The 144,179-nt window shown below is 35.7% G+C and overlaps 6 protein-coding genes across 9 annotated transcripts in view; 5 read left to right on the forward strand and 1 right to left on the reverse strand.

The window, feature by feature from the left end:
- The first annotated feature begins 11,129 nt into the window (after positions 1 to 11,129).
- LOC129272291 (protein tincar-like) lies at positions 11,130 to 19,006 on the forward strand. Its single transcript, XM_054909437.2, has 3 exons — positions 11,130 to 11,764; positions 12,710 to 13,068; positions 14,205 to 19,006. The coding sequence occupies exons 1-3, from the start codon at positions 11,598 to 11,600 to the stop codon at positions 15,362 to 15,364; spliced, it is 1,686 nt and encodes a 561-aa protein (XP_054765412.2). The 5' UTR covers positions 11,130 to 11,597; the 3' UTR covers positions 15,365 to 19,006.
- A 760-nt stretch (positions 19,007 to 19,766) lies between these two features.
- LOC129272292 (uncharacterized) lies at positions 19,767 to 39,910 on the reverse strand. The gene is made up of 11 exons (XM_054909440.2): positions 39,623 to 39,910; positions 34,692 to 34,848; positions 30,407 to 30,693; positions 28,975 to 29,089; positions 27,266 to 27,512; positions 26,205 to 26,850; positions 25,755 to 25,856; positions 24,866 to 24,995; positions 24,355 to 24,453; positions 23,530 to 23,673; positions 19,767 to 21,925 (listed from the first exon to the last, which is right to left on the reverse strand). Exons 2-11 carry the CDS (start codon positions 34,776 to 34,778, stop codon positions 21,800 to 21,802), a joined length of 1,983 nt encoding a protein of 660 aa, XP_054765415.2. The 5' UTR covers positions 34,779 to 34,848; positions 39,623 to 39,910; the 3' UTR covers positions 19,767 to 21,799.
- Positions 39,911 to 48,402: 8,492 nt separating this feature from the next.
- LOC129272293 (uncharacterized) lies at positions 48,403 to 72,477 on the forward strand. The gene is made up of 12 exons (XM_054909441.2): positions 48,403 to 48,744; positions 57,387 to 57,496; positions 60,064 to 60,341; positions 60,718 to 60,820; positions 62,113 to 62,389; positions 63,117 to 63,269; positions 64,266 to 64,497; positions 65,139 to 65,246; positions 66,458 to 66,599; positions 68,857 to 68,958; positions 69,421 to 69,564; positions 70,752 to 72,477. Exons 2-12 carry the CDS (start codon positions 57,404 to 57,406, stop codon positions 70,872 to 70,874), a joined length of 1,755 nt encoding a protein of 584 aa, XP_054765416.2. The 5' UTR covers positions 48,403 to 48,744; positions 57,387 to 57,403; the 3' UTR covers positions 70,875 to 72,477.
- A 9,174-nt stretch (positions 72,478 to 81,651) lies between these two features.
- LOC129272294 (uncharacterized) lies at positions 81,652 to 102,675 on the forward strand. 4 transcript variants are annotated; one of them, XM_054909442.2, is made up of 12 exons: positions 81,723 to 82,343; positions 84,768 to 85,012; positions 85,701 to 85,727; positions 91,020 to 91,158; positions 91,844 to 92,156; positions 94,736 to 95,113; positions 96,223 to 96,652; positions 97,311 to 97,412; positions 98,596 to 98,743; positions 99,223 to 99,321; positions 99,799 to 99,939; positions 100,611 to 102,675. In XM_054909442.2, the coding sequence occupies exons 1-12, from the start codon at positions 82,227 to 82,229 to the stop codon at positions 100,737 to 100,739; spliced, it is 2,268 nt and encodes a 755-aa protein (XP_054765417.2). In that variant the 5' UTR covers positions 81,723 to 82,226; the 3' UTR covers positions 100,740 to 102,675. The 4 variants fall into 4 exon arrangements, with proteins under 4 accessions (XP_063963521.1, XP_054765417.2, XP_054765418.2 ...); XM_054909443.2 differs by having other exon boundaries at positions 81,726 to 82,343; positions 91,847 to 92,156; XM_064107451.1 differs by lacking the exon at positions 85,701 to 85,727 and having other exon boundaries at positions 81,652 to 82,343; positions 91,847 to 92,156.
- A 2,971-nt stretch (positions 102,676 to 105,646) lies between these two features.
- Positions 105,647 to 116,505, forward strand: LOC129272598 (uncharacterized). Its single transcript, XM_064107809.1, has 12 exons — positions 105,647 to 105,863; positions 107,537 to 107,680; positions 107,998 to 108,230; positions 108,620 to 108,812; positions 109,497 to 110,001; positions 111,362 to 111,483; positions 111,842 to 112,491; positions 112,933 to 113,034; positions 113,584 to 113,731; positions 114,310 to 114,405; positions 114,945 to 115,085; positions 116,205 to 116,505. Exons 1-12 carry the CDS (start codon positions 105,720 to 105,722, stop codon positions 116,337 to 116,339), a joined length of 2,613 nt encoding a protein of 870 aa, XP_063963879.1. The 5' UTR covers positions 105,647 to 105,719; the 3' UTR covers positions 116,340 to 116,505.
- Positions 116,506 to 138,502: 21,997 nt separating this feature from the next.
- The window catches only part of LOC129272295 (uncharacterized), a 23,311-nt gene continuing 17,634 nt past the window's right edge, over positions 138,503 to 144,179 (forward strand). The window contains exon 1 of the mRNA XM_054909445.2: positions 138,503 to 138,682. Coding sequence (XP_054765420.2) covers positions 138,581 to 138,682 — 102 coding nt within the window. The 5' untranslated portion in view covers positions 138,503 to 138,580. The remainder of the gene's footprint in view (positions 138,683 to 144,179) is intronic.

The raw sequence follows: 144,179 nt of genomic DNA on the forward strand, positions 1-144,179 counted from the left end.
TCCATTTCATAACCTGTATAATAGCAACTACCCCCGGGGCTCCTTCTAGGAACACTTCAGTCAGTTTGGGGGAAACTAAAGCGTCTGAAGCATGTCAAAGCACTATATTAGTGTTGGATACCACGCTGCGTTCAACGCAAGACTTAGGGAGGGAGGGAGGGGGGGGTGCAAGGTTTTGCCATTTCTAATTCGTGTGGACTCTGCATGTGACTGAACCCCCTTGATGTGTCGAGGCACTTAACTATGAATGCATGAATGAACGTTAGCACTGCCAAGGCGATTGCTATAGACACTCAAGCAGTGGACAAAAAGAGAAAAATCGGTCAATTCTCAAGTTGCCGTGACATTTCAACATTCAACGCTGAATCAAACAGCCAAATGTCAAAATTACGAACATAATCATGGTGGAATCATTCATCCTCCATATGTTTGCCTTGTTGTATTTGGATTCTTTCCTCTGTTCGGTGTTCCAATAAACATCAAGCCCGTGACCCAAAAATATATTCATGAAATGAAAAAATCTATTTGAATTGACATACTATATATTTAAAATATGTTAAGAAATATCTATCAGCACCTTTTTTTTTTGGGGGGGGGTCTCTTTTATTTCCTTGGATGAAATTTCTACACGATAATATTCCTCGAATATGTTTTGTTTTATCTCCTCTCCTCTCCTTCATAAAACTTAACCCCCTCCCCTACGATCTCTCTCTCTCTCTTTCTCTCCCTCTGTTTATAAGGTTTATGCGTATATGTTTTGTTATTTACCATAATTCATGGCTAAAATGTATTTTTTATTGATTTGTAGTTCTTCAATTTCTCTCTTGATTATACAATGGAACTGATAAAATTATTGCATCTATCCAATTCAACATGTTAAAAGATTAATTGAGGTCCATAAAACATTCGTAAAATCAAGTTCGAACAGAAAGTAACTTGATTTTTTTTTTATTATGATGGCCCGGGGAAGATCACGCAGTGAAGAAGAGGGTTAGATATTAGATGGCTCGCCCAAATACCCACCCATACTTAAGCAAAATACTCAGCTGTTAAGCGGTGAAAATGCATAAAGCTTACATTGCTGTATTTAGTAGTCTATAAACTTTCGATTGGTATATGATGTCATTTTCATTTTTGGGTCCGCTCTGGGTCTCAAAAAAAATTCATCAACCAAAGGATCGATGGCTTTATACTATTCGATGAATGACTTACCAAATCCTACTAGTGAATAGAACCGGGAATAGTAGGACCATAATATAGACCAGTTCGTAGTTACTTCATGGACAATTTTGGTCAAATGACCTTTCATTTCTTTCATTAAGATTTCAAAGCAAGATATTACGTATGCATGCATGCCTTACATAGCGGGATGAAGAAATTGAATAGAGAATAGCACATCAATGAACACTCTATGAAGGTATCTGTTGCATTTCTACTTTGAATGCATATTAGAGGATGTTGTACAATGTACATGGACTTGGCAAACTGTGAAATATACCAGTCATTTGTGGACTTATTGTTTTATGTGGATGTGAATGAAAAACACAATTCAAAAGAATATATGAATAATCAAGACATCGAAGTTGGTGCTTATCTCATTAAATTTTAAACCGCCATGTCACTTTAGTACAAATTACCTTCCTCTGATCATGCGCATAATATTCTGACCATGCGCAGAGTGGAACTACGAACTGGCTTATTATAATATTAATATTGATAATATAGGATTTGTATAGCGCACATATCCACCTTGCCAAGCGCTCAATGCGCTCCTATAATACCCCGGCTAAGCTAGTCTACCGATTCCGGTGCACATAACTTTTTGAGGAAGTACTTCCTGTCGTCACCCATTTACCTCACGTGGGTTGGGTGCAGTACAATGTGGGTGAATTTCTTGCTGAAGGAAAACCACCATGGTTTGAAATCGAACACACGTCGCTATCAACGTTGATCCTAAGCAGCAACCCGATATACATACCTCTTACAAGCATATCTTTTTGGAACCGTTATGCAAAAATGACTCTGACGCCATCTCTTCGTTCTGATTTTGGCAAACCATCAGCCTAAACGGTTACACTTCGTAATTCCAAAGGTTCGTAATTCCGAAGGTTCTTTATTCCGAAGGTTCGTAATTTCGAAACACGTAAATTGCCTTTACCTCGATGTTCGTTAATCCGAAAACTAAAAAGGGTTCGTTAATCCGAACATTTGTGGCGTAATTCCGAAGGTTCGGTAATCCGATAACGAAATAAGGTTCGATGTTCCGAAGGTTCGTTAATCCGAAAACGAAATAATGTTCGTTGTTCCGAAGGTTCGTTAATCCGAAAACGAAATAAGGTTCGTTGTTCCGAAGGTTCGTTAATCCGAAAACGAAATAAGGTTCGTTGTTCCGAAGGTTCGTTAATCTGGAAACGAAATAAGATTCGTTATTCCGAAGGTTCGTTAATCCGAACACGAAATAAGGTTCTTTATTCCGAAGGTTCGTTAATCCGAATCCATGAGATTATCATCTGCGTGAAGTCATTGTGTGTTTTATAGTAATTAAGTAGAGAAAAGCCTTTTTGAAATGACTTCTGGAAAACAATTTCAAGACAATTTTGGAAAACAATTTCAAAGCTGAAGCTGTAAAACGCGTTTTGGGGGTCAATTATGCACCTTATTACTATTAAAGGGCATCCTTGTGAGATGTTGCGAGCGAATCACGAGCTCAAATTTTATGTAGGCCTAATAAGACATCATACTAATAATGATAATAATAATATTGGTATTATTTACCCAGGGAAACCACTTCAGTTCAGAAAACTGTTCTCCCAGCGGGCCCTGCTATTATTACCCCGGCTTTAGCTGGCTGCCTAGGCGCCCAAAGGAAGGTATTTTTTCCTACCGGGTACCCATTCACCTCACCTGGGTTGAGTGCAGCACAATGTGGATAAATTTCTTGCTGAAGGAAATTACGCCATGGCTGGTATTCGAACATATAACCCTCTGTTTCATAGTCAGAAGACTAATCCACTGGGCCACAACGCCGAGCATTTTTTTTAATTATGAAAAAATGAGTAACAGTGTTAACACCAGGCGTAACGATCAATACATTTTTATTATCATTTATATTCTTTATTACCATTTTTATTATGATCCTCGTTTGGATTATTATGATCATCATTAGTATTTTCATTTTTATAACCAGCAGAAGCTCTCATTAAAAATGACATCCCCTCCAATACAAATCCTATTATCTGGAGGTTACTCGCACGCGACCAACACACTTAACCCCCTCACACTTAATCCCCTGCATCCTTAAACCGTTTGCTTAGGCAGCAATTGCTCAGATAAAATCGAAATTAAGCCTATGCTTGATCCGGGCGCCTATTCTTAATGCAATACATGCTCCGGCCACAACACACATAAGTATCATCGTTCGTTATAACTATTATTGCATAATATCATGTTATCTTGTAATGACAACAGCGTTCTTGTTACCGAAAATGAATTGATTTCATTTTCGAAAATACGAACCTTATTTCGTTTTCGGACTAACGAAACTTCGGATTAACGAACCTTCGGAATTACGAACCTCATTTCGTTTTCGGACTAACGAACCTTCGGAATTACGAACCTTCGGAAATACGAACCTTCGGAATAACGAACCTTCGGAATATTCGAACCTTCGGAATAACGAAGCTTCGGAATTACGAATGTATGCGGCCTAAACGCCTCTTTAAGGTTGACTATTTATGGGAATAATCAATGTTTGTCTGCAGATAAAAATTGGGTATACCATAAAACTTGTCGTAAAGATATCTTAATCAAGATTAGACATAATAAATTGAGTTTATGCAGAAGAACATGCATTGCACACGTATTTTTACAGGGACACTAGAATAACTATCCTACAATTCTCGCAATTTTGATGTGAATGACGCTTTTTAAAAAGAATAGGCCTACTGAACATTTTCACTAGAAATTAGTTATTTACACCATAATCTTTAATTGTACACATACAAAGAATTCATAATGTTTGTGTGAGTTTAAACAAGCGTGCATCAAACAGGTATGACTATTTACGTCTTGGACCGACCTTTTAACGTCACCATCCGAAAGACGTGACCATGGCTCGAACGTCGAACCTCTGCATTACTTTGATACCCCCCCCCCCCATACGCAGCTTCGATTACAGCCGCAGGCCACAACACCCAAATAGCATATTCCTTCCTTTATATAAATCGCCGTAAGAAAAAAAAAGAAACTGTAGTTTTAAGTTTTGCAAGTTTTATGTAAGTATGCGTTTCAGGAAGCTGATGATGTGAAGCATACTATTTCATTGTGTAAACGAACATGAAATCATCAATTTATAAAGATTTGTTCAATTTTAATGAGTCAAACAAAATTTTAGATCATATAAGAATATAAATGAAATCGTTGATTTATCTTTATATACAATACAGAACTTGGAAATAGTGAGCACGTGACGTCATCAATTTCTCCGCTATATGCATACCCTTCAAGATGTGCCTATCAAGATTTGGCACAAATAAAACATGATGCACACATTCAATTGTCGTTTTTGTCTCACCTGCATAGCAGAGTGAGACTATAGGCGCCGCTTTTCCGACGGCGGCGGCGACGGCGGCGGCGACGGCTGCGGCGGCGGCGGCGGCGACGGCGGCGTCAACACCAAATCTTAACCTGAGGTTAAGTTTTTGAAATGACAGCATAACTTAGAAAGTATATGGACCTAGTTCATTAAAATTGGCCATAAGGTTAATCAAGTATTACTGAACATCCTGCCTGAGTTTCATGTCACATGACCAAGGTCAAAGGTCATTTAGGGTCAATGAACTTAGACCATGTTGGGGGAATCAACATCAAAATCTTAACCTAAGGTTAAGTTTTTGAAATGTCATCATAACTTAGAAAATATATGGACCTAGTTCATGAAACTTATACATAAGGTTAATCAAGTATCACTGAACATCCTGCATGAGTTTCACATCACATGACCAAGGTCAAAGGTCATTTAGGGTCAATGAACTTTGGCCGAATTGGGGGTATCTGTTGAATTACCATCATAACTTTGAAAGTTTATGGATCTGATTCATGAAACGTGGACATAATAGTAATCAAGTATTACTGAACATCCTGTGCAAGTTTCAGGTCATATGATCAAGGTCAAAGGTCATTTAGGGTCAATGAACTTTGGCCAAATTGGGGTATTTGTTGAATTACAGCCATAAATTTGAAAGTGTGTTGGTCTAGTTCATAAAACTTGGACATAATAGTAATCAAGTATCACTGAACATCCTGTGCGAGTTTCAGGTCACATGATCAAGGTCAAAGGTCATGTAAGGTCAAAGAACTTTGGCCTCGTTGGGGGTATTTGTTGAATTGCCATCATATCTCTATAAGTGTATTGGTCTAGTTCATAAAACGTGGAAATAAGAGTAACCAAGTATCACTGAACATCTTGTGCGAGTTATAGTAGTTTTCAAAAATCAGCACTGCTGCTATATTGAATCGCGTGATGCAGGTGAGACGGCCAGAGGCATTCCACTTGTTCTATGAAAACATGTATTGTATGAAAAAAAAGAGAAGGGAGGTTCTGATAATATCGGGGACACATGATAAACCATGACCACTATGACCAAGAGCAAATGTTTGTCCAACAATTCATTGAATTTGATTTGAACGACCCTCCCAATGATAGGGTTAAGATTAAGACTGACAAAAACATTTACCTTTGGCATGTTTGGTTCAAGAGTATCTTCCCTTCTTTTTTTTTTACATTTTGATTTTATGTCATGCTAGCTTGTACTTAATTGGTGTTAATTCGGTGTACATGGAGTGCCAGAGTGGACTACATCAGCCCTTTTAATCTGGTGTCCGATTTACCCAGGGGCGGATCAAGGATTTTCCAAAACCGGGCACATGTTCCCCAGAAAAATTTGACAAGCCAAAAAAGGGGTTGTCACCAAAAAATGAAGGTCCTTTTGTCCAACGTAAACTTTGACAAGCCAAAAAAAAAATGTCCTCACTTGTGTATGAACGACACATTCCCATTTGAAATATTTGCCGTGACTCTCAAAAGGGGGGCACACTGTCTTGTGGGCTATGAACGCCATATTTACATCAAAAATATTGACTGTGGATCTCAAAAGGGCCGGATTTGCCACTCGATGCGCCACTGGTTTTAACACCCCATATTTTTCGACAGTACATGTACAATTATTACAGCACGATTCGATTCCAATGGAACTTTTTAGTGAAATCAATGATTAACTTAGCATGCGCCGGTTCACTCTTTCAATAACTTTATTAGTTTGTTTGGGTTTGATGAATAAGATTATTCGTCATGCACTTTTTTCATAATGCTTTCCATCTTTTGGTCTTTAGTCTAGAGGTTGTTCTCACGCGTTACATCTCCAAAACTAACTGCCCGAACATTTCATTTTTTCAAGGTTTTATTATCGTAGAAATCTTGCAAATCCAATACAAAATTAGCCAATTTTGTTACGATTAAACGCCTGGAAGATTGCTGTTAAAGGAGTACTCCGGGCTGAAAATAATTATATGTAAATAACCAAATTATTGAATTTTAAAATTAAGCAATTAAAAAAAATAGTTGTATGCACGTTTTCATGAATTTTCATTAGGTGGGTTGATGATGTCATCCCCACTTGTCTTTTTCTTACTTTGAAAATGATAACATTATTTATTTCATATTTTCACGCCTGTGTGTACATGTATATGTTGTGTCTCCCTTATATATAATAAATAAGTTGCAGCAATGACTATCTCATGCGTTAAATCACTTGTCAATCCATTTTTGGGGGGGAAGGGGGGTTGGGGTAGTAATTGGAATACAAAATGTGAAAAAATCCAGGTGATAAAATGCAAAAGAACAAGTGGGGATATGCCATCACAAGTTTGCTTATCGAATATTCATGAAGAAATGAATCGAACTGTTTCACCGAAATAATGCAAATCTTTAGAATGACTTAACTTTGTTAATCATTGTCCGAGTTTGATCAAATTTTCAGTGTTTTGCTTGTCTGATTTTATCTTTATCTGTTCAAAAAATAGTATTATTAGCCTGGAGTACCCCATTATGTGTATCTTAGTATCTCCGGGAAGGGGGAGGGGGCGGGGTGGGAGTACCTCTCGAACCCAAACACCCTGATTGTACTAGACTGCCTTTTAATCTTTATATTTTGGTTTTATGTCGCTCTCTGCAAACATTTTGTTTGACCATGCATCATTATTTAAAGAGATAACATTGGCCACCAGCCTTCAAAGAACATGGATCAAAATAACAAAGCAAAGCATTTTATTGGAGAGCATGTTAACCTTTTTATGACTTAATTTGATAGGTGGCAACTTTGTCTCACTTCTCAAATAGTACGTAGTTAACCAGCAATATTATCTCGCTTATGTTCTTCTATGACAGTTTTGTTATTCATCGCCGGTGGTTTTCGCAACCACTGAGCAGACATTTTCCCGGGATGTTGAAAATATATTGAAAATGCACGTCAAATCACAGTAAACAGCTTAAAGGTCATTGTCGAAAATTGGTGAACCTGGGCAGAAGATCGTCCTAAGATTCGGAGCTGACGAAAATTGCAAAAATGTCGTCTGCTCAGGAGTCCAGGACGACACTGCTGTTTTGATTCACCTATTTTCGACAAAGGCTGCTTTCTGATGAAAGGCTTTTGAGTTTTGACAATAGATTTTCAACTTTTTAGAAAGCGTCTGGGTAGTGGTTGCGGAAACTCCCTATTGTCATGAAAGCAAACACCAAGAAAGACCGGTATCTGCACCTCCCTTACTCGCCCCTGTCATTGTGAGAGCATGATTGATTGGATTAAAATAGATTTTTAGAACGGCCAAATAACAACAAAAATTGCTTTACATCTTGCCATTTCGAGTAGTGTATTGCGACACGATTACATGAATAATTGTACAATTTGATAATATTTCTTTCATGAACCTTCGCGAATTCTTAAGACTGCATGTTTTCTTTAAATTGGCAGGCTGTTCTATTGTTTTGCATAATAAGTAACATATTATTTTTAAAGCAGCGTGTCACATTTATATTTATTTTCTTTGAACATACAACTTCAAGGTTACGACTCACAATTCTGTACTTCGGATTGAAGATCCAAATAGAAAATATTGATCGATTCACACATGAATGACAATATATTATAATCGTCCACACTTCGTCTTGACATTCCTATGCGTGAGATATCTTATGACAACTGTAGCATTCCTTCATCGTTGTGTTTACACAGTGACATCTTAACGATGGTAATTCATGGATCAAGGTTCAATAATCGTTAGCCTTCCAGCCGTTGTCCTCTAAGTTCACGCTCATATTAGGATGGTGTGTCACACGGCCGTACGCAGATTCTTTTCCTGGGGAGGGGGCAATACGCGTAAAATATTCGAAGAAACTCGAAAGCGAGGGAGCGAAGCGATGAAGTTTTTCATGGGGGTGCTTTTGCATTTTCTAAATGATGAAATCGGAGGATTTTTTGTAAACACGTTTAGGTAATTTTGTGAAAATTTACAGGTAAAAAAAATGTCAGTTCTTGATATTTCTATGGGAGGGCATGCAAAACTATTGAACTTCATTGTTATAATGAGTACATGTGTGTTTACAAACTTTCGTTTTTATGGAATGAAAGTCTTTGAATTGATCATCGTTATGGATATTTTCATTCATGCATGTACAGGTCAAGCAAATTTATTTTAAAAAAAATGATTAAGGTCAAGTCCACCCAGGCAAGAAGAACAACAGTTGATTTGAATAACTCGTTAAGAATTAAACAAGTATTATGCTGAATATTTTCATTAAAAAATCGGGTCAAACTAAATTTTGATATTTATTAACAAAACAGATGTATGTACCACTCAGTGATATGGAAATGGGAGAGTAGATGTCCCTCACTCATATCTTTTCTTTTTTTATTGTATGATTTTTTTATAAAATGTTTTATTTTTTCACTGATGCGACAATAAGGACCCTCTGGTGAAATGGCACTCGGTTCCACATTATATTGATAATACATATGAAATAATAGTAATAAAGTTAAGACTAATTGATATTATTTGATACATGATCCAAAGTATTTTATTTGGCGCAACCCATTCGGCACGTGTTTCGACAGATAAAATCCATATGAAAAATTCCTCCATTGAACTTGTACTCGGTTGTCTACAAGATTCAACATTTCATTTGTATTTCCTCTGAAACGAAAACAATTATATCGATTTGCTCAAATGACCAACCAGAATGATATGCATAACTGAACACACTTCATAATATTGACTATTAAATCTAAAGATATTTACCTACCTTGGATTTTGTATATTATTTATTGGTTGCTGTTGAGATTTGAATACAAGTGAATCGTACGTAGAATTTCTGTTCCGTTTTACGTTGCTCCTGCAGACAAAAAAAAGAACTGAAAACAAAAAAAAGAAATATTCAAATGCAGGTAAGAACGCAATCGGATATTTGCAAACGGTATAATTAGGCTTGCCTGAGGCCGTTTGCCAAGAACGAAGCAGTGATTTTCGCCTATATTTTACATTCGTAATTTGACATTAATTATACGATCTTTCGTAGCAGATGGAATGAAATGGATTTCATTTTATGCCCCATGCCTGCGGGTGACACTGTACAAAATGTGTGAGAACGAATTTTCTTGATGGTCGTGGAATTTTGTTGCTTGCTGGTCTTGACTATACAGTAGGTGAAACGTCCTGGACTTGATTCAATTATTCCAATATCGTTTTGTACTGTGTCACGTATTGACTTAAATAATTCGAGACGTCTCAAATCATCATTCAGGCTCGTATAAATTGTTTGTTGTTGTTGTTGCACTATGATGATTGATTCCAGTAAAGATTGAACTTGTATACCAGGGGCGTATAGTTGGAACAGGGAAGACGACCGTCCCGTCGAGTGATTACATGAACAGAACAGAAGAGAATGAATGAGAGACTGAGTTGTATTTTTTAATAATAATAATAATAAAATAGGGTATTTATATTGCGCACATATCCACCTTGTTATGTGTTCAAGGCGCTCCTATATTACCCGGCTAAGCTAGGCGTTCATAGCGCACACAGCTTTTTAAGGAATTACTTCCTACCGGTACCCATTTACCTCACCTGGGTTGAGTGCAGCACATTGTGGATCAGTTTCTTGCAGAAGGAAATTACGCCATGGCTGGGATTCGAACCCACGACCCTCTGTTTCAAAGTCCGAAGACTAATCCACTGGGCCACAACGCTCCACAAATATGGCAAAAATATTTCTATCTATGAGACAAAATCGCTTTTTATTGCCTTATTGGCCGAACAAACATACTCTGGCATTTTGGTCTACATGTCATCGATCCCCCCACGTCCTTAATTTTTACGTTTATTACTGTTTTTTAATTACTAATCGCTATTCTTGTTCATTGCCATAGACTTCGTCGGGTTCACTATCATATGGAGAAAGTATAAGGCCTATCATTTTTCTTGAGTTTGCCAATTGGACTACATTACTAACGTAGCCCATCGGGTAAAATTAATGGCAACTTATACAGCAATTGTCTTGTATATACGACCACATATACGTGCTAAACCAGGTAATTGAAACAAAGTGGAATACACCATTTGTGTCAACTTATATTTGTCTTTTCCCGAATGGTGACTAAATGAAATTTTGAAGATATCGATGAAAATTCATCGGGGCTAAGGCTGATGAAATTTGTAAACCAAACGAACCAAACAAATCCTTATGGATTAAACACAGTCACACTGTGAAATGTCCCAATAGAGGCATCAGTGGAAATTTTGATGTTTCATGCAGTCTTCACCCGCTCACAGTGTGAGCGTTGTTTGTTCCCCGTAAACGGAAGACACATAAATGACTATTCAATAGTAAAAAAAACCCTACCACTTTTAAGACAAATGAAAATAAAACTGACTTTGGATGGTTTCTGATTGGTGAATATTGATGGATTTTGTTCCTTCTTCTACTTAACTCCCAAGTGCCCATGCGAGTCCGGCTGATGTTTACAATGTCGTTTCATTTATACTGTAACTTATTCATGTTATTCTTATTCATTTCAACAGATGATACTGCTCATTGGAACATACCGAGATACGTTGACGTCACAAGTAATGTCTCTGTTCTTCACCATTGACGTCACATTCAACCCTGTTCAATTATAACCTCGTGTGGCATTGATGGACGCTATCGAAGGCCTACATCAGGAGGACATTGGTATTTCAAACGTTTTATGTCAAGTCTAAAGAAATTGCGTACCTTCAAGGAGACGGAGTGACTGCAAGGATTTGTCAACAACCTTTGCCATTGAACGCAATTCTGAATGGATATAAAATGATACATACTTGCATGGAACATTAACTTGACAGGCTTGATGCAGAAGAGGCAGCGTGAACAGTTATCGGTGTTCTAAAACATCGTCGAAACCTCAATGTTTCAGCATACCCAACAAGCTTGGACAACCTCCACGAGATAATAAACTTGAAGAAATTTCACAGTTTCAGTCAGCCTCAGGGTTTGGCCTGGACCAACCATGTCGTGTAACCTTTCCAGCATGCGAATGAACTCTTTAGAGTCTATCTGGTACTGTAACTTGGCTGTAGTCATCACGATGTTCTTGGTATTTGATGGTAACCGCAGATACAGACACTATGATTCGCTTAAATGGCCAGAAGGAGAGCGACCCACCCCTGAGTTAAGGTAATGAACAACACGGATCGTTGAGATTTCTGCCAAGTTTTTCTTTCTTCTCTCCTCCCTATTTCTTCTATCTTCTCCTCATCCTCCTCCTCCCCATCACCGTCTTCCTCTTCTTCTTCTCATCCTTCTCATTTTATTTGTCTTCTTCATTTTCTCCTTGTATTCCTGTTCTTTTATTCCTTCTTTCCCTTCTGCCATTGCTACTACTTCACCTCCTCTTACCAATGCTTACCACGACTGCGAATTCTACATCAACTAGTTTTTCCACTGCTTTGAATATTTCCGTATTTACAATTTAGATTTATTTAGTTATTAATTTATTCCTACGTACTTAAACAGGTTCACACAATCAGATATATAATCACCGTTTTGCATCTTGGTCCAGGGTCCCGTTACATAAATGTTACAATTATTGTAACTTTGCCATTCAATGGTAATTTGTATGGAATCCGTGATTTTGATTGGCTGATGAGTATCGTTACAATGGTAGTTACCATTGGACGGCAAGGTTACCATTATAACAACGTTTATGCAACGGGCTCCTGGTATACAAAAATCAAAGTAAAATTGTCATTACAACAAGGTATCGTTCACATCAAAACAGGGTAAGACAAAAATAACAATTAAAAAAATTAATAAAGGACTATAAAGTAAAATTTATGAATCTAATGGATTGACACTGGATCCCACAAACATTATAGGCATATCCATCGGAACGTGTTAAGACAAATATTAATTTCCACTACCAATTAGCCTGTTGAAATAATTATTAGATCACCTCATTAAATCAAAGGCTTGATGATTTTTTTTTACTATGCTTTGAAAAAAAATCCAACTACAAACTGACGAATCCTCTACCTGCCATACTCTAAACATTACAGCAATCCATATTGAAATACGACCGAATCTTAATTCGTTCACTCTCGGTTTTCCAACCCTATGAAGGTTGTACCTTTGTCTGATCATCATGGCCGCACTCCTGATCACCGCCTTCATACCTACCCAATACTTCAAGGTCGGGAACCACGCCAACGACCAGTCCAAACTCGGAGCTGCCAAACGGAAGCGGAAGAAAAAGAAACCCGACGAGACTAAGACTCCTAAGGATTGTCAACAAGGTGATGCCAGAGGGGACGAGGAGTCCATCGCCCACATCATCCGAGTGGCCGTCCAGACTGTGCGGTCATGTCGGAAACATCTAGGACCCATAGGGGCGACTATCCATATCACATCGGCGTTCTGTCTTCTCCTCCCTGTCATCTTTCTCCAAGCCAGGGCGATACAATCCGGTCTTCTACCACCAGGTTTGCAGCACGTTCCATTCAATAAAGCAGCAGTTAACACCTTATATTAATTAAAGTCTGGATCCGGGCCCCGTCTTACAAAGGTCTGCGATCGATCCGATCAACCACAGCCATTGAAATCCAGCAACGTCAACGTCTAGAATGCATGTTTGTTCAAAATATCTACTGGATATGATGTCTTCACACATTCATCGTTTTCCTGAAAATTGGGCGTGCTTCTATATGTTAACAAAAGACATTGTGCAATTTTTTTTTAGACCAAAAAAATGACATTGATGGATTTTCATATCGTTGAGGTTGATTGGATCACTCGTAACTCTTCATGAGATGGGGCCCTGGTAGGTGCTAAATAAAGGTGTTCTCAAGTTACGAACGATTCTACTCCTGACTGGTGACCCTTTCTTTTGCTAAATGATGTGTCTCTCTGTAGCTGACAGAGCACCTAAGAACATGTTCCGGTCGTGGGTAAAGTCGTGCATCACTCAACGAACTGCTTTAAGAAACACCAAACTGTTCTGATAGTGGCTGTTATTCTAATACGGAATATGGTGGTCCAGTGAAGACCATGATTTTAAAGAGAATGGACGATGTACACTATTCAAAGAAACGAAAACGTTTTCTTTGCCAGTGCAGAAAAGACTCTATTTTATTCTTCCTTAAAGTGATTTGTGAGTCTAGTCTTTTCTCATTCCTCAGTGAGAAATTTGCATTATTAATTTTAAAATTATCATCACCCTAGTTATAGGTACATATTTTTGTAAGATTTCATTAAAGATATGTCAGTCTAAAGACTTAAATTTTCCTTATATCTCTTTCTCGCTCTATGTCTTTGCATCAATCTGTGTTTCATGTAGGGTGACAAGACATTTGCCCCTGCGACATTTACACCGGTCCTAATATCTCAAAGGGCATATGATTAGAGTAAGAATTGTAATGACGTTTTTATTTTCAGAATAATGTAAAGATAAGGATTGTGGTTTGCTTAGTTTTGAAGGTTAGGTTTATGTCTGGCTTAACGTGCAGATTTTCAATCGGAGCAATTGGAACCTTTTGTAGATCTCTCGGTGTGTTTAGGAAGTGCACTTTTGAAATGTTATGACTTATGATTAGTTTTTAAATGCGTTCTTTCTTTTCAGAAATGATCTGGAAATCGGAGGTTGGGGAAATATTTCTCGTCGAGGACTCCACAAACATCACCTACCTAAGAATGCATGCATTCGTCGCCCCATCTATCGAATATCAATCCATCTTACCCACTGAATCGACTCCGTCAGCAGAGCACCAGTCTGACCCGGTCTCAACTCTTGATGACTCGTTCAGCACAGTCGTAGTGACAATCAACTACCTCAATTACGTGGTGCCACTCTTCATCTACGCCATCCGTTACGCGGACGTATTTTGGGAGTGTCATAAAGGTTTCGCGCTTTTGATTTCCATACAACTGATGATGAATGCGGTACAATATGCATTAGGTTTTATCGGCATGTCACTACTATATAAACTACACGGGTTCGGTTGGGAGAAGTACAACATTGGCGCGAAACCAGTGTTTTCGTCGGGACCCTCATTAATTCCAGCATACTTAATCAACAATATCACGGTATTCGTAGCAGCGGCCATTTTGTATTTGTACGGGTTCGGTCGCCTGAAGCATAATCAACTGAGGAGGACTAGAAACAGCGACGATGTCCCGATAGAGACCTTATTCGTTCTCAAATATAATGGGTTTCTGCCACAAATTGCCGCCATGGGTGCGCTTGTTGTCTTCATTTCTTGCAAGACTCCATTCATACTGGAATACATGAGCGTTTATCGGCTTTCCGGGGACCAGAGAATGCTTTGCTGCGTTGTGTTTGATAGTTTATACATCGTGGTGTGGTTCGTACTCTGGGTATTCCTGACGATCAAGAGACACTGGGCTTTCCGCCACGTCCACCACATTCACGACTACGGACTCTACGACAGGGGAATACCTTTGCAGTTGACAGAGGGCGTTGAACCATTTCCCCGTCAAGACAAGTCTCTCACGGAAACCCAGCTCACCGGTACTGCGAAACCGAGTGATCCAGAAGAATGCCAATGCAAGAAGAAGAAATCAACCTTCCCAAACGGATACCTCCAAATGAAATACACACAGAATGGAGAACTTGTCGACAAGTACACGAAAGTCAGTGACGTTGAAACACCCGTCGACGAGGTCCATCTGCCGCCTGTAGATCGTCCTACGGTAGTCGATCCGAACGTGCCCGATGAAACAGACGTTAATATATTTTCGAATCCATTGTCTACGGCATAGCAAACGGTGATGCATATTTTAAATGCTTGATTGTTGCAAATATATGCATCTGTTATTTGATTATAATTTTAAAGAAAAATCAAACAGGTGCTAATTAGTTATTAGCGATTGGCAGAGCTGTCAAGTATACCAATTTTCCGTGTTTAATACCGAAAATGAGAAGAATACTGATGGTTTCATGCAAAATATTGATTTTTAAAGTTCCAGTTTTATGTGTATTACTCACCAAAATATTGATTTTCCGCTTTTAAGATACTGAAATCTTCTTGTTCAGGTTGGCAGCTCTGGATTGAACCCTGCGTGATTTGTTAAGACGTAATGCTCTCAATATCCAATTTTCTGAATTACTGTGACGTAAAAAATTGATCCGCAAAGTTGTTAATCCAGGTTTTACGTGTTTAAATTCATGCTAGGGCCTTACGTGAATCTTGAATCATCATTGTAATGATGATTGCTATTGTAATCGTGACTGTGATTAGCGTTCGTGATTCTAATCATGTTCTAGTTTGGTTTCACTCGTGCTAAATATTCGTCATTAGCCTTATTTTGTACTGGAATCATCATTCAAATTACGATTTTTTTACCGTGTGAAAGGGCGGAATATAGCGCAGCCGAGAGTAAAGTACGGCCATCATTCCTCTAAAAAATAACGAGCGTCTCTTATATTATAATTGATTAAACGGGGGATTAAAGGTTTTAAATTATATCAAAGAAATTCTCCTATTCGAATGGACAATCAATGAATGAGCGACTAACTTCCCTTTCACGCGGTAAAAACAAATCGCAATTTTCATTTCCATTGAAAAATAAGGCGAATTATGAATTTTTAGCACGTGTGAAACCAAACTAGAATCACGAACGCAAATCACAATCACGAATTCAAATTCTACTCCGAATGTGAATTCCAGTTAAGTTTCACTCAGATTACGGTACGAATTGCCCCTGTGACAGGACCGATGATTCTAAAAACGAATTGCAATCATTAAAATGGTGATTCAAGATTCACGTGTGAAAAGGCCCTAAGTTTATCCACGTTTGAGTGCAGTTTACCCAACGATGGAAATATTTACCCATTTTATGAACGAATGAAAACTTATTAGTCAGCAACTAGAGGACTGATAGCTTGACTCTTGAGGTCATCCGTGGAGGATTTGGTGCCTTACCAAAGGACATTATTGTGCATTGACTTGGAAATAATATCTTTAGAATCTCCTGAAGTTCAATTATCTCAACTCGTTGATTGTCATGAACATGATGAAGAAACCCTTTTGTTTATCTCATTTCTAGGGGCGGCGGAACGTACTGTCGTTTGGAGGGTGGGCAAAGCCAAAAAAGGGTACTTATATCAAAATTGGCATTTATGTGCAAAAGGATATTTTCACCATGAGATAATCATTTGTGTGTTTTGTAGCAAAAAAAAATTTAAGTGATTTTTGATTGACAAGATGTATAATATTTTGGTTTATATTTCCGCGAGCGAGCGGTTTGGAAAAAAAAATCAAATCTGAAGTTGAAAAGTTCGCATTTTGGTAAATTATGGCGCTGGTTACTGTTAAAAAGGCATCCTTGTGAGATGTTGCGAGCGTGAATCACAAGCTCAAACTTTTGGACATTTCATGTAATAAGACATGAAAGGTAAACATTTCGAGCTGTTTTTTAATCATGAAAAATATGTGTATCTATCTTTAAAAAGAACAATGCAAACGCGAAGCGCGAGCTGAAAATTTTAGGATAATGACCTGAAATTAACCTCTGAAAGACTGCAATTAATGACTCATGAATAGGGGAAATATCTCACCAATCGAATAATGCGAATACTAAGCGCGAGCTGAAGATGTGTGGTATTCTAACCTGAAATCTGGACATTCTAAGAATATTTTGTAACCAGGAACTGAATGAGTACCTTACTAAACAATACATGATGCGAGCGCGAAGCGCAAGCCAAAAAATTGTGATTTTCTAACCTAGAATGTATTATGTTTTACTTCAAAAAGGGTACTTCATTTTGAAAAAGGACACATTTCATTTTGAAAAAAGGGCATTTTCCATTCTGAAAAAAGGGCATTTTCCATGTTGAAAAAAGGGTATTTTCCATTTGGAAAAAAATGTTTTTTTTTCTTACAGGGAATTCTGTTCGGTTGCGCCGCCCCTGCTCATTTCCTACTTCAATGGATTACTTTCGGACATAATTCATGTTTTTCGATGTTAGCTTCCCTCGATCCCCTCAGTTTCATCGCTCAGATGGAGATTTTTAGTTTAGTTCAGTGGGGAAATATTTTCCCCAAGCATGTGGAGTAGTGAAAGATGCAACCGCACAATTTCGCCATACGCCCCCATGCGATCACAAACAAAAAAACGATATATTTTGTCAAATTCGTCACACCGAGTTTGAACAAAAAAAATTATACTAGAGCGTCTGTTTTGAAATTATGAGTCACGTGTTCCTGATATGATATGCTCAAATGGGGTGAGTCAAAGGGATGGTGTGCTGTGTCGATTGTTACCCCTCCACTCCCGTAGACGCCATTTAAAACGTCATCTTTCGGGGCCTTATCCTGTTGCTATCAGCGATCTTTTCCTTTTTCTTGAAACATAATTACAAGTCAAATCCACCCCCCAAAAAATGTTGATTCGAATAAACAGAGAAAATTAAACCAGCATAACGCTGAAAACTTCATCAAAATCAGGTGTGAAATAAGAAAGTTATGACATTTCAACGTTTCGCTTATTTTTCACAAGCCAGTGATATGCACAATCCAGTGACATGCAAACGGGACAGTCGATGGTGTCCTTCACTCACTATTTCTTTTGCTTTTTATTGTTTGAATTATACAATATTTATTCTTTTTACTTACGTATTTGACAATAACCACCAACTTGACTGAACCATATACTATCAAACAGTGCTGATTCCACAGGTTCAGGGAGTAATCAATCGTTGTGTTACTTGCCAATGAGGAGAAAATTAGAATATTTTATATAATGAAATACAAAAGAAATAGTGAGTGGATGACGTAATCGGTCTCCTCATTTGCATACCAACCAGGATGTGCATATAACTGTTTTGTGAAATTTAGAAAAACTTTAAAATTTATTTTACAACCGATTTCGATGAAATTTTCAGTGTTATATGCTTGTTGGATTTTCTCTTTATATTTGAATCAACTTGTTGTTAGGATGGACTTTTCCTCTCCCACCATGCTTTCCCCACAGAATAAAATATCAGGGCATAGCACCCCCCCCCCCCTTCTCTCTCTCTCTCTATCTCTCTCTCTGTGAAAACAATCCTTTTGACATTCATTAACTATGATAAGGATCTACATTAATTGTATTGCTCATGATTTTAGAGCAGCCCTAATGTCAAAGCCGAATATCATATTTTTTATATTTACCTTCTTGCATTATGTTATATTGATACATATTGATGTGATTACATTTATGGTGCCGAATGCATACTATCATTGTTGGATATATTGTATATTTAGTATAACATCCGAATCTATATTTTGTGTGGATATATAGCAAAACTTTGTATATTTGCAAATATACTATTATTTATCACGATATGTTATGGTTAATGAAAAAAGAAGAATCATATCACGAAATATAGTTTGACTTGAAAATGTCATTAAAATTAACAAATTTTCTATGTGTGTCTATAGATGTAAAAGTATCTGGAAGCTTGATAGAGTGATATCGAATGTGATTTTTCCGAATAGCAATGTGTCCGAAATCACTTTCCATAACACAAAACAGGGGGGGGGGATACAGGAATGAAATTAAAGTTTTAAAGAGAGTGTGTGTGTGAGAGAGAGAGGAGAAAGTGTGTGTGTGTGTGCATGAGAGAGAGAGAGGAGAAAGTGCATGTGTGTGTGTATGAGAGAGAGAGGGGAGAAAGTGTGTGTGTATATGAGAGAGGGGGAGGAGAGAGTGTGGAGGGCCCGACTGGAGACACATTCACATACATCAACAATTTTAGGGCAAATAGCATCGATTTCGCAGACGCTCTTTGGAACGTTGGGAATCTATTGAAAATGCCCGCCAAATCACAATGGACAGATTAGAGGTCATTGTCGAAAGTTGGTGGACCGGGAGAGTACATCGTCTTTAAGTTTCAGACCGGACGAATAAGTGCAAATAGTCTTTTGTCCATGATCCAGGTTGACACCACTGTTTTGATTCACCGATTTACAACAAAGACTGCTTTGTTATGAGTGGCTTTTGACAAAATATTATCAGAGTTGTAGAAAGCGTCTGCGCGCGAAGTGATTGCTAAAATGTCCTATTTTCTAAGGGAAGAAACACACACAAACATCACACACACCTGTACGGGCACACACTCTACACTCACAATCGCACGCGAAGCCGACCGATATCAATGACCCAATGCGCAGATTCAACATCGGTTTTATCAGAAACTTTATATATTGGATGGCAAAACAATAAGGCACATAATATACATTGTTCTATATCGACTAGCGATTAGAATGAATGCTAACGCTGACAATATAATCTTTTTACAACATTGTTCTATATCGACTAGCGAATAGATTGCTAAACTGACAATGTTCTAGACGTCTTCCTAGCTTCGCTAGATGTAATAATGGTACCAAAGTGAAGGCAACATTTGATATAAACAGTAAATCTACAACTATTATGTACAGAATGACACATTTTTAAATTTCATTTATCCTTACATTCGTTTTAAAAGAGAGCATTATTGCATTTCGTGTTAAAAACCGAACGCCCATGAAAATGATTGTTTAATTAAAAAAAAGATTAACCGAGAAATTTAGTGAGTCAAACAGAGTATTTAATTGTACCAGCTTATCAAATTGGTATTACGTAGCTCTGCTGTCGTTGAGATTTCATATCAGTTAAGTGACCAAGTGCAGAATTCTGATCTGCCTTTTCTGAAAATTCGAAGAGCAAAAGATATAAACAATTCGCATTCTTTTTTCATAAATGTGGAAAAAGAAAATATGAACATATAATAGAAAAGAAACAAAAATAAAGGTAGAGCGTTAATAAAAATGGAAAACAAATAAAATAATACATGCAAAAAGAACGAATTCGAAAAACGTGTTTTAAATTTTTAACACATGTAAAAATATCAAAAGTGTATAGCACAGTGTGTCACCATGGTCGGGAACAGCATTTGATATTTTAATTGACCCATTGATTCACAAAAACGTTTGTAGATGGACTTAAATCGTATCATTCCTACTGTACTGATAACAACAACATTCTGTTTCAAGTTTTGTTATATAAATTGTAACGTACATTATATAATCTTTTCTTGGAATAAGAAAGCTATGTGAATTCGATTATATACTTGTCTCTATGGTGGCGGGTTTGAACTGGAGCTTTATAGGTAAGCACGTCACGCCATCCGTGCCCAACATGCTTCGCAAACCCTAGATGGCATTCATTAGAAGAAATTTTTGATATTATTATTAAGCTGATATTTTCGACTTTACTTCATCTCCCTTGAACCTCACTGGAATACATAAGAACTGGCCATAGTAAAGAGCACATTAATAGTGGACGATGAATATATATCGGAGCACAGAGAACATCATTCTAAAAAAATACATCTTACAACGAAGTGGGTGTCAACACAATCATGACAATATCACAAAAGCGCAAAATTTTGACTCCCTATATGTTGGTTGACAGAGCGTGAATATAGAAAACACGTGAATAAATATACTTGCTATTTCTACTGTAATGCCTCATCAAATTAACATGGTACTCGACTAGGAGTTAATTTCCTTTTAAACAATCAACAGGACGGCTTCACTACACACAATAATAAATAATGAGTAGGTAACTAATTCATGTAAGACAGAATTACTCTGATAAATATAAAATATATACATCTCGTATGAATATAAAAATAAATTGATACGAGACCCTTTGTTCAACAGTGGTACTGTATATTCAATTGAGAAGCTATTCCATCAAAGAATTTCGTCAGATATTTGAATGATCATAGTGGCAATGAGATAAATGTAAGCAAATTCAGATTTATTACATACTATCAAAACGAAATAACTTCTTAAGCGATCATGGCTCACTAGTTCTCATCGTATGCAATAACTCAAAAAAGTCATTTCTTTTCATTTCGTCTCAAAAGAGATTTTATAAGAAAAAGAATCAATTTTTTTCATTAAAAAATGTTTTCAACGAAAGAAGTTCGAGGTCCAGAATGACATTGAAAATTGCAAATCCAATTAGCACCGAATGAAACAAGGAGATAATGATTATGACCTTGCTTCAGTAAAGTCAACTTCGTGATAGAAGACAACTAGCCATCGCCACGACTGCGATCCTGTCATCATCCTCTAGATCGTCTTCGTCGTCGTCGTCGCCATACTCCTTTTATTCTTTAAACTTTACCGAGTAGGTAGCAAGTTCTTTTGGGGAATATCCTCAGCCGACATGATAAAATGATGATCTTTTCAGCTTGTTTAATGCCTTGGTTAGGTCATGGATGAAATCTTTGGGGTGAACAACGAGGGGAAGATCGAGGTCTTTCGTTGCCAAGTATTGCATCATCTGCATTCCCAGAAACAGATAAAAGAGGAATAAAAGGTAATGGGAATTAGTTCATATGTTAAAACCACTGTAGATTACTATATTATGGTAAAGCGAGGTAAACGCTGTAAAATATTTATATCATAAAATGTATTACTTTAGCATATCATCGGGACAATGTCAGCTCGGCATTTGGAAATCTTCCATTGTGTCACGTGCAAGGTTGAACTCAGCCCACAGACTGCCCAACTATCTGTTCACGTCTTCAAATATTAAAAAGCAGTGGACGAAAGCTGTTAAATCAACTGAAAGGCAATGTCGCCATCTTGCGATGGTGTTACAAAAGCTAGTCAGTCCGAAGCGAGGCGAGACAAAACGTGTAATGGAACAATAGTTCCCAATAGTCATGATAGGCACAAAGTTTAATCACCCGAATCGTCTATTATTTACCTCTTCGTGGTTTCATACGGTGACAACATGAAAAAGGGGAAGTTGTCAACAGAAATTGCGAAATCCCGAACCCCCTCGCATTAAACAAAGATTGTGTTATTCAAACACGGGCCTGGATCGGGGAATCAACTGAGTTTAAATGCAATTTTCCCTGGTTTGTCCCCAAATCTGTTTGATGACTCTTTTGTGCGAGTGTTTCGACAGCAAGGGCCTTGTATTTACAGCTTATCGTGCTTCAATTATTTCCAATCACCTGTACATATTGCACCGTCAGTGTGAAGGCAGGGGGGGGTCTGGTGTTTACGCGAACTACTCTACCCCACCCCCCCCCCCTCGATCTTCTTGAGAAAGGCAAATAAAATATGCCACCCATTTTTTTTTTTGTAAGGGGGGTAGATTTTATTATATCAGTCAAATGTCGAATGCTGATAATAACATCATTGTAAGAGTAATGATCATGGTAATAATATCAAATAATATTTTTTTAAAGAAGTTGAAGAAGAAGAGTGAGAAGGTGAGATAAGAATAAAAAGACCATTATCCATGGTTCATCACAATAATGATATATTTTGAAGGTTAGTGACAATTCATGAAAGGTTTGAGGAACACCAGAAACGGAAAAATAGAAACCATTCATATACCAGCCTTTTAACAAAGCAAGGGGGAAATCCGAACTGATTTGGTCGATAAATGAGATTGGATCTGCCGTGAACCCACTTTCTAGCGCAAATTCATAATTAATCATTCGCAATGAAACCGAGTCTATGTGCCTTTTAGCAAATATATTCATAATATAATAATCAATGGACTTCTTTACATTATTTGATAATACAATAGTGTAATAAACTGTTACTTTCTTTGAATGTAAAGAAACACATTACAACTGAAGGAAAAAAATGAATAAAAAGAAGAATGGAAGAAAATACAAATAAATTGGGAATGAATTGAATATCCACCCCCCAAAAAAAAAAAAAAATAAGGGCTTAATTCCAAATCTGTGCTTTTGAGTTTTCAAGCCAAATATCAATTGATTTTTGTTTTCATCTGGTTATTTCTTTATGTTCATAATAGAGTTTGATTTTTTATTATTTTTAATATTTTGTTCATTTATTTCATTTTATTATTTTTATTCATTTATTATCATCTTTTTGAGGGATCATTGGTTTTTGCTCTACCTCATCTCTAGGGCAGTTGAGTCGAATCGGTTTGCTCGCAGCCTCTGTAATAATCCAGTCACACGTTTTCTTCGAGAAGGCGCTCGACTCGGATTTCTCTGTCAGACCCGATTCTTTCACCGGACCAGACCTCACGTGGGTTATCTGCTCAAAGAGAAACAAAAAGTTGAAAAGAAAGTGTTTACTCAAATCGAAATCTCTATTTTCATTATACCCTTACATTTCTGTAGTTCCATAGTAGTCGTGTTTGGCAATTGACTTTCATTCTGTTATCATGGTTATATCCAGAGGTTGAGATTGAGGGGTGGGGTAACGACTCGGATCGGACAACCTTTAACACCATTCTCGGGGGGGAAATGTGATCCTCTACAGCATGTTACGTGCGATTTTGTATTTTGTATTTTGTGTTTTTTAATTAATTTCTCTTCTAATAGCAGCATACATTGTAAAAACTGGCGTGTTAAAGTACACCCTTTAAATTGAGCATAACACTGAATGTGGTGTAACAATATACACAAAATGTGGTGTAACACTCAAGATGTTGAACCTAATAATGAAGAATTAACACCGGATAAAACCTGGCGTGTTCTTGGTCCACCACAATAATACACCAATCAACAATGATTTCTTATTTTCTCTCTCCCTTTTTGCGATTATTACACACTGTGATTTTAATACAATATCCATTTGGTGATTTACTTCTTCCTTTGTATACACTTTCCTAAAATATTGTATCTTTCCTCTAAAGCCAGGTGCCTCTCTTTGACATCTATATCCATTTCAATACGAATTACATAGAGCTTATTTTTTTCAGTTATCTCTCACCTCGTTCCCTTTGCATTCGATACCCCATAGCGTCTCTTCGTGTATTCGTGTACAGTTTAAGATCTTCGCGAAGGGCAGACGATTCACATGCAATACGATCTGTAAAACAGACAATTCAAAAGCAGTGTGAACTAAATATTTTTTCAATTGATTTTTAATTAATCAATTTCTAAGTAATAACTACCGACTCATTTCATATTAATTGATTGATTGATGGGACTGTTTCATGACAAGTTGTACTTCTTCGACAGTTTCCGTAGTAACAGTCAGAGGCCAGAGCTTCTGAGCCAATCAAAATCAAGGATTTCACTAAAATTGCCAGCGCTTACAACTCTCACGAAACACTTCCCCTGTTCAACTGTGTAATCATTCATTTCATTTTTTTTTCGATCAAACCATTCATCTAGGATTACATTCAAATCCATCGAAAATTATCGAGACCATAAACTTATTCCTTTATAGGAATGCATCCATTTACGTATTCATCTCTTTATTCAGCTGAAGACCTTACCTTGGTTTTGGATGATGTCTTGATGAATGTATTTGCCCACTCGGACTGAGAAACGACTTGCTCGTTGACTTGGACGAGTTGATCACCAACGTGGAGCTTACCAAAAATGTCCCTTTTCCACCCTGCGACACTGCAAATAGATGGGAAGAAACAATTCTTGATCTTCATTTCGACAAAGTCCTACATTTCTAAGTTAGAGTTATAGAAGATGATAGGTTATCAACATTGAAGATGCGATTGCAACCACAGTCTGTAAACTATCTAGGACAATTACAAAAGCGGTTGTGTCTAGTGGCACAACTACGTGTAGTACTACGTGTGGGTAAAAACAGTAGAACACATTTGCCCAAAATGAAACAAGATATGGAACAATATTGTGATCATGGGCAGTATTCATACAAGTAGCAGAAGTAGATACTTCGTGTAATAGTAGCAGAAGTGGTACATGTAGAAGCGGTGTCAGATAACAGAAAAAAGACAAGAGGAAGAAGAAAAGGAGGAAGAGGAGACGAAGTATTAGTTGTAATATTTATAGTAATATTGATAGTAATAGAGGTAGTAGTTGTAGCAGCAGCGCTAAAATGAGGGGGGAGAGGATGGGAAGTAGTGTACAGTTACAGATGGCAACACGACATTTGCCCTGGGTTTTATTTTCGCTCAGATATAGGGCTAGGGTTATGGTTGCAATGGGGAATTATGTTAGGTTTAGGGTTGGGTTTAAGAATGGGAATAGTGTTAAATCCACGGTTGAAGTCGGTCATTCCAGTTGTGTGTGGAATTTATAGCGGAGCAATAATGTCGCCAGAGCAAATGTCATGGAGCCGTTATAGATTGCCATTATTGTAGTAATAATGGTAAAAATTAAACTAGTAATCATTGCTGCACTCACATGACTTTTCCTGTAATGTCAACCAGAGCAACCGAATCAACCAAATCCGCTTTATCGATCTCGACTTCGATTTCGCCTCTCGTCTGCTGAGCCAACAATGCTCTGGTAAATGAGAAAAAAAGGGATGAGTCAATTTTCGTTCTAAAATCTAGCGAATGAAGAATGGAATACGGTGAAGACTAACGAGGAAGATCGATTAAGGTCGATTAAGAATTTGCATTGTTATTGGATTTTTTTTTTAAATAATCGGTCATTGTACGATTTCCTAAGGAGACTTTTCCTACTCTTTAATATCCATCTCTATTATTTCTGTCATCTGCAAATCCTTGCTAGCTTGTACATCTTTATAATACTTATTCTTATTTTTTTTTATCGATGGTGAAAATTTTATTATCATTTTTGGTTTACTTAAGAATTAATCGGCACTGTACAATGTCAACTTAAACTTACTCGATATCCGTGTAGGGTTTTATGTCCTCGTGAATCGGTACTCGACTTGATCTTAAATAGTTGCTTCCGTCGGGAAAATCGTGGACATCTATACCGCCGATTGGCATGCTTTCAGCTCTCCTGCGCGCACCCTCAACGACATGGAGGTGGTATTCCATATCGCTGACGGAAGCTGACACCGACATCTTCCTTGGCGGAAACACCGGTGGCCTGGCGGGAACACGAGGACTGGCTAGAGGACTTGACGATGTCGGAAGACGTCCATGACGCCTTAGGTTAACGTACGTATGGACACTGCCATCGTCGTTCAAAATCTGTTGCAGTTCCTGTGAGTCCCCCATACCCAGTGACTCGACCAGCCTCTTCCTGATATCCCCGGAGTCTCTATCACTCTCTTCTGGTATTGAGCTGTCTAGCGATGATGAACTGTGTTTCGATTTCCTCAGATGTCTCGCAGGGAAGACGTGGTCGTCAGTATCATGATCATTGCCGTTGTGTGCGCTGGTATGACGCGGTGATGAAGATGGGGATAGGACATCGTACGAGGATTCAGGCCTGCTGTCGTCGTTGCCGTTACGATGTAAAGTTGTCTCGTAAAACCCACTCTCCGTTGACTCGCGTGACGCAACCATCTCTTCATAGGTACCTGTATAAAATCGTCATCAACATAAAAATGTATATTAATAAGACTGCTTCATTTGGTGGACATTAATATTTCCAAAATTGGAATGCTTCAATCTTCAATTCTAAAGTGCGATTGTTCTGTTACGTAAATGTACCTTTTCCTCCTTCATCAGTTAATGGTTACGTTTTCAATAATGTGTGCAACTTATTTATTTTCATTTATTTTTTTTTCAATATAAAGGAGCGATTTGTAAAGTTAATAAAAATTTGGATGATACCATAATGGGAATCTCTGTATACAGTAGTTAAACATTTAAGTCTTAAAAGAAAGAAGAGTAAACATATTGTAATACACAAAATCGCATCAGAGTTCTTTTGATAAATAAAATAGTAAACGACGACAATCCATCGCGTTTTATTAGTGGTTTTTGTATTACCATCTTTATTTTTGCAGAAAATCGATTGCCTCCTGGACACTTGTCTTCCGGTGCGTTCTCGTAACGTCGGCGATGGCAGGGGCGATGTGTTGTGGTCGTCGTCATCGACATCGAATGACATGGTAGTTGGGAGGTGACGATGACTGGGTTCGTCGCCCATTTCCTCGCTAGAAACGCTCGATGACGATGAACGCTCGGAGTCGCGGGTCGATGTTATGAAGGATGTCGAGACACCGCTATCACGTTCCTAACCAATCAAGATGTCGTGGAAAGGAATCAAAATTGAAAAAAAATACTCCAGATTTTATATACTACTATTTTGACCGTGCTTAAAAGACAATATCTGCTGTCATTGAGTTCGTCAAACACACATTCACCGAGTAGACATGTACAACAGAATGAGGAGAGCTATTAATGTTAAATGAATTAAGTTTGGATCCTGTTTGCGTTACAATTCTCGTTTGAACGAGCTCGCGTCAAGGAAGAATGATTTCAAGCGGAAGACGTTGGGTAAAATGTCATCTTCAATAGAATGGCGGAATAACTACACATATTTCATGGATTTTTTTTCTTCATTAATTATGTCCATTTTTGTTGTCATTCCACCCCAGATTCACTTGAGGCCATTATTTTTTATTGAACTTGTTCCTATTTTGATTCTTTGACAATGCAATCATCCCTGAGGGGAAAATGGTGTACGATTTGAAATAAATACATTATCACGGTCTGTGATTCACAATTAACATACGTGAAATTGCAGGAAACTGCAATGACAATTCATTGAAATGCTAAAAATTTGAAGAATTTTTTTTCTTTTTTGCAAACAAAACAATGAACTCCAATGACGAAATCTTTGTATGACCTTTATAAGGACCAAAAGGGAACAACATTAAACAAGAAAAAAGCCTAAACTTAAATATTTAATGGGATATAATCAATGGGTCCAATTTGTTCTGGTTTTCACATTTTTCTTGTATGTCAGCAATTTGAATGATTTCGAAACCAAGCCAAAAATTATTTCAAAATTAATGATCGATTTGTAAAATAAATAAAATAAAAATAATGGCATATACTAAATGGTGACTTTGGTGTTCAAAATTAAAGACTATATATTATGTTGTAAAATACACTAAAATGATTTAACAGAGAATATCAATATTGAGTAAAACCACATCAACGGGTTTTACTCACATTCCGCTTTTTTCTGATTTCCTGATTAGGAAAATCCAGCATCATTTCATGTTTGTACTCTGGTCCTTATTCTGAAGTCGGGTTTAAATTAAACTCGGGTTTAAAGCTGTAATTTAGGTATGGAAAGCCGATTGTGACATAATTCACTGACAGTAGATATTTCAGCTCATTTGACTCTAAAATCTCTCTCAATTTTCTAGGAAGTATGAATATAAGATAATTGTCGTCACCATTGAAGAATCAGAAAGGATGACAGCAAACATATTAAGAAACATACAATGCGATACAAATTTTGACACTTATGGCTTCCCATAATTTTAGCACAGAGTTAGACCATGGTCTAAATTAAACCTGACTTCTGAATACGGGCGTCTGTTTTTGTCTCTCCATCTCTCTCTCCCTCTCCCATGTTTGTTCTCCCTTTCCACCTCCTTGCATTCAATTTGACTCTTTATCCATCTATCATATTCATGCTCTTGACTATTGTCAAAGATTGTCATCAATTGGGGATAACTTACCAGATTTGACGAATCCGGTGACTTTTGCTCTGGAGTTTTTCTGGGTCGTCTTCTGATCGACCTGGTGTCACTAGCAAACTTCATGAAGGCACTTTGCCATGATTCAAGTGCTTCCCTAGGAAATGCAAACATAAATGCCATTAAAGGGGAATCCAACCCAAATAAAAACTTGTTTATATAAGGAAAAGAAAAATCAGACAAGTTGATAGGTGAAAGTTTGAACAATATTGGATAAACAACAAGAAAGTTATGAATTTTTAGAAGTTGTAAATATTGGTAATCACTATACTCATGGAGACTTCATATTGGCCGCATATGGGATGTCATAGTGATGTAAGGCAAGGATTACTCTTTCATGTACTTCAATACATATTATGGCTAAAATGTCATTTTTTCTAAAAGTTTTATTTCAAATTATATTTTTCTTTCATGAGGACATAAAACAATATACTATTTGGGTTATATTTAGATTACTGCCCCAGGGGAATGGGTACTTAGGAGAAAGCCACAAATCCCTGATAATAAAGTACATGGCCTATGGGAAAGTTGTCCTTGCCCCTTGTCATAATTTACTTACCCAGTTGCCAATTTGAAATCGACATAGTATTAGTGATCTCAATTTTAAAGCATCTATAACTTTCTTATTGCTTGTCCGATTTCTTTCAAACTTTCACCATTCTGTTCAGTTTATTTTTCTCCTTCCCAGCACAACATTTTATGGCTAAGGCTGGATTCCCCTTTAAAGTCAATACAGTGCTCATTGAGATATGTCAATTAGTTAGGACCTGGACCTACTAATAGTTTCATGGTTTGGATAATGGTCCTGATTAGAAATAGAAGGTAATAAACGATGATTGCAAATAGAACGACGTCCTAGGTAAGTTGAGGAAGCCAGATACCACTAAGTTTTATTTCGATGTTTAATTATTAACAATAGCCCCCCCCCCTCCCCTCCCACCTAGATTATTAGGATAATTTGTTTGTTTGTCCTTTTTTATATATTTTTTTAAATATATACCTATTTGGAATGTTTGAACCTTCGAAACTATAAGCAGATAATTAAAGTGAAATGTATCCACTAACTGAATATAGGTGTACTTTATTATATTGCAGGTTGGAATGTTCGTCAGGGGCCGTTGCAGAAAGAGTTGCGATCAAACGCAACTCAATAATTCTTGCGCAACTAGATTTTCAGCCAATGAAGCACCCGTATTCGGGACTTGCTCTTGATATTTTGACTTGCGATTAAACGCAACTCTTTCTGCAACAGGCCCCCAGAGCGTAATGTGGAGCATGGTAGAGAGGTAGAAACGAGAAAAAGTAAACTATAGCCACATGCAGAAAAGGAGAAAGAGAGAATTAGGGGAATTAAAGGATGAAGTCTCGTAAGGGAATATGAACATCCGAAACAATGTAAAGGACATCATCTCACTTGTTATCTGGACGGAAGAATTTGGGATGCGATCCGCTGACGATGACGAGAACATTCTCCACCTTCTTTCGCATCTTCATCTCAATCTTATCTACCCTGAGTGACGTCATCAAACGTATCGTATCAACCGGCGCAGAGGAAATTTTCCTTTGACGACCCAACGTCGACGTCTTCGTGTTTGTCGATGACGATGACGACCTCCTGAATGATTTCTCATCTTTGTAGCCGTTGAGGATGAGATTGCCCTCTCCAAAGTACTGAAGGGTCCAGAATCTGCGATGTTTCTTCTGTATGATCATGAGAGGAATAAGCATTTTTTGTATTGATATACATTGGCGTAAAAAAAAGCAGACAGATTGATTGTAGGATGGTTAGAAAGGGAACAGGAGCAAAACGTGAAGAAGAAATAAATTGAATTATAGAAAAAAATAATGATAACAAAAGATAAAAGTATTTAAAGAAAAGGAACGATTTACATGAAGGAGGAGGAAAAGAAGAAGCAGAAGAAGAGGAAGAAGATGAGGAGGAAGAAGAGGAAAAAGAAGAACATGAAAAAGGAGGAGACGGGAGGATGAGAAGAAGAATAAGAGGAGAAGGGGGAGGGGAAGAAGAAAAGGAAGGAAAGCATGAGGAAGAGGAGATACAAAGAGTGAAAAGAAGGAGATGATAATGATTTTAAAAAAAGATAAGATCGAAACGAAAAAAGGAATAACACCTAGAGAAAATAGTATTACACTTAATAATAATATATATCAGGACTAGTACGTGAGGTACATGTATGTTAACGCAATTCTTCAAATAGGTTCCGATAAATATGATAACATATTTCAACTTCTCTTTCACTTCATGAAAAAACGAAACATATAAAAACTTCAATATTTCCAATGTCCCATAATATCACTAAGATCTCCTATCATCACATTTGATAACTCCTTTGACGGAAGAGCATTATCAAAGATTAGACGTGAGGCAAAAGCAAGACAAAAAAAAATAAGTTAGTTTAGTTCCCGGAGCACGGTAAACCCAACCCCCATTTTCATAATTGGTTCCCCAAACATGTTGCTTGTGTCAATATATGTGTAGCTTCCTCTTAAGTATATATATTTGCATTTCCATTTCGGGAAGTTTGCTTTAGTTTTATATCTGATTGTGTTGATGCTTATCACTTTGCAAAATTATTATGCAAGGGACTGCATTATTTGACATGTTTGATAAAAGTGGTGATACAAGGATATCATGTCTTGTTGGGTTTTTTTTTATAAATGATATGATTTTGTAATAAAGATAATAATAATAATATGATAATATGGTTTTAGTAAAAAAAAATAACCTGTTTGAAAGTATTGAAAATTATAATTGATTTTTTAGCTTACATGTGGAATTCTTGACGTTTTGAATATATTTGTTTTTTTATTACAATGCCGAATAAAATAATACTTCAAATAATAGTAAAAATTATTTTGGGAATATCGCAATTCAGGCACCAAATCAAGCTCTTAACATTTTGTTTTATTTTTAGAATATGCAGTTAGTAAAAATGTCATATTTGAAAGTGCTACAAACTATTGATTTTTGTTTAGCTTCGATGTTTGAAATTTTAAAAATATATATTGTTTTTCTGTGTCTCTTTAGTAACGAAATAGTATAATATAGAAGTACGGTAGGCAAAGAGAGAGAGAGAGAGAGAGAGAGAGAAAGAAAGAAAGAAAGAAAGAAAGAAAGAAAGAAAGAAAGAAAGAAAGAAAGAAAGAAAGAAAGAAAGAAAGAAAGAAAGAAAGAAAGAAAGAAAGAAAGAAAGAAAGAGATAGTACGAGTGCGCAACAACACAAAATATCGCATTGTTGAATATTGAGAATAAATTTACGACTTAGGTTTGCTGATTATAGTACTAATTTGAAACTAAGATATATGTTATCAAAGTGAACAAAAATCACATTTCAATCACGACCTCAACATTTCAATGGATTTAATTCTTATTATACTACGAATATCCAAAAGGATTCATAGAGGGTTCTATACTTGTCCCTTGCCAGTTGTTAAGGTTCTTTTTAAAACCATTAAGGTTCTTGGCCATGTAAAAAAAAACCTTTTGGGAACCTTATTTCTCGAGGGCTCCAATTCGCCCCTTTTTTTCTCAGAGCGTTAAGTATATGGTATCATGTCAGATGTCAATTACCACTCATCATAAACCAGACACTAAAAAGAAGTCAATTATAAAAATGATATATTAATTGTTTTATGTTTATATCCGGTTGGATACCTCGATCCGGATGGATTGCAAGTTTTGATTTCAGTTTTGGAAACCAAGAGGTGATTAAATCTTCACCACCTGGATAGTAAATGGGATCCCTAAAGAAAATTATAACTTTCCCTTCTTTATCTTTGTGAAACCTATCTTACCTCAAGATTCATAAATCAAGGTATAAATCATGTACAAAAAATGAATCGAAAATCCAATAAAATAATCGTCACAGTCATTAGCTAAACGTGATCTACTCTCGCTGACACCGGCAGTTAACGCAATTTTTGTAAAATGTTCAATTATAGACATGGTTATTATCATTATCGTCGTTACAGCCTTGTTTTATTGGGCTTTAAAACTAAAACAAAGATAATATATGAAGTCGTTATCCAATCGATTTGTTAATCATGTTCTTCGAAACTTTTTCGATACGTGAAATTAAGGTCCATTAAAGACTATTAATTCCCCTCTCTGCAGGTGCCATGGAAAAAGGTGTGATCAGTCCACGCTGACCATGCTAGCGCCGCCTAAACAGTCATACCCATTTCAGAGTTGGACTTAAATTATTGACGATTACAGATTTGAATTTAAAGTTTGTTTATTTTAAACATTTGTTTTAAATGTTTAGACTACTACTGTGCGATTCACATACCAAACAGCATTGTTTGAATTATTTTTAACAGTGTACCTCTTCATTGAAGATTTTAAAAAGGTGAATAACGATTAAAAGTCAATAAAAATATATAATGTCCAAATTTATCTTTTTTTTCCATTACATTATATCCACATATTTTTGTTTTACTTGAATTATTAATTACACATATCTCTTTGTTTACGTGTTAGATCATTTTGTTTTCTTATAACGAATTCCGAAAATTTGATACTTAAACTGTCAAATACTTCCTAAATCAAATCTAGAGTTCAAATTTGACAAATTGGCATCTTTGAAACAGATACCTTTATATTGTCCTATAATGACAATAATTTCAATAAAAAATGACAGTTGAAGAGATTGTTTGCAAAGGGGTTAGATCCACTTTTAATTAGACCATTCTAAATAAAACCATCATGTTGGTTTTATCCTCCCATATTGCAATATTCTAATGCGAAACTAAGTTGTCATGATATACTACCCTCTCATGTGAACATAAAATTAGGTATAAAAAAGAAATTGCCGATCTTCATATCTTTTTAAATATTTTTCCCCCAAAATTACCTTTGTGGATCTAGCCCCTTTTGCAAACAAACTAAAATGGATCTAACCCCTAGTGAAAAAAAGTGATTTTTCATTGCCATGTTTGTTCACTCTTTCATGGGAATTTCAACTTTTCTTTGGTATCATCTTAAAGAGCTACTAAAAATATATATATTGATACAAGAAAATCAAATATGGTGAAAAATTGATGTAACCCCTTTTGCAATTGATCTCCAATTCTTAAAATGTGTGTATGTATTTTCATACGTTATTGATTAAAAAAAATGTAATTAATTATGACAAAACTTTATATTAAAAACAATATGTATATCAGCGTGATAATACATAAACGACAAAGTATAATTATAGCAAAAAAATATGCCTTTTCAATACAAGTTATGAATTATTTACAATAAATAATCGAAGACAGCAAGGTAAGAGTACCATGGACCATAGCACATGATATCAATCGCTTGACATGCTTTAAGCATGTTACGAGTTAAGTTAAATTGCATTTTGCAGTAAATCTTACGAGAATTACAGAATTTATCTATGTACAACCCTACTGAAAAGAACATAACGTCCTACAGTAAGTACCACAGTGTGTTCACAGTGTGGATCACAATGCGAAATCACCGTCACACTTGAAAATTTGAGCATTTCAATGTGTAGTCTACCATGATGGACACGCTGTGAACGGTAAAGGTGTCCACAGTGTGAAAATATATCTACACTGGGAATAATATTTTCACACATAGTCCACTATGTGAACACACTGTGATGACACTCTGTGACAGTGTTCTGTCCATTATCTGCCTAACGTAAAAAAACACACTCCGATTTTTTACCTGGAAATTAACGGTGAACCCTCCCTGCACGTTGATTTCGTCTCCAGGTGTAAGATACCCGCTGTGTTGAATACTACCGGGCTCCATGCCGAGTGTGGTCGGGGTAGTGTCGGCCGATTTTCAGTCAAGATAGCGCTGTGTTTCGAGCTGGTCAGATCTGCGTGCGAGTGAAGTAAAGGCTAGTCAGTTAAATGAAACATACACGGGCTGCACTGCGCGGGGGCAAGTAAAAAGAGGAAGTTAAGCGTTGAAATGCATGTACTCAATTATAATTGATGTGGTTTTGTTTGACCTGTCCCTGTAACGTAGGTCATATGTTTGTAAATACAAACACTTCAGACTGAAATGCAAACAAGCATCTATTGTTTGGCACGGTGGGAGGCCACAATAAATTACATTATACAAAAAATAATGTTTCATCTGTTCTACATTTTGAACATTTATAAGTTAAAATGCAAACAGCAGGCCCGCAGCTACATTGTTTGACAGTCGGAGGCCACGTTAAATTACATTAAATAAAACATGTTTTTACAAGTTCAACATATTGAACATTTATCATGTCATAAACTTTAAAAATATTTTTTAGCAAGCCTAATTTTGGCACAGTGCCTGTTCCTCAGACCCAGTATTGAAATTTAAAAAAATGTTTGTTGATAAAGAGGAAGACATGTAGGAAAATATAATATTTTGTACAAGGAATTGGTAATACCCCTCCCCCCCCCCCAAAAAAAAAAAAAGAATAAATGAAATAAAGTAATAAATGAAAAAATAAATAGATAAATATAGATAAGTCGTATGGATCATTTCTCTTCGCTAGCTTTTCTCCTCCTATACGTGCGACACCCCCACCCCTCTCACTCACAAACACACACAATCCCTCGCGTACCTCCCTCCTCCTCACACACTCCCTCAGATACACGCACACACACACCCTCACGCACATACACCATTATCCACTTCCATTTATCAGTGATATATTTTTACGTCTTCTCCCCCGACATCTCTAGTATGTTCCCATTAACACACTCACACACCCTCTCAACACATAACGCTCACCAACATAAATTACACAAAATTACATAATTAATATGTTATCAATACAATGATTCCGACCCCCCCCCCCCCCAACCCTTGTAAATTTACAAATTTTCTTCCATTTGTATATAGTGCGACCAGGCAACACAAAACCCAGCAATGAGTCGCCATGGGAAAGGTTCTCTGTATAAATAGCCAAAATAGTACTTTGGTTTCCAAAAGTTAAAAAAGGGATTATCTGAAAAAATATATAATTTCTTTCTTTGTGCTGCCAAAGTTTGAAGATGTGAAGGTGAATAAAATCTAATATAAAACAGTTACGTTGACATCATTTTTGTTCTGGAGTGCTTGAAGGTCTTGCACTGTAAAAACTCCGGTGTTGATTTAACACCAGCCCGGAATCTATATTTGTCCACACCAGAGAAGTGTTAAACAACACCAGTTTCGTTTTGGTCTAACACGAGAAAGGTGTCTATACAACACCAATTAGTATTAAAACAGCATCGGTTTGATTCCAAACTGTTGTTGTTTCAATACTTCTCTGGTGTGGACATATATATATTCCGTGCTGGTGTTAAATCAACACTGGGGTTTTTGCAGTGTGTAAATATCACCGAAATTACACAGTGTGTACCTCTCATGTTGGAGTGAAGCCCGAGCCTCACATGTTTTCTCTTTATTCTATTTACGTTTTCACTTAATTCATTCCGCATTCAATCAAGTACATATTATTATTTGGGGCTAGCTTATATAATTATAATCGTACACTGTAAAAAAAAAATTGGGTAAAATTTAAACCAGCACGAGGGTAGTTATGTGTCCAACCAAGTTGGGGCATTTTTTACCCAATGCGGGAAGCATATTGTCCAATAAGGTTATAAAAAAGCAAATAAGTTAGAATGGGCCAAACTTTCATCACACTGGTTAAATAAAAATGCCCCCCTAAAAATCCCTATGGTTGGTTGGACACATAATTACCCTCATGGAGCATTTTTGCCCACTAATTTTTAGAGTGTAAGGCTTATTTCAAGCTCACTAGAAATCTCGACATTCATTTTGGGTGATTTATTGTTGCCTAAGGGGTATAGCAGATCACATATATTTTTTTCTCTTTACCCTCCCTCTCCCCTGTTCAGGGGCCGCGGAAGCGGGGGGGGGGGGGGGGGGCTTGAGTTCCCTTGCACTATTTTTTTTTCCAAAACCGTGTACACAAATGTAAAAAAACCGTTTCGTGGCCCCTGCTCAACATGATCAATATTAATGGAAACGGAGAAGGTATGGACATGTAAGGCACATTCGATAACTCTAATAAAGTCTTCAATTTTATCAGGTGTCGGGAGTTGCGACACGTCACTGAAACCAAAAATGATTGATATTATACATTCTAATCATGTCTTATCTTAAATCATTTTCAATAGCGATGGATGCTGCATTATTTATAGACACAGATTTGATATTTTGTGTGTCTTTGGTTTCGATCCCGGTCGGTGTAGAAGCATTCTGAAAATATCTGTGTCTTTGTTAAGTATGATCGTTTCCTTCCGGTCTTTACATAATTTTATCTATTCAAACGTGGCTTTATATTTTCTCTCTCTTTTATCTATCTGGACTATATATAACGGTCGAAGATGTTTCTATACGTCAGGTGTTTCTATTTATTCTTTATCACATGACACAATTAGTATTGTCTTAGTGAATATCATCGATTTCATTGTACTTCATTCTATATCTATACATATAACCGTCGAAAGGAAAGTTCAAAGCATAAAACGATAAAGATACATGTCATCTTAATTAATCTAATGAAAAAAACTGTATCTGCAATAAACAGGAATAACGACAAGTCGACAACGGCAACGCATAGATTAGCCTCAAAGTAAGCCATTGACCCTATACTACACAATATCACTACTTCTATCTACTACTGTTACACACGCCGTTGATCGTGGACAGGTTCAAAAAGTGGCATAATGCGTTAAAAAAAATTGAGGGACAGATATGGCGTTTGGGGCAAATCTGCATATTGCGAGCGAGCAAAAATTGTGAACTTTGATGAACACAAAATCTAAGTTTTCGATAAAGTTTAACATAATATTAAAATAGATCACATTTCACAATTTTTTCTGTCCTTTTTTTTCTTCAATTTTCGGATGTTTTTGAAATACTTTGGTTTTCTCCCCATTATTCTAATAAAATTATATCATGAAATAGTCCTTAAGGAAAGTTGATCTACATGAGTAAATTTACATAGGGAAAAGGAGATAATATTCTCAACTTTTTCTCACGTTCTGCGACCAGCACAGCTCCATGCTGGTTTATACTTATAGCCATAGAAATTTGCCTTTACGTCTGTACTTCGATTTATGGGCGACCATGCGACACCCAAATATCATCCAACCATAATAACCGTATCATCACGTGTGTTATTTCATGGCTAAGTAACCGAAACAAGTCAAATAATTTACCGAAATCTTTTCAAGTGACTCGTTTCTTCTTCTTTTTTTCCTTCTTCTTTTCCTTTTTTTCTTTAGCGCATTCATTGTGACCCGCGGCATCGATTTGTATACCTGGCTCGGTTATACATTATTATCGTTTAAAAACAAAACGTGAAAATGAAACTTTGTGGAGTGATGACTGAGTAAGTAAATAAAGAAACCAAAAGTGATTAAGTACCCCCCCCCCCCAGCCGAAAATGGGGGTAACCCAAATTTGTTAGAAAAAAAACATATTGATCGAGTGGGGTTTGATTTACTGCAAGCCCCCATTCCCACCCCCATTTAAAAGCAATATCAACAAGCACTGTTGTTATGGCACATTTTGGTAAATTACAAAAATGTGCAGTAACAAACCCATGTGTTTAAGTCGTCAATATGTGAAAGGTGCCATTTGTATCATCTGGTGAAAATTGATATAAATATCCAGCTATTTTATTATCATTGTTTGTTATTATTATCATCATCATCACCATCACCGTTATCACATCTTTCATATGAACTATTTTTGAGTCAATTAATGTATTAACCAACGAATTTAAAAACATAGATCCTGTAAAGGCAAAATATAGAACATTTCTTTACAAACATGACAAATGTCAAGGATTATTTGGCCTTGATGTTGCCTTGGCCTTATTTATGTTGAACTGGACAATGCCAAGGTAGTCCAAACCAACGATATACAAGCTTGCCAAAATATTATACTGGCATTGACCCATGAGTTGAGACAAAAGATTACCTGAGATAGGGAGCGAGACACATGAGTTGACATGTTTATTTCGAAGTTGTCATAAAAAAGACCAATGTTTGTCTGCATACAAGATATGGAGAGGTTTCGGGTTTATAACAGACAAACTTTGATGACTGTTCGCTTTTCGTGTCTCCCCCTTCCATCCCCCCTCTCGATATCTTCGATATCTCCTTCTTCTCATTCTCCCCCTCCTCCTCCTTCTTTTTCTTCCTTTTTCTACTTTTTCTTCTTCTTCTTCCTTCTTCTTTTTCTTCTTCTTTTTCTTCTTTTTCTCCTTCTTTTTTTTTTCTTCTTCTTGTTCTTCTTCTCCTTCTTCTTCTTCTTCTTTTACTTTTTCTTCTTTTTTCTTCTTCTTCTTCTTTTTCTTCTTTTTCTTCCGGGTGTTCTACAGACCTCTGGGTAGATTATTTTCGTAATGTGTTCAGTCCTGAGAAGCTGGTGTGCCTCTGCTTACTGTTGATGCCATGATACTGTCCCTTTTGATTGCGATCATGGTCCTACTAAAGTAGGATCCATGATCGCTTAGAAACATTTGATTAGGACTATGGAACTGGTAGTAGGCCTTTACATCGCATAGCATGCTTCAAAGTAACACGTGAATTACGTCAATATATGCATAGGTGAATAAATTATGTGAAATAAGAATAACTTACCTTAAGTTTAACACTGGCCTGATGGCGACGACTACACGATTAAACAACCGCGCGATACGAATGATGTGACTTCTGCTGCTGTAGGGCCCACTTCGATGTATGAAGATGTATAAAGCAGGTTATAAACTAGAAATCACTGGAAGATTTTCACGCTGTATTTGGATTTTCCCCTTTATAAGCAATGGAAAACTGAAAACTGATTGAATGTAATTATTGTGAGGACTTTGATTGCACTGCTCATTGCGGGGCTCATTGTTGAAACCCACTCAGTTATACCAGGGACGCCCCATTCATAATACGTAGAGGGGGCGGGGCTTGTTGACCCAAAACTGAACCTATCGCATTGGTGTCGTATCGAGTCGTTCGCGAAGGTGAATAGTTATGGTTTCGGTTGAGATAAAACGTTATATTTTAATGAATACATGTGAAATGAAATAATATCACTGGCATTGCCTAACGTTACAATTTAAACATATATCAGGCTGCCCATGGAGTGAAGATGGAAATTATCGTATCACATTTTTATCTTTATTGAAGCAGCGACTTAAAGTAGACTAACCATAACACGTAATTTGCTGAAGGTGACGCAATGTGGGACTTTCCCGAAAATACCCAATTGCTTTATTGTGCCTCCCAAGTGACTGCTCCCAACCCGCAACTCTTGAGACTTCATCGTTGTTCTTCCCCAAATCCACAGGTTGTGAAATCGAGGGTACCAAAATGGAGTAAGGGAATTTCCGTTCCCTTCTTTGTTGGTTCTCTCTGTATCTTTATCTCCCTGATTTATTATTGATAAATAGTGATTGGTTGGACGTGACGACTGGCAGGCCTACGTCGGGTATGGTGTCAGAACTTTTGATACGCAAATCTTTATTAAGATGAAAATGAAAAGGAAATCATCCGTCGTGAATTCAAGTTTTAGTGATCTCATTGTCAATCAGTCATACCTTTATCCTTGTCCGTTTTCTTTTCCCCAAAACGTTCAATTCTACCTCTTTTTTATTCATTCCTGTTTTTTTATTAATTAAAGTTCTTCTATGAAACACATCCTTTTATTTCCAGCGTTGAGTTCCGATTTGAAAAAAGCCTGCGTATCATAAAGAGAGAGTGATATATTCTGACAAATACAAACTCCTTTTTGAGGAATTGATTATATAAACTGTCACTATTATGAGTCCAATATTGAAACGATGCAATGATAAGCCAAATACAGGTGTAATTCAGATCAGTCAATCTTTACGCGATTACGTAAGTCTTTATAGTGTTTGTTAAATTGATAACCTTTCATTTGTTCGCTTGCTTGCGCAGTGATATTTGTATTCCTTATCTGCTTAGTGCCTTATAATACTATCAAGAATTTTCATCATCCCTGGTTGTTATTTCACACGAAACTTTAAAAATGATATACACCCAACATGATGGCCATACGTGGTCTTTTCGCTCACTTTGATTTGATTTGATTTGATTTATTTATTTCCGTTTCACAATTGTACATAATATGATAAACATAACATAACAAGGTCGAAAATACTACAAGACAAAATATAATATATATAACATAATCATAGATTTAAGGAACACAATTCAGTAAATAAAGATATCTCAAACTACTTTCTTTTACTATCTTTTTTATTTTTATTTGTTTGTTTATTCCCGTCTTGTAATATAACATCCTTGCATATCCAAATGCGGATGCTTTCTATCAATATACTGTGTATATCGCCCCTTTTGTGGTATGGTTCTAAAATGTTTTATAAGGGAGCGATCGAATCTATTTCTGGGGGCCTGTTGATCTCCTTATTTTATTGATTTTCAACATGTTCAACTATAGCTCCTTGTTTTATTGATTTTCAACAATGTCCCCGACGGCTTTTCTCTGATACAATTTGCTGGTGAATAATCACAAAAATCCGTTAAACTAAACTGTTACCAAGCCTCAATGGAATATCTACATCGTATTAATACTGTTATGATAGTTCCGTCATTGGCTTCTAACTGTCTAAAGACAGACTATTTGCTTTCTGACCCCCCAGGTACCTATACCGTTCTAGACTGGTGAACTCAAGGATTGCCTTCTTATTTTTCTTTTGACATCTGTATTTATGTTGTAATCACCATGATTCACTGTTTCTTTCTTCCTTCTTATTCTCCGTTGCCTTTACATGCTCTGTATAAGGGGGGACCGGGGCTTGGGGCTCAACCCTTTTTTCATGTACAATAACGTAAAAGTGGTCATCTGTTTGTTCAGCCCCGCCCCCCTCCCCACCACTTTCAAAAATATTCCGCCACCCCTTTCAACTACAGAAGTTGCAACAAGAAAAAGGTAAATGTGAATAGTAAAATGGAACATCGTTCTTATCAGAAATTACCATACCCCCAAAAAATACGATTCAATAAATATAACTTTTACTGTCCTTCTTTCCTTTCACTGATAAATTATTAAAATTGGAACAAGGTGTAGGCCTATAACCCCTCACCCCCCCCCCCTTTCGCCATTGCCTGCAAACATCGATGTCCAAATCCTGTATAAACTGCAGATGTGAGAGCTAGGAATATTTATGTTACTATTTTTGAAAGGCAGTCGGTAATGACTTGGCTAATCCATATTCCATAATGCAATGATTATCAACACTCGAATAACATGGGTTTGAAATGAATGCATACTGACAAGAATCAAATTATCGATTTAATTTGGATGAAAGAAAAATCTTAAATTTCAACGGATTCGAATCATATCCCTTTTAAGATATCAAAATTAAGCATAAATACTCAAATTGAATCAAAATTTGGATTGGTTCCTAAAACTAAATCCATCGAGTGTATCAGGATGAAATGTTATAAAATGATGCCGGTATACCTATACGTTATTTTAACGAAATATAAAAGAAATAAAAGGGCAATGAATCCAATCCCTTTAATAAGACAACTGGAACCAAAATCTAAAATAAAAATATCTATTGAAAAACTGTTGAAAATGACAACAAATGACGTAAAGAAACGACAAGGGAAATCCCCTTTTTGACAGTGATATCATTGTAAACAAAGCTGATGATGTCGGTCTGCGGTGTGGGTTTTATCTGAAAGGTTTGTTGACTCATGCATGGTTAGGTCCATGCATGATCACTCTTGCCATGAATGTAGAGCAGACAGGAGAGAGAGAGAGGGAGAGAGCGGGAAGGCAGAGGGAGGGATGCACTGCAAAAACTCCGGTGTTGATTTAACACCAGCCGGGAGTCTATATATGTCCACACCAGAGAAGTATTAAAAAACACCAGTTTGGAATCAAACCGATGTTGTATTAAAACTAATTGGTGTTGTATAAACACCTATCTGGTCTTAGACTAATACCAAACCGGTGTTGTTTAACACTTATCTGGGGCCTGTTGCATAAAACTTTTTACCTGTGAAAACTCTGGTAAAAACTGAAAACTATAAGGTTAGTCTGATTTCTGCCATTGACTTTAACACAGGCCAAAACTCCGGTAAAAACAACCTGAGTTTTTTCAGGTAAAAAGTTTTATGCAACGGGCCCCTGGTGTGGACATATATAGATTCCGGGCTGGTGTTAAATCAACACCGGAGTTTTGCGGGAGAGTACATAAAGGGGGTGGGTAGGAGAGGGAGAGAGTGAGAGAGAGATAGAATGAGGGAGAGAGCTAAAGGATTGATAAAAGCTTACAAATCGATTTTTTGAAAATTGAAAGAATAAAAATTAACCAAACTCCTTACTTATCACAGCAATAAGATAATATATAAATATAGATAACGATATTGATGTCAATTTTAATCAATGAAAAACATAAAAGGTGAAATAATTCTATTGAAATATATTATCTGCAAATCGATTTGAAGAGCTGTTTCCCACTGGTTTTGGAAGCAATGCATTACACCAATGTCAACATAATTATCTGCTTGAATCGCATTTTTGAATTAAAAGAATCATTACTTTTGATAAATAGTTTCTGCTTCAGTTAAACCACCCCCGATCAAATGAGATTTTTCTTTAAAGGAAACGTGTTTTTTTTTCTTTTGTAAACATAGCCAGATAACCTTTTTGACGGTCCTTCACAACAAAACAGACAATGTCATTTTTTTTGGGGGGGTAGGGCATTCTGCAATGTTTTCACAGTGTTTCTATTTGCACAATAATGCTTTGACTTGAATAGTCACCCATAAAGACATTGTTATAATCACGTGACTGGGAAGAATGTGCATTTTTCTTACTTAAAGTGCCAATGAAGTCAATTATTATATTTGCATTCATTCAGGGCAAACATAATATGGGAAAAGATATGTCAGATATGGAGATAGGTCTTTAGGAGTACAGGATTGACCTTTCTCCCCAAATCGCGAATAACTGAAACCATAAAAGCTGGTTTAACGATCATAAATTATGCTTTACAGTTTCGATATTTTCGAAGTTTTATTAATTGTTCACGTTAACGTGCCACAAACTCTTATCCGTGCATCCACTGGAGCATGTTGTAGTGCCACGAACACATTTTCGTGCAATGGTCACACAGCTATTGTTATGCCTATTGCATTTTGAGGAGTGCATTGCATGCATGAGTGATTCCATTGTTTAGTGCAGCTTATGGTCAAGAGGTTTAATATTATTGTCTCCGGAGTGATTCCCCTTTTTTTATAAAGATAACAATTAAATATAGACTCCTTGAAAAACAAATGACACTCGCTGATTACAGTGAACGGCACATTAAGATACCTGAACATTGAGTAATAATATTTAGGGCTACGTCATCACTAAATATGATATTTTTAATTGCCAATAGTCATAAAACTAAACTAAATTTTCCGTATGCATTGTTACGCCTATTTGTAGGTCTACAACATTTTGCATAATTATTATCATTACCGATCAATACGATGGACCAACCATTTTTTTTTTAAGCAAGTGGTTTTGCTTTATTGATAAATCGAATTACATATTCCAACTCCGCAGAAGATTTTAAAGTAAAACTAAAGACTTATTTGTATAATCATGCATACGTATATAATGTGATGTTGTTATGTCTCTCTCTCTCTCTCTCTTTCCCTTTCACCTGTGCGCCTTTAGCATTTAGATTAAACGGATTTGGTGCCTTTAAAATCGCATTTAATATCATCATTATTAATAATATTGAAATCAAGAAAAAGAAAAAGAAAATGTAAAAGAGCGATATGAGAAGTCTCCAAATTCATACAGTCATAACAGTATTTTTCATTACTTTTTTTAAATATACAATTCAGTTGCAAACCTGACAATCAGATTTCCATTTAGGCCAATGAGAGTGGCCCGAATAAGATTTCCGGCAAAATATTCCATCCAGGTCAAAGGTCATATTGACCATACCTGAACAAAATACAGTGATGCGTTTTATAATGTTTCAATGATTTAATAAGTCAACTGCTTGACAGGAAAATACAATACCAAACAATAAACTAAAATTTGCAAATTTATATGGATATTATAGATGTTTCCCGATTTTTGAAGGCCAGTGTATAAGTGCAAACTATTTGAATGTAGGGGGCCAGCTATGGTAAGCAAAATGATGGTAAGATAGAATAGCAGCCGTGGGAAGCCATTTTCTCAGTTTACGCTCCCTTTTATTTTCATTTAAACCTTAAGGTTATATTCTTTTACATTCAAGTATACAAATCATTTTGCAGTGATACACTAACGATTAATGTACAAATGTGATTATTTCCGTGGACGAAATCGGAATGGTAAAATTACTGAGGGGGATCAATTAGTCAAAGCAATCATTTTATTGATTGACAAACAAAAGTCTAACCTACGCTTGAATTCCACGCCAAAAAACATGTGAGCTAATTTCCTGTATATTAAATCATTCTTGTTTATTAGGCAATAATGTATATTATGATGTCACTGAGACAACCATAATCATGTATAATATGTATTTGTGCTGTATAGATTTAAAAATTGATTTCCCAACCGAAACAGTTTTATTTCTCAAATTTTCATCTTATTAAACTATAGCACAATCTGCTTTGAACGAGGCATGCAATGTGAAATTTCAACCAAATTTATTAATGTTACACACCAGTAGCAATATTTTCGATAGATATAAAACAATAGTATTTTTAATCATATAGTAAGTAAGTACAATTGGTGCTGAATACAAAGCAGGCAGTTTGAGTATACCCAAGTTCTGGATAAGATATTATACCAATTGCGAATACAATAATGCGAGCTAGCAAAGCGAGTCTTAAAATCTACATCTAATGTTAACATGATAATATTTAATGTAATGTATTCCCTTTGAAAAAAAGAGGAGAGCGGAGAAATGATAACTCAATTCTCAATAAGTCAACTGCTTGACAGGAAAATACAATACCAAACAATAAACTAAAATTTGCAAATTTATATGGATATCATAGATGTTTCCCGATTTAGTGAAGGCCAGTGTATATAAAGTGCAAACTATTTGAATGTAGGGGCCAGCTATGGTAAGCAAAATGATGGTAAGATAGAATAGCTGCCGTGGTAAGCCATTTTCTCAGTTTACGCTCCCTTTTATCATGTTTATTTTCATTTGAACATTAAGGTTATATTCTTTTACATTCAAGTATACAAATCAGTTTGCAGTGATACACTAACGATTAATGTACAAATGTGATTATTACCGTGGACGAAATCGGAATGGTAGAATTACTGAGGGGGATCAATTAGTCAAAGCAATCATTTTATTGATTGACAAACAAAAGTCTAACCACCGCATGAATTCCACGCCAAAAAACATGTGAGCTCATATCTTGTTTATTAAATCATTTTTGTTTATTAAGCAATAATGTATATTATGATGTCACTGAGACAACCATAATCATGTATAATACATTTATGTCTGTGCTGTAAAGATTAAAATTGATTTCCCAACCGAAACAGTTTTATTTCTCAAATTTCCATCTAATTAAACTATAGCACAATCTGCTTTGAACGGGGCATGCAATGTGAAATTTCAACCAAATTAATTTATGTTACACACCAGTAGCAATATTTTCGATAGATATAAAACAGTAGTATATTAAATCATAGTATGTAAGTACAATTGGTGTTGAATACAAAGCAGGCAGTTTGAGTATACCCAAGTTCTGGATAAGATATTATACCAATTGCGAATACAAGAATGCGAGCTAGCAAAGCGAGTCTTAAAATCTACATCTAATGTTAACATGATAATATTTAATGTAATGTATTCCCTTTGAAAAAAGAGGACAGCGGATAAATGATAACTCAATTCGTCTTCAAATTTCCTTCTTATATTCACTATTTCACTAATTCAATATCAATTTAATAAATATTATTATAGGCGACTTAGTGTTTGGTACTTAGACTCCCAAAATATTTTGTTGTAGCGTTCCTTGAACGGCAGGGTGAGGGGGTCGACTTTCCAACGCCAAACCAAAGTTCATCACCGCAATGGATCGCTGATTTAACGCCCGACACCGCTCAAGCAATCCCGTGTCCGCTCGTGAAACGCTAACAACCGCTCCACCAAAGTTTGTGCAACGTTTAATCACCGCCCGGGCAAAGCTGGCGAAGCAGCGGTGGCCCAGCGTTCAATATTTCTGCGTTGGCCTAGCGGACCCAAGCGTCCTCGAACGTGCGTCTAGCGGCGTGCCAAACTTTGGCTGGGCGTTGTTGGAGCGGTGGTGAACTTTGCCGGAGCGGAAAATTGCCCGCTCCTCATCGCTCGCAATATTTTGTGCAGCTCAAAACTTTCGGAGCGGTAGGAGGGACCATCAGCGGTGGCCGAGCGTATACGACGTTGCCTTATTGGGGACTAACTTCTGTTAAACGGTGGTGAGTGGTAGAGAGCGGCGATTATTTTTTTTCACCGCTTCAGGAATGCTCCAGAAAAGTTCTGGCGATGTGACCAGAACAAAAAAAAGGGTAAAAATCAACCAGATTCCTGGTCGATCTAAATCAATAATGTGGTTCATTCTGACCATCTTTCTTGGTCGGACAAATATTAACCAAGAGAATGGTCATTTTGACCAATAAATTTTTAGAGATTAGAAATGAATATCAAAATATATGTATTTCATTTTAGATATTTAAACATTGAAATTAAAAATCCGATTTCGGATTTTATCCAAACTACTATGAATTATAAATTATTCTGAATACAGTAAAATGGGTAGAGTAAGCGAAGGGTGGAGGAATAAAAACGGTCTAGCTCAAAGATGGATTTAATACATCGGCAAAGATACAGGGGTGGATCTAGGATATCATGAATTGTAGCTGTCGCTTGTTATAAAAGTTTTGGCGCTATGTCGGGTTTTCGGAGTTAGCGAAGGAGACGGGCATGTGCTCACATTGCCCCGTTCTGTGTCCGCGCAATAAGATATCAATTTAGTCAGATGAATAAATGGCCGCGGACTATCGAAAAATAGAATACCCATACACAAGCGCGCGCGAACCCACACACACACCCACCCAAACTTATAAAACCACATCACCAGTCTTTTATACACAATAACGATAATTATTAGCTTGATCATGCTATGATAGTTCTGTGTATGCCAACACATACGCCGATTCAGAATGCAATGTGTACATGAACATACTGACATGACATTTGGATTATTATACGAGTACTTGATATGTTATACCCTGCTCCTGAACACGGTGTTTTATGACAAATTTGATGTAAGCTTTGGCATGCCCTTTAATACAACACCGCCGCCCACAGGTACCGTGAACAGCAAACATGGTATATTTGACAAAGGCATTGAACAAGAACGAGTACAATATATCATATTATATTCGCTCGATCATTCAATAGTGACTATGCTTCATAAAACTTCCTCATTGCAGGGAAAATTCGAGGGGGGAAATCATTTTCTTCTCATTTTCATCAGAATGACGTAGCGAGTAACAACCTCATTGCAAAGAGCGCTCGAAACTAGAATTATACTTCGTTACTCCAGCTTTTTTGTTTCAGCGGCAACTTCCTATAGAAAGGTGGCATTTGTTTATGACTTTCGTGTCCACGTGCATTCTTATTGTGAATTTGTGTGGAAATTCAGTTAGTATTATTACTGTCTTGGATAGAGAAGGAGTTGTTCTTCTAAGACCCATCTCGGTCGCTGAACTAAAAGTAAGTCAAAATTCAATTGCATTATACCTGAGGATCTGATAAAGTAAATGCAGTATCCTTTATCAATTATAGGAATGCGATTAGAAAAGCGGTGTGGTTTGTGAAATGTTAGGGTGTGAGTGAGAGAGAAGGGGGGGAGGGGCAGAAAGAGTGTGAGAGAGCAGGAGAGATGGAGAGAGGTGGAGAAAGGCAGAGAGGCAGATATATATAGAGAGAGAGAGAGAGTGAGAGAAATGTAGGATGCTGTATAAGATGAGTCAAGCATGTGATGAGATGAGAAGTGACCTTCAAGATATACACTCTAAAAAACGAAGTGCTAATTCAGCTCATAAAGAGCGTGTATAGTGACTGCACTTCGGAGTGCTGATTTTTTAGTTCAAATTTGAACGAGAAAATCAGCACTCCGAAGTGCAGTCACTATACACGCTCCTTAAGAGCTAAATTAGCACTCCAGTTTTTAGAGTGTTCAAAGGGCAGGGGGGTCAGAGAAAGAGACACGGGAGATAAAGTGTTGAGTAGAAAGAAACACAGAAACAGAAAGGAGAGAGGGGAAACTGGCGTGGTGTAGTGGTTCTCACTCTCGCGGGGTCGCATGTTCGAATCCAACCTCGGTCCTGTGGCAAGGGGTCATTCCGTTCGCCACTCTTGGTGGTGAAGTTAAGATCGATAATTGTGGAAGGATGTTGTCTAAGCAGCGCAGTCTAGCGGTGGGATTCGAACCAACGGCCTTCTGGTACAGGGAAATGGTATTAAAAACCACCGATGATGGCGATGACGATCATGCTTGTGACGACGATGGTCACTACACTAAACATTGAAGTTTAAAGCATAATGCTATAAAGGGATGCTCCAGGCTGAATATATTTATATCTAAATAAACAGAGTAAAATTCACAGAGCAACATACTGAAAATTGCACCAAAAGCAGATAAGAAATAGCGAAGTTATTGAATTTCAAAGTTTAGCAATATATTGTGAAAACATACGCACGTCGTCGTGAATATTCATTTGATGATGTCCCATCCCCACTTTCCTTTGTCTTATGTAATTAAATGAAATCATAATTGTTTCATTTTTCCACACACGTGTGAATGATATGTCTCCCTTGTAATGAAATAAATTGCAACAATAAATGTGTAATGCACTTAATCAGTTGTTATTCCAATATTTCTGTTTCTTAAAGGAACAAAATAAATAGACTTAATTTCATATAATGCAATACAAAAGAACAAGTGAGGATGTGGTATCATCAGTTTGCTCATTGAATGTTCATGATGACATGTCTAGAACTGTTTTACCGGAACAATGCAAATCTTTAAAATACCACATATTTTTTATTCTTTGACTGAATTTGATCACATTTTCAGTGTTGTGTTTGTCTGATATTTCTTAATCTGTTCAAATAATATTATTTTCAGCCTGGATTACCCCTTTAAAGTTATATTAACGATTTACTCCAATTTCGATCATCATGGCTAGTCACTTTGGAAAGGATGGACTTTGGGGATGAATAACCTTTTTATGGGGGAAGAGCAGGAAATATATCGAACAATGTTTACCTGAAAATATTTATATAAGCAAACCAGAAAACAATTCCTTGATTGCAATTAACCCCATGTTAGCTGATAATGAACAGTTTCCTTGATATATCTGCAAATTGGCCCAGATGGGCAGTGGGGTATGTAACCAAAATATATAACATCCGGGGCAAATAAAGCAAATGCTAAAATTGCCCCCCCCCCCTCCCTCCACCCTGTAACATCTAAATCAGTGGGCAAGCACCCGCCCCCATCCACTGACGCCGGATTCAACGCATTCCAACTTTTGAAACTTGTTTCAACCGTTGAGCCCGCCATATGCGAGCTGCATTTAGTCTATGGAAAACATGTGTTATAACGAAATCATTCAGCCTCCAACTGAAAGGAGGTCTCCTAAATTTTCTTCTTTTTATCGTTTTGCCCCCTTTTAAATGCCTGATTTAACAGGGTACCGCCTCTGATTATAGTTAGTTATGAATGACAATAACAATGATGTATGATGATGTTGACGATGATAATAATAATGATAATAATCATAAGTAATATAATTATTGTATTAATAATGACAACAATGATAAAAATAATGATAATAATGATAATAATGACAATAATAACAACAATAATAATGATAAAAAAATAATAATAAAGATAATGATCACAATAACAATTGTAATAGTAATTACAACAATAATAATGATAATAGTGATAATAATAACAATAATAATGATAAAAATAATAATAATGATAACAATAATAATTGTAATAATAATAACAATAATAATAATGATACTACTACTACTACTACTACTACTTCTACTATACTACTACTACTACTACTACTACTACTACTACTACTACTACTACTACTACTACTACTACTACTACTACTATTATACCAGTACTACTACTACTACTACTACTACAAAATAATAATAATAATAACCACAATAATATATAGAGGTAGGGAAGAGCAAGAAAGGTGGATGGAAAGGACCAGTACAGTTCTTCCGGATTTGATATTAATGTGCATGTAGGGAGAAGATAGATCAAAATAAGTAAATAAATATTGCACAAAAATATGAATAAATAGATATTAATACATTCTGTCAGTTAAGAAAATGTATACATACATACTGTATTTTGGCGCATTTGGATTTTTTTAAAGATAAATAGCGCTATACACATTATGTTCATCATCATCGTAAATTCCCCGCAAATTAAAATATTATATCAATCGCAGTTCTCGGTACTGACACTTATAATTCTGGTCGAAATAGAAAGTAAAATAATAAATCGCACGTTGACTCCGGATGGATATTGGGTCTATTAATCAGTGTGATAGCTTTTAATTTGTTTAACTCGTTTCAAGACCTAATTGTTGCTACATTGAATAATTACTAACTCATATAACGATTAATTTTATTCCATTTAGGATTTTATAGATTAATGTTGTATTAATTAGTAGTTGGAGCGTGTTTTGATTCGACATCCACTCTTAACAGGTGTTAATAATCACGATTTCAATATGCAGAAAATACTGCACCTTTCTTTTTTTAATATGTTATTTTATTTTTCATTAAAAAAATAAAATATATTTTTTGTAGTTTCAGAATTTCGTCATTTTTTTTTACTTTTTAGGTAGCAGAACATTTTTATCGTCAGTTTTCTGGTCAAAAAATGAATTGTTCTAGATTGTTTTGTGTGTGTGTCAACTTTTTAGCCCTCCAAAGACCTTTTATTGAGTCAAATAATCTCAAAATATACACAAGCAATCATTATTGCACAATCAATAAATATCTGGATATCTTGATAGTTTGAATATGAACCGGTGAAAATTAAAAGATAAATATGTGAAAGACTCACATATGCATGGATACTCAAGGGTACCACGCCGACTGGTCTGCCCCCGCAGCCCATGGGCTGAGGTTTATTTCGTTGGCGGTTGGCTTTCTAGGAGTAGAAAAAAAGGAAAATCTAGAGAAATCGAGAGCAAAATCTGAAAACAGACTAATAATTAAAAACAATATTGTATCTTGTCGTTATTTTGAAATTTATTGTGACAAATAACATGAAGATATTAGCGAGGATTTGTTGAAGGTCCAAATAAATAAGTATTATGCTAACTGTTGTTTTCGAGTTTTAATATTGAAGAGGTATTGTTCAGCTATAAGGAATGCACGCATTAGACATGTTAGAATGATTGATTTTACAATCTTGAACACTAGCATAGGGATCTATCTTATTAATTGCCGTTTTAGTGTTGTAAAAATCCAAATGATTGAAAAAAAATTGTTGATAAAAAAATCACTTCGGTACATTTGAAATGAATACAGTTAAGATTGTGTATAATCTAAAAAAAATAAGCATTTACAGATCAAATAATGAAACAATAAATAATATCTCAGAAAAAAGCAACATTCAGGAAATATTGTTCACCTGTACCAGTAATCAAATTCTACACTTTACAAAATAAAAACTCATTTCATTTTTACGTAGAAATATGTTGGTAGACAAATAAAAAAAAACAAATCTACAAATTGTTGCGCTAAAACTTAATGATATCTAGTGGTTTTTTTTTTACAATGACAAAATAAAGGCACTTGAGAAGAGTTCAGACGTCGAAGATATGTTTCGAAAAGTAAAACGATTGGCGTGACTGATATGCTTTGTTTGCCTTCCGATACTTCTACTTGTGCGAGGATTCTTCTAAGTTTTTGTCATTTTTTTATCCATAATGATTATCAATAATTTAGAAAGCAGTGGTTACTGATAAATACCAAAGTATCGATGAATATCACCCCTACTACTACCAACATTTGGTCTACTTCCCCGTCTTTCTATTACCACAATGGCTAAATTCGTGTGATCTACTCAAAATTTGGTCTAAGTGCCATTTGGTCTAATGGTCGTTTGGTCTATCCATCACTTTCATGTAGTCGTATTTCCACAACGTCTACTTACCGCTTACCTTTCCTACTTTTATCAAATTAATATTTGGTTCATAAATCGGTCAATCTAAGCATACAGAACGCGCGGGATAAGACCAAATGGGTTATACAGACCTGCCAACCAGTACGTATTAGCTGTATTTAGTACGTTTTTGCAACCAAAATACGGCAGTACGTTTTTTTTTTTTTTTTTTAACAACGTAATTTATTGAGAAAAATCCTCTCTATATGTCTCTATTTCATAAAACGTACACAAATATGGTTATTAGATCAATGTAATTTCAGGTAACTTGTTTTTTTTTCAATCATTTTGTAAAAACCAGGGTGAGATATACACAAGTTTCAATTGTTTTTTTTTTTCATCTGCAAGAGCAGTGCGCATTTTAGCTTGCATGCAGCTTGAGCGCCGTGATGGGCGAGTGCGCCAAGCAATTTATTATGAAATACACTTTTTTGGGGAGAAATACAAAATATTTATCTCACACGGTAAAAATACAGATTTTTTTTGTCAAAATACTGATTTTGGGGGATAAGAATACTGAAAATGCAAAATACAACTTGGCAGCTCTGGTTATAAACGAAATGGGTGTGTGGTAAATGGCTATTTATCAAGGCCATCGCAAACCTTATGACTGGTCCACGGTCCCATTTTTCGCACTCTGCTCACTTTCTGAACATGTGAATGTAAAGCTATTTAACTCATTACCAGTACCCATTAAGTGTTCTGTTTCACTTCCTATTTTTAAACGAAACGTCCGTAAATTCCAAGCAAGCTGATTAATTTTTCTACTGTTTTTGTCATAGTATGTATAGGCCTTACCCCCCCCCTCCCCTCATTGTTATTTGTTTATTATGTATATATATTATTTGTATTGTGTATTTTAATCATGTATGTTATAATTGTTATTGTAAAATGTTCGAATTGTGATTGATAGCAGGGCTCCCTTGTAAAGCAGGCCTCTGGCTTGAATGGGACCACCCTGCTTTTTATAAAGAAAACATGAATAAATAAATAAAAAAATAAATGTAAATTAAAGGTACAAAGTAAATGTAAGAATACTAATATACAAAATTTGGATGACTGAAAAACCTTATTTTTTAGTAAAGGTCAAATTAGTTTCAAATCGTAGGCACTCGTACAATTGCTATGATGTCATTAGGACTAGATATTAAACCCGATTTCATTCTAATAAGGTTGAAAGCATTTAGTCACAGATTTGAACATACATGTAGGTATTCGTACGATTAGTATTACTATTACATAGTAAGACATTCCACGTCTCAATTTTAGCATCAAATGCTACTACGTTTTATTCCAAACTCGGGTCGGAGACCAATCGAAAGGTGTGCGGTGGCCTTTAGACGAAATTGTAGTAGACAAACTGGTTTTGCACAAAATGGGTTTAGACTTAATGAGATGAGAACCGATGGAAAGTAGACAAATTTTGATGTAGCCCAAAAAACAATGTTACCAATAACTTGATCACGGCGAAGATTGTCCTTCGATCTTATGATAATTGTTCCTTGTATCAAATGAACAATACAGATAACAAAAACGATATTTTTTTTTTTAGCCAAGAAGGAAGTTTGGCCAATAAATGTATATTATTATTATGGAAGGGACAGATGCGAACATGTCCCTATTGTCCCGTTATTGTGAGCAGTTCGTCCGTGAAATTGTAGCAGAATGAATGACTTTTAATGGTCTGACGTGGTGTGGGTGTACACTTTTTCATGACACAAGAAAAGTGCGAGCTAATATCATTTTCATTCGAGCAAATGATACTTTTAGGAAGGTGCATTATACGATAAGCAGAGAACGATTTGCATTAAATGAAACTAATATACAAAGAATCTTCACATTTCATGAGCAGATGAAGATAAAACCATTTGTCTTTTATTTTCGTTGATGGGGAAATGATGATTAGATGGAGTTCATTTTAAAAGTCACTTTGTCTTTATAATGATTCTGTCAATACAGTCCATGATGTACATAAAGTTGTGTAAGTACATACTTTCACAGTGTAGTCCTGGGCCCCGTCTTACAAAGAGTTACGATTGAAATAATCAATCGTAACTCTATGGAATTCCATCAGTGTCATAATTTTTATCTACAGGAAATTTGCAAAATGTTCTTTGTAAACAAAGGAGATCACACCAAATTGTCAAGAAATCAATGAATTTATGGATATACATCCATATCTAGATTTTTTTGGTAAATAAACATGCATTTTGTATGTTGACTTTGCTGGCTTTCCATAGTTGCGATTGATTGGATCAATCGCAACTCTTTGTAAGACGGGGCCCTGATACCTAAAAAATTTACACAGAATCTTCAAAGTAAAATGAGAACATGCGATACCTGCATGAACATGATGAATGTGTTCAGCACATTGTTCTCTTTTTGTTAACATGCATTGTTTTCATAACAGACGTGGTTGATCGGTTTAGTATACAGTATTTTTCGAAAAACTACGTGAGCTTCAAACAAAAGTCAAACGCGAATAATATGATCAAGCAGTGGCGTGCGGGCTAAAATTATTGACCTGAAAAGGGACCTATAAAGGACTACTTGACTCATGAAGATGATACTCAATAAATAAATAATGCGAATGCGAAGCGAGAGCTGATTATTTTTTAATCTATTTACCGAGATGATAACTGGACGTACTAAGCACATTTTGTAGCCATAAAAAGGATAGCGTCTATTTCAATAATTAATGCGAGAGCGTAGCGCGAGATGAAAATAATATTCAGCACTTTTCGTAATTATAAACATGTAAAATATGTGAATCTTGCAAAAACAAAGAATGAAAACTCGAATCGCGAGAAGAATAATGTGTGCATATTGACATTGGATATTTGAGCCCCATGTTATCCTGTTGATCAGATTTTATTTATTCATCTCACTCAACAGTTATTGTGAGCGCGAAGTGCGAGCGAAAGATTCTTTATATCATTCACTTGTCTTACTCTTCTTATATTTCCCTTTTCTCCTTTTTTGCGTCGCCAATAGGGTAGGGGGCGAGGAGCCCTGGAACCCCCTATGAAAACACCAACATGAACTCACTCCAATATATATTGGATATCTGTCTTCTTTTCATATTTTATTTTTCATACGTAATAAACAAAATATTTTTTCTAGGGACAGGAATAATTGTATTATACAGGGTTAAGTTTATTTCTATCTCAAAATAGGTGTGTGTCTTGTTACGAGCATAGAGCCTAGAGTAGGTGCAGCATTTTTTCTTTGGTGAAAGATGATGTAGATGAAATGTTATAAAATCTGGTAATCACGAAATACGATTTTGTGGCACACCATACCTATAAGAAAAAAAATATATTTTAGTTGCTTGAATACGAGGAAGCAGCGCTCGAGATAAAGAAAATAAGTTATTTTTATGATGAAGAAAATAGGTTATTTTTATGGTGAAACTTAGCATTGAAGAAAGTTAATTTTTATGGTGAAACCAAGCATTGCAAAACATGTCATGATACACAGTTATAGTCACAAAAAGTCAACCCATTATCATATAGACGTAATGTGAGTGATTGATAGTGTTGGGAGCTTACAGTGACTGGATGAGGATAATTGATGATTGATGAGAAAAATGTTGTTTTAGAGTACGTTATAGCCTGAGTAGAATGCTTGTGACTGCATTTGCTATACGAGTTTTGTTCCAGTTTTCAAAATATCGGGGAGAGCAACTGGAAGGGGTCATCGATCCCGTCTAGAGGCGGGGGGGGGGGGCAAATGCCACCTGTGCCCCCCCCCCCCCTCTGGTGCCGGCAATACCACCACAGTCCGTAAAAATATCATCACACTTGTCCAAGCACCCCAGGTGATGTAAATGGGGACAAGGCATCAATGTATTACGTGAAAGGCTTAGCGCGTAACAGCAGCTTTGCTAAAGCCAGGGTAATCCTGCTTTACTTATTTTACTGTGGTTAGAGACTTCTGAGATGTGCTAAGATATATAATACCAAGTATAATTACCATTAATAATGATTATATATGAAATTTGTTATTTATTTATTTATTTATTCATTCATTATCATTGACCAAAGCATGATTTGCGTATCTTATCCATTAAGTGATGGTAACTATTAGTCCGTTTTTGGTAGAGAGTCAAATTCCTTTTCTTTTTTTATTGCAGGTGCACAACGTGTGACAATGGCCGAAGAAACCCAAGATAAAATCCATGAGGGATATCTTATCACAGGAGAGCAAAAGGATGTTTCAGGGGGGTGCACGGTTAATTTCCAGGTAAGGAAAATAACTCACCTCACACCCCCTCCCCCGCCTCCCCGGTTTGCTTGGCGCTTAAATTAGTGACCAAAACTTTTCCGCATGGCAATTAATAGGGCATTTTAGCAATCACTTCGTAGACGCTTTATATAACGCAGATAATCTTTCGTCAAAATCCCTTCATAACAAAACAGTCTTTGTCGAAAACCAATGAGTCAAAACAGCAGCTAGTGTCGTCCTGGACTCTGGATAAACAACGTAATTTGCAATTTTTCGTCACCGCCGAATCTTAGGACGATCTGCTGTCCCGGCCAACCAACTTTCGACAATGACCTCTAATCTCTAAACCTCTAATTCTGAACGTTGCAGAGAGCGTCTGCGAAGGGGATGCTACAATACAACCTTCATCGGACGTGAAGATACCCAATTCTTAAATATCTAAGGGGAGGGGGGCAACGTAATTGATAAAAAAAAATGTGGCATGTACTGCAAGTATTTCAATATCTTGATACACGCTGATTCCCATTATACATGTAGGTCAAGTGTTTTCATGTGGGGTTTTATCTACTCGGTTTTTCTTTTCATCTTGATTCGTGCCATATAAAGACACTGTTGAATGCGACATCCATGACATCATAAATACGAGACTGAAAGGGGAAAAATCGTGTAGATCACCCCATGAACATATTCATATACAATGCTAATAAAACATTATAGAGCATCAAAGGTCGACAATGTGGAAATGAAATAAACAATTTTCTAATAATCGGGTATATCTTGTACACCATGAAAACAAGCGTGTTTTCATGCTCTAGATTTCCATGGAGAATATCACATTGATGCTAATGACAGACCGTCTGCCTGGAACCTCATATACAACTTTTTTTTTAGTAAATAAACAATTCTGCATCATCGAACTTGCTACTTAAGAGTAGCGTACTGCCTTAGTTTATACCGGATTTATGCCAAATCGATGTGAGAAAATAATACTTATTTCTAGAAAAAAAAGTGGGATTCGAACTCCGTACGTAAGCGGAAGAAAACTGTCAATATGGATATTATTTCTCGACTTTCAAGGCTTAACGAATACAATTGCGAAGTTCAACTGAAAGCTCTTCACTTTAATAGTTTCAGGTGCAATATTGTGAACTAATGATCTTGTGATATTTCATGGATCTCTCTAAGACCATGAACCTTACTCAACAAAATTCAAGTGCACCTTCCACCTCACGTAGTATAAGGTATTTGATAAAGAATGAATAAACTTGTAATATCAATATTTGTATCTTCATCTTTACCATTTAATCAACAGCAAGAATGATACAAAATGTAGTTCCGAGAACAGCCATAATCATGGTGATAATAAAATATAACCTTGCAGATCTCTAGTTGTTTTTTTTTTTTCAATTATAATGTATACAGTATTTATACATGTACGACTTCGTTCGTTTGCCAGAAAGCTAAAAGACACCATACGACTGTTTATCTTATTATCTTACGTTTGTATAAGAGAAGACTCCGTATATACGCAGCATCAGCATGTATTTCAGTTCACCTTTACTTATCTTAACTACAAACCCTGTCAAATAAAGGTGTATTTTGTATTTAAAGACATTTTGTTCCGGGTTTTAGATCTACTTGATCAAGATTAAGTTGTCAAATATCATTGTTTCTTTAATGTTAATTAATCTTGTCTTTGGTAATACGAGAGTCAATGTAGTATTATTGCGAATCATTGTATAATGTTTTTGTTAGGCCACGTAAAGAAAACAAAAGCAAAGGCATCACTTCAAAACCTCAGTTTTGCTCTCATGAAAGTCGACAAGTAAAAAGGCACACCCCCCCCCCCCCACACACACACACACACATCCAGATTGGGGTAAAATGAGAATGTTACTACCTACAAAACGATACCATTTGTCTAAACATATGACCCAAAGGCGGTAAAAAGTGCTTCCTAGATATTGAATCTGCGCCTGACTACAACAACTACTATTACTACTACTACTACTACTACTACTACTACTACTACTACTACTACAACTACTACTACTACTACTACCGCTTTTACTACTACTACTACTACTACTTCTACTACTACTACTACTACTACTACGACTACTACTACTACCATTTTTACTACTACTACTACTACTACTTTTCCTACAACTACTAGTACTACTACTACTGCTACTACAACTACTTCTACTACTGCTCCTCTACTACTACTACTACTACTACTACTACTACTACTACTACTACTACTACTACTACTGCTGCTGCTGCTGCTACGCCTACTGCTTCAACTACTACAACTATACAATTGGTGTTGCTTGTTACTGATGCTAATGTACATGTATACTACTTATATTCCACTTCTAGTAAAAAAAGATAAAGATGCTGCTGCTGCTGCTGTTGCTGGTAATTGTAACAATACTTCAGCTACTTTTGATGAAAGATGTGACCTTTGAAATACAAAAGAGAATTAGAATAAACTGAAATAACACAAATTACTGAAATAACAGGCAAATATGACGTAATTTGTCAAATTATCTCCCCCTCTCTCTTTCTCCGATCAACATTAGAAAAAGAACAAAGTCTACTTCGTTCTTTGGAAGCGTGGGGAGCATCTGTACAATCTGGAGGGGTTTTCGAGCGAAACCTCGTTCAGAGGAAAGAGAAAAAGCTCTCTCAATATTTTGGGCGGCAGGAAGAAATCTATTAGTTCTGGTAGCATCCCATCGCACATTCTGACGTCAGCGGTCAAAGTTCATTGCATGGACATGACGATTGGTAAAAAGACGAGTCACGTGATTGTTCTCGTACACGCTAAGATGCCATATTACTTCAAACCACTGAAAGAGTAAGATTTTTTTTATTATTATCATAAACATACCCAGAACACATTAAAAAAAAACGATAAAACGAACTTTGAAAGTTGTAAATATGCAAAATATATATTGTTTTAATGTGACTAGAATATGAAATTTTCAACAAGTTTATAGCATGTGATTTGCTCTCTTGTGATACACACAGCGGTGAAAAGCAAATATTTTGTTAACGGCAATTATAATAGGCATATTTAGTCTAACCCTTGCAAAATCATTTTTGGGTTAGTCAATAACACAATGAAATATGAATATAAATAAAGTTGCATGTATTATTACTATTTTTTGCATTTTTACTAAGATTCATGTTACCCGAGTCATTCGATGTTTTCCTTTTTGAATCCTTGACAGCGGAGACCTCAAGCCTTGGTTTAAAGCCTTTTCTCGCGTTGCTAGTGATATGGAAAACAGGAGGCTATCCGGTGACACAGTTATCCTTCGTCCAAAGAAAGCTGTAAGTCACATGCTATTTCATTGTATTAGTAGTAGTAGTAGTAGTAGTAGTAGTAGTAGTAGTAGTAGTAGTAGTAGTAGTAGTACTAGTACTAGTAGTAGTGTAGTAGTAGTTCCAGTAGTAGCAGTAGTAGTAGTTCCAGTAGTAGCAGTAGTAGTATAGTAGGATTAGTAATAGTAGTAGTAGTAGTAGTAGTATAGTAATAGTGGTATTAATGTTCGTCGTATATAGTTGTAGTAGTTATAGTAGTAGTAGTTGTAGTAGTAGTAGTAGTAGTAGTAGTAGTAGTAGTAGTAGTAGTAGTAGTAGAAGTAGTAGTATTAGTAGTAGTAGTAGTATAGAAGTAATAATGGTAGTAGTAGTAGTAGTTGTAGTAGTAGTAGTAATTATAGTGGTAGTAATATTAGTCGTATATTGTTGTAGTAGTAGTATAGTAGTAGTAGTAGTGGTAGAAGTAGTAGTAGTAGTAGTAGTAGTAGTAGTAGTAGTAGTAGTAGTAGTAGTAGTAGTAGTAGAAGTAGAAGTTGTTGTAGTAGTAGTAGTAATTATAGTGGTAGTAATATTAGTCGTATATAGCTGTAGTAGTTGTAGTAGTAGTAGTAGTAGTAGTAGTAGTAGTGTCATTTTGTTACTGTCATATTTTCGGAAGCCATGTCGACTTTTGTACTTGGCCCTTCGATAACGCTGGATGAAATATCTTTAAAAAATGTGTAGGGCTCAAAATATTACACAAGGACAGACTTCTAATGAAAGCATTAGCCGACGGTTTGTATCTTGTTTGTATCTCTTTAAGTCAATTTACATGTCTTCAAAAATATTCATGTAGACATACATGTAGTTTGATAATTTCGAATTCGAAGCGATTTATTTTTCAAACGATATCTTGCTTAAAGATTGGAGTTATGAGGAAACCTGTAAAACAAAGGTTAATTAACACTACATCTATGTAGATTCAAATCTGGTACAGTAATATAAACTGAACTTAGTAAAATCAAGGACAATTCAGCTGAAAAAATATCATGCTTGAGATCTCTAAAACAGATGTGCACATGTGGGATATTGTAGTATTATCATTATTACTTGGGAAAAGACCCGACATTTTTGCCAGAATACATGCCTAATTTGCTTATTTCTCAGCAATTACACAATTTCTTACTAAATCATTTGACACATGTTTATTTCATTTATGTATTTGTACATGCACACACACACATGTTGGTGGCAATTTTATTACTTTATGTACAATTCCAGTTTGAAATCGTTGCTACAACTGGCATTTGTCTTTAATTCAGGACAAAGAAAGGACGGGGAACGACAGCGGCCGTTTTTCGTCATCATCATCCTCCACGCGCTCGTCTCAGGGTTCTTCTGACGGTCGCCTAAGCGACCTCATCAATAGCTGTCCCCCCTCGCCATCGTTCATTCCAACTATCATCACTGTAGAGACCACGGAACCGGAGGATTGTGGGCAAAAGGGTGATGACGACCACCTTGCACCGTTGCCATCGGGTCAACGAGCTCGACGAGAGCTTTCCCAGTCTGTAATCTATAAAAGAAGAGTCAGAAAAGGTACATTCTCAATATTCCAACCTTACAAAATTAGTCACAATAATAAAAATAATAGCTGAAGGAAAATGATAATATTACTTTAAAAATTAAAATAATTACATGAAAAAGATTATGTAAATACATGAAGAAATGATGATGAATATATAAATAAGGGAATAAATACGAAAGTGAATAAACAAAGCAGAAAACATGTGACGATATCTGAGGAGAAGGCAAATACACTGCCTGAACTTGATGGGGGTTTAGATAACAATGATTTTGGTACTTTGTTAATTAGTGCTACATATATATAATTTTTGCATTATGAATAATGATCTGAAAGATTCAATGCAAAATAAGGACGCCATAAGGGTGTTAACTTATTAACAGCTCGGTGTCTATATCGGAAAACACAAGAGATGTGTTGAAACAGCACCGCTTCGGCGTTATAGACTAACACCAGATCAGCTTTAAACAACACTAATCAGTGTTAAACCAATGTTGGTTTGATTCTTAACTGGTGTTGTGTCAACACTTCCCTGGTGTTTTCCAATATAGATATCAGGCTGGTGTTAAATCAGTGCCTGTGTTTTTGCAGTGCGTGTGTGACTAATATTTCTCCGTATGAATATCCCGTTGTCGTATTTGTATGGTGATTTTTGTACGGAGTACATGTAGTAAGAACGAAAGGTTCTCGATTGACAATTCATCATTATTTTTTTTTCTTCTTCTGATTTCCTTGTAATAGATTCGCATGATGAAAAAACGGGAGGTTTCGTTGAAGCTGATCCAAAGGTATATGATTCATTTATTCGAAAGAGTGTCGTGATCGTTGACGATAACGAAGGAGATATACGTCCACCAATACCCCAAAAGAAAGGTCGTCGAGGATCTGTACCAAGTGAGAATTTCAGAATTTCCATTTTTGTTTCTGTTTATGGCAACTCATGTAGGAGCACGGCAGGACAGCTTTTTTGCTGGTAAACGCCAGGCTGGTATATTACCAATTACCAAATGATTACCTAGGAACCAGTTTACATCTAGGTCAATCAGGCATAGTGGGTGACCTTTACATTAGACATATATTGCTCTCGTTTTTTTTTTCTTTATCAAGGTGGAGACAGTGGCCCCCTGCTTGAACTAGAGGTTTATTTCAAAATATGATGACGGGAGTGTATTGGTGAAAGAGGAGGGATACGAGTGTGGTTGGGAGTGTTATTTTAGGTGCTAGTGTGTGGGAGTGGGTGTGTGAGGGTGCATGAGCGCGCGTATGGGTGTGTCTGGATAATTGGTGTGTGACCTATACATCTGCGGACATTTGCTTACATTTTACCCTTGAACCCGGCTGAGGGACGGCCCCAGTCCAGAGACAAATACATGCATGCCAGTTAACTCCTCATCTCATTTCAAACCTTTTAGTATTATTAATGATATTATTATTGTAATATCATTATTATTATTATTATCATTATTATTATTCTCATTATTATTATTATTATCATTATTATTATCATTGTTATAATTATTAGTATTACCATTATTATTATTATCATCATTATTATTATTATTATTATTATTATTATTATTATTATTATTGTGAATGCATGATGTATTAAAGAACTCCACTCAAGTAGTATGTGTGGAGGTAGTGAGCGTCCTCGGTTAGTGAACTATGCTCACGTTATGTCCGAAGAAAAATTAGCCCAATTGGTGGATGATATTAACAATAACAAATTTGTGTGTGAGACCGCACATATACACGTCCCCACCTTGGCGATTAACAACTAGTGAAAATTTGGCAAATTACTACATTTGCTACAAAATAAATGAGAGAGGAACGGAATAAAGCATAGTATCGAGAGGATGTACAACTATGATTTATAATTTCACTCTCCAGGTCTACCAGTGACTGATCTCACGCAGCTCTACTTGGCGAAGCGTCACTCCCCCGAGTTGGCGCGGGGTAGTACCTTTGACGCGTCCGAGTCGCCCCCTCCTCTTCCGGCCAGGCCCAATAACCTCTCTCCACCCTATTACGTCAACACTCAAAGAAGGGCGTCTGTTCCATTCACAATGAGCCCTATAAACTCTCAATATGAACAGTGTGAGAAGGTCAAAGAAGACATCAGGTCAGTACAATTATTTCAAAGGGGAAGGAGCCGTGGCCGAGTGGTCTAAGGCGCCTGACAATACACGGAAAGACCGGGGTTCGATCCCCGGCCGCGGCACCTATGCCCGTAAGCAAGGCATTTCATTGATAATGCACTTTCATCCTGCATTCAAACAAATAATCGAGAAAAAGGAGAAAAATCAAAGAAGTGTAACGCTGAAAATTCCATTATAGTCGGATATAGAATGAAAAAAAAAGAAGTTAAGACATGTTAAATTTCGCTTATTTATCACAAAACAGTGACAGCTCAGTGATATGCAAGTAAAAAGGTAGATGATATCCCTTGCTTATTGATTTTATTGCTCCAATTTAATACGATATTTCAAGTTTACATGTTTGACAATAATGACCAACTTTGAATGAACCACACATTTTTAAATCAATGGTAATTCCGCATGTCCATTGTGGAAAAAAAATTCTATCACATGACAATGAGGAGAAAATCAAAATATTTCATATCTCGTGTAATCAAATACCAATACGTGTAATTTATATTCACCACAGACAACAGAGTATCTCAGAGTTTGTCGTAATTTTAGTTATATCGTGTTGGGAGACTTAATCAATGAACTGTCCCTATTTTTTGAAAAAAAAAACCAGTCGCTTGATGTGGGAACAGTCGAAGGATATGGATGGCATCGTGATCATATTCTCCAAGGCAGAGTTACTGGACTCTTTAGTCTTATGTACCATCGAGGATGCAGTTTGGTAAGTTATTCCTTGAATTCCATATAATATATAAGTTTTTGTTCATTTCAATTTGTTCATCTTACTTTTTTTAATTTGATAAAGAGAATTGTTGACGGCTCCGTATATTAAGCTGATAGAAAAGAAGCCAAGAAGGTACCCTAATTCAAAAATATTTCCTTGCACCAAGATTATTTTTTCTTCTCGTACCTATTGATGTAAAAAAAAGAGTACGTTATGCTATTAATGACATCTATCGAGGCATGAAATGTTTATAGATATTTTTTACATGAAAACGAATGTCGAATGGTGAAAAGGAAATGGTTTGATTTTTATTCGAGGAAAATTTTTAAAAATGACGGTTCAAAATGAAACAAGGTCCATTACCCCAATCATGGTTAATATACCGTGAAACCAATAATTGTGAGAAAGCTGTCAGTGTTAGAACTCGACTGGAAATACTAGTGTGAAAACCAATCGAAGATCGCAAAATAAAACATATTAAAACACGGATACGAAATTTCATGGCCCATTCAATTCGTCATGCATGTCATGTACTTGTTTTTTGATGTGTGATGTATGGACATTCGTGTTGGGGGTTCGTTATGAAAAGAGCACATTTAAATTCCAATCGCAAGCGTTATTACATTCAATTTTTTATCAGAACGTAAATATTTTAATGTCCTTTGGCATACTCTCGACATTTCATAGTTTCATCAATCAAACAAACTAAAGAGGCTGAAACTAGAGATGGAAAACGAAAATGATCTGTTAATAAACCACTAACCAAATAAACAACATATCCAGCATTTAACATCTGAGTATTCATATTATCTTCATTTTAGATTTAAGTATTTGTATTTATCATGTCTCTCATGCCAATTGACCAGACTTTTTTAAGGCACAAGTTATACCAGGAGCAATTCTATGTATTTATAAAATAACCGGCGGTGGTATCCATTTGATGGGATTAAAAAATGGCCACAGAACGGTTTTGAAAGTGGGATCGGGCTGACCATGCAAAAACACAATTGAATTGTCATTTTTCTACGTTTTTTTGTTCACGTTTATTGGGAAAAAAATGAGGCTTCGGCTTGTAAACATAACAATATATGATCATAATTGTTGTTATGATATATTTATATCTCTGAAGTACATTTTGTTATACGAGAACTAGGAAGATCATTATAAATATAAAAAAAAACACTTTGTGTACTGTTGAATCCCTACAGGATAGCCGGCTGGAAGAAGGATCTGAACAACCAGTTGTATGGTAAGCTACATGTCGGGGATAAAGTGCGCCAGATCAATGCTCAGGTGGTGTACACGGCGGAATCGGCCATGCAATTCATCAGTACATCGGCTGGGGATGAGGTAATGACTTTGATCCAATCAAACAAATTGATTTCGTCAAGAAAAATTGGTCATATAAGGGAGTTTTGGCGCCGCGACGCACAACACTTTCGAGAACATAGACAATGTATTGTCAAATACCCTGTATGATAATGAACAACCAAGAATTCTTTGTCAAAAATTGGCGAATGGCAAAACAGCAGTTTCGTCCTGAAATCTGTACAAACGACATATATGCAGTCTCCTTCGTCAGCTCCGAAACTTAGGACGAAACTACTGTTCCGGTTCACCAATGTTTGCCAAAGACCTCCCAACTGTTCTTTGTCCTTTGATGGGCATTTTCAATACATTTACTTTATTCTTGAGTTCGTTTTGCGCCACAGTGCGAACACGTCTTATTGATAATGGCAAAAACCATTCCTCCGAGAACAGTTAAATCGAACTGCAAAGAAATGAGTGTGCCGGTTTTCGTGTTCTTGCATTTCTTTTTTATCCCGCCTTGTGACCTGCCGAAATTTATTGAACAATCGCTTGATATCTGATTATCAATTAATGAAGGGAACGAAAATCAAGGATGGACCCCCGAATCCAATAGCAATTACCCTATTTGAAAATAGACACGACCTTTCCCGCATTTCAAAAGTTTATCGTCATTATAATCTGTATCTGTTACAATCACTTTATGACTTTATGACTCGAAATGAATTTTATAATATCATGAATATATATATATATATATATATATATATATATATATATATATATATATATATATATATATATATATATATACATATATATATCCACATGGTATGGGATTGGTAGAGGTTTCCAAAAGTGCTCAATGCCGGGGCAGAGCAATATATATTTTCATACCTTGGTCACTTCGGTCCACTACCGTCGGTTTCACGATTTCGGCGATCTTCAGGCAGACTGATGGTTTGACGTCTTGGTTGTGTCTGCGTGCTGCGATGGTTCGTCACACCTGATTGGTTTTCTGGGGGTCTTTGCCGATGTCTGTGGCGGCACTATTATTTCTGACCTTTTGTTGAGGCACTCTTTGTTGTTGGTGATAATTATGTACTTTTCTTCTAGGCAGAGATTGCAGAGCCCACTCTTTCTTAGGTTAGTGTTAGACTTCTTCTCTATCCCCCACGTTAATTCGAATTTGGTGTTAGCTTCCTTTAGTTTCCATATATACTTAGAGAGCTGAGTTTCATTTTTGTATTTTTCATGCTTCATTGATTTTATGTGATTCCTGTATCTGTCCTTGAAAGTACCCCCCGCAAGACCATAATAGCATTTTTCCTCGTTATCGTGTAGGATGCTGGCTTTGTAGACGAGGGCCGTTTCTAAACATCTTCCTCGCAGTGGGCACTGCGTTTTTATACGGCAGTTACATTTCTGCCTCGGCTCCTCTTCTTTAGTCTTGGCTTGTTTGATTCGTGCTTGTTTCAAACAAGCCAAGACTAAAGAAGAGGAGCCGAGGCAGAAATGTAACTGCCGTATAAAAACGCAGTGCCCACTGCGAGGAAGATGTTTAGAAACGGCCCTCGTCTACAAAGCCAGCATCCTACACGATAACGAGGAAAAATGCTATTATGGTCTTGCGGGGGGTACTTTCAAGGACAGATACAGGAATCACATAAAATCAATGAAGCATGAAAAATACAAAAATGAAACTCAGCTCTCTAAGTATATATGGAAACTAAAGGAAGCTAACACCAAATTCGAATTAACGTGGGGGATTGAGGGAAGAAGTCTAACACTAACCTAAGAAAGAGTGGGCTCTGCAATCTCTGCCTAGAAGAAAAGTACATAATTATCACCAACAACAAAGAGTGCCTCAACAAAAGGTCAGAAATAATCTCAAAGTGCCGCCACAGACATCGGCAAAGACCCCCAGAAAACCAATCAGGTGTGACGAACCATCGCAGCACGCAGACACAACCAAGACGTCAAATCATCAGTCTGCCTGAAGATCGCCGAAAGCGTGAAACCGACGGTAGTGGACCGAAGTGACCAAGGTATGAAAAAAAAAAAAATATATATATATATATATATATGTATGTATATATATATATATATATAGAACATCGATTGATTCAAATTCGATTCAACATCACAAAGGTTAATTGACAATGAATTTCCACTCATAAAAAATGCAATATTAAGATTTGCAACGAATGGGGATAACATAAATACTCGATCAATATACCCCTTGAAAAGGTGTATTTGTATGTGTATGTGTAAAAATTTGTTTATCATTATCCTACAGGTAAGTGTGACGCTATATCGGTTACCTCATGCAAACGTACTGAATCTGAACAGATCGGATCCTATGATTCAATGGGGAATACAGCTGAAGTCTCACAATGAGGTAGGTCTCTGTGATTATTATCATAACTTATTCGTTTATTACAGGGTATTTTTGTATTAATTTGTTTATTAATTTTCAATGATATAAATTATGTGCTTATTGTATCCTGTTTAATTCATCGCATAACTGCTTTCACCGAGCATATTATACACCGAAATAAAACGTGTATGATGGTTCCCTGCCACACTTACTACGTCATAAAAATTTGCGTCTTAAAAATTTGCCATGCGCAGCAAGCATATCTAATGCATATACCTTCTTCAAAATTAGTCATGATGGGTAGGCAATTATAATTTCACATGTCCAAATAATATAATGATCCACTTTTGGGCCTTGTAATGCGTATGTATAAGCTGGTTGCTTGATATTTTGCGGAATTGATTTGAAAAAAAAATCAAATCACAAATCAATACGACGCTCTTATCCATAATTTTAACGAGAAATTTAAATTTTATCTTGCAGATAAAATCACTGACTGATGGCCCTGCGGTTACAGAAGGCCTGACTCCGAAAGCTAAAGGTGCCTTATCGAACAAGCCTTGTGACTGGGTCATCACAGAGATTAGTCACCAACGCGTTCCGCTTGTCAAGAGCGCAAAGAATCAGGTACAAGCATTTAACATCAGAGGAAGGTTTCATTTTAAAAACGAAATCCCCAACAATGAAAATCCATAATTATTTTATTGTTCGAAATAGAAAGCTGAGAATAGAAATAATCCGACAATCATTTTGCCCAATTGATCGTGGGCCCGGCAGCCACTGTGCAGCGCCAGATCGATGAGGCTCTTGTCCCTTAAATGTTTAACGACAAAGTAGCACCACGTTCTAAAAATATTGGGTAAAAATGCCACTGAGGGTAATTATGTGTCCAACCAACATGGGGCATTTCTTTTGGGATTTTTTATTTATCCAGTGTGATGAAAATTTAGCCCATTTATAAGTAATTGCTGCTTTTTTTTTTTTTACTGGAAAATATGCTTCCCTCATTGGGTAAAATACTGCCTCAAATTGGTTGGTTAAAACTTTACCCAATATTTTTACAGTACAGGGTTAGCAGCAACTCTTATTACGTCTTTTGGTCTAATGCGGCCGACCGGGCTTTGAACTCCCGACCTCCCGGTTGCGAGACGGACGCTCTACCAACTGAGCCAACACAACAGTCCGACCTGTATTATAACATTTATTGATTTTGATTGGCTAAAAAGCACTCCTGTAACTGTCGGGCAAAGCGGACGTTGTAGATAAAACATCCGACTGTTCCGACAGGTCCTTCCATAAAAGTTTCTTGACATGAAGCTGATTGCTCTGATTGCTTTCGACCGAGAGTTTTGCCGTACAAATTTTGAGGAAAATTCAGCTTCCCTATATTATGTTCGCTTATTTCAAAGACATCATGTTTTGTGGGCATGTACTTTTACAAGATATGAGGTGTGTAGCTGCGGAAATTTTACAGAAGTAAACACTTTAAACATAGATCTCATTCTCACCACCAGAGCGAATACTTTGATATCGACTTATTATCAAATTATTTTCAAACTCGATTTTCTGGATAATATTGAGCCTGTGGGACATTAACCGAATATCTCCAGGAATGTTCCATTTGAAATGATTATCATGAACATTGTTAATATCAAATCATATTCATACAAAAAAATTCGGCTCTAAACGATGTGAGAATATTAAATGCTGATCAATCAATATGTTATTCATACTCTTAAGATCAACCTTTTTTTATCATTCAATGAAATTAACCATCCCTCTGTTTGATTTCGTTTTTTTTTTATTTATTGTAGGACTTTGTGAAAGCGGAGCTCGAGGCAAATCACAAAGAAATCCCGATGGTCGTCCAGCCTCACGATTTGGTCAAGAAACTTATCGAAGCCATCGAGAAGAAGAGAAGCTCCCAGTTCACCTGAAATTTTCATCCACGTCCGCTGGTCTTTGATGTAATCGTCTTGGTCGAGGGCTCGGGAATCCTCGGCGTTCATCATTCCGCTTTTATTGCTTTTGGCATCCATCTGCATTTCTGATGCCGAGCTACTTTTTGCAGTTTACGCGTGAAATCGCCATTTTGAAGGAGAACATCTCCGCATTTGCTTATTGTATTTGCGTACGTATGGCACCGATTCAAAGACAGGCTTACGTACGCATGCCTGGTGTTGCTACATCCGTAATCAACTGCATTTTAAGCATGTGGTCTGAGGGACTTTGTTTAAGACAGTCATGACTTTGGGTACATGTTGACGACCATTGTTTATTTCTTGTCATACACACAAAGGTGTGTTAATGGATTGCATTGCTAACGCACAGATATGAATTTAAATTTATATATCACAGTATATGTATGGAAACCTAAGTGTGATAATACTAACAAGCAAGCTGAAACTGAATGCAAATATTTCAGTCATTCTAAATATATAGTTTTTTCAAGCACTTGGCTTATCCAAACAAAAATATGGGAACCTAAGTGAAATATTACGAACGAGCAAACTGAAACCGAATGCAAATAATTTATTCATTCATAATATGCAATATTTTCAGGCATTTGGGCTTATCCAAACATAAATTTTCTCAATTGAATATTAATTATATATAAATAAAACTTTATTATATAGCAATGCTAACAAAAAGTTGTATATGAGTATGTTACTGTAGCTATAAATAAAGTCAAATTAGAGGAATAAATAATATCAGGTATCGCGACTGGTGATGGCATTGTAAAGATTTCGTCTACATGCGCAAAACAATATTATAAGATTAAACTATTGTAAACTATTTATAACAGGGTTATTGAACACCTTCAATGGGAATCATGTTTAAGAATTGAAAATGACAGAGACATAAATATTTGCTTTGTAATTTTTTTTTCAGCATCAACCACATGGGACAGTGCATTTCTGAAATATTCTTTTTCTCTCCTCATTTATTAAATATTTGTTTTAAATTAAATCAATAACGATTATTTGTATGGCATTGGTATATCTATTTTTAGCATACTATTTTATTTTCATGTTTTTAGGCTTCAGCCTTTAGAAATAGAGCAACCGTGCCATAGAATTGCCTTAAGTAATTTATGTAAATTAGTAAATTATGGTTATTGTTAGCATTATATATTCATGCCAAATTAATTATTTAAGCCAGTATCCCAGTAGTCTGATATTTATGTACAAGTGTGTATATTTCGCTGCCAATATGAAACATATTGATCCGTATTATATTGCTAATTCTCATTTATAATAAAAATATGCTATAATAATAATGTATAAAATGCTCTTAATATCATTGCATTTGTCAAATATTGAGATTTAGAAGGATGCGGCCTTTTCATGGGTCAACTTTATTTGCTCGAGTTTGTCTGAATGGAATAACTGGCAGAAAGATGCAAGGTATAGTGGAGGCAAAAAGAAAAGCCTTTGCTGTTCACGGCTCCTCATGCAAGAAATATTTTTTACGATACAATAATTCTATACATGTAAACCACAATAAACCGAATAAAATGAAATCTCCTATTGTCGAGGTAATACTGTTTATGGACCTTTTCGAATGGGAAGGATGAATGCGTAATGATTGCTAAGCCTTCCATATTACATAGATGAGACAATATGAGGCTTAATTTCATGCTCAAGGACTAACGTGCTTGTGTATGTATTCTGCCGGTTCAAAGCGTTATAGTCTAGGACTTTATTGACCTGGTGGGTGTTTCATAAAGCTGTTCGTAAGTTAAGAGCGACTTTAAGAACGACTGGTGATCCTTTCTTGTGGTAAATGGTATTGAATTGGCGATTGTTTAGCGCGTATAAGAAGGGTTCACCAGTCGTTCTTAAAGTCGCTCTTAACTTAAGAACAGCTTTATGAAATGGCCTCCCGGACTATATATGTTATCTTCATTTGGAAATTACGTTCAGTTATTTTTATATCTTATCATACCTTTGTAAATCCTTAAGATGAAAATTTATTCTCATGTGACCTTGTTTTCGAACTAAGTATAAAAATAAAAACAAAATAATACTGACGGAAAAATTGACTTGCTTGACGAGCAGTAATTATTTAATTCCAATAAATCCTCGCGTCCCAATGAAGCTAACGGGAAAATCTTATTGGTGCACGTAAGAACAAAAATGAGCCTATTATTCATAAGTTACTTACTATCTTGGTTGATTTTTATGCGTTTATATTTTAAATTTTGATTCCGGTCATTCAGCTCAATCAGGCAACATTACATACGTATTCTGTATCACAGATTATTCAAGTTAGTGAATGAATAGCCGGTGTATGAAGAGAATCGACCTTGTTTGTCTAGGTAACTGTTTTGAAATAAAGTATTTTTAACACGCTCGTATCATATAATTTCGTATATTCAAGTTAATGTATGATTGATTGATAACGAGTTTGCAGTAGTATCGTTTATCAACATGTCCTAATTCCTATATTGTACACGCGGGGGAGAAAAGCAGTGTGAATTGTTGCGCTACTTTATGCCGAAAAACAGCATAAAAGGGTAGTCGAATAGTCTGTACATCAAATAAATGCTATCAGTTGAAGATCTATTTTGATCGTGTATCATGTGTATTGCGACATCAAGCATCTATAGTTGTCATTTTGACGCAATCTTGAATCCTTATTCCCCCATATTCTGTAATAATAATAATTAAAAAAAACATATTTTGCAATGCTATTTAAGTGTGGAAATATCATGACAATACAACACCGACTACGTCATTTGATTGCGATGAATATTGGGAAGGTAATAAATTCACTATTCCTTCTTCAGATAAAATAATATGAAAAAAATCCATATTTCATCGTTCGAAATAGACATGAAATGAAATACTCCGAAAATTTGCTTTACCCAAATGATCGTTGGCCCGGCAGCCGCTGTGCAGCGCCAGATCGACGAGGCTCTATCCCTTTAATCGTTGAACGCCAAACAAGGTAGCAGCAACTCCCATCTTTTAACGTCTTTTGGTCTGACGCGGCCGGGGTTTGAACCCCCGACCTCCCGGTTGTGAGACGGACGCTCTACCAACTGGACCAACACACGGGTTATTATGTATATATTTCCTATAAAAACATTTGATTTGAACAATGGATCTAAAAATCATGTTATAAACAGGGTTGGTTTTTTATACACTTGCACAAAAAATAATGAATTTGCTCTATAAAAATGATAAGTAGCTTGTTAAAAAAGTGTGGTACTAATACAAATCTTAAATACAGTGGATATGATGATTTTAGGGCATAAAACTCTTATTTTTTGGAACTTATGTAAATGTGTATATTATATGTTTTAGTATAATTACGTTGCAATCAGGAATTAATTGATATGAGACATTTTGCATTATTGGTGTATATTTGACGACATATTAATCAACTACGATTGTTACAAAAGATGTAATCGAAGTGCTGGTTCACATTAAAAATGCTGATATTTTGATATCATCTTGTTCATTTAATTTTATTTAAGTCTTTCTAATGAATAACGACCACGAAACTGAATTTGACCCAGATCTTCAAGGTATTTACAGTATGTATGTATTGATATCTAAGAACATTTCTCTTGAAATATTTAAGCATAATTGAGATTAAAGAAATAACTCAATTTGATTGATTGATTGATGAATCTGTCAGATTAAAATCTTTTTAGATTTCTAATCAAAGAAGTCTAGTGTGTATATCCAATGATACCAGTTAGCATGTTATACAATATTCTTTAAATAACATGTAGGTCCTGCTTTAGTCATTTTACACCTTTACAATTTTGAAAATAAATTAGAAAATATTCTAGATTTCAGAAATAGAAATACTTAACTATCACCATGGGCGGAAATCCCAGGGGGGGACAGGAGTCCCCCTACTATTTTTGGTCTTTTATGATGGATAAAAATATATCATTCACAATTGAAATAATGCATGTATTTTTTACTAAATGACCTTACATATTGGGTGAAACCCCCCTTTTTTTTTGCTCGTCAATTTTTTGGGGGGTGTAAAATGACCTTACAGTTTGGTTGGTAATCTTTTTTTTTCGATTGTCATTTTTTTTAGGGGGGGTTCAAATGACCTTAAATTTTGGGTGATAATCTCCTTTTTTTTCATTGTCAAAGTTTCCATCCCCTGGTCCCCCCTACCCTAGCGGACACTGAGATTTCCGCCCATGACTATCACCCCACCCTCCCCTCCCCCCTCTCACTCTCTCTCCATCCCCTCTCTCCACTTCTCTCTCTCTCTCAATCGCTCAATTTCAATTTTGCGAGGATTCACACGAATATATTTTTATTTTCGCGTTGGGCTTTTTTATATTTAAACAAAAGCGCAGTGAACATTGTGAGAGATACAGAAAAAGTGCGCCATCTCTAGTCCTATAAAATATTATACAGATATTGCCTACCTAGAGTTTGAATATAACATTTCCTCTCCCCGACGGAGTTATATTTTTCCCAAGAGATTATATTTTGCCCGAAGCGCGCAGCGCTGAGGGAAAATATTCTCCCGAGGGAAAAATTTAGCTTCGGAGGGGAGTTGAAATTTTATTTATTACAACGATAGAGCAGGCAATATCTGTTATATTATATAGTCTATGTGGATTCGCCATCAGAGATTGCCTTCATCAACCGGCTCCAACCAGAAATTCTTGCTACAGCTCTGTTTCGTCTACGTCATAATAGAAAAAAATGGAATGTACATCAAGCGCGTTCTTCATGCAATTGACGCGTTAACACTAGCGCGTACATCAAATAAACTACCAGATTACGCAACTTGTAAGCAGCAAGTGACGTCACCTTAGTAAATATAACGCCGCAATTGACAATACAACGCAGTTATATTCACTGAGGTGACGTCAAAACCTAGAATATAACAAATGCGATCCTCGCAGCCATGGTCATGTGATGGCGTATTGACCTATCACTGATTCGAATCTACATAACCTATGTAATATAAACCTATTGACTAAAGTCAGAAGGATAAGAACTGTATCGGGGTGATATAAAGCTGCACCTCACTTAATAAGAATATAAATATATATATCCTTGAAAGAAAAATGATTTTAATTCATTTTATTTCATGAATAGGGGAATCTAATACCCTGTAGATGCACTTTTCACCAGAAACGCGTTTTTTTTTGTTGAAAATGCGAATCGCCATCGGCATTTCAAGTAACAATTCTTCTGATTTAATGAATATGAATATTAAAAAAAAGTTTGTGGACAGTTTTTATGTCATCTTCCTGCCTATTTTCAGCATGATTTTAAGAAATGTTGATATGTAAATTAATTGATGTGGTTTGAACTATAAAACGAGTTTATACCGTTACTGGTGTGAAACATGAACATGACAATTGCCGGTGCATTGTATAATCTGGGGCATAAATAAGTTGGATACCATCTATACCCATTTCTATTATGAAATTGGCCTTTCGTAACTGATCGCGACATTTTTTGAACCATTCAAAATATTTCTACGATCGATGCGATTGCCACGACTGATCTGATACGATCTGACATGATCACTTCGATTACTCCAAGATTAAGATCTCCGTTTCAGTCGTGTCGCAAATCGTGAGAGTGGAAACTACGTATTACAAGTATTTCACAAATCTGCGTAAAAGGGTAATTTGCTGTCATATACCAGTAGGGAATTTCCCTTAGATCTTGCGTAATTTTAGCAATACCTTGTCACATGCCAACTGACCTCGATTTGGAATTTTTAATGAGAAGAATTAGACTAGAATACCAATGTAAACTTTGCTAACAAATAGAGGCTAGTTTTTAATCTTAGGTCACACTAGCGCGATCTGATCGAATCCTATAATTATCTTTCGGTTGTAGGATCGTTGCGTTGGCTTCGTTCTGGTTTCGCGGTGGGACTGGGTTATACATTCGAAATGAAAAAAAAAAAAAAATTCCATAGTCACTGCGCAGTATGCATACATTGTGGCATGGTTAGAATATTAACCACGATGATAAAAATATTGATTTTCTTTTGTTATGTGTGGAACAAATTTTAGTAGATTTTATTTTTGTTCTGGAATGTAAATATTTACGACAGTAATTACGTCACATTACTGATAAAATGATAGTAATTATTGTCATTATCATTATTATCATTATTATCATTATCAGTAGTATTATTATCATTAGTAGTAGTAGTAGTAGTAGTAGTAGTAGTACTACTACTACTACTACTATTATTATTATTATTATAATTATTATTAGTATTATTATTTTTTTTTCTCGTTATTATTGTTGTTGTTATTGTTATCATTATTATTCCTACATGTATGTTCAGGTTTAAGTCCGCATATCTTCCTTGAATCACTTTGCTCTTGTTATTATTACTATTATTGTCATCATCATTTTTTATCATCGATGTTTAATCATTATTAGTATTATTATTATCTTCGTCGTCGTCTACATCATCATAACATCATTACCATTATCATTGTTATACTGTCAGTTATATTGTTATTATGTTTTAAACATGTACTTGAATGATGCCGTAATAATGATGCAAATGGTAATAACAAGGTATTGAGACTCCATCACCAGTATTATCATCATCGTCGTCGTCATCATCGCCATCGTCGTCATTATATTTATCATTACCATTACCACTCCCAACCCTTACCAACACCAAACTTCGCAATGTTTTAGATACACCGGTAATGGTAATGGTATTATGATGACGATGAAGACGACGACGATGATAATAATAATACTAATAATAATATGTCAATAATAATGATGATAATAATATTAATAATGATAAGAGCAAAGTGATCCAAGGAAAATATGCGGACTTAATAATGAACTGCACGGTAACTTCCCTTCTCAGAGAACTATATGACCTTAACCCTAATTCTCCTGGGGGGGGGCCATTATGGCCTCCCCTCGACAATTTTCGCGATATATCTGCTGCGCAAAATTTTTTGACCTCGCCGCTCACAGACTTTTTACTTTAAAGTCTCGCACAAATTTTGAGACCAAATTTGTGACGCCCGGGTACGCGGTTACGACATTACGCAACATTATGTAAGTGCATGTCTGACCCAAAATTGCTCATAAACGTGATTTCATGTACAAATCCAATGCAAATTGTGTATTTGGCCAAAATTCATAAATGTATCATTATTTATACTTTTAATGATTAAACTTAATTAATTTTGCCTTGTTTATGATCAGAATTAAGTCTGGAATGATTTCCATCGAAAAAACAATAAAAAACAAAAAGTAAAAAAACAAAGAAATACATAAGAAATTAAAAAAACAATAAAATACATAAGAAATCGGTCTTGGTACCAGAATTTTTTTCATTCACAATTGTTAGGAATGCTATAAAGAATATTTTCACCAAAAAATAGCATTCTAGGAGCTTTATTTAGTGAATCAGAGCAAAAAGTATGATTTCATGAATAAATTAGCATAATTAATTCATATAAAATAAAAATATATGAATTCAGTGAAATTTACCAATGCAACTGCGTAGATTACGTCATTCTCTACCATCATGCAAATTTACGTTGTGATCGCGCAATCCACGGCTGAGATCTTAAGGGGGGGCAATAATGCCCCCCCCCCCCCGGGAATGACAAGAATCAAAATACCCCGGGAGATTGAGGGTTAACCATGTTAACGTAAATTTAAAATACGGTTTCTTTACACCCCATTAGCCTTTATTGAAAAAATAACTGTTATCAATTTATTTTGAAGTCCCCGTCACCTTTAAAATGACTTCCTCTTTTTCAAATGGGTTTTATAAGAATAAGGAACAACTTAACTGAAATTGAACTAAATTGTAGCTATCTGGGCCTCGTCTTTCTAAGAGTTAAGAGTAATCCGATCAACCTCAACCATGTGGCAATCCATCATTGTCATAAAATTTTCCTAAAGGAAATTTGCACTTTGATATTTGTAAACAACGAGAACCACACTGTTTTTTTAGAGAAAATTATTGATTCATGATTAGACTACATATCTAGTAAATATTTGAGAAAAAACATGCAGTCTAGAGGCCGGCGTTGCTGGCTTTCCATAGCTGTGGTTGATCGGATCAATCACAATTCTTTGTAAGACGGAGCCCTGGTGTACAGTAATTATTAGGAGCTCTCCTTTTTTTTTTCAGAACTGCGTCTGTCGTCACATTTGGCATACAAGAAACGAAATAAGAAAACTATAATGTTGCTCAGTCAGGGGTGCTTAAATGGATTCCTGCCAGAATTCTCTGCTGGAAAAAACAGAGTGTTCCACAGTGTGTTCATAGCGTGGAACAGAGTGTTAAATCACCTTCACATCCGTGAAGTTTGAGCATATCAACAATGAGCACACAGTGTGAAACTACCCTCATCAATCAAGTTTGAGCATTTTAACCGTGGGCATCTCATTTCACACAGTTCACTATATGAACACACTGTGAATATTCACACAGTAGAGGTGTACACAGTGTGAAACTACCCTCACAAATCAAATTCGAGCATTTTTTTTACAGTGTAATTCACATTTTCTCGCAGTCCACTATCTTAATACACTTTGATCACACAAACACACTGTGGGCGTGTCCACAGTGTGAAATCACCCTCACAGTGTACGTGTTTAGCATTTTAACAGTGTGAATCATATTTTTGCACAGTGCACTGTATTACCACACTGGAGTTTCACACAACCTACGTGTCCGTCTACAGTGTGGAATCGCACTCACAATATTACATAAGAGTATTTTAACAGAATGACAGTTCACATTGCCCACTGTGTGAACATACTGTGGAGGTATTCCATTTTGTCTGAGCTGCGTTGGTCAGCACGTACCCCCTCAGTGTCTTTTCATTTATAATTCAGCATACAAATTATAGTGTTGCTCAGTGAGAGATGCTGAGATGGATTTCTGCCAGAATTTCTCTGCTGGAAAGAACACAGGATTACACAGTGTGTTCACAGCGTCACACACAATATGAAATCACACCCAAAGAAAGAAAGGTTTGATTTTAACAGTGTGAATCACAGTTTTGCAGTCTACTATATGAACACACTGTGAACAGTTACACTGTAGAGGTGTCCACAGTGTGAAACTACCCTCGCAATTCAAATTTGACCAAATAAACAGTGCACTTTATTACTACACTGTGGACTTTCACAGTATCGACTTTTCATTAGTGTGAAATCACACATACACACTGTAAGGCTTGACAGTGCGAATCACATTTTTAATACAGTCTTCTATATTAACACACTTGTGATCAATCACGTAGTAGAGGTTTGAGTTTGAAATTATATGCCCTGACATTGTCAAATTTGAGCATTTGAATTTACGGTGTGAATTACAGTTTTACACAGATCACTAAATTTACTACCTCATCACAAACTGTGGAAATGTTCTCAGTGTGAAATCACCCTCACACTGTAAGTTTGTTGTGGTTTTTGCATTTTAACAGTGTGGATCTCATTTTAACACAGTCCACTGTGTGAGCACACACTATGGATACTCGCACTCTACGTGTAAGTCCACAGTGTGAAATCACACTCCTGTTATTCAATTTGAACATTTTAAAGGTGTGAAATCACTCCCACGCTGTAAGGTCTGAGCATTTTCACAGTGTAAATTACATTTTCTTGCAGTGCACTATATTACCACCTGGTGGACTTCCATACCATCAACGTGTCCACAGTTCATAGTGTGAAAGCACGCTCACACTGTAAAGTTTGAGCATTTAACATTTTGAATCTCATTCCACACAGTCCACTTTGTGAACACACTGTGACCACTCACACCATCGACGAGTCCACCGTGTGAATTCACCCTCCGACTGTTTAAGTTTAGCCTTTTAACAGTGTGAATGAATTTCCACATTGCCCATTGTGGGTACACACTGTGGAGGTATACACATAGTGAAATCATCTTCACGCGTTAAAGCTTGGAACATTTTAATAGTGGAAATTATATCCTCATGATGCTGGTAATCCACTGTGTCAATACACTGTGAACACACTGTGAATACACTGTGTCACACTGTGTTCTTTCAAGTAGGGAAGACGCAAGGGGCCGTTTCATAAAGCTGTATGTAAGTTAAGAGCGACTTTAAGAACGACTGGTGATCCTTTCTTACGCGCTTAACCCTCACCAATGAATATATCATTTACCACAAGAAAGGATCACCGGTCGTTCTTAAAGTCACCCTTAACTTACGAACAGCTTTATGAAATGGCCGCCGGGTCCATGGGAACGATTTGGGTGTTGATGTAAATTTGAAAAGAAAAGAAAGTAGAGTTCACGACAAAAATTAAGGGCATTTTTGTTACATTTTCATTTTTTTCATAATCTTCAAGAATACCTTGGGGTGCTCCCTATGGAGAACAATGCACGCACCACCCCAAGGAATTTTTGGGGTGCTTCACCCCCAGCACCCCCGCTTCCCAGGGCCATGGAAGACGCGGTACAGATGTCTGTTACGGTGCTTTATATTAGTCAATATTAATGACAGAATCTCATCAAAGTTTGACGGGAATGCAGAAGTGTCTCCCACAAAACTGGGCACTGCGAAGGGATTGCAACATAAGCATTAGCCATCTATCAGCGGAACTTTGCAAACAGAGTAAAAGGGTTCATATAAAGGCCCACCTTGAAGAATGAATCATGCCCCTCGAGTGGTGAGGATGAAGAGTAGGTCCCAAGACTAAACTGATAAACGTATAATACTGTGTTCATGACATATGTCCAGTTGCTTTGTCATTGACCAAACGTTTTCAAAAACACTCGACAAAATGATGATTCATTTCATAGCAATTCGTTGTATGAAAAAAAAAAAAGCAGTGGTCGATAAGCCAGTGGTATAAGAATCGTATTTGGATGCATCATTCCCAAAGGGATTTTTTTTTTACTAATTTGCGTCAAAACACCCGAAAAGGAACAAAACAGGGGAAAATTGAGGGTAACCTTTGCTCACCCCTCAGTGCACACGCGAAAAGCCCCAGGTTTATTTAACATATCGCATGGGCTGATTCAACAATTCGACTACCTCTGTATTTCATGATACCATTCTTTATACTCTCAATCGCAACCACTGGAATCTGTCAAGCATTCATGCTAAAATGAGGAACAACGATCTACAAAATTCTGCAATCCCTTCACGACTATGACGTGACCAAGTATCGAGTTGAGCGTTTCTACTGCATGTATTCCTGTGATAAAATGAACGCAGGTCTGCCCGACTGTCAAAAGATTCGTACTGCGTTTTTAGTCCATTCCTCCCGTGTTAATTATTTCATATATTTGCCTTGATCATGGGCGAAACTGAGAATCCTGAAAACGAAGGGCAAGGTGGAATAATACTCCACAGGGGATACCTAATCCAAGGTGAAAACCAGACGGTTGAGGGAGGATTGACCCTAGTTTTTCCAGTAAGTATGCATGTTTCGCAGCCCATTTTTATTATTCATTAGATTTGATAAACAGATTTGTAAAAATAAAATAATAATAATTTGATTACTCAGTTATGGTGCTGATACCAGTGTGTTTTGACAAAGTTTTCAAAGTTTACCGATTTAAAAATGCTCAATTAAATTTGGTAGTAATAGTTACTAGTATTATACATAATCGTCGTTATTATATTGTCATAATTTGGGTATTATTAGTACTAATAATCGATCTTGTTGCCGCAGTTGTAGTATATAGTAGTAGTACCTCTTGTTGCTGTTGCTGTAGAAGAAATTGTGGTAGTAGCAGTAATAGTAGCATAATTAATAGTAATAGCTGTAGTAACATAAGTAAACGTAGTATTAGTAGAAATAGTAGTAGTAGAGGTAATGGTGGTTGTATAGTAGTAGAAGTAGACGCAGAAGTAGTAGTAGTAGTAGTAGTAGTAGTAGTAGTAGTAGTAGTAGTAGTAGTAGAAGTTGTAGAAGTAGTAGTAGTTGTTAGTAGTAGTGGTAGTAGTATGAGGAGGAGAAGGAGGAGGAGTAGCGGTGATTTCATTCAAGTCGTAAGAATAGGACTAGTAGTTGTAGTAATAGTACTTCAAGTAGCAGTAAAAGAAGCAGTACAAGTAGTGGTAATAGTAGTAGTAGTAGTTGTAGCAGTAGTAGCAGTAGTAGCAGTAGTAGCAGTAGTAGTAGTAGTAGTAGTAGTAGTAGTAGTAGTAGTAGTAGTAGTAGTAGTAGTGGTAGTGGTAGTGGTAGTAGCAGTAGTAGTAATAATAGTAGTAGTAATAGTAGTGGTAGTGGTAGTAGTAGTAGTAGTAGTAGTAGTAGTAGTAGTAGTAGTAGTAGTAGTAGTAGTGGTGGTAGTAGCAGCAGCAGCAGTAGTAGTAGTAGTAGTAGTAGTAGTAGTGGTAGTAGTAGTAGTAGTAGTAGTAGTAGTAGTAGTAGTAGTGGTATTAGTAGTAGTAGTAGTAGTAGTAGTAGTAGTAGTAGTAGTAGTAGTAGTAGTAGTAGTAGGAGGAGGAGGAGGAGGAGGAGGAGTAGCGGTGATTTCATTCTAGTCGTAAAAATAGTACTAGTAGTTGTAGTAATAGTACTACAAGTAGCTGTAAAAGTAGCAGTAAAAGTAGTGGTAAAAGTAGTGGTAATAGTAGTAGTAGTAGTAGTAGTAGTAGCAGTAGTAGTAGTAGCAGTAGTAGTAGCAGTAATAGCAGTAGTAGCAGCAGCAGTAGTAGTAGTAGTAGTAGTAGTAGTAGTAGTAGTAGTAGTAGTAGTAGTAGTAGTGGTGGTGGCAGTAGTAGTAGTAGTAGTAGTAGTAGTAGTGGTAGTGGTAGGAGGAGGAGGAGGAAGAGGAGGAGGGGTGATTTCATTCTAGTCGTAAAAAAGTACTAGTAGTTGTATAAGCAGTTGCAGTAATAGTACTGCAAATAGCTGTAAAAGTAGTGGTAATAATAGTAGTAGTAGTAATCAGGGGCGTCGATCAATTTTTCAGATTGGGGGGGGGGGGGCAAAATCATGAATGAACGTTCCAAATGCGCTCGATCAAACAAAGCGAACAAACTCACCCACACACACACCCCTAAACATGTGACTCATGAGAAAGAGACACATATCTCACCAACAATTTTTTTTGTAAACTGACATTGAAACAGGAAAATGGTACTTGTTTAGGAATGTTTGTACTAACTCATGAGGAGGATAGATACATGTATCTCACTACACAGATCATGCGAGTGCCGAGAGCGAGCTGAAATTATTTATATTCTGACCTGAAAGCTTGATATTCTATGCATTTTTGTTACCAATGATTAAGATGGGTATCTAAAAGAACAATGGATGCGAGTGCGAAGCGCGAGCTGAAATTTTTGATAATTCGATCTGAAAAAAAAATTGACAGTTTAATGGACGTTTTTGATAAAGAACAAGATATATATCCAACAAAAGATTATTGCAAAACAAAGCGGGAGTTCTTTTGAGGATTATTTAATCATGAAAAGTATGGGTTTTTCCTACAGAAATGATGCGAGCGCGAAGCGTGAGCTAAATTTTGTTATATTCCAATCTGAAAAGCGGGCGTTTTGATCACGATTTTAAATAAAGAACGAGTTGGTATCTCAATTTCGCTTGCTGATTTCCGTGTAACATTACAATCTTATTTTATCTTTGCACATGCGGAATTATGGGGGGGGGGGGCAAAACGATATGTTTGCCCCCCAATATTTTTATTGGTGGGGCTATAGCCCCCAACGCCCCCCCCCCTGCATCGACGCCTCTGGTAGTAGAAGTAGTAGTAGTAGTAGTAGTAGTAGTAGTAGTAGTAGTAGTAGGAGTAGTGATTCCATCCATACTTATTAATGTGTATATCAACGTGTATTAATGTTTTCTTTTTTATGTTTTTCTTTTCAGAAAAATGGAAAGCGTTACGCAGTTCTACAAAACACTGGTCCGCTCCAGTTCTGCCTCAGTCTGTACAAAGACGAGAAAAGCTTCATGAAGAAAGAGAAGAAGAGTTCAAAGTTCACTGAGCTGCATTTTACAGCTAATATCAAGATCCATTCCTTGGAGATGATGATGGGACGGTCGAGAAAACCCCAAAATATTTTCATCATTGTCCACGGAGGTATGCCTCGATACTTCAAACCGTCTAACGGGTAAGTAAAGTATGATACAATAATTTGTATCTTCATTGTCACTCTCCACCCAGGTGCAGTAAATGGGTAAATTTTGTCACTGCTTTTAATAGTTTAGATTGTGTTGTAATTGTTTTTTTATTATGTTTTCGCACAATTTCATGGATTTAAACAAGACGAGTTTCCATTTTATAGCCAAATAAATAATCATACGTACTTATACTTCTTAATAAGATATGTAATTGTGGTTTGCAATATGTATAGCTATTGTTCTCTTATAATGATATTTGGTTAATTGGTAATTTTCCTCTGCCAAGGATAACAACAAAGTTAGCAAAACCATGTATTTGCTAACTTCGAAGGGAGAAAATAAATAGTTTCGCTCGGTAATTTCTGGGGGGTTTTTTATATTGATATTTGGTCATTGTTGGAGGTAGTTCTTTATCAAGTTTTTTCATTTTATTTGATTGGAGACCTTTAGAGCCAGTTTAAAAATGTATCGTCATCAAAAACGTCTCCAAAAATTAAACGAAAATTCTGATTTCATCCCCACAGAAATTTTGGCTTTTCGTATAATTCTTTTTTAAAGCTAAATTCTTTGTGCATTGGGTTCTTCGCGAATCTTTTTTTTTGCTGAAATATCAATTTTGATATTTATTCAATAATCTGTCAGTAATACGTATTTTGTTTTATTTTTGTATTTGTGTAGGCCATATACGTTTTCCCGATCCAATCCGTAAGTTTATTTGTCAAATAGTCTGTGTGTAGAGAGAGAATATTAGTCTGTCCTCGCTTTTCAATTTGTAGTTCAGCCATTTTGATACTGCACATTCTATTTTCCTTCATGTTTTTTGTAAACACAAAGCTTTCATTTTGACATTCTGTAGTTATTCACACATTATACATTTTTAATCCATCGATGACATCACATAGGTCTTTGACTGACTGGAAGAAAACATTACATTTATTTCAAATTGGCGTATTTGAACACGTGCGCAATTAACAGTCTAATATCTTATGACTTTTAGAGTAAACCACTCTTGATGTGGAAGAGGTTCATCTCGGTGATGGATTGAGTAGAATAAATAATCAGTTGTCTCACAAAAAAACGTTTGATCCATCATGAGACAACTGATTGTTTCTTCTACTTAAACCACTCTTGTTCGGGGAGTTAAGATGTATGTCCAGGTTTCCCTAATCAATCTGCCATAATATTTTTTTATAAATGCACTCATTTCCATTGTTTCTAACTTCCAAATGGATGTCTATTGTATTAATAAATTTGATATTACTTATTTTTATAACAATTTTTATCCGAATCTCACTAAAGTTGTCCTAATCTCTTAGTATCGGTTTTGTTTGGGATACTTGTCATAATCCACTTTATTTGTTATGATTTTGTAAAGATTCATCTGTGTATAATTTAGTATTTTGTTTTATCTTGTCCGGGGCTTTGCCAAAAAATAGATCAGGCGATAACAGTCATTATTCGATATCAATAAAGAAGATAATATCTATAGAAGTTGTCCGTGTAAGTTGTCGCCACTGGAGATGCCCAGAATATCGAGAATCAACATTAGGGCATTTTCACGGTAACTGACATTACACGCCACAATGTTTTCACACCTTCCATTGTGTGTATCTCTAAAACAACAAATGATGGGAGCTTGCTTTTGATAGAGTGAATAAAGTGAACCTTGCTGTATACTCTGATACTAAGTTTTTCTATGTAACCACATTTTTTTACGCATCAGCAAGCAAAAATGTGTCAGTAACTGACATTACGCAAAAGGACATGCAATTTCAGGGTGTTCATTAAAATTAAAATATCTCATGTCCCTGAGTAGATAGAGAACTAATTTGAATATGTAAATATACCTCCGTTACTAGGTTAAGATGTGTCAAAATATTAAACAATTCGTTTTTGTCTTTTGGGGACTATGATAATTTTTCCACAACCATGCTGGTAACTGACATTACACTTAATTTGCCATAGAGATAACACATGGAAGTCAAATGTGTGGAATAATTGCATTGTATCTTCTGTGCAGGGCTTCACATAAAAGTGAGCTTGATGTGGAAGTATACCCGAGTTTTTAGGAACATTTCAATGAAAAAACTTTTTATTTTTCTTAATTCCTTTCTTTGATTTGAACATTTTTATCATTACTTGTCGGTAACTGACAATACACATTAACATTTACCAGTGCTACATGATTTTCAAAGGCATAATTTTTTTGGTACTTATATGTAAGGCTTTTTAAAATCATAAAAATTTCATAATACTTCACATTTTTTATTATCAAAAGATAAGAAATGTACGTTTTACTTACTCGGGGGGGGGGGGGGTGGGATCATAGCAGCTACCTGTTTTCCTATAGTAATTTAGTATTGCATTGACTGTACACATGGATTTTTCTGACTATACACCCATAATATATTCATCAGTTTTATATTGACTTTTTAAACCTTTTCCTTCTCCAACCTCCCCCTCCCCTCAAATAAGGCAAAATGAATAAGGGTCTCCTCCCCCAATCTACATGTACCCCTCCCCCGAATCTCATGCAGCCATGTAGTTTTATTGATTTGATTTTATTGATATCAACAAAAAATAAACTCCTGCTTCTAAACTGAAAATGAACTATTTGTAAATTAGAAAAAAAACACCACCGTTTTAGTAGATCCATGCAACATTGATCAGAACTGTCAAATTTCACTTTTCATCTATACTTGTAAACCAAAAACAAAATTGTATCACACATCCACACTACTAACAGTTATAAAATCCAGGAATTTACTTTTAGCGAGGCAATGCTCAAAAGAATCCTAGAAACTAAAAAAGGGACCCTGGAAATCCCCTTCATCACAATGTTAAGCTTAAAAAATGTTGCAGATTTAGGCAATAGGTTGGGAAAAGTACCCCCTATCCCCCCTCCCCGAAAACCAAACAAAAAAATTGTCTGATACAAACAATTAGGTAACTTGGTAAGTGCATGTACAAAACTGATTCAGCCCCCCTTTATGATCTCGGCCGTCGATCGCGCGATCGCAACGAAAATTGGCACGTGCATTACCCATGGCATTATCTACAAAACTATAAAATCAAATTCTGCAAAAAATCTCATTGCTGATTAATTATGCTAATTTATGCGTAAAATCATAAGTTTGATCTAATTAATAAAATAATGACCCTAAAATGCTAATTTTTGTTTCACATACTCTAGATAGGCATCTAATCAAATTTATTTTTCAAAAATTTCAAAATCACATTTATTTTCTTATGTATTCTATTGTTTTCTAAATTTCTTATGTATTTCTTTGTTTTTTTACTTTTAGTTTTTTATTGTTTTTTCAATGGAAATTGTCAGGGACTTTATTTTGGCCCTATACAAGATAAAATTAATTGATTTTAGCAGTAAAAGGAAAAATAATGATACATTTTATGAATTTTGGCTGAAAACACTATTTGCATTGGATTTGTAATTTTGGGTCTGCATGCACTTAAAAAATGTTGCGTAATTTCGGAACCGTGTACCCGGGGGTCACAATTTTGGTCTCAAAAGTTGCTCGAGACTTGAAGGTAAAAGTCAGCGAGCGACACCGTCAAAAACATTCGAGCAGTGGATTTATCGCGAAAAATGTCGAGGGGGGGGGGGCTGAATCAGCCCCTCCCCCCAGTCTTCTTAGGGTTAAATAACAAGTACCGGTATACAATATTTCTTCACCATAAAATTGACCACATATTTGCATTTCAATATTGGTAACCAACGTTTTATCATGGTAACTGACATTACATCTCGGTAACTGACATTACATTTTCCACTTGGTAACTGACATTACATATATTTAATGGTACCCTATGGCTTCATTGTTAATTGGTAATCTTTAATTTTGGTGTATAAGGGAGGGGTGTTTCCTAGAGAGGAAATCTACCAAGTTTCATATAATATATCCTCTTTTCCAGGAAATGAGAAAAAAAAGTTAATGTTTTCGGTAACTGACATTACATACCATATCACATACTTCATCAATGTTTTTTTATCAGATGAATGAATTACTGGTGTTTCTTTCTGTGGGATTTTAAAAAGTGTTATAATAGCAAGCTAAATCACAGGCGAAAACATCATGATCAAACCTGTTCTTTAAAAATCTGTCAAAACAAAATATGTATCAATATACTATTTTCAACACTAATTTGTATCCATACTTTGGCAGCCATTTTGAAAAAAAATATTGCTGCCAGAGTCGGAAAAAAAATTTGTCTCAGAAATTTCAGGTCTTGTTTTATTAAAAAACATAAAGCATTTGACATGAATATCAACTTGATTTTTTTGCCTCTGTGTCCATCTGTGGTGAAAATGCCCATTAGAGCTTATCATGTCCGAAATAACGTATATAATTTACCATTTCTAGTTAATTAAACAAATCCGGGCGCATCTTTTTTTTCTCCCTAGAGCGGTTTCCACACGATTTTTTCGTGTTACTATACTAGAAGCGACCCTTGCAATCGCCTAGAGCGATTATAAAACTTCTTGTGAAGCCCCCCCCCCCCCACCCCGACCACCGGACAGTCGGCCTCATTTTTACAGATCAGTCGTAGTATCTTCTTACACAAATAGGCATAATCAGTTGGCATACGTCATTCATCACATACTTAGTTGTAATCGTTATAGTATAGTGCCATTTTGTAACATTTTAGTGATAGTGTAATAACAAATTTAAATAAACTATAGAAGCTGATTTTTCCTCTAGGAAGTTCACAGCAACAACGCACGACCACTGTGGTACAAAAATAGAAATTATTTCATTTGCTTGAATTGAGAAGTTTGTCGTGTAAAAATATTGTTTCCGCATTATGTTTTGGTGGTGAGGTTTTGAGATGGATCCCCCCCTTTAGATACTCTTATAGCTTTATTTTCATTCATTTTTTCTGCTCTCTCTCTCCTTCAATACTTAGCACTAAACTGAGAACCCCCCCCCCCCCCTCGAGCACCAACCCTGCAAGATGTTAGACATGACCATGACTAGTATTATAAAGATATCGTATCAAGAAGTTTATTATTTCACCTATGTGTCATTATCATTACATTTATAGTGAAATCCGTACCTCATTTACATGTTGTCCTATGATTCATAAAAAATTATGTATATCGAACATCATTGGGTAAAACAGCATTGTGCATCAACCATAATACCATTCATAAATTATGTCTGAAAATTGCAATACAATCAGACCTCGTGATCTGAACTTCATATATGCAATCGAGTTAATCATAAAAAAATATAGTTGCGATTATGCCTCACACAATTCATTCAGTGTTAGTTGTGTGCGAAACCAAATAACCAAGGTCTATAAAGCTGGTGTTCCCAACCGAATGGATATTGTTTTACTCGTAACCATTATTTGATAGCGTGAAAGTAAAATTAGTTCTTATCATATGAAGTATTCAGCGTTAATGTGTTGCAACTTGTCAATGTAAAACGATTCCTTATTTCAATCTGAGCTATATCTACATTACTAAAATGAAACCAAACCATAATTTACATTCGTAGAGTAGAAAATGTAGACTTGCAAATTTCACATAATACTATAATAACATGCATTTATCAGAAACAGTATTTCATTTACACTTCATATTATGAAGAAAACCAACTAAAACACAAATGTATATTTATTCATCAAGAATCATTTAGAGTGATGATAAGTAGAATACATGATTAGTCAAGGGAAGCTACTCGCAAGTGACTTCATAATAATAATAATAATAATAATATCATGAAAAGCATTTTTGAGGCGCCGATTATCAACGTCATGAAATTAAATACTTCAATAAAAATTACTACTTTGTCATTTACATGTATATTGATTTTCGCCTAACCTGCTACGATGCGCTTTCATTTTCAGTTTTTCATTAAAACAATCTTGGCATCAGAGTGAATTCCCTATTAGTAGATTTTTTTTAAATTCTTAATATGATTTTTAATATGATTTTATTCTTCATTTAATAATTTATTATATTTTTCACAGTGTTGAAATGATGGAATGGGTGAAAGGCTTTCAGAAGGTAGCTAATGCTATAGCTCGACGTCCTACAATAACCCGAGAGGAAAGGGCAAGCACCGATGGTGATGATGATACACAGGTTACGAGCAGGTCAAATAAACCGGTAAATGTACTTAAACAGTGATGTAAAAACGATTTAGAATGGCGTGTTCGATCACTTTATATCATTTTTTGTGATTGAATATAAAATATATTGTATTGAATAAATGTAGAGATAATTTTATTTTACGACTGTATGATAATGTTGTTGCACTATATAGACTTCTGGTACTACTACTTCTATTATTACCATGATTACTACTACTACTACCATTACTAGTACACTGTAAAAAATGAAGTGCTAATTAACATTTACAGTGCTTGTATAGTGACTGCACTACGAGTGCTGATTTTCTAGTTCAAATTTAAACTAGAAAACCAGCACCTCATTTTTTATATTGTACTACTACTACTACTACTACTACTACTACTACTACAACGACTACTACTACTACTACTACTACTACTACTACTACAACGACTACTACTAATACTACTGCTGCCATTACTATACTACTACTACTACTACTACTACTGCCATTAATACTACTACTACTACTACTACTACTACTACTACTACTACTACTACTACTACTACTACTACTAGGTCTACTACTACTACTATCACTCAGTTCTACCAGCATTAGCCTAAGGCGCATTCCCATCGCTTACAGTACACTTTTTCAACTTTTATAATCTGCTGCCACCTCCATTTTTTACCATCTCAATTATCATATCATGTTCCCTAGAAGCGCCCTGATCAAGATAGCGGCATCGAGATCACATCGCCGAGCACTCCCCGAGGCTCGGCCTTGTCAACCGACCAGGGCGACAAGGAAGAAGAGGGCAGGAGCACCGAGGATGATGCGCCAGTCAACATCTTACCGGAAGCCATCGAGATGGACATCCCGGAAGAAGAATTCGAGGATGATAATGATGGAGGTGGTACTGACGGGGGAGATGATGTCGCCGATGGTGGCACCAACGGTGGAGCGGGGGGAAGCGGCGATATCGCCGCTGAAGATGGGCCATGTCGACGGTCACGAATGGTCTTGAATCATGGTAAGATTGATGCTAATATAGCACCTGTGATCTGTCTTACAAAGATTTGTGATTGATGCAATCAATCTCACCTATATGGAAATCCGTCATTGTCATAATTTTTCTGACTGGAATTTGTCCTCTGTATGCAAAAATTGGACGCACGCTGAATCGTCAAGACAACGATGAAAGTATGATATCCATCATAATCTAGTAAAAAAAAAACATGCATTTTAGATATTGGCGTTGCTGGCCTTTCATAGTTGTGGTTGATCAGATCAATCACACCTATTTGTAATACAGGGCCCCGTTGTGCATCTAAAGATTGATTCAAACAGAGTCTAATAAACTCTTTGTAGAAATAACAAAACAGGTAGAGATTATGTAATTGTTGAAAGATTTAGAAAGTCGTTTCTAAAGGAAAAGACATACATCATCACATATTTAACTTTTGATAATTTTCCTTCTAATTTTGCGTGCTACTTTTTTTCTGATATTTTGTATACAATCTTCTCTTTTTATCAATATGCAGTACTCTCGTTCATTCCTTAGACCCCCTTCCTCTCCCCCTCTCCCCCCCCCCCCTCTCTCTCTCTCTCTCTCTCTACTCTCTCTCATTCATCCTCTTTCTTTCCAGTCTTGATCACATTCCTGAGTTTGTTCCGTAATTATAATAATTGTGTTATATTATGATTTATTTTTTTATGATGTCTCCTGTTGACATTATTTTCTTTAATTCTTACCTGTTTATATCAAAATTTTGTTCCAATCTTTCTTACTTTGAGGAGCCCACAATATACAAGCTTCGCTTTCTCGTGGGATCCTCCCGTTTTTCGTAAATTATGAATCATATAATGTTGTGTATTTTCTTTTATTATAGCATGTCTATTTTCAATTGATTTAGTAACCTTGGTATATTGTGTATGACATTGTCATGTTGCGATTGTATGTACTTGTACTAGTGATAACAATAATATAGGTATATTTACTCAGGGAGGCCACTTCAGTTCTGAAAACTGTTCTCCCAGCAGCCCCTGCTATTGGTATTACTTGGTTTGTATTTTGTTGAAAATGAAATAAAAGTAAGCAATGGCTTTCCAGCCGGTTTTCGGGACCTTTTCCAAGCAATAGAAATACTCTACCCTTATCTGTGTTCGCGGTGTTGGTGGTTTCCGATTGGATCATTTTCAACATAGATTCCATAAAATTCATACGTCTATCGTTTTCTTGAAAATTTAGTGTGCTTCTTTTTGTTTACAAAGGACATTGTGCAAATTTCCAAAAGAAGAAAATATGACATCGATGGATTTCCATATACTTGAGGTTGATCGAGTCAATCGTAGACCTGATTTCGATCTATTGATGTTGAAAATTTAACTTTATTTTAAAGACTTTGAAAATCATGAAAATCATTGATTGCTGCAACAACATGAACTTAGCTTTATTTTTTTTTTCATTGAAAATTTGATTGTGCATTATTAAGGAGAATGAAACCTTTGGAACAAGATAGCCTGTGTGAAAACAGAAGAATCAAAGAAACAGATCAACGAAAGTTTGAGAAAAATCGGACAAATAATGAGAAAGTTATGAGCATTTGAATATTGCGATCACTAATGCTATGGAGATCCTCAAATTGGCAATGCGACAAAGATTTGTGATGTCACTTGTGAACAACTCTCCCCATTACTTTAGTATATATTTCACTTAAATTGCCTCTTTTTATCACATCTATCAGTAGATCATGTGTTCTTTCTATGAGAGGGCATGTAATACAGAATTTTAAAGAAAACATCATGGATAAAGAGTTTGTATCATAAGAAAAAGCAAAAAGAGACATTTTGAGGGTATTTTATAGTCCATCAAAGGGAAAATTGTTCACATGTGACATCATACATCCTTGTCGCATTGCCAATTGGAGGATTTCCATAGCATTAGTGATTGCCATATTCAAATGCTCATAACTTTCTAATTATTTGTCCGATTTTTCTCAAACTTTCTTTGTTCTTATTCTTTGATTTTTCTGTTTCGACACAAGCCTTCTTGTTTCAAAGGTTTCATTCCCCTTTAAATGTCTTGAAATAACAAAGTATACTGTGTGTTTTTTTAAAGATAATATTCACCAGTTTATTTTCATATTACTGAGTACCTTTGCCTTACCTCATCATCTGTAGCCTACATAAAAGCCGATTACCCTTACTCATACTTGTAGTATTCGCCTCATATGATTTCAATGAAATTCCATCACTGCCGTTTTAGGGGAAGTTTCGTTCTTTGAATAACAGTACAAAGGGATGTTAATGAGCAAGTATTTTATTATGTTCTCCATACGATTAAGTAAGGCTTTCACAATAATGTCATGAAAGACAAGCTGGAGCGTATTGTGATATAGACAATTATGGTTTCCTCTTTGTTATGAAGTAATAGTAATTATTTCCGTTAAAGAAAAGAAGTAAGAATCGTCCCATTGATGTTGATAGCATTCAATTGAATTTGAATTTAAAGCCAACAAATCATTGAAATAATGGATGAACAATACATGTTTTCAAACTGCATTCAATATTTTATTTTTTATTATCTATTATCTTATTGACAATTACTAGATCGCTATGAAGAGCAGTTTATCAAAAGCACACCAAGCGATATCCCAAAGTCATCCGTCCTAAAATCCAGGCAAATCTTCGAACCGATCAAGGAAGAACAAGATAGGCCAAAACCGGAACCCAAACCGCGAACTTTGAAAACCGTCGAAGAAATCCGAAAGAACATCGTCACAATGAGATTATCCACGTGGCCGAGCCGACCCGACACTGAGGGGAAAGATCCGGCTAAGGATCCGGACTATCAAAAGTTCGTCGTCAAAACGGAAAGGATACCGAGTGAACCGGAAGTGGTTGCCATTGAGTTGGGAAATTTCCCGCATCTCCCACCGAAATCAAGTGGTTCTATCGCTAAATGGAAGACGTTAGACCGAGCAAAAGGTAATTTCTTTATGTCCAGGCTTTATGTTAAACAGTTTTATTTCGAGCTTTCATTAATATTACCCGCTATAACACTTTTACATCTTAGCATGTTCTTATATGGAGTTTGTGCGCATATGGCATGTTAAGGGATACCCCAGAGTGAAAATTGTGTGTGTGTGTTTTTTTTTTCAGGGGTATACTCAAAATCAAGAAAAGTATTATGTTTTTTTCAAAATTGGATACTAAATAATAGAGTTATGATACTCAAAAGTTTAGCATTATTATTTTTTCGTATTCTATTTTCAAATCATGCCTATTCGTTTATTATTTCCCAAGGGTTTGAAATTAATATGTTTGAGCACCAATTTATCACGTTTACTTTTTGAGATAATCATTGCTAAAAGTGATACATATTCAAATATGTTCTATAGAACAGATGAAATAATTTGATTTTACATAAAGTGAGTACAATATATCATTGAAGATTCATGACGGCATATTGCCGAAAATCAAAATTGAACCATTTCATTACTAAGATCATATAATATTTTTCCAGTCTTTTGCTATTTCTGTTTATAATCTAAACTGTATATATATTCCACTAAAGGAGATTTAAAGGGTTTGGAGCCATATGTTGCAAACGTGTTGGGCACTGTAATGTCATGGAAACGACATGTTATGGTGATAAACCAGGTCAACATTTTGTTGTGTGAACTACTTTCTCAGTTTCTGTCCAATGCTCACCAGACTTTGCACACACAGTGTGAAAATGGTCAATATTTGTTTTTCGAAAGTTTTGTCAAAATTTGTGGGGCCATCAGCGTCAGCAAATAATATACTTTTTAAATGAAATCTGCCGACAATATCTTATTAAGACATGAGACGAGAAGAATCATGCGAATAATGGATAACAATTACAGATCGGCTTCTAAGTTTTGTCAAAGAATCCGAGTCCATCTTTGATGATGGACAGCGCTTGAAAATAAGTTAAGACCCTATTTGTCAGACTTTCCAGGAGAGCCGATGTAAAATGAATATAATTCAAAACTGAAAAAAATGATGACTTACTCCTAGGACAATGATTTAGACTCGTCACTGACGCAACTTTGTTCTCTTTATCTTGCCAGACATTGAGAAGCAACTGCGGGGCAAACCGCCTATAGGTGTGGGTAGGCCTTCTCCTTCTCGTGCTAGTTTGCAAGATAAGAAATTGAAGCGAGCTCGACCAATGCGGGATAGTTCCCTTCATAATGACGACGATGAGGAGGAAGATGACGTGGAGGAAGAAGCATTGACATCATCCAACCAAGATCCTGAGAGCGAACCTCCGTACGATCGACTTTCGAAATATCGACGGGATAAAAATCAGAATGAAGGGAGTGTCGAAGGTCAGGAGGGAAACGAAGGGGGTGTCGAGGAGGTCAATGATGAGGACAAACGATCATCGGGTGAATCTCTTCCTGATGAAGAGAGAAAGAGACTTTATACTGATGGTGTCTCGATGAGAAGACGACCTCTCCCACAGCCTAATAAAGAGACAGATTGGAAAAATGTTGGGTAAGTTTGTTGTTGTCTTTTCGGATGCTGGGTAGACCGAAAAAAAAATTGCGGAGAACTGTAGAGAAGGGGAGAAACACCAATGGATGGAAGAGTTTGAATGGGGCCAAGGGATGGGCTAAAAACTGACAAACATGGAAGCAAAGCGTGGAGGCACGAATGAGGAAAGTAGAGGTAACAGCCAAACCATATATAAAACCATAAATCTAGCTACTAAAGCGGGTCTATACTTCAACCCTGCTTCTCCAAATATTGTATTTGGAGATTATGGTATCGTATTCGGGTGGTCCTTTTGACTACCGATCGATGTTTGACATTTGACCCGGAAGGAGAAGGGCCTCAAGACGACGGCATGAACACATTCGTAGTTATAATTCGGTTGGTATGTCTTGTCAGTATAGCATAATATCTCCGTTTGTGTTTTAGTCGAAGCAGGTCGCCAAAGGGTCTGAAGTTGATGTCCTTAAATATATTTTATGTTTTAATCTATAAAAATAGTTACCTCCTTCTTCTCCCCCACCCTCTCTCTCTCGCACACACACACACACACACACACACACACATACCCCAAACCCACTCACTCTCTTCCTCTGTGTGTGTCCCTCTCCATGTGTCTCCATATGTTTCTCATTCTTGCTGTGTTTTTTTTGTTTCATAGGAACATGGTGTATGAACAATCTTGCCGATCTTGTAACATTAGTGTGGCTAAGAGCGACATCACAAACGCATTAGTTCTGGTCAAAGTTCAAGAGGAAGTGATGTAAGTACTATTGATTGAAGTAAAGATTTTAAAATTATTTTAAAGACGAACCATAAAATGGCGTTTTTTACACTTTGTAAATGCAACATGTCGATTCCGCTATCAAATTGTCAGACCACACTGACTAGTGTGTTTTTAATGTAACAAAAATAATTTGCATAAAATACAAGTTGCCCTGCATTCAGAAAGCCTGAATAACAGACTTGGAATTTTTTTAAGCATTTCACAAAAATAAGGCACATCCAGTAGTTTTCACATAATTTAACGAAACGTTCTGTCATTTAAATGAAAATCAACTCTATATGTTACTTTGGTCAGGAATCTGATAGTTTGATATTCATACTGATGGCTTGTTAGAATCATTAGACGATTGGATTATTATATTTTATTGTTCAATATTTTTTGTATAAATAGTATTCTATTTTGTAGGAGGTTATTATTCATCCGCACCCCCCCCCCCTCCGGTCTTTCATGTTTTGTCGATATATTATCACCAAGTCATGAAGTGAAGATTCACCGATTTTCCTATTAAGATTAAAAGGGAATCCAGCCTTGGCCATTAAATTGTGTGTTGGGAAGGAGAAAAATAAATTAAACAGAGTGGTGAAAGTTTGAAAGAAATCGGACAAGCAATAAGAAAGTTATAGCTGCTTTAAAATTTAGATCACTAATACTATGTAGATTTCAAATTGGCAACTGGGTAGGTAAATTATGACAAGGGGCAAGGACAACTTTCCCATAGGCCATGTACTTTATTATCAGTGATTTGTGGTTTTCTCTTAAGTACCCATTCCCATGGGGCAGTAATCTAAATATAACCCAGGTAGTATATTGGTTTATGTCCTCATGAAAGAAAATATAATTTGAAATAAAACTTTTGGAAAAAATTACATTTTAGCCATAATATGGATTGGAGTACATGGAGTAGTCCTTGCCTTACATCACTATGCCATCCCATATGTGGCCAATTTGAAGTCTCTATGGGTATAGTGATTACCAATATTTACAACTTTTAAAAATTCATAACTTTCTTGTTGTTTGTCCAATATTTTTCAAACTTTCACCTATCAACTTGTCTGATTTTTCTTTTTCTTATAAAAACAAGTTTTTATTTGGGTTGGATTCCCCTTTAACAAAGAAACAATTTTTTTTCAATAAAACTATGTTTCGTGAATACTTTCAGGATTGCTGGCTGGAAGAAAGACGTATCGGATAAACTACACGGCAAGCTGCACGTTGGTGACGTCATATTACAAGCCAATGACAGTATCATCAAAGACGCCGGTCCAGATTTCATCAACATGCTCATAAACTCATCTGCCAAAAATGAAGTAAGTAATAGATTTGGAGATTTTAGGAACATTGGCGTAGTCACTCAAAATTTTGAGACGGCATAGCATGATGCAGTGGGCAAAATTCATAAAAAGTCGCGAGCGAGCAAGCGAGCGAAAGGTTTGGCCTTTTTGAAATGTTCAAAAGGGTACAATATTTTCCTTTTTTACCTTTAGCCCCCTCCCGTCCCCATTACGTGCCCGTGGTTGGAAACATCAGTTTGATATTATCCGTAATGTGACGACAAACAATGGCAAGCAGTAACCATGGTAACCAGGAAGCTTAATACACATTACCTTATAGATGGAGTGTAAAAGTTAAGCACCGATTTGGGTTCGATATTTATTTGGTTATGTATTTGGTGCCGAAAAGCCGGTTAGTGTGCAACCGACGTCTGAAATTGATATTCCATTGAATTATCTCTTTCATTATGCAGCATATAGTAAGAGTAATATTATTTGTTTCTATATCGGAACAGATACTTTTAGTGATAAGACGTCTGCCCTATGCCTCCATAAAAGAACTGAATAAGACTGACGAACAGACTAGTTGGGGTCTTGAAACGCACAAAAATGAGGTAGGATTCGAGCTTCTTTCTACGTTTTATAGGTTTGTTTGATTCTTTAATAACGAATACACATGCTATCGTTCGCCTAATTTAAAATGCTATATGGATATGATAATCTGAACGAAACATTTTATCCTATGTTCGATGGTTTATAAACATGATAAATTATGTTTTCATTTTTGTCTCGTTAATGATTAGACGTAGGTCTAGCTACTATTTCATTTTCCAAGGACATCTTTCGAGGAAAATAACGGATTCTATGTCCCAGCTATCATAATTGTAATTGAATTGTATACTTAAAATTATCTACGAAAGTTGGTGATACATCATTTCTCTACTGGTCGGGTTTAATGTTATAATATTTTATGACTTGTGCAAAACGCCGTCTTGACCTTGTGTGTGTGTGTTGGGACTGGGCTGTTATTCATGTCCTATCCGTTTATTGCAATTATTTACAAATAATCTTTCTATTTTCCTCTATTTCAGATAAGAGGTGTGAGCGGCCCAGCCCTGGAGGGAGGTATAGCGCCGAAGACATCGGCTGTGCTAAGCAGCAAACAGTGCGAATGGGTCGTCACTGAACTTGCACACCAACGAATTCCTTTAGTCAAGTGCGCACAAGACGAGGTAAGTTAAAGATACTTACCCTACTCGGTTTTTTTTTTCTTCAAAGTATCAATAATACTTATAGAGTCATAGATGAAAAATTATGGATCAAGTAAATTAATGTGATCCATAATCGAGTCATTGTAATAGAAACTGGTAATATCATTCGGAATGTCAGTTTTAGATTCGGTATTAGCTTGTCAAATTTGACTAAATGTGACTGATGTATGTTTACCCTAATGCATCATCTATTTGTCATCATGGTCAATCTCTTATTTGTTTAGGCCATACTGCTTTTCCAATAATAAAATGACCCGGATAGTCAGTCACTACTAAACCATAATCCGGGATAAATAGATCCAAAGGAGTGCGGCCTCATCTAGCTATTAAACATCAGGGGCCCGTTTTGATAAAGACTTTTACGAAAGACAGTTATGATAACTTTCCCATTACGGAAACTGTCGTAGAAACATTAAAATATGATCGACTACTAAGCACTGTTTCTGTGGTAATTGCCATAATCGCAGAGATACCTAATTTCCTAAGTCCTTTTTTAAACTTACCCGAGTACATGTATGCCTAAATTATTCCTTGTACCAATCCGACACAGCGCACGCAGGTGTTGTATACCTCTTGAAGATATGGGAGAGTGTTCAGACTGTAATATTCTACTATGTGCTTCATTCCTCAAGGTCAAACAAAGGCTGGAGAACCTTTCCAATGAGAACAACCTCGTCTTGATCATACAACCACGTGACCTCGTCTCAGAGTTACGAGAAGGGCTGAAACGAACTAAGCACCCTTCACAGTACGACGTGTGAGCTCCGGTTACGTGGCGATCGATCCGGTTACCCGATCATCGGGCGAGTCATTGAACAGCGTGTCCGGTTAGGCGTCTACATATTCAGTTATTTGGCTAAACTGATGGTCTTGATAGCAGTTCTTGAAAGTTACAACTTTGAATTTTGCCATCGCAATAGAAGGGTCATTTTTATTGATAATGTAACCGATAACAATACTCTTTTTTTCTTGGAAAGGATGATGGGCCTAAATGAAGAGGAAATATAGGTCCTATATTAGAATATGATAATGTGTGGATGCATAATTGAAGAATATTTACTCGAATATATGTGATGTAGTTCGGAATGCCTTAGATAACCTTTGAGGAAAAGGACGACAAATTCTACAGAACCATGACAGAACGTAGTAAAAGAGCAGGTTCAAATTCGAAATAGGAAATGTACAATGACTTGATTACACTGTATATTCATTTTATATTTATTTTATAATGTTGGTTCTTGACGCGATTGTTTTCGTTTACCGCAGATGATTTCAAATTTCCTGGTGAAATTTGCAAGTTTCTTTTGTTATTATTATTATTCTACTTCGTGTATATTGTCATTTGATTGAATTGTCAGTTAAAAAAAACCATGTAGAAACGTCATGATAGTATTTAAAGTAAAACCTGACATATTCCGAAAATACCTATTCACGTCTGGCTGTTATTAAACAGGATGAAAAGCGATGCTGCGTTTCCATATTCATAGAAATGGATTTATACTGCATTTGCAATTGCCAATTGAATTTATTCAGATTTCTATTTATTAATGTTCAGGATAATGTTTTATAGAAGAAGTCAGTTAGGAATTGGTTAATTCAAAACATAATTTATGATTCATCTGCGTGACTCTTGTCCCCATCCAAACTTGAGATTGCATTTTTTTCCCGCTATCAAACCCATAATGACGTAATGGGGATATCAGGATGAATTTCCGATGAAATAGAAGACAGCTTTTTACGTGACAAATACAAACAGTTTAAGGAGTCTTGGGAACCATCGCATTTTAATAAGGAAGATGTTTTTTTCTCACAACAACTTATAGTATAAGCTGAATGATATCAGATAAATTCATGAAGTATAAGTGTACAAATTTGGTGAAATAAATCTTAATGAAATACGCTTGAAAATACATAAAGGGAGAATAATGTGTGATAAATGACAAAAGCAAAGAAATGAATGACCAAGTATTGAAAGAAGAACCCTTTTTCATAAATTGACATGATGCATTAGATTTAAGTCGATGCAAAGTATGTATCCATATTTATAATACATGGACCCCGAGTCCATGGAGTGGTCCTGGGGATAGGATGCCAGAATGTGGATCTGAATTTGGGAGTTCAAATCCCATCGCAAGCCACTATCCATCCAACGAGGTGAAACGGGTATCTATGTTAACTCGTAGCAGAGTCTAGCTTGAATTGGAGGCATTATAATTTAATTTAATTGATCATTAAATGATCATTTACATTTGCGTATAGTTATTATCCATTAGTTTTATATGACAGGCTTGCGTCAATAGTCTGACAAGCAAAATGAAGAATTTTCAAAGCAGTTATGCATCATTTTTTTTTTTACTGTAAAAGCATGACTAGATTATATTTTAGATACATATACATAATATTAATATAAGCAGTGTTTAATATGTAATTATTTTCTTGTCTCATTATCAGATTAACCGTACATTTTGTGAGATTCTTGAATGATAATGATTCCGTGTACTTTGAACAATGATTATATGAAATATAAAAAATATGGTGAATTTGAATGTTTTAGGTCAGATAACCAACAACTAATTAGTTTATTAATAATTCTACTCGTTGATGGTTGACAGGGCTTATGGTAAGGATGAAAATTATGTGATATGAAAAAATATTTTCTTATTAAAAAGGTTTACAATAATATTTTTTTCAACAGTATTCCTGATGTTATTGTCTTTTTTTCCTCTAATTATTGTAGTCTTCATGATACTTCCATACAATTTAATGAACAGAATACAACGGTCTGTTCGGAGTTTGTAAGAATGGTTTCTTATCTCAAAACATATTTTCTTTTTGTAATAGCCTTTCTAAACAGGGACGAAAAAATGACGCTATGGTAGTGATTAAAAACATGCAGAGGTATGGTATGGAAGCTTAAAATTGCCACCAAGATGTTTAAATAATCATCTCGTCATGTTTACAATCCTTGGAAAAAGATGGTGAGATGACAAGATCTCGGATATCGTCATGTCTACATCCAGTCTGAGAGATGATTAGATGACATCATCTTGGATTTCATTATGCCTACATGCACATCCTTTTGGGGAGATGATGAAATGACAGGATCTTGGATCTCGTCATGTCTACATCCTTTAGGAGCTATGATATGATCATGGACTGATGGATCCAAGATCTTGTGATCTGATCATATTTACCACAGGATGTAGACATGACAAGATCCAATACCTTGTCATCTGATCATCTCTCCCCAAAAAAAATTTACATGACAAGATACGAGATCGTGTCATCTGATCATCTCTCCAAAAGGATGTAGACAAGAAGCGATCAAAGATCTCGTCATCTGGTCATTTTTTTAAAGGGATATAGATATAGCAAGGTGATTATCTGAACATCAGGGTGGCACTTTTAATTGTCCATACATTTGCCAATATTGCTCAAGAATGACATGTACTCTAGGATTGCCGCGTTAACGTAGAGTGTACCATGGCAAGTAAAATGGTTTAAAATATGATAAATATCAATGTTTTTAATATTTTTTCGAGCTATAATTTGCACATTTATAATAATGGGAAAAAACATCAATAGAGTCAATTACATTTTTTGAAATACGCACAAATGATAGACAAAGTGCATTATTAGTGAAAAATGTGTGAAACGTTCACTTGTGTAATAATAATAATGATAATGATAATAATTTTTAAAAAGTTATATGAGAGGATATAAAAACAAACAGAAGCCCCCCCCCCAAAAAAAAAAAAATAATAATAATAATAATAATGATAAATAAATGAATAAATGAAAATTGATAAATAAAAGGTGAAGGGATCACACCCATATTCATACAAATGATAAATTTTTGAAAATAAAGGGCTTGTTGAAGACATGGGAGCTTGCATGCATGCGTTGGTGAGTGAATGTTGGCGAGTGTGTTTAGTCATTTAATATTAATTATTATCAAAATACATAGAGGGTAGGGTACTCAGTAAAGTTCTTTTTTTTTATAGATATAAAAGTATATTTTTAGGGAATTTAATTCCTTCCTTATTTGCTTCAGTTTTTGGTAAATATATATGTTTTTATTTTGCATATCCTTGTTGATATAAAATGAAGATTTGTAATTTTTTGTATTTATCTGGAGTTTATGTAATTCATTTGAATGAAATCCTTAATAAAAACATGTTGAAAAAAAAAGTGTTGAAAAGGGCGTTCTTGCGTGTATGAATTGATTTTGTGGAAAGGGGGAACACATACACGCGAACTTCGCATTCGGACTGAGGACACACAGCACATCGAGGACGTCCACAGTCATGACAGTACGCTGGAAAAATTGCAAGGGTTCCACATCATTATGCTATAATTGAATAAAGAGCAGTGGCGTACCAAGAATTTTCCAAAGGGGGGGGGCAAAGTCGTCCGCCCAAAAAAAAAGTCTTCAAGTTCAAAGGAGGGGCCCACTTAGCTCGTCAGGGATCAGTTTTGACTCGTCAGGGGGGCAGAGATACGTTCCTTGCATGTGTTGTGACTCGTCAGGGGGGCAGTCTGCCCCCCTGCCCCCCCCCCCCCCTTAGGTACGCTAATGATAAAGAGGGTACATGAAAAAGGTATTCGACCACTTGGTGCTAAATTAAAATTCCATAATGATCATCAGCGTACGAGATTCCTAATTACAAGATTGGTCCACGGTTTGATATGTAGTGACATACCTTTTTGAAAGACACTTCCTCGATTTCCACTATGAACATTATTAGGCATTAGTGGTTGTGTGTATAGGTGTTTGAGAGAGAGGAGGCTGTGAGTGTTTAATAGACGGAGACAAGGAGGGAGGCTTGAGTTCTAAAAGTCACATACATATGACCATAATTGTAAAGATAATCAGTTGTTAACAGAAGGGGAATCGAGGTAGAAATGGGATCACATAGAAAAAACATGAAACATTGGATGAAAAACCAGGCTTTCCTGAATTCAACTTCTTAAAGACATTTCTCCCCAAATACTGCCATTCTTCAATGTATAAACTGTTATATTTCACTTATCAACTGATTTTTTTTTTTTACTTTCAACCTTTTAGTATAGGGAGAAACCAGAATCGCATCAAAGTGCACACCACAAGAAGAGGTCAAGTGTAAATATTTGCTTAGAAATCAATACACACTTCATCCCTTCCATGCCTATTCATGTACATTGTATAAACAACAGCACACTAATTTTCACATAAAGTCAGTGCCGGTATGGGGATTTTCAAAGTAAAAGCCCAATTGGAGAGCAAATGTTCTCAAACTGCCAAGTGCCAAATGTTGAGAGGCAGGGGCGAACAAACATGTGCACAATGCGAAATCGCATTTAATGAGCTGGTCGTAGGTAACGTTTAAAGAGGTTGGATGGGTCTGTGTGTGTGTGCGCGCAGGGGGGGGGGGTGGCCTATCTACATGTCTCCACCCCCCCCCCCCTAGGTGTCGCCACTTGCATGTATCACCATGAAATTCAAATTGGACAAGAAAAGGGGGAGACAGTATCTCATCAACAATACGTAAAATCAACACATCCTTATTGACCTTAACGCGCTGAAAATGAACGAAAAATAAGACTAATAGAGGAGGTGTGATGTGAAGGTCCGATTGCTTTCGAAGTTGTGGACGTTCCTGACAAACTAGTCACATTTCGTATATACGTGCATATCTATTGTAGAGTATAAACTGCATACATGTACATTTACTCTTTATATTCATAGAATGAGGAATTGAATGTCTGAAAATGTAGTTACCGAGATAGGACTACTATTCGTTCCGGGTGTAACAAGTTTGTTTTTACTTCATTCCATCGAACAACTCGCAGATTCAAGAAGGGTAAGAGATATTTTGAGGATCCGCAAACAGTTTATAATTCTTGTAAGTATTTCTGTTTTGGCCATCAATCACCCAGTGATTGTAAGTCAAACATTAATTTATCCCCCCCCCCCTCTTCATCTCGTTATCTATCTATCTTACTCAAACGCACTCAGATACACACACGCACATACAAAAGTTATTCTTATAATACTCATATACTTATGCATTAAATATTTTATTGATATTGTATAATGTGATTTCATATGCATGTATCAATGTGTATCATGTCCTCTTATCTGAATAGTGAGGATATTTTCTTCATTTATTATCGTTGAAAAATAATTATTAATATATCGATTGGGATTTTAATTAACAGCAAGTTTAACGTCGTCCCTAGCTGTTACTGACCCATGTTCATTGATTTTCAAATTTCTGTAAATGTCTCGAATAATTTTTTATTGTGTTGGAAAGTGTATCCTAAAATGAGGTAATACTGATTTCAAAAGATTTATGTTTGACTAACGGACATAGTTATGATATGAACTATATTGATACAAAATATTGAGACAGAAAGTACTTTTGTACCTCCACCCATTCCTCCTTGTATATTATGGTCGACACATGTGGAGTCATTATGGACTTAGCTTCAAGTCATTAGTCTCTATCGAGTTATTAATGAAACAGCCTATACTCGTGGGGCTTAGGCATATAAGCTCAGGCTATTAGTTTGATCTGCCTTAATTGTTCTAAATACAGGGGATACTAATGATACATGTAATTGATTATTTGTCATAATTTCGCTTTTGTCCTATCAATCTACGGGTCGTGTGGTCCAGTGGTTAGAGCATTGGACTCATAATCGCAAGGTCATGAGTTCGAATCCCAACTCTGCCATTGTCTCCACTTTGATAAAAAGGCACAAGTGTGATATCTGTCGTCTATTACGTCAGCCACTATGACTGATTAACCTAGACGTAAAATGTTTCCAAAGTAATTGGTTATATACCAGCTTGGCATTTACCAGCAAAAAATGCTGTCCTGCCGAGTTCCTACGGGAGTTACCACAAACAGAAACAAACAGAAATCTCCTTCTCTTTTTACTTTAAACATACGATACTGCTTTACTTATTTTAAGGGTTAACTTTGTAAAGGGGTACTCTGTTCTAAAATTTATAAGATGAACTCAATATTTTTTTATGCAATTCAACAAGCGAAACGCTGAAATAGAAAAAGATGGGACTTCCGTGTTTCGCATATGTGTTATGACTCTCTATACGAATTAATCTATACGTTTCCTTCCATTCAGGAATAGTCTCAGTATATGACCGCAATAGAATTATTTTGTCAACAAATTGTCGCACACTGCTTAAATAGCCCCCCAAATAGAATATTGATGTCCAATCCATCATGTTTACTACTGGTATTTTACCCCATCCTTTTCTGACTCTCGCCTTTGAATCAGAGGGTCGTGGGTTCGAATCCCAGCCATGGCGTGTTTTCCTTCAGCAAGAAATTTATCCGCACTGTGCTGCACTCGACCCAGGTGAGGTGAATGGATACCAGGCAGGAGTAATTCCTTGTATGCACTGAGCGTCGGTGATGGTCGCTCGAGCTAAAGCCGGGGTAATAATAGCAGCGCTCTGTATCCTCAGGCAAAAAGCGCTTTATAAATCCAGCTAGTATTATTATTATTATAAGTAACTCATCTTTGAAATATTTTTATATTACCCCAGGAACAGAAGATGGCTAATACGAAAGTGAAGAAGTGGAAGAAGCCTGATAAAGACCATAGTGGGGCAACAAGAGAGCTTAGTAAAGGTTATATGATGCTTGGGGAGGAGTGCAAAATCGAAGGTGGACTTACTTTAGATTTTAGAGTAAGTATTCGCCCATTGCTTAGCAAAATTGCACCCGACCATTCTGATCCGGGTCGGACAAATCGAATGATTGAATACATTCTGTAATCATCTTGTTTTAGATTAATATTGAGAAGCAGAAAATTTATATGATACCATACTTTGGGGGTAAGTTTTACAAGACTTTGCACGATCAAAAAATTGGAGTCTGGTATGAATTCAGGTACTGCTTCAGACGTTTTCTACTTAAGCTGATGCCGCTTAAAAATGTTTGTACCACTTTGTTTTTAGATGATTAACATTTGCTTGATCAGAAATGCTTGTTCTTGTGGTTCCAGGCGAAGAACGTATTATTCTACGTTTTGAAGGCAGTGGATCTATTCTGCTACCAGTTGGTGTCCTACAGGGACAAGAAACACTCCAAGAAGAAGGGCGCGGAACCCGTCAGGACTATTCGATATACAGGCAGGGTGCTGACTCACCAGTTTGTCATAGGCCAGACAGGCAATCAGAAAGAAGTCATATTTGTAGTCATCCATGCCCATGAGCCCACCTACTTCAAACCAGATCAGTAAGCATTTATTCACATCGGGGTAGAGTGTTGCGTTAAGCTATTCGTAACCGACGCACAGGCTACGCGCGAATCATGATAGCGCGTTGTGCTTACCAGATCATTCCTCTCGTGCTGTAAACATAAGTTAGATTGAATGTCCTCGAACCCTTATCACTTTTGGAAGAATGGTAGACTTCGCATTTTGATGCTTATTGACAAAAAAAGTTAATGTAGAAATATTAGAACTCAGATTCAGTTGAACACCACACCCCACCGTATTTTACAATTTTTGTTTATGTAAAAGCAGCTTGTGGATATAAAGACCTCACTGCGTCTGCCTACATTTTGTTCCATCGTGTCGTGATGCATTGTAATTATGTATCGTATATCATTTTTTTTTTCAATAGAAAGCAGGCTGAAAAGTGGTTTCAAGAATTCAGCCAAGTTTCTCGATATTCAAAGGAGAAGGAATTATCAAGAGGAGCCGTTGTTAACACAAAGCAACCCCCTATCAACGCTCCTGAAAGGTATACCCCGAAAACAGATCGACGGTTTGTAGGTGACTACGTCACATTGAGATCGGAACCCGGTCCAAAACAGGTGAGAAACGTACTCGATTCAAACCTTCAATAGTATTCTGACTTTTCGTTGGATCGTTAAGCTAGGGTTACACCAGAACCAAATTCTTCCGAATAAATTTGGACCGACTCTGCCTGAATACGACCTGATTCGGATGATTTCGGTGGATTCGAATGTTCCCGAATCCCTCCCGAATTGTTCGCATTCGCGGAGGGAGAGAAGAATACTCCCGTAACCACCCGAATACGTGTATTCGCAGCTGCCGGTTGTAACCCTAGCTCTATCCACGAGCAAGATTCTGGTCATAACAAAATAAAACTTAAACTAATTAAATTTTCGTGTTTCATGTAGTTCAAATGATTTGGGGTAAAATGTATTGGTAGGGGCAGCAGCAATGGTTTACATGTCAACTAGTATACGTAGCTCATCGCAGGTACATCATGATATATTTTGTCTCAGGTGTATAAAAGTTCTGTAGAATCCAGACTGATCTACTGCCAAGTGATTCTTGTTCACTCAGACACAATGGTGGATAAGGTCATGTGCATACAACGTGGGCAGAGGAATTGACTAGGTTTTGACATTAGACCCATTCAACTGTAGGCCTATTCCTGTTAACAATTGTTATGAAAAAATAAGCAAATATTCTACAATATGTGAAGATCTGCCTCATCGTCATGAGTTTCTTATACTTTGTGTTATCAGTCCCCTGAAGCTACAGGGTCAAAGTTGATGACGGGACAGGTGGCTTCGCCTTCAAGCGGGACCAAACCAACTCGAAATAAATCAGATCCGGCACTTAGTACCACGGCCAGGAAACATGGAAACGCTGCTAAAAATACCCGCATCAAGCAGAATGGCTCCATGGGACAACTACCGGAAACACGTGGTATCCAGAAACAAGAACGTCGGTCACAACAAGAAGACGGTATCTTCAACCGGAAAGGCCATCTCAACAAGCAAACGGAGAAATCTCCTTCGTCTACATCAGACCTGAGCAAGGTTTTGCGTACACAACCAAGGTCGACGAACGACGATGACGAATCATTACTTTCCATGTACGCTCCATCTGAAGTGATCTTTGATATACACCCTTGGAAATTCGATGATAATGATGGTGACGATCATGGCGAAGAAGACAGCATGTCTCCAAGGAACCCCCAAGCACGTAAACCAGTCAAACGGGGCCGAAGTCTCAGGAGGCGTCGAGGTAAGTTCTGCTATGACATAATCATGCCTATAAGATATGTTATATTGTTAAAAAGCGTTATTCAGCGGCAACCAATTGACTTAACCACAACGTATATAGAGATGAGGGGTGCTCATTTGTCAGTGAAATTCAGGAACATACAATTAGAAAATGTAAAAAAGATTAAATACTTAGGTGTCATGCTCGATCCGAGCTTGACTTGGTGCGAACATATTACTAATATCGTTTGTAAAATATCTCGGGCAATAGGTTGTGTAAGGCGGATTAAGCACATACTGTCCTTTGATATCATGAAGAAGCTGTACTTTTCTATGATTTTACCTTACATTGATTACTGTATTACATCTTGGGGAAGCAGTGCAAAAATACATTTAGATAAGATACAAAAACTTCAAAATAAATATGCCAGAATGCTTTTGAAAAAAAGGTTATGCTACATCACAAATTTCTTTGTTGCAGTCACTGAAGTGGCAATCAGTAGATCAGCGTATAAAATATCAGTATTGTGTTCTTGTATATAAAATAATTAATGATTTAGTTCCAAATTATTTAAAACCTTTAGTATGTAAACGGCCCGTGAAATACAGGACACGGTATTCTTTACGATGCCCCCTTCAGCTTCCCAAAGCTAGAATTGAACATAAAAGAAAATCTTTCGCATATGTCGGACCCAAATTATTTAATGCACTTCCTTCAAATTTACAAGTTTGTACCTCCTTGTTAGTTTTTAAAAAATTATGCAAAGCCTTTCAGACGAATTGATAAAGAGCGAAATGATATTCCATTGATTTACAATGCTATGTATGTTTAATTTGTCACTTCCCACTCTATATTTTGGTGTTAATTGTTTCTGATGTTAGATATTTTGTATTTTGTATTTTTGATGTTGTTTGTTGTTGTTGTTGTTGTTCATAGTTATCTTGACATGTAATTTAAACTGCAGGGCGCCTTTGTAAAGCAGTTTTAAGAACTGAACAGGCCTACCCTGCAGTATAAAATAAATAAAACAAAATAAATGAATAAATAAATAAATAATTTCAAGGAATCGTATGGACATTATGGGGCGGTCATGAGAATAAATAAAAATAAGATTACGAGGTAGAGAAAGAAGACAATAAGAAACCTATAACAAAGTAGATAAAGAAAAAATGAGATAAAAAGAATGAAGACAAAAATCTATAAATGTTAACAAATAATAAAACTGAAAATATAAGTCGCGGAATTAACAGTAGACATGATACTGTAATGCGTTGATAATGACCAGTTGAGACATCCAGTTACTGTGAGGATATCATTTGCTCCCGTCCTCCATAATAACGTACATGTATATGACATTATGTCTCTCTGTATATCGGCACAGAAAATGGCAAATTCGCTTGGGACCTTACTGATACAATCGATGAAATGGACACTGCCACTCCAGCAGCTCCAGTGAAAGTGCATACCGGATCGCCAAATAGTCAGCTCCAAGACACCGACAGAGTAAGGCTTGATTTGTATCTTCATCATCATTTCTGTAAAGTCCTTCGCGATGCGAGAGTCTTGTTTAGGATACAAGAACGTCTGCAAGACGTTAGGGTACAAGAAAGTATCTCTCTTATTTCGTCTTGAGCTACTTTATTGAATGACCCTTTCTATTCTCAATCTGTAATTTTTTTTTTTTCAATTTCATTTTTTTTAATTTACATTATGAAACTCATCGGGTATTTACCTATTGGATCTTCTGGTATTTATCGCCTAAATAAAATTATTGATCAACTGGACATTTATACGGAAGCAAATAATATCCACCATTTTTTAATGGGTTTTCTACTAATTTTAACATAATTACTATTTTCAGACCAAACCATCATATCTATCTACAAAACTTGGCCAGTACTGTGGTACTCCTCAGCAGCTCGTTCGAACGATTGAAGAATTAAAGGATCGTCCTCTTCTGGTTCATCTGGGGGAAAGCCGTCAGATGTATGTCTCCATGAAGTCTTCTTCTACTCAACGTGTCGTCACTACTGGAATGGGTAGTAGCTCCTTCGATATTTCAACTGGCCGAAGAAGATCAATTTCAGACCCGCTTGACCCGGAAGCGTTGGTGCAATCTCTTAGCACTCTGGGAATAGGTGCGAGATTGTCAAGCGGATGGCAAGTAGAACCGGGAAAGTTCTACAGGCAGAACGAAGGTCATGAGTCTATCTGGTCATCGGAACATGGTTCAAGCCCAGACTACGTGAGACCAACGGCTTTTGGAGACATTCTCAGTGGACATGATAGAAAGGCTCATACTATCGGAGCTTATGGTAGACCGGGGTTGGACCAAACTATGGTCCCTTCAAGGAATCATAAGGATCCTTTACCAGTTCCCATCAAAGTGGTCAGGCCTGCTCAAAGCTGGAGCCCAAAGACCCGTCCGGATTTACCTTATTCTGTCTATGACCATATGTACCATGCCTATGATGAAATCTCCAGTGTCCTGAGCAGCAGGCAGCTCATAGAGTAAGGAATGTAGGCCTATATATCTTCTTTTCAGGATATTCCAAGTAAAGAAGTAAAAAAAAAAGTCATGATGTTGCATGTGGCGAGAATCGTGTACTGTAATATGTTATGAGACCTATGCACTGATGCTTCTATGAAATTTCAATTCGATGGAATTAGGATTTGTGTATTCAAGAGATGATATCTCAAGGTTTGGACATCTAAATTTGCCACTCATGAAAAGTTGGTTTAACAGATTAATGCGTACCTGTAGAATATTTGTGATGATTGTTATATATGTGTGTTTTAATGAGTGGTGATGTCATAATAAATAACTTGTGAGACATAAAGGCTATTAACAAAATTTTCCAAATTAATAGGGCTTACACAAGATCCAAATCATGCAAATTTGTATGAAACTGCAGGCCAAATAATTTACTATCGTTATTTATGTTCTTGCAGGATGGTTACTCACGAACAAAGTACAGGACCGGTAAACGTCGAGCTGAAGAAACACGATGTAAACAACGGTGTCGTTTTCGTTGAACTAAAATCAAGAATTTGGTAAGTTTGGTAACCTACCCATTCAATCTCATGGCTACGTATGGGTCTGTGTCCCGGTACTTCACCATCAGAGACGCGGAAATAATAACTGACAAAGCTGATGATATCGATTTATTTTGTTGGAAATTTGGTGCGAAATTAAACTTGCAAAAGCATATAAACGTGATAGAAATATCAATTTTTTTTCCTAATAGTAATAGCATTTTGAATTCGCTTACAAATTCAGGAAGGAAGGAAGGAAGGAATTACAAGAAATGCATCCGACTAACGGATACAGTCTTGAACTTTTAAATAAAAGGGTTTTGGTCTTCTCTTCTTGGCCCCGTTGCATAAAAGTTACCATTTTGGTAACTTTGCCATCCAGTGGTAACTTTCATGGTGTCCTTGGTTCTGATTGGCTGTTGATCGCTGTTACCATGGTAGTTACCATTGGATGGCAAAATTACCTTATGCAACTTGCCCCTGGTGTTAAAACTTCTTCTAGATGTCCACAACAGTATTTTTTATTGCATTTGCCCCGCTTATTCTCTCGTCTTTCTCCTGCATCAGGATTGCTTCTTGGAAAAGAGAGGTGAACGGCAAAGCAAAGTTTCACAAGACGCTTCACATTGGTGACGAACTTGCATCAGTCAACGGAAAGGACGTACGTAACGTGAAACACACAGCAGAACTTATCAGCAGTTCATCTGGTGACATGGTAAGGTGTCGCAAAGGTCAAACTCAAAAGAAAAAGAAATTTAGGAGGTATTTTAATATGAGAATCGCCGATTAGAGTCCCTTATCATACACATCTTGTGATATTATGTATATTATCTTATTTGTATGACTTATTCAATCTATGTCAAAGATCATTTGAGCCTTGTGAAAAAAGGGGGAAAATTCAACTGTTTTCTGTAAATTATGTATAATCATTTTTGAAATATGCCTACCTGTATGTAACTTCCTATTTGATATAAATGGCTATTCTTATAATCATTATTATTGTTATGATTATGATTATTATTATTATCATCATCATTTTTATCATTATTCATAACTAATTCCGGATTTGTCTTTGAATGTTGAATCTATTATTGGTAACCAATAATGAAAGACGTATGCATTTGTCACGGTAGTTTGACCAGGCAGTCAAGTTGGATACAAAAGGATGATTGCCAAAACGGGTAGTATAAACTTTATATGAAAATATGAATAATAATTTAGTTTTCTCGCCAATCCGTTATAATGATATATTCCTCCATTGAATCTAAGAAAACATTCTCTCTTTTAATCCAGGTCAAATTACATATTAATCGGATGCCTCTGGCGAAGGTCGTGTACTTGACAAAATCCATTACAGATACGTGGGGCTGCGAATTCTCTAGAAATGAGGTAACACATTTTAGTAGGCCTATACATTTTATTATTTCTCCATAATTATCTGAGAGCGTTTGAAATATACATCAAATGATTATAGTACAATGCAAAGAACATTGCCACAAAATGCTAAGTCCTACGAGAAAATAAATACCTAGAATCATAGGTCTTAAATTGAAATATTAAATCAACGTTGAAATGATATATAAGTTTGTTATAAGAAATATTGCTCTTTTACATTTTGTAGTTTTTAAAATAAAAAAAAACAATAAAATGTACGAATATAGTTTAGATTCTAATCCACTTATATGTTTATTCCTGAATAAAAGATTTGCATTTCAAGGATCTTTTTTTAGCTTGAGAAAGATGGTTTCTTTTTACCCCAACAAACAGAGTTTGTATAGATATTAATTATCTTCTGTTCTCGAAGGGGGTAACATATTACTTACCTTAGGTTAAAAATGATATTTGCAAGAAAAAATACGAATTCGGCATTTGTTATAAAACAAATCAGCAAATAGTATCGTTTTTCTCTTATTTTTATTTATATTAAGCTCACGAAAATGTATACAGGACCACTCAAAGACTCTGGAATAGCTGAAACTCCGTACGGTTTGAATGGGAAGGAGACTAAGTGGGTAGTTACTGAATGCCATCATCAGCCGGTACCTATAATGACGTGTCAGAAAGATGAAGTGAGTTTTCCAATTTGTGCACCATTCTTCTTCTCCGAATCCTTAATGTTCAATTTTATTATAATCACGATATATGATTGTAGAAATAGTACAAAACGTTGTGTGAACCCAATATAACTACGCACTGAGAAATATCAAATCATATTTTTCAGTGGAAGTTCTTTTGGGCACGGCTTTTCTCACAAAGAAGCTTTTTGCAACTTCATGGGTGCAGTTGGCTTCATTTTACACCATAAGGAGTGCGGATTTGTACCCGTTTGCATGATAAAGAAAGATTCAAATTTCCACCATGTTCAATGCAAAATGTATGCATCCTTAAAAAAAGTGTGTATGTTTGCACTAAAAGTTGTTGCTATTGTGAAATTTAGGGTGCAAGTCTTTCATAGTGTGAATTCAGCTATGAAATTCTATGTCCAAGGCCGAACTTGAATGTGAGTATTGTTTGAAAAGTACGATACTGCTAAACAAACATAAAAGTTTTCCCTGTAAAATTTATAAACGGTCAGGTAAATTAAGGCCTGTTAAGGTCTCGAGACTGGCCCCGATTCCATCCCTCAAAACTAAATATGATTTTAAACTAGGAGGCCGTCATTTCATAAAACTGTTCGATAGTTGACTTTAAGAACGACTGGTGATCCTTAAGGTAAATAATATTCACCATGAAATGTTCATTGATGATGATTTACTAAACAATGAAATTTTATAAAAGTTTTATTGTTCTTAACTTACGAACAGCTTAAGTTAAGAGCTTAAGTTTGCTTTTAACTTACGAACAGCTTAATGAAACACCCACCGGGACCAACTGAATGTAGTTAATTGCAATGCGTCTATGGTAGTTGGATCACCAGCAATGTGCTCGAAAGATGACAGAGGGCGATAGTAACATCTGACACATTGTCAAAGTTCATATCAGCACGACATCTAAAATCTCTGGTTAAGCTTCTTTTGGATCAATAATGGCAACCTTCACAATAAATTTACTTTCTTGTAATCTTGTTTACTAGAAAATCATGACCATGACCATGATGACGTTTGAGATAGTCAGAAACAGTTGTATCAGAAACCATGAATCTATCATTAGAATTGATTAATGACATGTGTTTCTGTTATACTTTGTAGGTGAAAAATCGAATGTTTATGTCAAATACGGAGCTTCCTCTTGTTCTACATCCGAAGGATTTCATCGACAGCCTCGTAGCGATGCTCAAAAAAAATCAGAAGATAATCAAGCACACGTCGGACTACCTAATTTAGTAGGCCTACGATACGCAAGGTCAACGACATCGGTGATGTCGGCGATGATGACACCCCCTAGATCGCCGCTTAGGTGCTATGGTGCCCTCTCTTATCATTGTTTACCTACCTGTCCAAGCAGTTGCGTACATATGTGGGTCTTGGGGCGCTTGCCCCCCCCCCCCCCAAAAAAAAAAAAAAAAATCACAACCAAGAAAAAAGAGAAGGAAAGAGAGGAGGGTGAAATATACCATTTTCAATTTCAATTTCAAATATTTTTTTCTCAATATAATGTCGAAGTCTATCACAAAATGTTATTTTTGTAATAAAAATAATGTCGAAATTTTTGCCCGATGCTCCATATCTGGCCCCCTCAACATTTTTGGCTCATTATGCCACTGTGGTCCAAGTACTTGTACTACTGGTTTCGTATCCGGCATGCTCAGCAATCATGGAAATGTCAATTATATGTATGAGACAAATATTAAGTAAGACAACTGGGATATCGACAACGATGATGACAATGATGAGAACGACGACATCGGAGCTCTCTTCTGCTCGCATCAATTACTCCAAGAGCCACTACATAAGGGACAGAAAATAAGACCGACATACCCCCCGCGACTTTCTTATGCCATAGGCTATTCTCCATACTTGTGGGATGTAAAATTAAGGAAATAGACACGATTTCTTTCTTCTCTCTTAACGATGCCGGAAACAAAAAAAAGTATTCATTAAGATTTAAGGTTCATTGAAGTAAATATTTATTTTCTTCGAACTGACTGTTTCTTCACAATTATGATATCGTATTTTTCGTTAATATATAGACGACAACAATGAAGTGTTTAATGTATTCAATTTATTCAATAATGTAATCTGTTCTAGTGGGTTTTTTTCTAAGAATAGACTATCAAAACGTGTTTACAAATGTTTATTTCATCAATGTAAGAGTAAGAATGCAAAATGCTTCAAGCGTAATATTGTGCTTGCTTGCGTGGGCGGAAATCCCAGAGGGACAGGGCGATGCGTCCCCCGTATCCAAAATAGTAGGGGGACACAATATTAAATGTCCCCTTACTATTTTGGTCTTTTACGATGGAGAAAAATACACCATTCACAATCGAAATAATACATGTATTTTGGACTAAATGACCTTACATTTTGGTTGAAAACTTTTTTTTTTGCTTGTCTACGTTTCCAGCCCCTGGTCCCCCTACCTTTGGGGACAGATTTCCGCCCATGCTTGCTTGTACCTTCGCTACTCTCCATTGCTCGTCAAATGTGCAAATGGTGGAAGTAAATGGTATATTAAATCATCTTTTTTTCCATGGACCATTATGACAATAGGCATATTTTTTTATGATTTATATCAAATTGGTATTTCCCCTTTTATTTCATGCAATTTGATTCCCCTTCAATGCCGCATGATTACATACCGACCGCGAACACGGCAGAGTTCAAGTTAAAATTAAATCAATACTGTAATCATTTTTTTTGTTTTCTTGGAGAACGAACTGTCAAAAATGTGTTTTGAAGTATTCCTTTTTGTCACTTCAAGAATATAAGACTAAAATATGAGTCAGATATAATTGTCATGATTGTGCTTGCCTGTAGAATTGGCTACTCATGCTCATGGAATGTACGAATGATGAAAAGAAATATCATTCGACATGATTACTTTATTTTGTCCTAACCAAAAGAATAGTAAAATATTCAAATATCTGAATGATTTCAAATCGGTATTTCCCCATTTTATTCCTGGCAATCTTAAACGCCAGTCAGTTAGGGAACTACATGCATTAAATAAGCCGTATGACAATATGTATTTCTTTAGACCAATTATTGAACATGTATATCAATCATGGGCGTCAATCGGTGGGGGACGGGGGGGGACGTGTCCCCCCATGATTTTTTCAGGGGGGGACACAATATCAAATGTCCCCCCATGTTTTTGTCACAAAAGAAGTGTGACCATCGGGGGGGGAGGGGAATATGTGCATACCTTCTCAAGGAAATGAGAGTTGATTCCCTTAAAAAATATAAAGAAAAAAACAACTGTCATGTAACTTTTCGATGCAATTAACGGTGGGTAAATTCGCATTCAAAAGCAGCGCATCTAGCCGTCTATGAGCCGTTCCTGTACGTACGACGCCGGGGTACACGCGAGCACCCACATGGAGACCCGCACGTGCGTGGTGGGTTTTTTTCATGCGGGTATGCACGGCATGACAGCAGCATAGGCGGATCCAGGGGGACCCGCCCCCCCCCCCCCCCCTATTGGCGGAGCAAAAAAAAAGAAAAACAAAGGGAAAGAAAGAAAAAAAAAAGAAGAAGGGAAAAGAGAGGAGAAAAAAAGAAAGGGAAACATAAAAGGAGGAAGACGAGTGAATAAGATAAGGGGAAGACTTGGAAAGTAATAATAACAAATCTTTCATGCCGGGATATAATTTTTTTGCTCGCGCTCGCATCGCCTTTTAGGTGATTTATATATCTTGCTCAATATGGAGCTTAAATATCAAATCTTGAAGTCAATATACAAAACATATTTCAGCTCGAAAATTTAACTTTCATTATTTTGTTTGATTTGCAAATTTGATTTTTTTAAAGTGTTCTGTAAAATTTTTGTTTTATGGTCTGAATATTAACATTTTCTGCTTGCGCTGCGCGCTCGCAAAATTTGATTTGTCAGGTACCTTTTATTTTCCTGTATTCCATAAAGTTATCAAAATATCCCTATTCAGGTCAGATTGTGAAAACGTATCAGCTAGCGCTGCATGCTCGCATTTTGATTGGTGAGTTATGTTTATCTCAATATTAATTCTAAAACAAACTACTTAAAATCCCCATTTGATCACATGCAGTTTATCAGAAATTTCGGTTCGCGATTTCCGCTCGCATTGATTGTTGAAATATATCAACTCATGCATCTTATTCATAATTACAAAAATGCTTTAAATGTCCAGTTTTCAGGCCATAATATTAAGATATTTAGCGCTCTCATGCTTAGGAAGAGAAATAGGAAGATAGTCATCATTTTCATATGATGACATAATGTCCCGGTCCGCTATGTCAAAACTCAAAGTAATAATAATGAAACTTATCAGCTCTTTTTAACTGTGATCCATATCCACCTCACAATTTTCCCACAAAGTGCTTGAAAAACAGAGCTTAAATTGACCCTTTTCAGAGCGGAATATCATATATTTTTAGCTCGCGCTTTGCGCTCGCTTTATTGATTTTCATGATAAGAAATGTATTTAAATTACCCTAATTCTACATGTTCAAGGTCGAGATTTGAAACACGCGTTTATTTAGATACGCAGCTTGTTCTCTATTTAAATCATTATCCAGTTTCAGATCACAATATAAAAAATTGTCTGCTCGCGCTTTGCGCTTGCATTATTAATGTAGGAAAATTTCCAATTAATCATTTTCATGATTTACAAATCATGAATAGAGTGTCCAGAATTTTTCCGCTCGCGCTTCGCGCTCGCATCAATTGTTTAGTTATATACTTATCCTTTTCACGATTACAAAAAGTGCTTAGAATTTCCATTCTTGAGGTAGAAATATCAAAATGTCCAGCTCGCGCTTCGCGCTCGCATTATTTGGTAGATAAAATATGTAACGTCATCATGGCTAACACGCAGCCGTTAACAGATCAGATCAAAGCGTATATCAAAAATAAATAAAACAATTTGTGCTCGCGCTATTTATGTAGGAAGCCGATTTCCAATTACTCATCATTTTCGTGATTTACAAAATATGAATAGAGTGTCAAATTTTTAGGTTTGAATCTCGAATTTTTCAGCTCGCGCTTCGCGCTCGCATTAATTATTTAGCTATATACTTAACCTTTTTCATTCTTCCGGTAAAAATGTCAAAATTTTCAGCTCGCGCTTCGCATTATTTGATAGTTGAAATATGTAACGTCTTCATGGCTAACAAGCTGCCGGTAACAGATCCTTTTTTATCAGATGAAAACGTATATTAAAAATTTCTGCTCGCGCTTCGCGCTCGCAGCAATTATTTAGTTAGATACACATCTCGTTTAGGATCATAAACATTGCCCAAAATTTTTGAATTTTAAAACAAAATACATAAAATAAACAAAAAGCTCGCACTTTTTAAATAAGGCTTATGATATTATATTTATAAATATATTACCCCTTCTAAGAAACAAACAAAAATTATCTTCGAGCGGCCGATCGGGGAAAATGTGGGTGAAAAAAAATTCCGGGCCCCCCCCCCCCCCCCTATTGGCGAAGGCTGGATCCGCCCCTGTGACATACGGTACATGTAGCGGTGGAGTATGACGAAAATGTAATGGATCTGGAAAGTATACCTATAAAAGTGACATGCTTGCATGTTGCTATTGTGTCCCCCTCATGCTCAAGTTTGGATTGACGCCCATGATATCAATTACAAAACTACACTACTTGTACTATGGAAAAATATTTCATCTCACTTGGTGTGCTCGCTCGTATATTAAAATAATATATCTAAAAGGGTATAGGAAGCCACGAACGTGAAATTTGAGGTCGAGATTTGTTTCTTCTTTTTCCTGGACGAAATCGAAAATTAAAAAGCATTTTCAGAATATAATTAAACGGGGATTTCACCTTTGCATTCATGTAAATCCGGCTTATTACAACGTTATCCATTTCCAACCACAAGTCTCAAGCGACGATGTTTAGGTCAGTGGTTAAACCACAGCTCCATGGTTAAACATATGATTCATTTCGTTTCATCTAGAATCAGCCGTCTAGTAACAGTCTCGAACATTAATTCAATCAATTCCGGAGTTAATCTCTTCAACAAAAGATTACCACGAGGTGTTGATATTGTTGTAAGCAATATTTATTCTTCGATTAAGGAACCGTGTGACGTGAATGATGTACATGCCGAGAACACCTGCCGATATTTGAACTTGAATCCACTTTGTCCGCACACTAGTTAACTGGGGGGATTCATAAGCTGCTCGTAAACTAAAATGTGTGTCTCATTCCTCATGTTCCTAGTACCTGGTGCCGATTTTTTTTCTTCAGATTCTGATTAACATTTTATTCATTCTCAAATCACACCCTCGGGCTACACCCTAGCATTAACATGAACTTATTTGAAATACTGTTTTTTAAGTATTTGATATGTCATGAAAAATTTCAGACTCACATGTTGTCATTTTTATTCTCTAACAACTTTTCTATTAACCTTCTATGTTTTACATCTGCTGTACAAGTTGTATGAAGGTTTCATTTTATTGCTAGAATGATTGTGGAAGTTTTAACACTACCTTTTTTTATAGCACTTTGTCATAATTCGATACAAAATATTGAATAGACATTCATTGAATGATCATACAAATTTATCGGCAAATGTTATATTATTGTATATATCGCTTTTAGATATAAGAAATTGTCAAGTGTAAAAGGTAGTTAAAGGGGAATCCAACCCAAATAAAAACTTGTTTTTATAAGGAAAAGAAAAATCAGCCAAGTTGATAGGTGAAAGTCTGAACAATATTGGACAAACAACAAGAAATTGGTAATCACTATACCCATGGAGACTTCAAATTGGCCGCATATGGGATGTCATAGTGACGTAAGGCAAGGACTACTCTTCTATGTACTCCAATACATATTATATGGCTAAAATGTCATTTTTCCCAAAAGTTTTATTTCAAATTATATTTTTCTTTCATGAGGACATAAAACAATATACTACCTGTGTAATATTTAGATTACTGCCCCAGGGGAATGGGTACTTAGGAGAAAACCACAAATCCCTCATAATAAAGTACACGGCCTATGGGAAAGTTGTCCTTGCCCCTTGTCATAATTTACTTCCCAGTTGCCAATTTGAAATCTACATAGTATTAGTGATCTCAATTTTAAAGCAGCTTTAACTTTCGTATTACTTTTCCGATTTCTTTCAAACTTTCACCATTCTGTTTAATTTATTTTTCTCCTTCCCAACACAATATTTTATGGCCAAGGCTGGATTCCCCTATACGTAGATAATGTTAGGTACATGTTGTATGTTTTCATAATGGGCTCTATTTCCATAATTTTATTTCACCCCCCCCCCCCCTCCCTTGTTTAACTTGAACGAAAATGCTGGAAACCTGTATTGTACCAAAATAATTCATTAATTTATGTCATTCTTGACTCATATTACCCTTTTCCTCTCACTTTGAGAATATTTTTTGTAGATCGACGACGCTTCCTTATAGGGTTGAGGATTTTTTTCTTTGTATACACTATGTGTAAAATTGAATTGGATTTAACTATGGTATCTTACACTCCATAAAATTGTGGTTTAGATTAATCTTAATCTAAATCTAATCTAAATTAATCCTATGACAGTGCTACCCAATACGGGTGTCGGTATATTGGACTATAATTATGAAGAATATAATACATTCCTATCAAAATTTTATATATTCATATCTGATGGTTTTGTAGGAAGTATAATTGTGTAATTATGAATGCGATGCAATATTACTCAGAAAATATAAGTGATCAATTCATTCAACTATACGACATGTACTGTGTGTTGACCATGATTCTACTTTTTTCTAAGTTCAGTGAAGAAAGAAAGAAAAAGAGAGGGAGACGGGGAGAAAGGGGATTTGAAACATTTATATACAAATTCTAATGACATCAGAAAAGAAAAAAAACGTATTGCTTGTCTAATTTGCTTCAAAACACTCGTAACTTGCATGTCAAGTAAAATATTGTACACTCTAAAAAAACAAGTTTACCAAATATTGAGTAATTAATGGAAACATGCATGTTGGTTGGGTAAAACTATTTTGTAAATTTTACGCAATGTTGCGTTGAAATAGTCAAATATGGGGAAGAAAATACCCAGCAAACATGCATGTTCCCTTTCTACCCAATATTGGGTAAAATGTTACTCAGTGTTTTAGAGTGTAGTAAAATAATGCTTCAATATGGCAACAACCTTATAAATGATAAGTATCATTTATCCAGGTACAATTCTTATCTCTATTAACTCTATGAAAACATTGTAGATGTATAAAGTGAAATAATGGTGTGATGTGGGTAAAATCCTATCATTAGGTTTACGAATATGACAATTGTTATATAATCTCTAACAGCTTCGATTACGATACAAAAGTCACATCTTTAGGATGTGATTGATTAATTGCTTTTGTTTCTTCTTCAATTGTAAATCTACTAATTGTATATTTCTCAAACAAACAATATGGTGCTCAAAGAATGACACGAAGTACGTAGTGAGGTGAGTAGTATAATGCAAACACGGTGTTAATCATGACATTTTAATGTTGCAGTAGACACTTGAATAAGCACATGACAAAAGAATAGAACTTTCAGTCGCGGTTTTATAGGGCATATAATCTTTGACAAATAAAAGATTGTGACCACATTTCCCACGAATCAAACAGCGTGGAATCCTCATTTTACGTCTGTGAAGTGAGGGAAAGTCTGGAGCTGAGGAAGACGAGGAGGTGATGTGGGGGGGGGGGGGGGGGGGGTAAGCACTAAGTTCGCCAAGTTTGAGCCGGAGTTTGAGGAACTTCCCCCAAAAAATGAGGTCACACTGGGGGAAAATAGGGGAAAATGAAATGCCGGCTGGCGTTCAAAATATATAATTGTGATGCAAACGAGGGTAAAGTGCGGACTGGAAATAGAAGCGGTAACTTTCTTTGTCCTGGTTTACTGGGGGGAATCGAGCTTTTATTGACTGTCTCAAAGGAAAAAAAAACATGAAAGGTATTTTTATTTGTCAAAGTCTAATGCCCGCAGTCAGTCATTCTGCGGGTTGGTTTTTCACGGACGAACATTGTGCAAGATGCGAATGTCTCGCGAAGTATCATTTATTTGTATAACCTCCCTCAAACGCCAAACTTGGCAAAGGCATTCGGAAAGGTCTCCGACTATTTGTTTTGAATTTACAATATTGTTCATTTTTCATATTAGAGACCGATTTGTGTGAACATTCCCGGCATCCTTGGAAAAAAAATTGATGACGAATAGAGTGAACCAACGTTGCCCTTTTTGCAAATTAATTTTCGGACCTGTCTCACAATTATTTATGATTGATTTCATCTAAGAAGCAATTGATATCAACTCCTCTGCCTAATTTACAAAATTGACTCAATCTCAATCTAAATTTGATTTGAATTACTAGCAACCCTTTGTATCGCAGACAGGATTTTGAGAGAGGGAAAATCGGGGTTGCATCGCCCCTACCTTGCCTCATCACCATCATCATTTTGAATAACTTGCATTGAACTAGAGACCTTATAATTGTTAAGTTTAATTGACGCTCGCTTGCAAGTTTTTTTCAATGAAAATTAGCCCCAGACTTTTTATCGGCTCCTCTTTTTTTCAATCATAACCCCATTTCTGACGATGACAGTGCTGGGTTAAGAACAAAAGAAGAAATAAGAAAATAATAATAAGAATATGTCGAATATTTTCACCACGAGGACCAGAACCTGTTGCCCCCCCCCCCCCCCCTCCAATAAAAAAATAAAAAAAGTAAAAATGTTGCTCCACTACCGACCCTCTTAAAACTGAAAATAAAATTTGCCGAAGGTAGGTACAGAAACATTTAACGGTAAAAGAAAGTAGTCGTCGCAAACAATTATTTTACAATAATTTTTTTAAAATCAAGGTTAATTGCCTCCATATTATCATAGATCTAGATTTGGTACATTGAAATAAACTTATCTTTGTGAATCATGAAATCTTAGCTGCAATCTGATGATCACTAACACAAACATATGTACGACAGTGTATTGATATTGCTTGGAAAAAATTATGGAATTATATTAAATTTTATGGAATTTTTAGCTCATTTCTCAGTAATTACACTTTTTTCTTAGAGCCATTTGGCACATATTTTTTTATTCATGCATACACACACTTGGGTGATCATTTTATTGGATTCTGTTCGAACTCATTTTGAGATCGTTACCACAACTGGCATTTATCTTGAACATGATATATCATGGAGCTATAGCTCCATGGAGATATCAATCATCTATACGTGATCGTCTTTTTTATGATTGAAATCTGTACTCTCAGTCTTGATTTCTTTTCTCATTCATCACACTGAAAACACCTCACTGTACACTGGTACATTCTGAATGAGTTATTCCTCATTGAATGCCATTCTCCTGAACCATCGAATCTTTTGCGTATAAATGTTATTGTGTGTGTGTAAAGCTTGCATATTCGATTGAAATCTGGTTCGCTTTGTTTGGTGTCTGGTGGTGGGCGTTCATCTAGTCCCTGTTTGGTGCCTCGCGAAGAGGGAACTGAGTGTTTGAAATTACAGTTCTATATCCACTGGGTACATACAGGAATCTTTCTCTTCAGCAGTAGTCCCAGATACTAAAGTTTGTGTGGTTGTTTACAGCAATCCTCGGATGTATATGGAAACTTATCGTGAATGTAACTTCTGAGGAGTTTGATGCTGCGTGACTCTCACTTTTATTGAGCAGGTAAGATTAACTTCATTTACTACTGTTAGTTGTTTTGAATTTTAATTGTTCTCGCCTCATCTCCTTAAGTGTGTCAAAATTCAGGATTGTGCTAAAAGAGAAGTTAAGAATACCACATTAATAGCATATGATACAGGTATATGGTGACATTGATTGTTAAATACCTTATCTTCACCCGTATGATATGAACACATATTTTACGTATTGGCTCCAATATAATGGAATGCAGTATAAAGCTAACTTTTTCATAGAAAATTGTGGATAGTAAGCCTTATCTTTTAAACATAAAAAATGTACACAAATTATATGTTGTTTACATTAATTGTTGTATTACTATTTTCCTGTTTATCTTATATGAATTTGGATGTAACCTGCATGTGTAATATCAATTGGAAGAAAATAAATGTTTAATTTAAGTGAATTGAAAAAATAACCCAAAGTTTCGACTGTCCTCCTATAATTCACCAGGAGTTTATTAAGGTGGGTCGGGTGGATTTGAATATTTGGGTGGTTGACTCACTTAAATAATGTAACATAATGTTGGTCACTTCACTGCAAACAAGCTCAGTAAAATCGTGTATCGATCGATACATGATTTTTTAATACTGACCTTGTTTGCAGTGAAGTACATGTTTATATATATATATATATATATATATATATATATATATATATATATATATATATATATAAAGTGAATAAAAGAACTTAATTGTTGGCACTTCAAAAACTGCATTACTCGTGAATTTGTTTCGCATTTCTGATGTCTTATTATATATATATATATATATATATACATATATAAATATATATATACATGTTGGTCACTTCACTGCAAGCAAGGTCAGTAAAATCATGTACGATCGATTGTGCACAAAATCAAATAGCTTGAATAGAGATCAAAAGAGATCCATTGACAAAATAAAAAGGAGAAGAAAGGAAATTAAAAGCAACATTAAAAGCAGCATGTAAATAATAAAAGAGGTGATATTCAGTGGCGTACGACCAAGAAAAAAAAAAGAGAATAGAAAAGAGAGAAGGGTGAAATATAATATTAGTTTATGAATATTATTTCAAGATCTATCATAAAAACTGGATTTTTGTAATAAAAATGTCGAACTTTTTGCTCGCTCGCACTTTTTTATACAAATGTTTCCCGGTACGTCATTATCTAGCCCCCCAAAATTTTGGGGTTATTACGTCACTGGTGGTATTATTCTTACAGTATCAATCAAGCTATTACGTTATGTGTTAATAAATAGCATATTGCACCCAACAAAGTAACCAATATGTTGGATAACTTGTGTCCAACCGATAAAAATTACCAGTATCAACCAAAAATTATGGTAAATTGTTTGATTTTGACCATGTCGGGGGACATATTCACCATCGCATTTCTTATTTTGACCAATCTTTTTTTTCATTATAGTTACGTGGGAAGGTCATGTTTGAAGCGCACCCCCCCCCCCCCCCCCTATCTGCCATCGTCTTCAATATAGGGGGAAAATAGTCATAGTCGCCGATGTTCTTTCTTACTAATAACATAAAATTATTGCAGTTTAGATGCATAGCTACATGTATGTCGAAATATTGGCACTAACTCACATTCATAATAGCCTATCCATAGATATTCACAATTTGTTTACCCTGAAGAAAGCGAACATATAGCAATAGACGATAATGATTTGAAAATATTAATTAGCAAGCATCCCTAACAAATCTATTCTTCACATATGAATGCATGCCCTTAACAAGGCCCGAACAATAACAAATACTTTTATCCTATTATTTAGAGACAGATAATAAAGGCCATGCGAAACACAAGGTATCGGATTGCTCAACCGATTGTATTCATGTAATATTATGGGTCTACGTATTATATTTAGAGTAGTGTATTTTTCAGGGTGAAGGGTCATGTCCTTCTTACCAAAAACATTTGTGCTTGTGCAGGTTGTTGATTCCATATAGTCCTTTCACAGCGTTTCAAATATAAATTTATATTTTGAATTGGGAAATACATTCATTATTGTAGCTACTGCTACTTTTTCTTATTCTACTACTACTATTTTTACTACTACTATAACTACTAGTATAGTAGTAGTATTAGTACTACTACTACTACTTCTTCGTCTTCTTCTACTACTACTACTACTAATACTAATACTACTTCTTCTACTACTACCACTACTACTACTACTACTGAAATGGCAGAAGTAAACGCAATGGTAAAAATGGCAGAAGAAAAAATGGCAGAGGTAAAGATGGCAGAGGTAAAAATGGCAGAGGTGAAAATGGCAGAGGGAAAATAGCAGAGGTAAAAATGGCAGAAGTAAAAATTGCAATGGTAAAAATGGCAGTGGTAAAAATGGCAGAGTTTTCATAAATTCCATTAAGGTACATGTCATCGTTCCAGATTAATGCTACTATATGGGCGCATATTCCCAAAAACCTTTATTTGTGTCCATGTGGATACAAGTATAACATTTAACATGTTTCAGTGGATATATTTAATTGTTTTTACACGAGCATTTATTCTGATCTATGTATTTACTAAAAATAACATTTTTTCAAGTATTAACGTGTAAAAATGTTAGGATATAACATTTTTATGAACACTTTCTGATGTCCGATCTCTTATACGAGAAGTGTTTTAAAAGGCCCTTTTACGAAAAATAAAAAAACGGTACCAAGAGCGAGCGCTGGATATCTGTATATAAAAAAGCAGAATATTTTGAGGACGAAGAATTTACAGATAACAGTGTTAAGACGCTTCTGCACTGTTAAAATTTGAAGGTTCTTATTCTTCATATTCCTCATGCAATGTCAGGTAGCAGTACAGTCCACCATCTGGTGTATTGTCGTATCTGACGATACTCAAGTGTATTTCGCATTATTAATCTTTACCACAGTTTTACAAGTGCTTGATTTCCAGTTTGCATTGAGTAAATATGCATTTAATTGTTTACTTTTTTGTCTAGGTAAATACGTGTTTAATTCATACGACACATCAAAATAGCTCGGCCCTGGTTAGAATAACTCGTGGCCATTTTTAGTATTAACTAACAATTTACGTCACTTCCTAAGAATATTTTACAAAGACAACACTTTTTTCGTAGATATGTATTATAAATACTAGCAAAATTATTGTTGTTGATTATTTCAATATCCTAGCCTGTTTAATATGTGATGTTTTTTTACTTGTGTAGGTAGAAATTTAAAAATCTAAATGTTGGATATGGAAATAAACGAAATGTACTAAAATATTTTGTTCTTTCCGTTGTCTTAGAGGCTGTTCTCACTACGTTCCTAAAACTAGTTTACTGGAAACTAGTTTAGTGGAAACTAGTTTAACGCGTAGTGAGAACGGTCGAAGCGGTCTTGGAAGCGATCTTCCAAACCAGTTTGAAAAACCACCTCGCGATGTAGTTTGGCTTCCATGTATAGTACGGTTAACTGTAAGTGAGGCCCTTATATTTGTGTTTCATTGGCTATACTACCAATGTATATCTTACTTTATAATTTGTATGCCTTACTAATGGGACTTGAGGACTAAAATCAATCATTTAAGTATATTTTTTATCTTAATTCCCATCCACAGGGTTATTTATTTTGAAAATAGTTTCCAAGATAATAATACAATGAACAAATATGTTCATATGCATACACATAATATAGATAACCAATATGACAAACATAATGTTATAAGTCATCACGGTCTTTAAAGTGATCATTTCACTTTGTTCTGATTTGAAAAATTCTCCTTTTGGTTCCTGAAAATGGGCTAAACATTAGGCTTATAGTGTAAAATTACCATCCCCAAAGTTTCAAAGTATTATATTTACAGGATCAATTTTAAAACCTTGGAGATGTAAACCAAAGTTTGAAATAATTGGGAGTTGGTTTCAATGACTATGTGTATACTGGGAATCTGTGCACCACAACCCATTAATTCTAGATGAACACAGCATGACCTACATACAGTGTGTACAAGGTATACACTGAATGTACAGTGCAGCTAATAGTGTGTGTATAGGAGATACACACAACAGAAGGCAGTCAAAATAGCCAACAGACTTTTTGAATTGGAGAAAACTGGTCATAAGCAGAACCCGTCTACTAGACGGTTCTCAAAATCAGGCTAATAAATTGCTACTTGTAACTAAATTAGAGTTTTTCATTATATATTGTGGTCTGTTTCAGGGTTTTTGAGGACAAATACAGGCACTCATACGCACATTTCAACTCAGTTTGAGATTTTTTTTAATCAGCTGCTCACAAAGTTAAACGATCCCTTTAATCCTGACATCAGGAAGTTCTGAGAAGATGGTATCTTACAAAACCAATTATCATTAATCATCACAACCCTTGGATGAATTCCTGAAGAAGCTCTCCAATGCCCTTTTTTATCAGTGTGATCAGTCAACAGCTTTGTTAACAATTAAAAGTACTGGCGCGTCTTATAACATTCAAAGTTTACATCATGGCAAAATGTAGTGCCGTTGATTTTTTTTTTTCATCTGTGATTCTTTGTGAAATTTGTCATTTCAGGGAGCATTTAAAGCGGAAGTCCACCCTGATAAAAAGTTTATTGTAAAAATAGCGGATAATTTTTAATAAAAAATATTGGTGAAGGTATCAAAAATATCCACCAAAAATAAAAAAAGTTTTTATTTTTTCTGACGTCATAGGCGAGCAGTTTCCCCATATACCATGTGGTAAAAGAAATCAATGAAAAATCATTTTCTTTCAACAAAAAAATGAAAATGGGGTGTATTTTTTCTTCAGTATATCAACAGAAAATAGTTAACGCCCGGTTATAAAAGAAAAATATACATTAGTTATTATGAATAATTTGAAAAAAATGAACTTCATGCATTTACATTACATTTCATTATGTGGCAGCTGCTCGCATACGGCGTCGACAATTAAGAAATTTTAAATAACTTTCTTAATCCTTGAATTTTAAATAACTTTCTTAATCCTTGAATTCTAAATAACTTTCTTAATCCTTGAATTTTAAATAACTTTCTTAATCCTTGAATTTTAAATAACTTTCTTTATCCTTAAATTTTAAATAACTTTCTTAATCCTTGAATTTTAAATAACTTTCTTAATCCTTGAATTTTAAATAACTTTCTTTATCCTTGAATTTTAAATAACTTTCTTAATCCTTGAATTTTAAATAACTTTCTTTATCCTTGATGGATTTTCCTCTAGCCTTCACCAATATTGTTATTTTTATGAAATTTTTACAACAAATTTATCCACATGGTGAAGGCCCTCTTCAACAACTCTTTGGCTAATATCATTTTCTAAGAAAAATTGCCCTTTGGACGTGTAGTTTATGAATCTAATGATACATACATCCTGAAAGTTCGGCCCATCCCATGCTTCATAATTAATAAGTGTTTTTTTTTTTCTAAAAAAACGAAAAACTATCAATATTTTTTCTAATTCTTTTAGTTGGGATCCCAAACCAAAACCAAAACATAAAGGCCAAGTCCACCTTAATAAAAAGTTGTTTGGAAAAATTATTTAGAAAATTTCATCGAAATCAGATGTCAAAAAAAAACATTTCACATTAAAAAAAAAATTATTTGTATGAATCATCATGAAATATTATGATTTTTTCCTCATTTTAATGTACATGTAAAACCAGGTTGTGCTACTTTGTAACTTTTTGAAAATTGGTTCGAAAATGATGTTAACTTATTTTATTCAGTCTTTATTTTGTATTCATTTTCAGTATTTATACAAACGCATAAGCTGTTGAATACCAAAAAATAGCAGTCAGAATTAGTGCTGGGACTACCTTACTATTAGATAAATAAGTAAATGAATGGACAAAAATAATGAACACATTAGATTAATAAAGTATTAATAAATATCAGTAATGGAATAAATTGATTAATTTATGACCAAGTGAATAGATAAATAAGTGAGTGAATGGAATGATAAATAAATAAAAACAAAGATAGATTTATAAATGAATTAATAAATGAATAGATAAACATAAATAAAATAGAGATATAACGCACAAACGAATGAATGAATGAATGCATGCATGCATGCATGAAAGCATGAATGAAGAATTAATTGATTGATTAATGAAAACGTACACTCCCTTGGGGAGAACACTAATTATGCACCACTTAATCTATCTTGGATTCTTGGTAACTGAAACAAGATTGATCATGATTGTATTTATAGCTTGCATATAGTTGTGAACATGTCACAGATGAGATAGCCATTTATCATGGAGTTTCGTTTAACAGGTTCTGTTTTTATATCTCTTTAAAAGTAATTAATCAAAAGTAATTGCATTCGATGTTTTGCATCGCAGTGTATACAGATGCGTCCTCGGATAAGCATCATACAATTAAGATTATCTAGATTAAAGGAAGTCTTTGTAAATATTTTAGTGAAGAGGCTCGTCTGCTTCACAATGTACTTTAAAAGCGTCTCACCCACTTGTGACTGATATAATGCATTTGTACATTGAGCAAAAGGGCAATATCTATCCGACGACAACACAACATGGTGAAGAACCCGGGCAGTAGTATAGTGGTAAGTATCTCCGCCTGTCACGCGGAAGAACGGGGTTCGATTCCCCGCCAAGGAGCCACATCATCAGACTTACCTCATGTTCTTGTATTATTTATCATCAAGTTGTCTTCTTTAATAAATATATATGACCTCGACATGATCTTGCTTTGATTCGTCTCATTTAAGTCTGGTTGAAAGCAAAAGTGCAATATCTATCTGACGACAACACAACAATTGTCTTACTACGCAGACGCTTTCTGAATCAATGTCAAAACCCTTCATGGCAAAGATGTCTTTGTTCAACACAAAATGTGATTTGCTATGAAAAAAAGGTAACCCCCCACATCTTTTCATGCAGAAACAGTGTTCTTTTTTCTCCTGGTATTGTGTAATCACTTTATCGGAGCCAGGAAATATTTCGGTGTTTTCCCTTAAAGTCATTGAATTTGTATTTCTAAGCTAAGTAGAGTTTTTTGTTTTTTTTTCCTATCGCAAGTTACAAAAATCCACTTAAGGAGCATCTCAGTTGGACATGGTATTCTATCGTGCCCAAGCCGCTTGTTTTTCATGTCATGCATCATATCACTCCATGCAAGTATGTTCCCCTGTTATTACCCGTGCGCACACACATTCACTCCCGCACTCGCACAACCCGTCACAATCTACCAACCACAACATATACACATACACGCGTGCGCGCGCGCGCGCGCACAAACACACACACTCACACACACCTACCCTCAGTTCACAACACAGTTCTTCATCCACAATACGGTTTCATTCAAAAAGTCTAAATGATACCCCGTGACGAAAGCATGCATGACCAAGACATGATAGACTCAGAAAGTAAATATTTCACAATAGAAGATTTTAATAATAAATTCAACGTTTCACCGAATGATTTTGTTACTACAACCGAAACCAACACATCTTTTAACAGCATTGCTAGTGACCAAAATCATATTTTGTCTAGTCATTCTTTAGGTTTTTTGCACATCAACGCTAGAAGTTTAAATAAATCATTTGATTCGATTGAATTACTCCTTTCCAATATTAACAATTACCCCTTCTCTATTATCGGTATATCAGAAACTTGGCTGCACAAAAACTCACCACCTCTATTTAACATTGATAATTATCAAATGATTCGTTCTGACCGTGAGCATGGTAAAGGGGGTGGCGTTGCCTTGTACACGCGCAATGATATACATTTTAAAGTAAGGGCAGATATACATATCCAAGGCACGGAGGATATTTTCATTGAAATTTTAAACAGTAAAAATAAAAACATAATCGTAGGTAATGTGTACAGACCCCCAAATGGTGACATTGATTTGTTTTTAGATAAGCTCGATCAATGTCTTAGTTTTATTTCTCGGGAAAATAAAGACATTTACATAATGGGAGATTATAACATTAATCTTATTAATACTGACAATAATTACACTCTAAAATTTATTAGCTCATTGCTTTCATACTCTTTCCACCCGCATATTAGTAATCCGACACGAATATCAAGTACGTCTAAAACCCTCATTGACAATATCATTTCAAATGTAACTAACAAAAACTTCATAAATGGCATAATTTATTCTGACATTTCGGACCATTTACCTATATTTGTTATTTCTAATCAAGCTAAAATTCAACAACATACAAATAAAAACAAAAAAGAAATGCACAGAAAAGAAACCCAACGCAACATCGATGCACTAAAAACTGATTTAGCTGAAGAAGATTGGAATGAAGTATTGAACGAAACTAACGCCGATGTTGCTTATGAAATATTTATTCAAAAACTCTTACATTATTATAACAAAAACATACCTCTTGTAAAAGATAAGGTCCTTAAAAAGAATAAACGACCATGGATCACAAAGGGCATTAAACGATCAATATCAACACGGAATAAACTCTATAAGCAAGCTCTAAAAACTCAATGTAAGGTAAAATTTGACAAATACAAAAAATATAGAAATAAATTGACATCCATTATTCGTCTATCTCGAAAACTGTACTATTCAAAAAATATAGAGGAAAACGCAAATAATGTTACTTTTTTATGGAAAACTGTCAACGATCTCTTAGGTAAGAAAAAACATGATATTGCAAATAGTTTTAATGTTGATGGTCAAGAAATTACTAACCCAGAAACAATTTCAAATGCATTCAATGATTATTTCACTAATGTAGGTCCCAATCTGGCCTCAAACATTCATGTAAATGATTCACATTTCACTAAATTCCTATCTCCAGCATGTGAAAACTCACTCTTTTTAAGACCAACTAATGAACTTGAAATAATTAATATTGTTCAACAACTGAAATCTAGCAAGTCTTGTGGGCATGACGGAATTAGTGTTTATTTGCTTAAACAAATTATTCATTACATTGCTCATCCACTATCCAATATATTTAATCTCTCTCTTTCAACAGGCAAATGCCCGGATTCCCTGAAACTCGCAAAAGTAATACCAATTTATAAAAAAGAAGATTCCTCCTTAATCAGCAATTACAGGCCCATATCTTTACTACCATCAATATCTAAAATTATTGAAAAAATTATTTATAAACGACTCTTTACTTTTCTGAAAAACAATGATATTTTTATTCCTAATCAGTTCGGTTTTAGAGAAGGACACTCAACAGATTATGCCTTATTATATATGTACGACAAAATTATTGAAGCTTTCACCAGAAAGGAACATGCGATTGGAATTTACATGGATCTTTCGAAAGCTTTCGATACAATCGACCACAAAATATTAATTCATAAATTAAAGTCATATGGAATAAGGGGACAAGCACTATCCTGGTTTGAAGACTATTTACATAATCGACAACAATACGTACATTTCCAATCTCAAAACTCACAAAAACAAAATATCAAGTGCGGCGTACCACAGGGATCAATTCTGGGACCCCTACTTTTTATTATCTATCTTAATGATATCATAAATTCATCCCCAATTCTAAATTTCATAATTTTTGCCGACGATACCAGTATTTTCTATTCCCATGCTAATTTAGATACTCTAACACATATTCTTAATTCAGAACTCTCTAAAATATCCCAATGGTTTAAAACAAACAAACTTTCACTTAACATAAGCAAAACCAATTTTATACACTTTCGAGAAGCTAATCCACATTTACCAGCTCCCAATTTATCAATTGACGGTTTACCTCTTACTGAAAAACACTCTACCAAATTCTTGGGAGTAACAATTGACTCCAATCTAACGTGGAATGAACACATACACAATGTACATACATCTATATCAAGAAACATAGGAATAATTTACAAATTAAAAGACTTTCTTTCTGAAAAATCATTATTGGTTCTATACAACTCCCTAGTACTTTCACATATGATGTATTGCAATATTGTATGGGGTAACTGTAGTATAACGAAAATAAACTCTCTTCTACTTCTCCAAAAACGAGCAATTCGTAACGTTACTCATTCGCATTATATTTCCCACACAGAACCTCTATTTCAGCGTTTAAATGCACTTAAAATACAGGATATTGACACTCTACAAACAGGTATATTTATGTTTAGATACACTTACAATAATCTTCCATCATTATTCCAAAATCTATTCAATTTAAATTCAAATATACATGCATATCCAACTCGCCACTCTTCTGATTATCATCTACACAACCCCAAACTTATTCTTGCTCAAAAATCAGTTCGCCATCATGGACCAGATACCTGGAATTCCTTACCACAATACTTAAAACAATGTCCCTCTCTTAACTCATTCAAATCATCCTTTAAAAAATTTATGACACGCAAATACAATTCTGAATAATTTATGCATATATATAAAAAGAGTTCTACGGGTCTTGGTCAATTTTCAATTTTCTTGGTAAATTTTTAATTTCTATCTGATCTCATAAACTGTTACATCAGAAAATGAAAAAAAGTTAAGTCATAGTATCAAACTTTTCTATCATTTCAAGCTGTATCCTGGAACCATTCAATAATTCCTAATTAATACTACCCCCACACCCTCATATACCGACACACATACACGCACACCCACTCTCAACACACACACACACTTAACATACACATACAATTTTAAATATACATTTGCACACGCGCACACGTTTGCACATGCACAAACACATGCAAATACGTCAAATGTGCACATAATATCAGGCATACAAGGTTCTTGCATGTAAATATCGTATTAATAATATCTGTTTATAATTAATTTAAGTCAATGCTTGATTTGTACTTCGTTCTTTTTTGTCTATTTCGCTAATACGTTTTGAGGCCGCTACCCTAGTCAAGCACTGCTTATGGTAGCGGTCTCCAGCATTTTTTTTTTGTCTACTCAACAAAGTACAACTTATAATATTGCAAAATAATACTATCTATATACATTTTTGCAAATGAATGACTATTTGTATTTTTTTTGTAAAAAGAAATGTATCACTATTTTTTTCTTTATGTTGTACATTATGTTTGTTAATTATTTCTGTTGGAAAAATGCTGAAATAAAATCAAATCAAATCAAATCAAATTTAAACAATGTAGGCCTAAATCACCACTGAAACATTATTTTATTCACCTATTCAATGCATGGACTGGTTCAAAGTAGGTTGAATACAATAGACAGATCATGGAATAACAATATGAATAATTCAAATTCATATTCATATTCATTTCCCGTTTTCAGTCATTAAACCTATAAGTATATTGCGCTTGACGAAAATGACTACACCAACAATGTAACAAAGGTGTTTTGGCGCTGTCTGTCATAAACACTTTTTTTTTTTTTGAATGGCATTACGAACTACGCTGGAATGTAACAAGCAAATGGGCTTCTCAATTAATTTTAGTCGCATAACCTACAACGGCGGCGCTACAGGGGTCGCCCCGAATGTTGGTTTTTTTTATGTTGTGTAGCACAGCGGGGGATACAAAAAAGAAGAGAAATGATAGAGAAAAGAAGTAAATATATAAAAAAATAGCACCAAAAAGTAAGGCATTGGTCGTGTAATATTATCCATGTAATTTAACTGAGAAACCAAACAATAGGTCGTCTTACCCCCATCAACCCCCCCCCCTCCCCATCAAAATACCCCAGCGCAGCCCCCGAACAAAACGTGCAGATTTTAATCATCATTCTTGATGTAAATATATATTTTAGTGTAAAAAAAAATTATAATGTAATTGACATTATTTGGAGTATTGTCATGTTTTTGCTAATAAAGCCGTGGTAATAGTATGCAGCGCTCAGAAACATTTGTATTTCAGCGCTATATAAATGTTTCATTTTATTATTATTCTTATTATTATTATTATTATTGTTGTTGTTGTTGTTGTTATCATTATTATTGTTATTATTATTTTAAAATCATGCGTATACAATTGCCTTTATTAAACAGATATGTTATATACACAGGACAGGTCGTGTCAGTTTGAAACCCATTTAACATTCAGAATGGAAAAAAGAAATATTAATCATTTAAAATACAACGCTTTCCAGCATTTATGAGTATTAAATTTCAACTTCCTTAGTGCGATGTCGATAATCTTAACCCACCTCAATTAAATTTTGAAAAAAATACTTCCCAATCGTTTTTTCTTATCTCTAACCACATAATATAAATCATGAATATTTCTGACTGGCCACAAGTCTTGATTGGAGATATGATATGAAATTCTATAGAAAAAATGTGGGACGGATGAGGAATTGTTGAGTTGGAAATTGATGGCATACCTATTGAGTTCGACTTTCCAAATCGAATGCCAAAGAACCATAACTGTCATGACTGTTCAAAAATGATTTTAGAATAATGAGTTCCCACTCCGTAATTTATAATTCATAATTCAGTGGGGACGCAAAACTGCAAGTAGAATCTTGGAAATGATTTAAGAAATAGTACAATACAGGAATAGTGTATATTCTAGATCTAGTCTACTCTGACGTCATTATTTTAACCGATCCCATGGGGGAAAACGCCCATACATCCAGTGCATGCATGTTTTTCTTTTCTTTTCTTTCTTTAATAAGTATCAAAGCGCAGTTGAGTATAATTATGCACATAGTAACTGCGCCATATAAATGGACATATTGTCATTTAATACTTCTCTAATTTCTCTCCATATAGCTCAATCGTTTGCTACTTTGAGAGCGATGAGATTGCCCATACATCTGAGGTAAAATGAACGGGTGAAATAGGGGTTACCAAGATGGCGGACTTTATTGGACAAGAACGCGTTATATGTCATGGCTCTATGGTGGAGGGGACACAGGTGCCCCTGAAGAAAGGTGGATCTACGTTAGAATTCAAAGTAAGTAGACAAATTATATCATTTTTATTTCAATTCAAGTTAATTTAATTTATTTATTTTCACAATCTCAATAAAATCATCAAATACAAACGAAACAGTAGAAATATATTATTTGGTATTTACACAGCAGAATGAACACATTAAAAATTATGATATCTATAAATTTGCTCAGATACTTACTTTTTTAATTTGTTTGACTTTGAAATGAAAAAAGAAATAAATCTTAATCAATCAATCAAACAAACAAACGAGAATACTTCAAAGCCTTTTAACTAAGGTAATGGGATCAGTTTAAAATTACTTTACATGATAGATCGATAGATAGATAGATAAAATGGTTTATTAAAAGATCATCGCAGCCAAAGACCGAATTGTGATCAATTTTACAAACATGCAAGTTACATATAAAGTTCTCATACAACGTATCGTAACAATGTCTTAAATGATACACAAACCTATTATGTAAACTATGTGATCTTAGAAAAAAGAGTCAGTGGAGAAAAAGAAGAATGCAGTGGTAGGTGAGCGGGAAAAAAGAAGGAAAGTAAACAAATGTAAACGGAAGTCGTGAAAGTGTAAGGGAATAAATGGAGAGAATGGAAAAGAGAGGAGAGAAAGGGAGGAGAGACCAGAAGGAGAAAAAGAGGAGAAAAGAACAGATCACGTTCATCACATCTTGACATGTACACACCATATCCTATCACTTAGAGATGGTAGCAGGAAAATTGCATCGAGATTTAAAAAACAATAAAAACGTTCAATATATTTACATAGTAAAATGATAGCAAATGATGTAATTGAACTGTGGAATCGTCAACATACAAAGTAAAACAAAATTAGATTGATTACATGCTATTTAAATTAACAAAGCATGGAAGAGAGCTACATTGGAAACGTTTAGTTTTGCATTATATATTGTTGATATGTCTACTGTGATCTTAAAACATAATTACATTGCTGCCTAAGAGGTAGACTATTGGTAAATTGTGGATGCTTGGCAAGAAAACTGGCAAAGTCAATACATAACTGTTTTCGTCATGCCTCTAACGAAGAAATATTGCACGTTTCCAATGCGTTAGCATAGTCTTCATACTTGCATCCAAGCATAATCTTACAAGCACGTTTCTGAATATTTTCCAAGGCAAGTACATGGCTTTTGGATAGGTTATAACAGTAACAATTATTCATAGTAAATTTCAAGATATTTTAAGATATATATATATATATATATATATATATATATATATATATATATATATAATGTGTGAAGTTATACATGTACAACAGCTTTTCAGATTTTCGACACTAAACCAATTATAATTTCCTTTGTCGGGTGAAGGTGGGTTTTGAACAATGACAAGCCGCCATGCCTCAGCTGGATCAAAGCTATTGCTTTGATACATTACACGTGTGGGAGAAAGTATAATGTGTGAAGTTATACATGTACAACAGCTTTGGCAACTCTTTCATTTAAATATTGTGTGAAAGAAATGGATGAAGAGAACAATGGTAGGTGTAGCTAAAATCAAGGTTCCCCAGAGCTATCTACCCTTTGGAAAAATTGGTGATGCCGAAAAATGTCGGGAATCGAACCCGGGCCCCCAGCTTTGAACGTCGGTGCCTTAACCACTAGACCGACAAAGGAAATTATAATTGGTTTAGTGTCGAAAATCTGTCTATCTGACGGTCAATCGGATCGGGGTCGCCCTAGCCACTGACCCGTCGCTGTGGTCTAGTGGTTAAGGCACCGGCGTTCAAAGCTGGGGGCCCGGGCTCGATTCCCGGCAGATACATTTTTTTCGGCATCATCAATTTTTCCAAAGGGTAGATAGCTCTGGGGAACCTTGATTTAAGCTACGCCTACCATTGTTCTCTTCATCCATTTCTTTCACACTATATATATATATATATTTATATATATACATGTATATAATATATATCTTATTGACCTTCAGTTATAAGATATAGTATCTAATATATTGTTTCGTATTATCATGTATATTCTTTTGTATAGGCTGTGATTTTTTTTTTACATTAGTGCAAAATCAAATAATTGTATAAAGAATATGGTTTCAAAAAATATTACATAGTCCTTTTTTTGACGAAATGAAATTAATTTCTCTATTATGTTACCATATTTTGAATCATCCAAAAGTAGCATCAAATTAGAAAAGAAACAAAAAGTAATTCAAAATCCAGGACGAAACTCAATGTGTCCTTGGATAATTGTTTTCGAGATCATTTAAACACACTTACTTCAATGTCAATAGATCGAAACTAACCATCCATATGTAGCTGGTACAAAAAAAATGTTAAAACGGCTGTTTTCGACTCGCCGTACGGCGACCGTATGGGAAATATGACTGCAGCATTATTGTTTCTGTTTCATACGGCATCCATACATCAATTAAAGGAGAATGAAACCTTGAAACAAGATAACTTGTGTGAAAACGAAAATCAAAGAAACAGATCAACGAAAGTTTGAGAAAAATCGGAAAAATAATGAGAAAGTTATGAGCATTTGAATATTGCGATCACTAATGCTATGGAGATCCTCAAATCGGCAATGCAACAAAGATTTGTGATATCACTTGTGAACAACTCTCCCTATTACTTTAGCATATATTTCACTTAAACTGCCTCTTTTATCAAATCTATCAGTAGATCATTTGTTATTTCTATTTTAAAGAATACATCATGGATAAAGAGTTTGTATCACCGTAACAAAAATAAAAAAGAGACATTTTGGGAGTATTTTAGAGTCCATCAAAGGGAAAGTTGTTCACATGTGACATCACACATCCTTGTCGCATTGCCAATGGGAGGATCTCAGTGATTGCAATATTTAAATGCTCATAACTTTCTCATTATTTGTCCGATTTTTCTCAAACTTTCGTTGATCTGTTTCTTTGATTTTTCTGTTTTCACACAAGCTATCTTGTTCCAAAAGTTTTATTCCCCTTTAAAGTAAGTGTATCTATGTTTGCGAGCACCCCCCTTCGTATAATATAAATTTAAATAAAAGAAAACGCTTAGTCCATAGTTGTTTGAAAATATATTTTTTTTGTAAAGAGGCGTGAAAAGTAAAGAGCAACAATCTTGAATACAAACCTTTGTCTAATACTTGTTACAAAATTTGTTGAGAGCATGTGATAATATGGATTTTACCGGAATCATTTTTAACATTTAAAACAATTCAATGTCACAGTGTTGACCGTTATCTTCTCTCATTTCTTGAATCCTTTGTGAAACTTCAATTTCACAACCTCTCAATATAACATTGAAATGATTGAGTTCTAATGAAAGCGACGGAGCGAAACAACGGAGTGAGATTCGTTTGCAGGTTATACAAAAATTAAAGAAATAGCAAGTCCCATTTAATAGCATAAAAAAATCCATTCAATACTGGAACACTGGTTTCACTTATCATTCGTTAATCTTTCTTTTATGCTTTGGGATAAATTCCCTCCACCACCCCCATCTCTCCCTTTGTTTACGCTCATGTTTCCACTGCTGTGTCAATATTAATATTAAAGGACAAGTCCACCCCAGAAAAATGTTGATTTGAATAAATAGAGAAAAATCAAACAAGCATTATGCAAAAAATTTCATCAAAATCGGATGTAAAATAAGAAAGTTATGACATTTTAAAGTTTCACTTATTTTTCACAAAACTCAGTGACATGCAAATGATACAGTCGATGATGTCACTCACTCACTATTTTTTTTGTTTTTATTGTTTGAATTATACAATATTTCATTTTTTACAGATTTGATAATATGGACCAACTTGATTGAGCCATATAGTATTAAACAATGCTAAGTGCACATGTACAGGGAGGAATTAATCATTGTTTCACATGACAACAGGGAGAAAATTGGAATATTTCATATTTCATATAATAAAATACAAAAGAAATAGTGAGTGAGTGATGACATCAGTCTCCTCATTTGCATACCGACAAGGATGTGAATATAACTGTTTTGTGAAATTAAGCGCAACTTTAAAATGTCATAACTTTCTTATTTTTCATCCGATTTTGATGAAATTTTCAGTGTAAGTTATGCTTGTTGGATTTTTATCTTTTTACTCAAATCATCTTTTTTTGGGGGTGGACTTGTCATTTAATATCAAACAGTTATTTTCCGGATCACATGCCGAACCATCATTGACCATAGACCTCTTCCACTTTATTCATAAATTCCGTTGCCTCATTAGTTGTCGTGTCTCCCAGTGCAATTTTCTTTCATGCTTAATTCATTTCATCTTGTTACGATACTGCAGCAAATAACAATGAAAATTTAGTTTTATATTTGATTTCCTTTTTTTCATTACAGGAAATAGATCAATCATACACTTAACAAAACATAAATGATATTCTTACATCTCTTGAAGTGTCAGGTCTGATAAGTCCATAAATATTCCAAATGATATATATATCTGGGTTTGATTTGATTTGATTTGATTTGATTTATTTTATTTCCACATTTCTAAACAAAAAACAAAGAATATACAAGTATAACATTTTTTTTCAATATTACATAATAAGCAAATATTTTTTTTTAAACATAATGAATAATGCACATAAATCATTATAAAATATCAACTGTACTGTGAAATTATATATCTATATACATTTTCTTTAATTACTGAACATATATATAGAAATGTGGGAGACCTCCATCTTAAGCTTGGAGCTTGAAAGCGATGGAGGCCTTTGCCTTGGCTGGCAAAGGCTCCTTAAATTAATGTCCACAATGCTGGCGATGATGCAATTGATGTTGAAACACGATGATTAATAAGAGTCACTGTAACGAGTTGAAATGTCTGTGAAGACGATGTTGATGATGATTAACATTCAATTTCAGCAATCCATGGGTTGAAAAGCGTTCATTAAAACAGGTTGATGATCTCGATGAGAACTGAGAATTCCTTTCTCAAAGTAACTGCAAACAGTTCATTGATGGCCTGCAAATAATTACACAGAAGATGAATGTTGTATTCCAGTCGGAAATAAACTATGCTCTGACATAAAATCTGGTGTGAAACTCTGAATTCTGATCTGATATGATGACGTCGAAACTGCCAGCTTATATATATATAAATTTTCACTATTCTGGAAGCTTCTAGTATTGTCTACAAAAAGAACATTCTGCCAATTTCTAGAGCAGTCTAATTTTAGAAGATCCTTGATTGACCTCAATGAAATTAACATTGTAAACAACACCCCTATTGTTCTTTTCCACTACCACTAGGAGTCTATTGTGTATCTTTGTACACTCCAGAAATAACTAAAATTACTCTCATTAAATAGGCATGCCTAACAAAACTTAAACATTCTGGATTATTTTACATCATTTTATGCTATGAATATCCTTAAAGAGGAAATAACTAAATAAATGAATGTAATTGCTCTTACCATTCTTCTTATATACTGTATTATTACAATCTATTTAGTTCATTGTATGTATAGTCATGTCAACGCTTGCAATTTTC

The sequence above is a fragment of the Lytechinus pictus genome, chromosome 12 (assembly GCF_037042905.1).
Source record: "Lytechinus pictus isolate F3 Inbred chromosome 12, Lp3.0, whole genome shotgun sequence".
In the NCBI taxonomy this organism is placed as follows: domain Eukaryota; kingdom Metazoa; phylum Echinodermata; class Echinoidea; order Temnopleuroida; family Toxopneustidae; genus Lytechinus; species Lytechinus pictus.

Excerpts from the sequence above, each read along its gene's own strand:
- LOC129272293 (XM_054909441.2), top strand. The coding sequence starts at position 57,404 with ATGGCCGAAGAAACCCAAGATAAAATCCATGAGGGATATCTTATCACA. Across the intron at positions 62,390-63,116 it reads TAAAAGAAGAGTCAGAAAAG|ATTCGCATGATGAAAAAACG; the intron begins GTACATTCTCAA and ends TCCTTGTAATAG. Across the intron at positions 65,247-66,457 it reads ACCATCGAGGATGCAGTTTG|GATAGCCGGCTGGAAGAAGG; the intron begins GTAAGTTATTCC and ends GAATCCCTACAG.
- LOC129272294 (XM_054909442.2), top strand. The coding sequence starts at position 82,227 with ATGGGCGAAACTGAGAATCCTGAAAACGAAGGGCAAGGTGGAATAATA. Across the intron at positions 85,728-91,019 it reads ACGTTTTCCCGATCCAATCC|TGTTGAAATGATGGAATGGG; the intron begins GTAAGTTTATTT and ends TATTTTTCACAG. Across the intron at positions 99,322-99,798 it reads TTGAAACGCACAAAAATGAG|ATAAGAGGTGTGAGCGGCCC; the intron begins GTAGGATTCGAG and ends CCTCTATTTCAG.
- LOC129272292 (XM_054909440.2), bottom strand. The coding sequence starts at position 34,778 with ATGGAGCCCGGTAGTATTCAACACAGCGGGTATCTTACACCTGGAGAC. Across the intron at positions 29,090-30,406 it reads TTCTTCCGTCCAGATAACAA|GGAAGCACTTGAATCATGGC; the intron begins GTGAGATGATGT and ends TGCATTTCCTAG. Across the intron at positions 23,674-24,354 it reads TCGAATGCAAAGGGAACGAG|ATAACCCACGTGAGGTCTGG; the intron begins GTGAGAGATAAC and ends CTCTTTGAGCAG.
- LOC129272291 (XM_054909437.2), top strand. The coding sequence starts at position 11,598 with ATGTCGTGTAACCTTTCCAGCATGCGAATGAACTCTTTAGAGTCTATC. Across the intron at positions 11,765-12,709 it reads CGACCCACCCCTGAGTTAAG|GTTGTACCTTTGTCTGATCA; the intron begins GTAATGAACAAC and ends AACCCTATGAAG. Across the intron at positions 13,069-14,204 it reads ATCCGGTCTTCTACCACCAG|AAATGATCTGGAAATCGGAG; the intron begins GTTTGCAGCACG and ends CTTTCTTTTCAG.
- LOC129272598 (XM_064107809.1), top strand. The coding sequence starts at position 105,720 with ATGTCTGAAAATGTAGTTACCGAGATAGGACTACTATTCGTTCCGGGT. Across the intron at positions 105,864-107,536 it reads GCAAACAGTTTATAATTCTT|GAACAGAAGATGGCTAATAC; the intron begins GTAAGTATTTCT and ends ATATTACCCCAG. Across the intron at positions 115,086-116,204 it reads TGACGTGTCAGAAAGATGAA|GTGAAAAATCGAATGTTTAT; the intron begins GTGAGTTTTCCA and ends TATACTTTGTAG.